This window comes from Elaeis guineensis, chromosome 1 (assembly GCF_000442705.2).
Source record: "Elaeis guineensis isolate ETL-2024a chromosome 1, EG11, whole genome shotgun sequence".
In the NCBI taxonomy this organism is placed as follows: Eukaryota; Viridiplantae; Streptophyta; class Magnoliopsida; order Arecales; family Arecaceae; genus Elaeis; species Elaeis guineensis.
In genome coordinates this window covers 46,145,086-46,289,264 of record NC_025993.2, presented here as the reverse complement: position 1 = coordinate 46,289,264, position 144,179 = coordinate 46,145,086, and positions in this window count along the sequence as shown.

The window sequence follows — 144,179 nt, the reverse complement described above, 5'->3', positions numbered from 1 at the left end:
TGGGACCAAGATAGATGTTGAAACTTGAGCTCTAATCAATTCTTTGGAAATTGAGAAATTTTAGGCAAATGGATCTAGAATTCCTAGATTTCTCCTAATTTCACAGAATCTATCCTCACTAAGGGCCTTTGTAAAGATATCAGCTAATTGATTCTCAGTGCAAACATATTCAAGAATTATATTTTTGTTTTGAACATGTTCTCTTATGAAATGATGTCTTATTTCAATATGTTTGGATCTTGAGTGTTGAATTGAATTTTTAGATAGATTTATGGCACTTGTGTTGTCACATCTTATTGGTGTTTCATTAAGTTTGATTCCAAAGTCTTTGAGTTGTTGCTTAATCCACAAGATTTGAGCACAACAACTTCCGACTGCAATGTATTCGGCCTCAGCCGTAGACAGTGCCACCGAATTTTGTTTCTTGCTAAACCATGAGATTAGGTTAACTCCAAGAAATTGGACAAGTTTCACTTGTGCTTTTTCTATCTAATTTACATCTAGCAAAATCAGCATCTGAATATCCTAATAAATTAATTTGTGAGTCCTTAGAGTACCATAACCCTAGAGTTTGAGTACCATTTAAGTATCTAAGGATTCTTTTAACAGCATTCAAATGAGATTCTTTAGGATTAGATTGATATCTAGCACATAAGCAAACACTAAACATGATATCAGGCCTACTTGCAGTTAGATATAATAATGAGCCAATCATACCTCTATAGTATTTTAAGTCTACGCTTTTACCTTCATCATCCTTGTCAAGATTACATGAGGGACTCATTGGTGTGCCAATTGGTTTGCAGTTCTCCATTCCAAATCTTTTGAGTAGTTCCTTGATGTACTTGCTTTGGGTGATGGAGATTCCCTCTTTTGATTGTTTGATTTGGAGTCCGAGGAAGAAGGTGAGTTCTCCCATCATGCTCATCTCGAACTCCCCCTGCATAAGCTTAGCGAAGTCTTGACAAAGGGATTCATTAGTAGACCCAAAAATTATGTCATCAACATAAATTTGTATAATTAGCATATCATTTTGATTTCTTTTAATAAATAGGGTTGTATCTACATTGCCTCTTGAAAAACCATTATTTAGTAGAAATTTGCTTAGCCTTTCATACCATGCTCTAGGTGCTTGTTTTAATCCATATAAAGCTTTATTTAATCTAAAGACATGATTAGAAAAGCATGATTTTCAAATCCAGGGGGTTGTTCTACATATACTTCTTCAGAGATATATCCATTTAAAAATGCATTTTAACATCCATTTGAAATAACTTGAAATTCATAAAGCAAGCATATGCAAGTAGAAGTCTAATAGCTTCTAATCTAGCAACAGGTGCAAAGGTTTCATCAAAATCAATTCCTTCTTCTTGATTATATCCCTTAGCAACCAGTCTTGCTTTATTTCTAATTACATTTCCATGCTCATCTAATTTGTTTCTAAAGACCCATTTTGTGCCAATTATTGAATAATCTTTAGGTCTTGATACTAAGGTCCAAACATTATTTCTTCAAATTGATTAAGTTCCTCTTGCATAGCATTAATCCAGTTATGATCATTTTCAGCTTCTTCAAAAGTTTTAGGTTCAAGTTGAGATACAAAAGCACAATGATTAAGTACATCTCTAAGTGAAGAACGTGTTTTTACCCCATGCATAGGATCACCGATAATTAACTCCTTAGGGTGGTTGTGAACATACCTCCATTCCTTGGTAGGTCATTTGTACCTTGAGGTTGTTCTTGAATTTCTTCACTTCTCTCATCTTGTTTATCTTCTTGATCCTTGTCTTCTGGAGTTGCTGAGTCTTTCAGAGTGATCTCCTTCATACCTTCTATTAGTGGCTCTGCATCATCAACACCCTCATTCTTCCTTGAAGGAAGATCGTTAGATTCATCAAAAACAACATGTATGGACTCCTCAACTACTAAAGTTCTTTTGTTGAAAACTCTAAATGCTTTACTAGTGGAGGAGTAACCTAAAAAGATTGCTTCATCTGATTTTGCATCAAATTTACCAAGTTTTTCTTTTCCATTATTTAATACAAAACATCGGCAACCAAATACATGAAAATATGCAATATTTGGTTTTCTTCCTTTCCAAAGTTCATAGGGGGTTTTCTTTAAAAATTGTCTAATTAAAGCACGATTTAAAATGTAACATGCTGTGTTAATAGCTTCCGCCCAAAAATATCTTGGAAGGTTGCTTTCACAAAGCATGGTACGGGCCATTTCTTCTAAGGTTTGTTTTTCCTTTCAACTACCCCATTTTGTTGGGGTGTCCTAGGAGCAGAGAAGTTATGGCCAATTCCATTTTCATCACAAAAATTTTCAAAATCTTGATTTTCAAATTCAGTTCCATGATCACTTCTAATATTTTGAATTGAAAACCCTTTTTCATTAGAAACTTTTCGATGAAATTTAGTGAAAATATGAAAAGTTTCATTTTTGTGAGCCAAAAAGAAAATCCAAGTAAAACGAGAGTAATCATCTATAATTACAAAGCCATATCTTTTTCCTCCTAGACTGGTGGTTCTTGTTGGTCCAAATAAGTCCATATGTAAGAGTTCTAATGGTCTAGAAGTTGAAACAGTATTTTTGGATTTAAATGATACTCTAGTTTGTTTACCTAATTGGCATGCATCACAGATTCTATCCTTTTCAAAATTCAGTTTTGGCAAACCGAGAACTAAATCTTTCTTAATTAATTTTGAAAGAGAATGCATGCTGATATGTGCAAGTCTACGATGCCACAGCCAACTAGTCTCATTGATTTTAGCATTCAAGGATACTAGGCATTGCATGTCTAAATTGGCTAAGTCATTCAAATCTATCATATAAACATTGCCATGCCTATATCCTATAAATTTAATGCCATCGTTAATAGGACTAGTCACAATGCAAACAGATGATTCAAAAACTACTTTATACCCTTTATCACAAATTGACTAATGCTAAGTAAGTTATGCTTTAAACCTTTAACTAGTAAAATATTCTCAATGTATTTGGAGGGAGTGATACCAATGTTACCTATCCCGATGATCTTTCCTTTGCCATTATCTCCAAAGGTGACCATCCCTCCATCCTTAGCATCAAGCGTGATGAATTGTGATTCATCACCAGTCATGTATCTCGAGCATCCACTGTCAAGATACCATTTCCTGTTTCCTTCTTGGGATGCTAGACACACCTGCAAGCAAAGGTCAAGTCTCTATCTTAGGTACCCAAGCTTTCTTGGGTCCTTTTGGGTTAGTCAGAATGGTTCCTTTTAGAACCCATATTTTCTTTATAGTTGTATTGGTAGATTTAAGGCATGTGTATGATTTATGTCCTATTCTACCACATTTGAAACAAGTAATATTTGTAGACTTGTTACCTGAATAATTTACATAAATATCCTTCAGAAACTTTTATTTCTTCAGAGGTTTATAGCCAAGTCCAGCCTTATCATATATAGCTTTCTGATTTTCAAGGATCATATTTAGTTTGTTTGAACTTAAGGTGAACTTATCTATTATAGATTTCAGCTTGTTAATTTCATCCTTTAAGTTTTGATTTTCTTGACTCAAGGTGAGTTTTTCAATTGAAAGAATTTCAGCTTGTTTCACTAAGGACTGATTTTCAATTTCAGTTCTTTGTTTTTCTTCCCTAGTTTCTTTAATTCATCAATTGAGTCATAGAATGCTTCATGCAATTCTTCAAATGTGAATTCACTAGTGGATTCAGAAGTTACCTCATTTTCATGTGCCATCAGACACAGATTGGCTTGTTCTGTTGAGGTTTCCTCGTCGGAGCTTGAGTCATCATTCGCACTCCAAGTCGCCATCATTGCCTTCTTTTTGAACTTTTTGGGACCTTTCTTCAGTTGTGGACATTCGGATCTGAAATGTCCCGGCTTCTTGCACTCGTAGCATGTAAGGGGTTGATCTTTCTCTTTTTCTTTGCTTTGTTCCCCTTTTGTGAATTTCTTTCTCATCCCCTGTTTCCTTTTTCTTAGAAACTTCTTAAATTTTCGGGTGATGAGTGCCATCTCTTCATCCTGTTCTTCATCTTCAGATTCATCCATTTCATAATCAGGCGAAGTTGTGGATTTGAGGGTAATGGTTCTTTTCTTTTTGACTTCATCCTCTTGATGTTGCTTCATGCTAAGTTCATGAGTCATCAAGGATCCAAGAAGCTCTTCTAGAGGTAGAGTGTTCAAGTCCTTTGCTTCTTGGATGGCAGTCACCTTGGCTTCCCAAGTTCTTGACAGTGACCTGAGAATCTTCCTTACAAGTTCACTGTTAGTATAAGATTTGCCAAGACTCTTCAAACCATTAATTATATCAGTAAAACGAGTAAACATGGCAGTTATGGACTCATCATGCTCTATTTTGAACAATTCATATTTATGTACAAGCATGTTTATTTTAGACTCTTTTACTTGATTTGTTCCCTCATGAGTTACTTCCAACCTATCCCATATTTCTTTAGCAGATGCACAAGTAGAAATGCGATTGAATTCACTAGCATCTAGTGCACAATAAAGAACATTCATGGCTTTGGCATTTAATTGTGCCAATTTCTTGTCAACCTCATCCCATTCTTTTTCGGGTTTGGTTGACTCCTCACCATCTATAATCTTGGTGGGTGTGTGAGGACCGTTCACTATGATACTCCACATATCATAGTCGAGTGCTTGTATGAATATCTTCATCCGAGCTTTCCAATAGGTGTAATTAGACCCATTGAAAAGTGGAGGTCGGTTTGTAGATTGCCCCTCGGCTAGAGAAGTACCGACATGGGTTGCCATAGATCTTTGGCTCTTTGATTGTTAGATCAAAGAAGGGCTAGAGCACCGGCTCTGATACCACTTGTTGCCCAGCTATGCAACCCAAGAGGGGGGGGTGAATTGGGTTTCTAAAAATTTAGACTTAATTTATAACATATGATGAACAAGACAAAGATTTTAATTCAATATTAATTACCTGAAGCAGAATTGCAAGGATATAATAAAGAAATAAGGTAAAGCGATAAAGCACACCACAAACACAAGGATTTATAGTGGTTCGGTGCCAACCTTGCACCTACATCCACTTCCCAAGCTCCTACTTGGAAATTTCAATCCACTATGCTTGTATTCAACCTGAATACAAAATGTCGGAAACTCTGACACTAGCTATCCCAAGCTAGATCACTTGTTTCTCGGGTACAAGTAAACCCAAAACACTCCGATTTCAGGTTCGGATCAACCTTTCCTTGTTTTGGAAATCCTCCAAAAACAAGAACAAAAACTCACAAAGAGTTAGAAAATTTTGAGCACAGATTAATACAATAACAGCTCCTTTAAATGAGCGAATATAACAATAAAAACTTTACTCAAATGAAGAACCCCTTTTCGGATTTTCTCAAAGTGGATGAACGCTTGAATGAACACTTGAGAAGAGGTTGATTGTTGATTGAAGATCTCTTGAAAGCTTTGAAAGATCTCTAGATCAAGTTTGAACAATAGGCTTGAAAGATCCTCTTGAATGCTCTTGCTTTTCTCTTTCACAATCTCTCTTGTATATTGTGGATCCTCTCTCTTTTTCTTTTTGGATATTTCGTTGATCTCAGGCTTTTTCGTGCAAATTTTGGATCCTCTCTTCTGTTTTTCTCATTTTTGATTTCATGTTTGATCTGCTATTTAATCTGCAATTTCTTTCACCATTTAAAGCATTTTATGACATTAGAAGCAAGAGAAAACAATTTAGGCAGATAAAGAGCCGTTAGAGCAATTTTAGGAAGCATAAAAGGCAATTAAAACGGGCAAAAAAATAGCCGTTGCTGATATTTTCCGTCGCAGGGGCCGACTCATGAGTCGACTCATGCTTCAGGGGTCGACTCATGAGGCGACCTCTGTTGCAAAAACCAGAGAATGCGTTTCTGAAAATTCTTAGCTCAAATCAGCAGGGGTCGACTCATGAGTCGACTCATGCCTTGTGGGTCGACTCATGAGTCGACTCACAGGTCGTGCCAAGCCAGAAAACTAGCGTGCCAAGGAGAATTTTTTGCGTGCCAATCAGCTCACAGTGCCATGAGTTGACTCATGAGTCGACTCATGCACTTCAAACCTTCATAACTTCAAAATATAAGTCCAAACACAATAAAATTTTCACCAATAGATTTCAAATCATTTGTTCTACCAAATGGTACTATCAAATCAGAATTTTAGTGAAATTACGATTTTGCCCTTGAAGAGCATAAGGACTTTTTTATTTTAAAATTATTTGTATCCCTTCAATCTGCTTTGTAATCATCAAAATCAATCTAGGAGCAACAATAGATTACTAATCATTTGTTCTACCAAATGATACTATCAAATTAGGATTTTAGTGAAATTACGATTTTACCCTTGAAGAGCATAAGGACTTTTTCAATTTAAAATTATTTGTATCCCTTCAATCTGCTTTGTAATCATCAAAATCAATCTAGGAGCAACAAAGGGCCACAGACCTACTTGCCATGGTACATACGGATGTGTGCGGCCCATTTGATGTGCCGGCTAGAGGCAACTTTGTCTACTTCATTACCTTTACCGATGATATGTCTAGGTATGGGTATGTATTTCTAATGAAATACAAGTCTGAAGCCTTTGAAAAGTTCAAAGAATTCAGACATGAGGTAAAAAAACAAACAGAAAAGCCCATTAAGGTTCTTCGATCAAATCGAGGAGGTGAATACCTTAGTCGAGAATTTCTAGACTATCTTAAGGACAATGGCATAGTCTCACAATGGACTCTACCTAGAATACCTCAACTCAATGGGGTTTCAGAATGGAGAAATCAGACCCTATTAGATATGGTCCGTTCTATGATGAGCTTCATGGACCTCCCTGATTTTCTTTGGGGACATTGTCTCATGACAGCAATTTATGTATTGAATAGGGTTTCCTCTAAAACTGTTCCTACCACACCGTATGAGATATGGCATGGTAAGAAGCCAAGTCTGAATCATCTCAGAATTTGGGGTTGTCCGACTCATGTCAAGAGACAGCAGACGGACAAGTTAGAGTTCAGGTCTTTTAAAGCTCGATTCATAGGATATCCTAAAGAGTCATTAGGATACTATTTTTATATTCCGAAAGACCACAATGTGATTATGAGTCGAAATGCTATTTTTCTTGAAAAATAGTTTATTCAAGATGGTGGCATCGGAAGAATAATTAAGCTCAAGGAGATTGTCTCCCAAGAGCAACGAGCTAAAGAACCTGAGGAACCCAATCAATTAGAACCAGTCCTAACACAACCTCTTCCACCTCGTAGATCGATTAGGGTTTTCTGTCCTCCTGAAAGGTACCTAGGTACCATACAAGAGGATGTAGAGGAAATGTTCCTCACGAAAAATGGGGTTCATGGTGATGATCCCAAGACCTATGACGAGACGATATCAGATATCGATTTCGAGAAATGATTAGAGGCAATGAGATCAGAAATTAACTTGATGCACTCAAACCAAGTCTGGACCTTGGTAGATCCACCTAAAGGTATTGTACCTATTGGGTGTAAATGGATCTTCAAGAGAAAGATAGGTGCACATGAGAATATGGAGACATTCAAGGCTAGGCTCGTAGTGAAAGGTTATAGTCAGCGCGAAGGCATTGACTATCAGGATATCTTCTCGCCCGTAGCCATGCTAAAATCCATCCGCACATTGCTTGCTATTGCAGCCTATTTCGATTATGAAATATGGCAGATGGATGTTAAAACAGCATTCTTAAATGGACATCTTGAGGAAGATATCTATATGGAACAGCCGCTTGGATTCACATCCAGTGATGTTGATCACAAGGTCTGCAAGCTGCAAAGATCCATTTATGGACTTAAGCAAGCATCTCGGAGTTGGAATACTCGTTTCAATGATGTGATCAAAATGTTTGGTTTCATCAAGAACGAGGAGGAACCATGTGTGCTCAAAAAGGTCAGTGGGAGTGCAGTTGTCTTCCTCATATTGTACATGGATGACATCCTCCTAATTGAAAATGATATTCCCATGTTGACCTCAATCAAAATATGGTTGTCTAAGGAGTTCTCTATGAAAGATCTAAGAGAGGCATCCTTTATACTGGGTATTAAGGTCTATAGAGATAGACCAAATAGGATGCTGGGACTTTCACAGAAGATGTACATAGAGGAGGAGCTAAAGAGGTTTAGCATGAAAAACTCTAAAAGTGGTTTATTGCCTTTTAGACATGGCATTCATTTCTCCAAGAAGATGTACCCTAGCACACCTGAGGAGATTGAATGCATGAGCAAGATCCCTTATGCTTCGGCAATAGGGAGCCTCATGTATACCATGCTATGTACACGACCTGATATAGCCCATGCTGTGAGTGTCACAAACAGATATCAGTCGAATCCAGACGAAGAGCACTGGACTTTTGTGAAATGTATCCTTAAGTACTTGAGAAGGACTAAGGATATGTTTCTAGTCTTTGGGAATGGAGAACTCCAGATTCAGGGATATACAGACTCAGACTTTATGTCTGATATAGATGATCGAAAGTCGACATCTGAGAGTCTGTTCATTTGTAATGGTGGTGCAGTTAGCTGGAAGAGTTCTAAGCAAATGGTGATTGCAGATTCCACCATGGAGGCAGAGTACATTGCTGCATCGAAAGCTGCGAAGGAGGCATTCTGGTATAAGAAGTTTGCCACAGAGCTTGGAGTGACATCATCGGATGCCATACCTCTTTACTGCGATAATAATGGCGCCATAGCCCTAGCTAAGGAGTCAAGGTCTCACCAGAAGTCCAAGCACATCAAGCGGCAATTTCATCTGATCCGTGATTACCTCGAAAAGGATTATGTCGAGGTCAAGAGAGTCGACTCCACAGACAATGTGGCAGACCCGCTGACTAAGCCATTGGGCCAACAGAAGATTGAAGCCCACCTTGAGAAGATGGGACTTAGATATATAGCCAATTAGCATTAGGTCAAGTGGGAGTTTGTTAGATGTGTGCCCTAGATGCCAGATCGGCTGACACATTTTTGTACAAATCTAAGGGCAAAATTATAATTTTGACTATAAATGAATAAAAAGATTATTCTTCTATCACAATGTGTACATTGTGTCTGTGATACATACTTGAGTTAGTGAGAATGTTAATTCATATTTTCAAGAGTTGAAAATTTAAGGCATGAATTTACATAACTAACTCATAAACTGCTCCTGACCATAGGATCATCACGAGGATGGTGATCGATCTGGAAGGTTGGTGTACGATCGCTTCCTTAGGGTAGATGAGTCTTGAATCTATGGTGTGGAGACATCGGAGTGAGTACAGGTATTCGTTGAGAATGAGAGTACTGAGCGTGACCACCTCGAGCAGTCATAAGGAAATCTACCTTCTCATCGACGACTAGCTCGATGCTGCAGTTGTGTGTCTAGTTCTTTGACCTGAGGTGCATTGTCGGTTCACCTTGAGTGTGTTGTAGTTTGACTACACCATAACTCGATTTTCTAGCCATCCGAAACCCTGAGGTGTATGTTGGTTGTAGCATATTCATTGTAGGAACCAGATCGCATCAAGATGGGATTATCAACCTCGGTAGATGAGAGGAGTAGTCCTATGGTGATCGAAAGATCAAGTCCTTAAGCCCATGGCCATGGCAGAGTGAAATAATGGAAAAGAGTTTTCCATTGGGGTTTCACATCGGACTCGGATCGATCGATTGATTCATATGACTGATGTTGGGTTTGATGAGTTCACCTTAACCCTAATTCAGTCGGAACTCATGATAGAAGAACTCAATCACATAGGTAGCTGCACCGAGAGGTTCGTCTTCAGTTCTAATGTGTTGCCACCATATACTGCTAGGTGTCACTGGTGGATTTTGAGAGCAATTAGAATGATTTTGATGATCGATCATTCTAATTATCTAAATCAGAAGAGTTCTGATCTATCGAAAGGAGTTTCGATGATGTCGATGATGAGATCACGACATGTCTCATTACCATACAGAATTGAACCTAACTGGGTCACACAAACAAGGGTTAGGGTCTGGATGTCATCAATTGGGCTAGCCCAATTGATTTAGATAAGATCCAATTAGGTTCAAGAAAATCGTGCTAGCACTCGATTGAGCCTAACTTTCTCCTCGTGTAATCTTTTCTGTCTCTAACGAGCCAAATGTGATCTGGCTCATCCAAAGAATCTTGAGAAGGTTTCTCTCAGTTTAAATGAAGCTTGTCCAGCTCAAAAAAGGCTTGTCTTAATTCATGAGATGAATTTAAGACAACACCTGCTAATTTCTAGCACCTGCCAATTTTATTTTAGAACATCTGTCAAAAGTTGACATATGGGTCTTAAACTGAAGAGGACTTATTGGGTATAAAATATCCTCAGCCGAAGTTCTCAGCGGGATTGACCCTTGCGGGCTCAGTCACCGACTTCAACTGCTGGTAAGCTCTGTCCGGACTCCTACGGGAGCCGAACTTCACACTCGACTTCAACTGCAGGAAGACTCCGCCCGGACTCCTACGGGAGCCAGGCTCCGTCACCAACTTTAATTACAGGAAGAATCTGCCCGGACTCCTACGGGAGCCGGGCTCCGTCACCAACTCCAACTGCGGGAAGACTCCGCCCAGACTCCTACGGGAGCCGGGCTCCGACCATGGCTTCAACTGCAGGAAGACTCTGCCCGAACTCCTACGAGAGCCGGGCTCCGTCACCGACTTCAACTGCTGGTAAGCTCCGTCCGGACTCCTACGGGAGCCGGACTTTGCACCTGACTTTAATTGCAGGAAGAATCCAACCAGACTCCTACGGGAGCCGGGCTCCGTCACGAACTCCAACTGCGGGAAGACTCCACCCGGACTCCTACGAGAGCCAGGCTCCGTCACTGACTTTAATTGCTAGAAGACTCTGCCCGGACTCCTACAGGAGCCGGACTTCGTCCATGGCTTCAACTGCGGGAAGACTCCGCCCAGACTCCTACGGGAGCCGAGCCCCATCACCGACTTCAACTGCTGGTAAGCTCCGTCCGGACTCCTACGGGAGCCGGACATCGCACCTGACTTTAATTACAGGAAGAATCCAACCAGACTCCTACGGGAGCCGGGCTCCGTCACCAACTCCAACCGTGGGAAGACTCCACCCGGACTCCTACAGGAGCCAGGCTCCGTCACTGACTTTAACTGCGGGAAGACTCCGCCCGGACTCCTACGAGAGCCGGGCTCCGTCCATGGCTTCAACTACAGGAAGACTCCGCCTAGACTCCTACGGGAGCTGGGCTTCGTCACCGACTTCAACTACTGGTAAGCTCCGTCCGGACTCCTACGGTAGCCGAACTTCGCATCTGACTTTAATTGCAGGAAGAATCCGCCCAGACTCCTACTGGAGCTGGGCTCCGTCACCAACTCCAACCGCGAGAAGACTCCGCCCGGACTCCTACGGGAGCTGGGCTCCGTCACTGACTTTAATTGCAGGAAGACTCCACCCGGACTCCTACGGGAGCCAGGCTCCGTCCATGGCTTCAACTGCAGGAAGACTCCGCCCGGACTCCTACGGGAGCCGGGCTCCATCACCGACTTCAACTGCTGGTAAGCTCCTTCCGGACTCCTACGGGAGCCGGACTTCGCACCTGACTTTAATTGCAGGAAGAATCCGCCCGGACTCCTATGGGAGTCGGGCTCCGTCACCAACTCTAACTGCGGGAAGACTCCGTCCGGACTCCTACGGGAGCCAGGCTCCGTCACTGACTTTAATTGCAGGAAGATTCCGCCCGGACTCCTACGGGAGCCGGGCTCCATCCACGGCTTCAACTGCAGGAAGACTCCGCCCAGACTCCTACGGGAGCCGGGCTCCGTCACCAACTTCAACCGCTGGTAAGCTCCATCCGGACTCCTACGAGAGCCGGACTTCGCACCTGACTTTAATTGCAGGAAGACTCCGCCCAGGCTCCTACGGGAGCCGGGCCTCATCCTTGATTTCAACTGTGGGAAGACTCCATCCGGACTCCTACGGGAGCCGGGCTCCGTCACTGACTTTAATTGTAGGAAGACTCCGCCCGGGCTCCTACGAGAGCTGAGCCTCATCCTCGATTTCAACTGCCGGTGAGCTCCGCTCAGACCCCTACGGGAGCCGGACCTCACCCCCGGCTGTGACTGAAGGAAGACTCCATCCGAACTCTTGCGAAAGTCGAATTCCGAGCTCCTTTTGGACAGATGGCTAACTACCTCTCTCCACCAGACACTCCAGCCAGACTTCAGCCGGCAGACCTTCGCCCCATGGCGCGCTGCAGTAACGGCCATGATTCTGCTCCATTCCTTGCGGCAGATTCCATGCGGCTCCATCACCCCACGACCCTGCTCCACCTCCTGTGACAGATTCCATGCAGCTCCATCACTCCCTGGCAGGCCATAATAATGGCCACGGTCCTGCTCCACTTCCTGCGATGGATACCACGCGATTCTTCTATCCTCTGGCAAGTCGCGACAATGGACGCCGCTCCGCTTCTCGTGGCAGACTCCACGTGGCACGCTCCGATAATAGCCACAGGTCCACCCCACTACTCTCCGCAATAAACTTTTTCTGACTATGGGTGGCCCACTGCCAGACGGTTATAGGCATCACCATCAGTTTGTTGCCCCCTCCGCCTATAAAAGGGGGAACCCCAGATACGCTATTCTATAAGCTCTCATTTTTACCTAGAAACTCTGTTAAAATTTTCGTTCGAGCACTCCATTCTTGTTGATGTAGAGAACTGACTTGAGCGTCAGAGGGTCTTGCCGGAGCAACCCCACCTCCGGTTTAGACTTCTTTTGCAGGTCCTGGCGGCGACCGCGACTCCCTCGACTCCAGCTTCTCCGGCGCAGGCGGATTTTTGCACCAACAGGATTGGCGCTAGAGGAAGGGTGCTGTGTTTTCGCAGTATCCTTGTTCTTAAAGGAGCGCTCAATGGGACCACCCCCGGGCATTTCTTCCGGCGTCCCCTCCACCTTTCTCCACTTGGTCCTTGCTCGATGCCTCCCCGTAAGGCATCCACACGATGATCCACGGCCTCCACGGCCAGATCTCAGGCTCTGGCCTCACCTCCTATTTCCCAACCTCCTCCTCCTCCGACGACGACGGTGGTCGGTGCGGAGCAGTTTGATCAGCTAGCGCAGCAGGTCAGAAGCCTCACTGAAGCTGTGCAGGCTATGCAGCAGCAGCAGCAGCCGCAGGCATCAGTGCGCTTGGAAAGGGTGTCGTCGGAATACCAGAATCCGGCGGTGGGGTGGGCCACTTGGGCCAGCCATCCCATCTTTCCTGGGAAAATGAACCCGACGGTGGAGAGCCCTCAATCGGATCATGACTCCACCCCTGGAAGATCCCTGCCCCCATTCTGCCAGAGGACCCTCGAGACTCGAAGTCGAGAGGATTTCCTAGACCGGAGACTCCAAGAGATGAACCGGCGGATCGAAAAACTCTGCCATGCTCCCCCCGCTTATGGTGAGGATATTTGCACTGACCCTCCCTTTTCTCAAATGATCATGCAGGAACTGATCCCGCCAAACTTCAAGCTCCCCCAGTTCGAAAGCTACGATGGGACTTCGAATCCGGTTGATCATCTGGAAGCCTTCCGGACGATGATGCTGCTTCATGACACTGTGCTGAAGAGGTTCAGCATGGAGAATTCTAAGAAGGGCTATCTACCGATAGGCCATGAAATTTTTCTCTCTAAGAAGGATTGTTCGACAACTCCTGAAGAGAGAGAGCGTATAAGTAGAGTCCCATATGCTTCAGCCGTGGGATCTATCATATACGTCATGACATGTACAAGACCAGATGTGGCATACTCACTAGGAGTAGTGAGTAGATATCAATCTGATCCTGGAGAAAACCACTGGAAAGTGGTTAAAGCCATCTTTAAGTATTTGAGAAATACTAAGGACCAATGGTTGGTTTATGGCGAGTCAGATCTGAAACTTGTGGGGTTCACAGACTCCAGCTTCCAATCTGACCATGATGATAGCAGGAGTGTGTCGGGTTATATCTTTACTCTGAATGGTGGAGCCATCTGCTAGAAGAGTTCCAAGCAGCATACTGTGGCAGACTCTGTTTGTGAAGCGGAGTACATCACAGCATCAGATGCCGCGAAGGAAGCTGCGTGGCTGAGAAAATTCATCACCGAGCTCGGAGTAGCACCCTCCCTCAATGGTACAGTCCTGCTCTACTGCGACAGCACTGGTGCCATAGCTCAGGTGAAGGAACCCAAAGCACATCAGCGGACGAAGCACATCTTGCACCACTTCCACCTGGTCCGAGAGATCGTGGATCGAGGTGACGTCGACCTTCAGAAGATCGACGAAAAGGAGAACCTGGCCGACCCCTTCACTAAAGCCCTGGCGATAAAGAAGTTCGACAACCACAAGTCGAAGATGGGTATTAGATACTGTGCCGAGTGGCTTTAGGACAAGTGGGAGTTGTTGAGAAATGTGTCCCAAAAAGTCAATCGTCAAGCTGTTGACGGTTGAGCAACCAAGTATTGTAATTGATTTGTTAATAAATAAAATATATTTGGCATCTTCATCATAAGCTTTCATCTTCTAATGAACTCCGTTGTTATGATGAAGTCTTTAGGACTATTTAAGTTCGATAAAAAGAGGATTTATCGACTAGTCCTTAAAACTGTTCACGACCAAATGATAGGCTGTTAATAAGGACGACAGCTTCTATCGAGCATAGGTCACTGTAGGCCATATGGGTTGGTTGTCCTCTTAACCAAAGAGTGTGGAGACACTGGTATGGCATACAGGTGAGATATAAGGGTACATCATCATCGAACGTGACCAACTCCAGAGCATTCTGCTGTCGAGAATGTCTCTGATGGGATATAGGTATAAGTGTCCCTTAGACTTGAGATCACCTTAGTGACTTGCAAGCAACTCACTGTGCTTTGGTACTGGACTAACTGAATTTCTAATTCAAGAATGGAAGGCTTCTGGGCACAGTCAAGTACTTGCGAAGTCAGAGTGTGATCGAGATGGGATTGACCACTCCAAGAGTTGGAGAAGAATGAGTCGCTGTATTTCAATTTAGCAAAACCTTGGCCAGGGTAATCCATCAGATGGATTTGATATTTTGAAATACAATATGGACAACCTGATCAGAGTTGACAGTTGAACTCTGAGGTGTCCTATGATCATTTTGGTCAAGGGGATGAATTATATGGAAATTATATCCGCATGGATTCTAAGGATGTTGTTCTACACATTCGACCTATCTGGTCATCGGGTACCATTGCTAGATGGTCACTTCGATTGGTACAAAAATTTATTTCTGTGCTATCGGCTTAGGTTCAGACCTATGAGGTCGCACTCATTAGAGTTCATGATCTGATCGGATGGTTGATCAATGATTAAGAATCATTCTAGGATTAAATGATCAATACTATTGACATTTAACCTAGTGCAAGTGTTGTAGGAGGATTGATTAGCGATTTGATTGCTAATTGGCTTAATTTGATTAAACCAATGGGTTGAGATTAAGTCTAACTGAATATAATTTAATTAGATTTAGTTTGAACTTGATTGGATCAAGTCCAATTAGTTTATTGGATAAGCCAAGTGCAAGGAAAAAACTAGTCCTAGTTCAATTAGAACTTGGGTCAACCTAATTTTTAATTTAATTGAAAAATTAAATTAGATTTAAATCTAATTTAATCTGATTAAATTAGATTCTTAATTGGGTTAAGACCTATTTTAATTGAGTCGATCTAATTTTGGTTTGATTTAGTTTGAGAAACCAAATTAAAACAAGTCATAAGATAGAATCCTAGTAAGACTAAGATTTCACCTTGCACCACATAAGCCCCCCCACACCCTCTCTCTTATTCCACGCCAATCCCCTCTTATTTTGTGCGACAAAAGTCCTCTCCCAGGTCTTTTCCATGTCCAAAAGATTTTCTCTCTTCTTTCATGTTAGATGTGTGCCCTAGATGCCAGATTGGCTGACACATTTCTGTACAAATCTAAGGGCAAATTTGTAATTTTGATAATAAATCAATAAATGGGTTATTCTTCTATCACATTGTGTACATTGTGTCTGTGATACATCCTTTGAGTTAGTTGGAATGTCAATTCATATTTTCAAGAGTTAAAAATTTAAGGCATGAATTTACATAACTAACTCATAAACAGCTCCTGACCATGGATCATCACGAGGATGGTGATCGATCCGAAAGGTTGGTGTACGATCGCTTCCTTAAGGTAGATGTGTCTTGAGTCTACGGTGTGGAGACATCGAAGTGAGAGTATAGGTATTTGTTGAGAACGAGAGTACTGAGTGTGACCATATCGAGCAGTCATAAGGAAGTCTACCTTCTCATCGATGACTAGCTCGATGCTGCAGTTGTGTGTCTAGTTCTTTGACCTGAGGTGCATCGACAGTTCACCTTGAGTGTGTTATAGTTTGACTACACTATAACTTGGTCTCCTAGTCATTCAAAAACCTGAGGTGTATGTTGGCTGTAGCAAATTCATTATAGAAACTAGGTCGCACCAAGATGGGATCTATCAATCTTGGTAGATGAGAGGAGTAGTCCTATGATGATCGAAAGATCAAGTCCTTAAGCCCATGGCCATGGCAAAGTGAAATAATAAAAAAAAAATTTCCATTGGGGTTTCACATTGGACTCAGATCGATCGATTGATTCATATGATTGATGTTGGGTTTGACGAGCTCACCTTAACCCTAATTCAGTCGAAACTCATGATAGAGAAACTCAATCACAAAGGTAGCTACACTGAGAGGTTTGTTTTTAGTTCTAATGGGTTGTCACCATATACTGCTAGGTGTCACTGGTGGATTTTGGGAGTAAGTAGAATAATATTGATGATCGATCATTCTAATTATCTGATTCAGAAGAGTTCTGGTCCATCGAAAGGAGTTTCGATGATGTCGATGATGAGATCACGACATGTCTCATTACCATACAAAATTGAACCTAACTGGATCACACAAATAAGGGTTAGGGTCTGGATGTCATCAATTGGGCTAACCCAATTGATTTGGATAAGATCCAATTAGGTTCAAGGAAATCGTGCTAGCACACGATTGAGCCTAACTTTCTCCTTGTGTAATCTTTTCTGTCTTTACTGAGTCAAATATGATTTGACTCATCCAGAGAACCTTGAAAAGGTTTCTCTCAGTCTAAATGAAGCTTGTCCAGCTCAGAAAAGGCTTATCTTAATTCATGAGATGAATTTAAGACAAGCACCTGCTAATTCCTGTCACCTGCCAATTTTATTTTAGGACATTTGTCAAAAGTTGACATATGGGTCTTAAATTGAAGGCCACTTGGCAAGAGCTTATTGGAGGATTTTTGTAGAGCCAAACCACATCAAATTGGGTACCATAATTAGATTATGGCATGAGCCCAATTGGATTAAGTGGGCATCCCAAGTGGATAAGGTTGGAGAGTCTTGATAAAATTGGACTCTTTGGCGCCAACCTCTCTTTGTCTTTATCCAGTGTTGGTGCCAACTTTGAGATAGAGGCTTGGGTTCTTATTTGATGTGATTAGATGACATCAAGCAACCAATTAGAATTTTTTCAAAATTTATTAGAATTTTTTGATTGGTTAAATGATGTGGCACTGCGCAGCATACAGGGTCTATATAAACCCTTCTGTGCCTAGGGTTTTAAAAGGAAGTTGTTTTATGCACCAAACCCAATAGCTGCTGTCCCCTCCCTTCTTCTCCATATCCTCCATACTCTCCTATCTCCCCACTTCATGTCCAAGGAGTTGGACGTTCATCTGGTTCAAAGAAAAGGTGTGGTGATGCCTGGAACAGGAAGGCTGCAGGACATCTTCGACAGGCTGCTGCTCCAACTTCAGAAAGAGTTCTGAAGTACTTCCAAATTAGATAGAGATATAATTTTTGGAGCATAGATTTGTGAAGAGAAGACATTCTAGGTCCTACCTAAGTGGATACTAGTAGAGACCAGATACTTACGTGGCTACATCAGAACCTCGGGCTGTGCTGAGATCATCTATAGGGTAATCAGATTACCCTTGAGGTATGTCTATACTTCTCATACTTTTAGATTTAATTTTAAATTTTAAATATCAGATAATAAAATTAGATCTAATAGATATTAGATCTAAAAAAGTATAGGATAAAATTTTTAAATTATTCCACCCCAAATTTAATGAAATCTGGAAGATCCTACAAAGGAAAAAGGCAGTTTTTCCTTCAACTGGTATCAGAGCCAGATTTTTGACTCTATTTCAGATTTAATTTAGATCTAATTTAGATCTAATTTTTTATATTAATTTATCTAATATTTAAAAAATTTCAAATATCACATCAGATATGATAAGATCTGAAATTAAAATATTTAAAATTAAATCTAAGAAGATCTAACATGCATGAGATGCATGACTAGACTAGGATTAGTTGAATCCATGAACAGTCTTAAGTTTTATATTTTAATGAGATTAAAATATGAATTAAATTTAATTTATTATTTATTTTTTTGATATTATAAATGTTATAATTAGATCAGAAAATAAAAAATAAAATTTTAATTTTTTCATAATATTGATCTGTTGCATGCCTAGACTAGTTGTAGAATTGTTCCAGTAACTTGTCTAGAATAGATTTAATTTTGAATAGTTTAATTTAAATCTTAATTTTTAGATATTACATGTGATGTATCAGATCTGAAAGTATGTTAATTAGATTAATTTTTGATACATGAGATGTATGCAAAGCATGTATTAGTTAGATCTTAAATTGTTTATGAGATATGTAAATTTAGATCTAACTAGTTTTGTAGTTAAATTTATATTTCTGATTAAGGTGTTCCTCATGGCCGTCCGGTCATAAGAACGAAGTAGGATTTTAAGACCCTCTCTTCCCATTCAATGGGGCGTTCTTATGATGTGTAGGGGTGCCGCGCATTCATCCTTAATCAGAAATCAAAACTTACTTTTCTGTAAAATCCTAGATCCTGAAACCTTAGGATTTAGTTTACATGTTTTGTTTATGAACTCAAACTTAATTAATGAATTAAGTTTATGAAATCAATTTGGTCTAAAATTGAGAATTTCAGATCTAAGATATTTTCATAAAATTGGGTTCGGGCTTGGGTAGCTCAATTAGGTCTAGCGGTTGATCAAATCGAATCAAGAGTTGGTTAGGTGAGAACATGAAAGCTAATAATTATCCAGCCTAATAGGACTAAGTCTGGGTCAAGGTCGAATCACATTTAGATGTGACTCGATCAAGTTAAGACCTAATTTGGCTCAGTGGTTAGAGTCTGGATTGTAGGCTAACCCAATTGGTTCTGGTTCGATAATTTGGTGTCTAAGGTAAGTTGGGCATATGTGACCGATTGGTTTTTAATTGGGAGCTACTCGACTCGAATACATTCTTGTCGAGTTAATGGCATATCCCTTCCACTGGTCTCACTTACCTGGCCATATATGTCGATCTAGTTCTGATTTAAGGTGGCTAACAATTCGAGCTGACCCATGCCACTAGGTTAGTCATAATTGTTATGACTATGTCAAGTCAAGTTTAATGAGATCTAAATCAAATCTTCCTAAGAAAATATTAAGTCTAGGTCTTCCACCATTGTGGATATGCAGGCCCTTCTCGGGGTTGAATGTTCTCGATTGGTTGTAGTGGCTCAGTTGCACCAGAAAGATGCAACCATGTCTATTAGGCATTGGATGCTACAAATTAGAGGATGGGTTGGGCTCAATATTTCGGATACGGTGAGGGACCCAATCAGGAATCTAGTTCATGTAAATGGTGGGTCTGACTTAACTAAGGATTGGAGCAATATTTCAGACACGGTGAGCTTCATGAATTAGAGATCAAGTTTTGGGTGCACCATGATTAGAGAATCATTGGATAAGAGTTGTCCACTCATCGATTGACCCATCATCAATAACTGTTAGGTGAGGTGATGAGCCAGTTGGTGAGACCGCACCACCCACTAGAAATCACTGATCACGGAGATTTTCACATCTCTACCAAGAGAGTGTAGGGATCTGAGAAAATAGTGGGAGCCTAATTTGTTTAAAAATGAAACTCCTAAACAAATTGGTTAAGTTTGATTACAAAATCTAACTAGAAACTTTCGACTCTCTACAGAAAACATGTCCACCTCCAACCCCCTGACCAAAATACTAGACACCCACAGATTGACTGGACCTAATTTCAAAGACTGGTTGAGAAACTATAGAATTATTCTGGATTTCAAAAAATTGACCCATGTCTTGGACCAGGACCCACCCACCATGCCAGCACATCTGACTGAGACAGAGAGCGTCTCTGAAAAAGTGGATGGATGATGATAACAAAATAAGGTATTACATGTTGGGTGCAATGTCTGATGACTTATAGCACCAACATGAGAACATTTTGACTACCCACCAAATGTTGGCTCACTTGTAAGAGTTGTTTGGTGAACAGAGTCGCACGGTCAAGTATCAAGTCTGTCAAAGACTTTTTAAAGCCAAGATGCATGATGGGCAGTCAGTCCAAGATCATTGTTTGACAATGATCAAAGATCTTGAGGAGCTTGAAAAACTCAATATCATCTTAGACAAGGATTTTTAGATTGACGTGATCCTTCAGCCCTTGTCCGATGCATATGGTCAGTTCATCATAAACTTTCATATGTATAAGATGCAGTGTATCTTGGTCGAGTTAATGAACATGCTGGTTATGGCTGAGCTTTTTATGAAGGGTTCAAAAGGCTCAGTTCTTACTGCGGAGCAGACTTCTTCCAAGAGAAAGTCTTTTAAAAAGAAAAAGAAGTCTGCAAAAAAGCAGAAGGTGGATGGCAAGAAGAAGAAGACAGAACTGAAGAAGAAGGCTGCTGATAAGGAAAAATATTTTCATTGCCAATTAGACAGCCATTGGAAGCGAAACTGTCCTCAGTATCTGGCCATCCTAAAGAATAAGAAGGATGGTCCTTCTGGAGGTATGCTCATTTTAAAATCTAACCTTGTGGTTTCTTCTGCATCCAGTTGGGTGCTTGACTCTGGTTCTAGTGCTCATTTGTGCACTTTTATGCAGGATCTTGAGGAGAGCAGGAGGCTGAGGGATGGGGAGATGATCCTATGCATCGAAAATGGAGCAAGAGTTGCTGCTGTGGCCATGGGAATCTATCCTCTGTGATGACCATTAGGATTAGATTTAGTTTTAAGAGACTGTTATTATATGCCTGTAGCAAGTAGGAATTTGATTTTTGTTTCATGTTTAGTACAAGAAGGCTATGTGATTAGTTTTCATAAGGACTATTGTAACATTTTTTATGAAAATAATAAAGTTGCAAATGATTTTGTCATTAACGGTCTCTATCAATTACATGTTGATGTATCTATATTTAATATCGAGCAAAATATGAATGTCATAGGAATTAAAAGGCCTGGAGATAGTCTAAATAATAAGTATCTATGGCACCTAAGGCTAGGTCATATAGTGGAAGACAGGGTTAACAAATTGGAGAAATCTGGGCTATTGAGTCCGTTGACTTTCGAGTCATATCCAGTTTATGAATCATACCTTCAAGGCAAAATGACCAAGCTTCCTTTTGTGGGACATAGGGAAAGGGCCACAAACCTACTTGCCCTAGTACATACGGATGTGTGCGGCCCATTTGATGTGTCGGCTAGAGGCAACTACGTCTACTTCATTACCTTTACCGATGATATGTCTAGGTACGGGTATGTATTTCTAATGAAATACAAGTCTGAAGCTTTTGAAAGGTTCAAAGAATTCAGACATGAGGTAGAAAAACAAACAGAAAAGCCCATTAAGGTTCTTCGATCAGATCAAGGAGGTGAATATCTTAGTCGGAAGTTCCTAGACTATCTTAAAGATAATGGTATAGTCTCTCAATGGACTCCACCTGGAATGCCTCAACTCAACTGGGTTTCAGAATGAAGAAATTAGACCCTATTAGATATGGTCTGTTCTATGATGAGCTTCACGGACCTCCCTGAATTTTCTGGGAACATTGTCTCATGACAGTAATTTATGTATTGAATAGGGTTTCCTCTAAAATCGTTCCTACCACATCGTATGAGATATGGCATGGTAAGAAGCCAAGTCTGAATCATCTCAGAATTTGGGGTTGTCCGGCTCATGTCAAGAGACAGTAGACGGACAAGTTAGAGTTCAGGTCTTTTAGAGCTCGGTTCATAGGATATCCTAAAGAGTCATTAGGATACTATTTTTATATTCCAGAAGATCATAATATGATTGTGAGTCGAAATACTATTTTTCTTAAAAAATAGTTTATTCAAGATTGTTGCCCAGCTATGCAACCCAAGAGGGGGGGGTGAATTGGGTTTCTAAAAAATTTTAAGCCCAACAGATTACATATGAAGAACAAAACAAAGACTTTAATTCAATATTAATTCCCTAAGGCAGGAATGCAAGAATATAATAAAGAAATAAAGTGAAGAGATAAAGCACACCACAAACACAAGGATTTATAGTGGTTCGGTGCTAACCTTGCACCTACATCCACTCCCCAAGATCCTACTTGGAAATTTCAATCCACTATCCTTTGTATTCAACCCGAATACAAAACGTCGGAAACTCCGACACTAGCTATCCCAAGCTAGATCACTTATTTTCCGGGTACAAGTAAACCCAAAACACTCCGATTTCAGGTTCGGATCAACCTTTCCTTATTTTGGAAATCCTCCAAAAACAAGAACAAAAACTCACAAAGAGTTAGAAAATTTAGAGCACAAATTAATACAATAACAGCTCCTTTAAATGAGCGAATATAACAATAAAAGCTTTACTCAAATGAAGAACCCCTTTTTCGGATTTTCTCAAAGTGGATGAACGCTTGAATGCTTGAGAAGAGGTTGATTGTTGATTAAAGATCTCTTGAAAGCTTTGAACGATCTCTAGATCAAGGTTGAAACAATAGGCGTGAAGAATTCTCTCCTTGAAAGATCTTGCTTTTCTCTTTCACAATCTCTCTGGTATATTGTGGATCCTCTCTCTTTTTCTTTTTGGATTTTTCGTTGATCTCAGGCTTTTTCTTGCAAATTTCGGATCCTTTCTTATATTCTTCTCTTCTTTGATTTCACATTTGATCCGCTATTTAATCTGCAATTTCTTTCATCATTTTAAGCATTTTGTAGCATTAGAAGCAAGAGAAAATAATTTAGGTAGATAAAGAGCCGTTAGAAGATTTTTAGGAAGCATAAATGGCAATTAAAATGGGCAAAAAAATAGTCGTTGCTGACATTTCCCGTCGCAGGGGTCGACTCATGAGTCGACTCATGCTTCAGGGGTCGACTCATGAGTCGACCTCTGTTGCAAAAATCAGAGAATGCGTTTCTGAAAATTCTTGGCTCAAATTAGTAGGGGTCGACTCATGAGTCGACTCATGCCTTGTGGGTCGACTCATGAGTCGACTCACAGGTCGTGCCAAGCCAGAAAACTAGCGTGCCAAGGAGAATTTTTGCGTGCCAATCAGCTCACAGTGCCATGAGTTGACTCATGAGTCGACTCATGCACTTCAAACCTTCATAACTTCAAAAATATAAGTCCAAACACAATGAAATTTTCACCAATAGATTTCAAATCATTTGTTCTACCAAATGGTACTATCAAATCAGGATTTTAGTGAAATTACAATTTTGCCCTTGAAGAGCATAAGGACTTTTTCATTTTAAAATTATTTGTATCCCTTCAATCTGCTTTGTAATCATCAAAATCAATCTAGGAGCAACAATCTCCCCTTTTTTGATGATGACAAAATATTTGAACAAAAATATTTATGTTAATGCATTAATTTCAAAAGAATCCATTATAGGTGTATATGCTTGAAAAGAGTATGATTCTTTTGGCATGTAATATAAATGCAAAAATAGTTTGTCCATTTTCTTAAAGATTTGAAAAGGGTATTAGATCATTTTGAGTTCAAGATATATCAGAGCAAGAGAAGAGAAATAAATTTTGCAATGTATCAGAGCAAGAAAAATAATTTTTTTTTTTACAATGTTATCAGAAAAGATTTTACAATGTATCGGAGCAAGAAAATTTTATAATATATCAGAGAAAATTTCACACTGTATTAGAGCAAATGTCAGAGAAAATTTCACACTGTATCAGAGCAAATATTATAATATATCAGAGAAACTTTCTCACTGTATCAGATCAAATTTTATCATGTATCAGAGCAAGTTAAAAGAAATTTTAGGATGTATCAAAGTAAATCAAATTTCTTAAGTTGTATCAAGGTAAATAAAATTTCAAAAGATGTATCAGAGCAAGTTTGAATTTTGAAATATATTAGAGCATATAAAAAAAATACTTATTTGCATTGTACTTATGATTTTGCTTTTGATGGATGGCTTTTTGTTTAAGTTCTGTCTGATACCAAATTTTGATACCAAATTTCTCAAAGTTTTATTTAATTTCTCCAATATTTGTTTCAATCTTCCAATCTTTGTTTTTGTTTAATTTCTCCCCCTTTTTCTCATAATTTAGGGTTTTGCTTTTTATCTAATTTTAATTTTTGTTTTTGTTTAATTTCTCCCCCTTTATGACATCATCAAACATAGTTAACTCTTCCTTTTCTTTTTCTGAAATATTCTTTATTTTCTTCCTCTTTAGAGTTTTTCACAGATGTTTGCTCCCCCTTAATATAGCAATTATCAACAGCAAACAACAACAAGGAGAAGACAATATTTCAACAAGAAGAAAATATATAACCAAAATATGATCATTACAAAGAGGTAAAAATATAGGTAAAAGATGATTCCATTAATATCATAATTGTTTCAATACATTATTCTTAAAAATAAAATTCAACCAGCTAATTGTCAATACATGGCCCCAAGGTATAGATCCTAGAACAAGACACTAACACCTAGGATCTAGTAAAGATCAAGATAAGTCAATGATCGGAGTCATCAGATATAGGGTGAGGAGATGATGGATCAGAAGTGCGTCCTCTACCCCGTCTGCCTCTGCCACGAGCAGGAGAGCGAGATGAACTGGGAGGCTGAGAATGCTGAGATGCTAGGGCTAATACCATGAGTCTGATAGAATCAAGTACGTTCAGTGCTCTGGAAACAGATTGAAGTAGAGCAGTGAACTGGGTGGTAGCATGCTCACTCGATCCTCGGATCTCTTTCCTCAGTAATTCATATCCACCTTCTAGTGCTCCTCTGAGCCTGCCAGCCTCTGCAGTGAGGTCTGTGACCTCAATAGTAGACTCTTGTGGCTGGGGATGGGCCAATGCAAGGACTTGCCCCTGCAAGTCAAGAACTCTGCCAGTCAGTCTCCAGACTGTGTCCTCAAGCTGCTGTATCCTGACGGACTGATCTGAAATCATCTGAAACACAGTGGAGATGTGGGGAGTAATGGTCTGATCAGAAGAGGTAGCTCCAGGTGCAAAAGAAGTACTACTCCACTGGCTAGACAGCAAAGAAGCCACACGCTGTGAAATATGCTCGATCTGATCGTCAGCCAGTCTGAACTTTGAATGAGGTGCTCTGCTCTCTGGCTGATACACTGGTGTGGGCATCCTAGTAAACTCAGAAGGGCCAGCCTCAGTATCAGGAATGAACTGGGTATCTGGTGAAGCTGCCCTGAAGTCATGTACAGGAGAAGATGGACCTTCTTCTTCTACTCTTCCTTCAGTTCTGTCTTCAGCTCTTTCCTCAACTCTCTCCTCAGTTCTTTCTTCAGAGCCCTTGATCCAACCACCAACAGTCTTTATAATTCCCATTCGGTGCAGGCTGTGTTGGTTGAAAGTGTCCACATGTGAGAGCTTGGTAACAGTCTCCCCCTCACAGCTAACTCCAAACCTCCTAAATACTCTAGTAAGGGCCATACCATAAGGCAAGTGTGCCTTGGATCTGTTCAAAGTTTCTCTCATGGCCTCTATCATAAGTGCAGGGAGGTTTAGGGGGGTCTGAGTGATGATATGAAACATGACACATACATCTCTGCCAGATAGTAGATCATGCCTACCACTCCTAGGAAAGAAGAGTTTTGTTACAATCTGATGCAGGACCCTCATCTCAATGGATAATAGCTTTGCTTCCAATTTGTTTAAACTTCCTGAAAAAGCTTCTCCTAAGATAATTCTGATCCCTTCTTCTTTAATTGGGAGTTCCATATATGAGTATCCTTCACTAGGCAACTGAAGTATATCTCCCAATATCCTAGAATCCAAGCATATGTCAATCCCCTTGACTGTTGAAGTCACTGACCCGTTTTCATAATGTAGGTTCTGGTAGAACTCTCTAACAAGGTCAACATAGGTGACTTCCTTAAGAGAGCAATAGAGTTCCCATCCTTGATTTTTGATCTTGGTAGCAAAAGTAAAGCCTTCTTTCTCAAAGAACCGAAAATCTATATTTTTCCCGGTTTCTACTTTTCTATCAGAAAGAGGATTCACTCTGGGGCTTATGGAGGATTGAGAGGGACCTTGAGTAGGTACTGAAACTGGATCAGAAACACTGGAAGACTGAGCATGCCTTTTCTTTCGGACAAATTCCTCAGGCTCACGGATTGGTTTCCTTCTTTGGGGAAGTTTCATCTTTGGAGCCATATCCAATAAAGTAGCAGACAAGAAGACTTGAATTGAGTGGAGGAGAGATCACAAGAGAGTAAAGAGGAATTTTAGTGGAGAAAAGAAGTGGATTTTGGAAGTTCGGTGAAGTGCTAGGGCACGTTCAAACCACGCCAAGCAAAGCGAGAAAGCACAGAAAATCCTTTTGAAGGAGGTGATTTTTGGTGGAGAGGAGGAGGGAGAATTGCCTCAGAATTGATCCTTGGATTTGGAGCAAGAAGAGTTGGAGAAGACGGCTTTTGGAAGAAGAACGATGGGAAGATGAGTCATCTCACAAGCAGTAACCCTTATAAAAACAATGAACCCGTTGAAAGTTGGTGGGATTTACAAGTTTGCCATTGAGTCGACTCATGGGGGTCGACTCATGAAGTTCAGAAATTCAGGAAAAATACAAATAAATTCTAAAAAAATTCAAAATTTTGGGAGAAGGAATTTTGCTCAATGATAAGTTTTTAGAGTGATAAATCTGAGCTTTTGAGACCAGGATAGATGTTGAAAATTGAGCTCTAAGAGTTTTTGACATCTATTCTTTGGAAATTGAGAAATTTCAGACAAATGGATCTAGAATTCCTAGATTTCTCCTAATTTCACAGAATCTATCCTCACTAAGGGCCTTTGTAAAGATATCGGCTAATTGATTTTCAGTGCAAACATATTCAAGAATTATATTTTTGTTTTGAACATGTTCTCTTATGAAATGATGTCTTATTTCAATATGTTTAGATCTTGAGTGTTGAATTGGATTTTTAGATAGATTTATGGCACTTGTATTATCACATCTTATTGGTGTTTCATTAAGTTTGATTCCAAAATCTTCGAGTTGTTGCTTAATCCACAAGATTTGAGCACAACAACTTCCGGCTGCAATGTATTCGGCCTCAGCCATAGACAGTGCCACCGAATTTTGTTTCTTGCTAAACCATGAGATTAGGTTTACTCCAAGAAATTGACAAGTTCTACTTGTGCTTTTTCTATCTAATTTACATCCAACAAAATCAGCATCAGAATATCCTAACAAATTAATTTGTGAGTCCTTAGAGTACCATAACCCTATAGTTTGTGTACCATTTAAGTATCTAAAGATTCTTTTAACAGCATTCAAATGAGATTCCTTAGGATTAGATTGATATCTTGCACATAAGCAAATACTAAACATGATATCAGGCCTACTTGCAGTTAAATACAATAATGAGCCAATTATACCTCTGTAGTATTTTAAGTCTACGCTTTTACCTTCATCATCCTTGTCAAGCTTACTTGAGGGACTCATTGGTGTGCCAATTGGTTTGCAGTTCTCCATTCCAAATCTTTTGAGTAGTTCCTTGGTGTACTTGCTTTGGGTGATGGAGATTCCCTCTTTTGATTGTTTGATTTGGAGTCCGAGGAAGAAGGTGAGTTCTCCCATCATGCTCATCTCGAACTCTCCCTGCATAAGCTTAGCAAAGTCTTGACAAAGGGATTCATTAGTAGACCCAAAAATTATGTCATCAACGTAAATTTGTATAATTAGCATATCATTTTGGTTTCTTTTAATAAATAGGGTTGTATCTACATTGCCTCTTGAGAAACCATTATTTAGTAGAAATTTGCTTAGCCTTTCATACCATGCTCTAGGTGCTTGTTTTAGACCATATAAAGCTTTATTTAATCTAAAGACATGATTGGGAAAAGCATGATTTTCAAATTCAGGGGGTTGTTCTACATATACTTCTTCAGAAATATATCCATTTAAAAATGCTCTTTTAACATCCATTTGAAATAGTTTGAATTTCATAAAGCAAGCATAAGCAAGTAGAAGTCTAATGGCTTCTAATCTAGCAACAGGTGCAAAGGTTTCATCAAAATCAATTCCTTCTTCTTGATTATATCCCTTAGCAACCAGTCTTGCTTTATTTCTAATTACATTTCCATGCTTATCTAATTTGTTTCTAAAGACCCATTTTGTGCCAATTATTGAATAATCTTTAGGTCTTGTTACTAAGGTCCAAACATTATTTCTTTCAAATTGATTAAGTTCTTCTTGCATAGCATTAATCCAGTTATGATCATTTTCAGCTTCTTCAAAAGTTTTAGGTTCAAGTTGAGATACAAATGCACAATGATTAAGTACATCTCTAAGTGAAGAACGGGTTTTTACCCCATGCATAGGATCACCGATAATTAACTCCTTAGGGTGGTTGTGAACATACCTCCATTCCTTGGGTAGGTCATTTGTACCTTGAGGTTGTTCTTGAATTTCTTCACCTCTTTCATTTTGTTCGTCTTCTTGATCTTTGTCTTCTGGAGTTGCTGAATCTTTCAGAGTGATCTCCTTTATACCTTCTATTAGTAGATCTGCATCATCAACACCCTCATTCTTCCTTGAAGGAAGATCATTAGATTCATCAAAAACAACATGTATGGACTCCTCAACTACTAAAGTTCTTTTGTTGAAAACTCTAAATGCTTTACTAGTGGAGGAGTAACCTAGAAAGATTGCTTCATCTGATTTTGCATCAAATTTACCAAGTTTTTCTTTGTCATTATTTAATACAAAACATCGGCAACCAAAAACATGAAAATATGCAATATTTGGTTTTCTTCCTTTCCAAAATTCATAGGGGATTTTCTTTAAAAATTGTCTAATTGAAGCACGATTTAAAATGTAACATGCTGTGTTAATAGCTTCTGCCCAAAAATATCTTGGAAGGTTGCTTTCACAGAGCATGGTACGGGTCATTTCTTCTAAGGTTCTGTTTTTTCGTTCAACTACCCCATTCTGTTGGGGTGTCCTAAGAGCAGAGAAGTTATGGCCAATTCCATTTTCATCACAAAAATTTTCAAAGTCATGATTTTCAAATTCTGTTCCATGATCACTTCTAATATTTTGAATTGAAAACCCTTTTTCATTAGTGACTTTTCGATGAAATTTCGTGAAAATTTGAAAAGTTTCATTTTTGTGAGCTAAAAAGAAAACCCAAGTAAAACGAGAGTAATCATCAATTATTACAAATCCATATCGTTTTCCTCCTAGACTAGTGGTTCTAGTTGGTCCAAATAAATCCATATGTAAGAGCTCTAAAGGTCTAGAAGTTGAAACAGTATTTTTGGATTTAAATGATACTCTAGTTTGTTTACCTAATTGGCATGCATCACAAATTCTATCCTTTTCAAAATTCAGTTTTGGCAAACCGAGAACTAAATCCTTTTTAATTAATTTTGAGAGAGAATGCATGCTAATGTGTGCAAGTCTACGATACCACAGCCAACTAGTCTCATTTATTTTAACACTTAAGGAAACTAGGCATTGCATGTCTAATTTAGTTAAATCATTCAAGTCTACCATATAAACATTGCCATGCCTATGTCCTATAAATTTAATGCCATCGTTAATAGGACTCGTCATAATGCAAACAGATGATTCAAAACTTACTTTATATCCTTTATCACAGAATTGACTAATGCTAAGTAAGTTATGCTTTAAACTTTTAACTAATAAAACATTCTCAATGTATTTGGAGGGAGTGATACCAATGTTACCTATCCCGATGATCTTTCCTTTGCCATTATCTCCAAAGGTGACCATCCCTCCATCCTTAGCATCAAGCGTGATGAATTGTGATTCATCACCAGTCATGTGTCTCGAGCATCCGCTGTCAAGATACCATTTCCTGTTTCCTTCTTGGGATGCTAGACACACCTCATTTTCATGTGCCATCAGGCACAGGTTGGCTTGTTCTGTTGAGGTTTTCTCGTCGGAGCTTGAGTCATCACTCGCACTCCAGGTCACCATCATTGCCTTCTTTTTGAACTTCTTTGGACCTTTCTTCAATTGTGGACATTCGGATCTGAAATATCCTAGCTTCTTGCACTCGTAGCATATAGGGGGTTGATCTTTCTCCTTTTCTTTGCTTTGATCCCCTTTTGTGAATTTCTTTCTCATCCCCTGTTTCCTTTTTCTTAGAAACTTCTTAAATTTCCGGGTGATGAGAGCCATCTCTTCATCCTGATCTTCATCTTCAGAGTCATCCGTTTCATAATCAGGCGAAGTTGTGGATTTGAGGGCAATGGTTCTTTTCTTTTTGACTTCATCCTCTTGATGTTGCTTCATGCTAAGTTCATGAGTCATCAAGGATCCAAGAAGCTCTTCTAGAGGTAGAGTGTTCAAGTCCTTTGCTTCTTGGATGGCAGTCACCTTGGCTTCCCAAGTTCTTGGCAGTGACCTGAGAATCTTCCTTACAAGTTCACTGTTAGTATAAGATTTGCCAAGACTCTTTAAACCATTGATTATATCAATAAAATGAGTAAACATAGCAGTTATGGACTCATCATGCTCTATTTTGAACAATTCATATTTATGTACAAGCATGTTTATTTTAGACTCTTTTACTTGATTTATTCCCTCATTGGTGACTTCTAACCTATTCCATATTTCTTTAGCAGATGCACAAGTAGAAATACGATTAAATTCACTTGCATCTAGTGCACAATAAAGAACATTCATGGCTTTGGCATTTAATTGTGCCAATTTCTTGTCAACCTCATCCCATTCTTTCTCGGGTTTGGTTGACTCCTCACCATCTATAATCTTGGTGGGTGTGTGAGGACCATTCACTATGATACTCCACATATCATAGTCGAGTACTTGTATGAAAATCTTCATTCGAGCTTTTCAATAGGTGTAATTAGACCCATTGAAAAGTGGAGGTCGGTTTGTTGATTGCCCCTCGGCTAGAGAAGTACCAACATGGGTTGCCATAGATCTTTGGCTCTTTGATTATTAGATCAAAGAAGGGCTAGAGCACCGGCTCTGATACCACCTGTTGCCCAGCTATGCAACCCAAGAGGGGGGGTGAATTGGGTTTCTAAAAAATTTTAAGCCCAACAGATTACTTATGAAGAACAAAACAAAGACTTTAATTCAATATTAATTCCCTAAGGCAGGAATGCAAGAATATAATAAAGAAATAAAGTGAAGAGATAAAGCACACCACAAACACAAGGATTTATAGTGGTTCGGTGCTAACCTTGCACCTACATCCACTCCCCAAGATCCTACTTGGGAATTTCAATCCACTATCCTTTGTATTCAACCCGAATACAAAACGTCGGAAACTCCGACACTAGCTATCCCAAGCTAGATCACTTATTTTCTGGATACAAGTAAACCCAAAACACTTCGATTTCAGGTTCGGATCAACCTTTCCTTGTTTTGAAAATCCTCCAAAAACAAGAACAAAAACTCACAAAGAGTTAGAAAATTTAGAGCACAAATTAATACAATATCAGCTCCTTTAAATGAGCGAATATAACAATAAAAGCTTTACTCAAATGAAGAACCCCTTTTTTGGATTTTCTCAAAGTGGATGAACGCTTGAATGCTTGAGAAGAGGTTGATTGTTGATTGAAGATCTCTTGAAAGCTTTGAACGATCTCTAGATCAAGGTTGAAATAATAGGCGTGAAGAATTCTCTCCTTGAAAGATCTTGCTTTTCTCTTTCACAATCTCTCTGGTATATTGTGGATCCTCTCTCTTTTTCTTTTTAGATTTTTCGTTGATCTCAGGCTTTTTCTTGCAAATTTTGGATCCTTTCTTTTATTCTTATCTTCTTTGATTTCACGTTTGATCCGCTATTTAATCTGCAATTTCTTTCATCATTTTAAGCATTTTGTAGCATTAGAAGCAAGAGAAAATAATTTAGGTAGATAAAGAGCCGTTAGAGGATTTTTAGGAAGCATAAATGGCAATTAAAATGGGCAAAAAAATAGCCGTTGCTGACATTCCCGTCGCAGGGGTCGACTCATGAGTCGACTCATGCTTCAGGGGTCGACTCATGAGTCGACCTCTGTTACAAAAACCAGAGAATGCATTTCTGGAAATTCTTGGCTCAAATTAGCAGGGGTCGACTCATGAGTCGACTCATGCCTTGTGGGTCGACTCATGAGTCGACTCACAGGTCGTGCCAAGCCAGAAAACTAGCGTGCCAAGGAGAATTTTTGCGTGCCAATCAGCTCACAGTGCCATGAGTTGACTCATGAGTCGACTCATGCACTTCAAACCTTCATAACTTCAAAAATATAAGTCCAAACACAATAAAATTTTCACCAATAGATTTCAAATCATTTGTTCTACCAAATGGTACTATCAAATCAGGATTTTAGTGAAATTATGATTTTGCCCTTGAAGAGTATAAGGACTTTTTCATTTTAAAATTATTTGTATCCCTTCAATCTGCTTTGTAATCATCAAAATCAATCTAGGAGCAACAAAGATGGTGGCATCGGAAGAATAATTAAGCTCAAGGAGAATGTCTTCCAAGAGCAACGAGCTAAAGAACCTGAGGAACCAAATCAATCAGAACCAGTCCTAACATAACCTTTTCCACCTCATAGATCGACTAGGATTTCCCATCCTCCTAAAAGGTACTTAGGTACCATACAAGAGGATGTAGAGAAAATGTTCTTCACGAAAAATGGGGTTCATGGTGATGATCCCAAGACCTATGATGAGGTGATATCAGATATCGACTCTGAGAAATGGTTAGAGGCAATGAGATCAGAAATTGACTCGATGCACTCAAACCAAGTCTAAACCTTGGTAGATCCACCTGAAGGTATTGTACCTATTGGATGTAAATGGATCTTCAAGAGAAAGATAAGTGCAGATGAAAATGTGGAGACATTCAAGGCTAGGCTCGTAGCGAAAGGTTATAGTCAGCACGAAGGCATTGACTATCAGGATACCTTCTCGTTCGTAGCCATGCTAAAATCTATCCGCACATTGCTTGCAGTTGCAGCCTATTTTGATTATGAAATATGGCAGATGGACGTGAAAACGGCATTCTTAAATGGACATCTTGAGGAAGATATCTATATAGAACAGCCACTTGGTTTCACCTCCAGTGATGATGATCACAAGGTCTGCAAGCTGCAAAGATCCATTTATGGACTTAAGCAAGCATCTCGGAGCTGGAATACTCATTTCAATGATGTGATCAAAATGTTTAGTTTCATCAAGAACGAGGAGGAATCATGTGTGTTCAAAAGAGTCAGTGGGAGCGCAGTTGTCTTCCTCGTATTGTATGTAGATGACATTCTCCTAATTGGGAATGACATTCCCATGTTGACCTCAGTCAAAGTATGGTTGTCTAAGGAGTTCTCTATGAAAGAACTAGGAGAGGCATCCTTTATACTGGGTATTATGGTCTATAGAGATAGACCAAATAGGATGCTGAGACTTTCACAGAAGATGTACATAGAGGAGGCGCTAAAAAGGTTTAGCATGGAAAACTCCAAAAGAGGTTTAGTACCTTTTAGACATGGCATTCATTTCTCCAAGAAGATGTGCCCTAGCACACCTGAGGAGATTGAATGCATGAGCAAAATTCCTTATGCTTCGACAATAGGGAGCCTCATGTATGCCATGCTATGTACATGACCTGATATAGCCCATGCTGTGAGTGTCACAAGTAGATATCAGTCGAATCCAGGCGAAGAGCACTAGACTTCTGTGAAATGTATCCTTAAGTACTTAAGAAGGACTAAGGATATGTTTCTAGTCCTTGGGAATGGAGAACTCCAGATTCAGAGATATACAGACTCAAACTTTATGTCTGATATAGATGATCGAAAGTCGACATCTGGGAGTCTGTTCATTTGCAATGGTGGTGTAGTTAGCTGGAAGAGTTCCAAGTAGATGGTGATTGTTGATTCCACCATGGAGGCAGAGTATATTGCTGCATCAGAAGCTGCGAAGGAGGTATTCTGGTACAAAAAGTTTGCCACAGAGCTTGGAGTGATGTCATCAGATGCCATACCTCTTTACTGCGACAATAATAGCGCCATAGCCCTAGCTAAGGAGCCAAGGTCTCACTAGAAGTCCAAGCACATCGAACGGCGATTCCATTTGATCCATGATTACCTCAAAAAGGGTTATGTCGAGGTCAAGAGAGTCGACTCCACAGATAATGTGGCAGACCTGCTGACTAAGCCATTGGACCAGTAGAAAATTGAAGCCCACCTTGAGAAGATGGGACTTAGATATGTAGCCAATTGACATTAGGTCAAGTGGGAGTTTGTTAGATGTGTGCCCTAGATGCCAGATTGGCTGACACATTCCTATACAAATCTAAAGGCAAATTTATAATTTTGATTATAAATCAATAAATGGGTTATTCTTCTATCACATTGTGTACATTGTGTCTGTGATACATCCTTTGAGTTAGCAGGAATGTCAATTTATATTTTCAAGAGTTGAAAATTTAAGGCATGAATTTACATAACTAACTCATAAATAGCTCCTGACCATAGGATCATCATGAGAATGGTGATTGATTCGGAAGGTTGGTGTATGATCACTTCCATAGGGTAGATGTGTCTTGAGTCTACGGTGTAGAGACATTGGAGTGAGAGTACAGGTATTCATTGAGAATGAGAGTACTGAGCGTGACCATATCGAGCAGTCATAAGGAAGTCTACCTTCTCATCGATGACTAGCTCGATGCTGTAGTTGTGTGTCTAGTTCTTTGACCTGAGGTACATCGACAGTTCACCTTGAGTGTATTATAGTTTGACTATACCATAACTTGATCTTCTAGCCATTCAAAACCCTGAGGTGTATGTTGGCTGTAGCATATTCATTGTAGGAACTAGGTCACACCAAGATGGGATCTATCAATCTTGGTAGATGAGAGGAGTAGTCCTATGATGATCGAAAGATCGAGTCCTCAAGCCCATGGCCATGGCAGAGTGAAATAATGGAAAAAAAGTTTTCCATTGGGATTTCACATCGGACTCGGATCGATCGATTGATTCATATGACTAATATTGGGTTTGACGAGTTCACCTTAACCCTAATTCAGTCGGAACTCATGATAGAGGAACTCAATCACACAGGTAGCTGCATCGAGAGGTTCATCTTCAGTTCTGATGGGTTGCCATCACATACTGTTAGATATCACTGGTGAATTTTGGGAGCAATTAGAATGATATTGATGATCGATCATTCTAATTGTCTGATTCAGAAGAGTTCTGATCCATCGAAAGGGGTTTCGATGATGTCGATGATGAGATCATGACATATCTCATTACCATACAGAATTGAACCTAACTGGATCACACAAACAAGGGTTAGGGTCTAGATGTCATCAATTGGGCTAACCCAATTGATTTAGATAAGATCCAATTAGGTTCAAGAAAATCATGCTAGCACACCATTGAGCCTAACTTTCTTCTCGTGTAATCTTTTCTGTCTCTACTGAGCCAAATATGATTTGACTTATCCAGAGAACCTTGGAAAGATTTTTCTTAGTCTAAATGAAGCTTGTCCAGCTCAGAAAAGGCTTGTCTTAATTCATGAGATGAATTTAAGACAAGCACCTGCTAATTTCTATCACCTGCCAATTTTATTTCAGGATATTTGTCAAATGTTGACATATGGGTCTTAAATTGAAGGGCACTTGGCAAGAGCTTATTGGAGGATTTTTATGGAGCCAAACCACATCAAATTGGGTGCCATAATTAGATTATGGCACGAGCCCAATTGGATTAAGTGGGCACCTCAAGTGGATAAGGTTGGAGAGTCTTGATAAGATTGGACTCTTTGGCGCCAACCTCTCTTTGTCCTTATCCAGTGTTGGCACCAACTTTGAGATAGAGGCTTGGGTTCTTATCTGATGTGATCAAATGACATCAAGCAATTAATTAAAATTTTTCTAAAATTTATTAAAATTTTTTGATTGGTTAAATGATGTGGCACTGCGCAGCATACAGGGTCTATATAAACCCTTCTGCGCCTAGGGTTTTAAAAGGAAGTTATTTTATGCACCAAATCCAATAGCTACCACCCCCTCCCTTCTTCTCTACATCCTTCCTGCTCTCTTATCTCCCCTCTTCATGTTCAAGGAGTTGGACGTTCATCTGGTACAAAGAAAAGGCATGGTGATGCCTGGAATAGGAAGGCTGTAGGACATCTTCGACAGGCTGCTGCTCCAACTTCAGAAGGAGTTCTGAAGCACTTTCAAATTAGATAGAGATCTGATTTTTGGAGCATAGATTTATGAGGAGAAGATGTTCTAGGTCCTGCCTGAGTGGATACCGGTAGAGACCAGATGCTTGTGTGGCTACATCAGAACCTCGGGCTGTGCTGAGATCATCTACAGGATAATCAGATTACCCTTGAGGTATGTCTATACTTCTCATACTTTTATATTTAATTTTAGATTTTAAATATTAGATAATAAAATTAGATCTAATAGATATTAGATCTAAAATAGCGTAGGATAAAATTTTTAAATTATTCTACCCCAGATTTGATGAAATCTGGAAGATCCTACAAAGGAAAAATATGGTTTTTCCTTCATTTTGTACATGGAAAGTGGTTGTGGATCAAATCAAAGTAGGAATAAGTTTGAATTTTAAATTCTATGAGATAGAATTTTAAAAATTCAAAACTCTTTCTTTTTTGCATCAAATTTATCCAGATTTTTTTTGAGATTTTCATGGCTTTTAGAGCACATATTGTGCACCCTTTTTTGGTGCTCCATGCACGAAAATAAGGAGGAGGCGCCCAAGTGTTGGGCACCCCTTATCTTGTCATGTTTGGATAAGTCTTGACTAGGTATTTAACCTAGATAAGGACTCTATCATATCTCTCTCTATAAAATGAGTTTCTTTATAAAATTTTTGAAGATTATAGAGATTTGAGAGACCTTTGGGGCATCCAAAAATCAGAGAGAAAGACCTTTGGGTCATGGAGATATAATAGACACAAGACAGGGTATCTAAGAGAGAGTAAAGAGAAGAAGAGGGTCTTCTTCTAGGGTTGTTAGTTTCTTCTCTTTTCTTCCTCCATCTTGAGTTTTCTGAGAGCGTCTCAGATCTAAAACTCATCCTCTTACTTTTCATCTTTGGAAAAGCCCAAATCAATAAGAAGGAGGCACCTGATCAACCATTGAAGAAGGATCAGCACAGTACTAGCATACTATGCTGATTTCCTGAAACAGGACTTCTGATCGAGATTCGTAGGCTGGTGTGGATGACTCCTAGAGATCGGATTTATGTGCAGTTTGCAACATCATCCTCAAGCCTAGATCAGCAAGGTTAGAACGTCTAACTTGTAAGGTAATAGATCTGATCTATTGTTTAATACATACATTAGATGTAGTATAGAAACATGTTGATATGATCAACATGTAGTTCATGCTCTATATATTTTAATTTTGATTTAATGCTATGTAATAATCATGTAATAGAATCATAGATCTAGATATTCTCTAATTTTAGAAAATAAATTTTAATTTATTTTAGTCTTTCACTATTTGATCTTGAAAAGTTTCAAGATCTAATCCTGAAACCCTAGATCTGGTTTCTTCAACAATTCCACTCTAACTCAGCAAGGATTGTCAATCCAAAATAATCTTAGTAAGCTCTCACAATCCACCAATGATACCTAGCAGTATATAGTGATAATCCAGTAGAGCTGAAATGAACCTTTAAGTATAGTTAACATGTGATTCAGTCTCTCTATCGTGAGTCCCAACTAGATGGTAGGTTATAGATAAATCGTCAAATTTTATCATCAGTCATATGATAGATTCGATTAGCTCAAGTCCAGTTGTGACTTCTATGAAAACTCTTTTCTATCAATTACACTATTGTACATATAGACTCTTGGACTTAGCCTCTCAAATCTCATAGGACTACTCCTCTCTATCAAGATCAATAGATCCTATCTTAATGTGCACCCTTCCCCTACAGTGGACCAACTATCACCAATATCCACTATAAGAGCTCAATGAGATTCATATTTATATGTCAGTCAAACTCCAGCAGTCTCACTATGAGTAGTAGTACCATTTTAAGTTAAAGAATCAGTCACACTACTACAGCATCGAGATAATCACTGACAATCGAATAGAAATCCAAGTGATTGATGGAACCAGATCTAGGGTTTCAGGGTTAGATCTTGAAATTTTTTTCAGATCAGGCAGCGGAAGACTAAAATAAATCAAAATTTATCTTATAAAATTAGAGAATCCCTAGATCTAAGATTCTATTACATGATTATTACATGATATTAAATTAAAAATTAAAATATAAAGAGCAAGAACTACATGTTGATCATATCAACATGTTTCTATACTACATCTAATGTATGTAAAATATAATAGATCAGATCTATTACCTTGCAAGTTAGATATTCTAACTTTACTGATCTGAGCTTGAGAATGATATTGTGAGCCACACACATGTCCAACCTCTAAGAGTCATCCACACGAGCCCACGAATCACGATCAGAAGTCCTGATCCAAAAAATCAGCACTGTATGTTAATACTGTGCTGATCCTCCTTCGATGGTCGATCAGATACCTCTTTCTTCTTGATTTGGACTCTTCCAAAGATGAAAAGTAGGAGAAGGAGTTTTAGATATAAGACACTCTCAGAAAACTCACAGATGGAGGAAGGAAAGAGGTAAACTCAGCAACCCTAGAAGACCCTCTTCTTCTTCTCTTTGCTCTCACCTAGACACTTAGTTTTGTATCTATTATATCTCCATGCCCCAACACTCTTTCTTTCTGATTTTTATACACCCCAAAGGGTTCTCAATGCTTTATAATCCACAATAATTTTAAAAAGAAATTCTTCTTAAATAATGAGATATAAAGAATCTTTATTTAGGACAAATATCTAGTCAAGGAAAATCCAAACAGGGCAAGACAAGTGGTGCCCAACTCTTGGGTGCCCCCTCCTTCTTTTTCTATCATGAAATACTAGCAAAGGGTGCATAATATGTGCCATAAAATCCACAAAAATATCAAAAAAAAATTGAGTAAATTAAGTGCCATAAGGAAAGAGTTTTGGTTTCTTAAAATTCTATCTCATAGAATTTGAAATCCAAACTAATTTCTACTTTGATTTGGTCCACAGCCACATTCCATGTAAGAGAGAAAGAATGAAAAGCTTTGGGCATGCATGAAGGCCTAGGAGAGAAGGTTTTGTCACACAAAATAAGAGAGAGTGGGTATGGGGGCCTAAGGTGGAATCCTAGTCTTACTAGGATTCAATCTATGACTTGTTCAAATTTGGTTTCTCAAACCAAATCAAACCAAAACTAAATCAACCCAATTAAAATAGGTCTTAACCCAATTAAGAATATAATTTAATCAAATTAAATTATATTTAAATCTAATTTAATTTTTTAATTGAATTAGAAATTAGGTTGATCCAAGTCTTAATTGAACTAGGACTAGTTTTTCCTTGTACTTGGCTTATCTAATAAACCAATTGGACTTGATCCAATCAAGCCAAAATCAAATTTAATTAAATTATATTTAATTAAACTTAATCTCAGCCCACTGGATTAATCAAATTAAGCCAATTAGCAATCAAATTACTAATCGATCCTTCTGCAACACTTGCACTAAGTTAAATGTCAATCGTATTAATCGTTTAACCCTAGAACGATTCTTAATCGTTGATCAACCATCCGATCGGATCATGAACTCTAATGTGTGTGACCTCATAGATCGAACCTAAGCCAATAGCATAGAAATAAACTTTTATACCAATCGAAGTGATCATCTAGCAATGATACCCGACGGCCGAATAGGTCGAACGTGTAGAACAACATCCTTAGAACCCATGCAGATATAGTTTCTATATAATTCATCTCCTTGACCAAAATGCTCATAGGACACCTTAGAGTTTAATTGTCAACTCTGATCAGGTCATCCACATTGTATTTCAAAATATCAAATCTATCTGATGGATTACCCTGACCAAGATTTTGCTAAATTGAAATACAGCGACTCATTCTTCTCCAACTCTTGGAGTGGTCAATCCCATCTTGATCACACTCCGACTTTGCAAGTACTTGACTATGTGCAGAAGCCTTATGTTCCTGAATTAGAAATTCAGTTAGTCCAGTACCAAAGTACAGTGAGTTGCTTGTAAGTCACTGAGACGATCTCAGGTCTAAGGGACACTTATACCTATATCCCATCAGAGATATTCTCGACAACAGAATACTCTGGAGTTGGTCATGTTCAATGATGATGTACCCTTACATCTCACCTGTATGTCATACCAGTGTCTTCACACTCCTTGGTTAAGAGGACAACCAACCCATATGACCTACAGCGACCTATGCTCGATAGAAGCTGTCGTCCTTATTAACAGCCCATCATTTGGTTGTGAATAGTTTTAAGGACTAATTGATAAATCTTCTCTTTATCGAACCTAAATAGTCCTAAGGACTTCATCACAACAATGGAGTTCATTAGAAGATGAAAACTTGTGATGAAAATATCCAAAATATATTTTATTTATTAATAAATAAATTACAATACAAGGTTGCTCAACCATCAACAGGTTGATGATTGACTTTTGAGACATATTTTCCAACAGTGATCTCTCGTATGGTCACGTTCAGTACTAGTTGTTCTCTAACAACTACCCGCACTTATCATCCTATATCTCTACACAGTAGACTAGAGATTCATCTATCCCAAAAGAAGTGATTTGTACATCAGTCTATCCGGATCTATCACCATCCTTATGATGATCCTATGATCGAAAGTATTTAAGAATTAAATACATGTCTCTAATTCTTAACACCTTGAGAATATGTATCGAAACTAATTTCATGGATGATTCAAGGACACATCACATTTGAATGAAATAGAACTTATCCTTTTATTGATCATATCAATAAATTAAGTATAAAATTATACCCTAGATTTATTATAATGTGTTAGCCATATTGGCTTGTAGGACATACTATTGGGATGCGTAGGTAATTTCATGCATGCATTTCAAATTTTTTTCAAAAAAATTATAGCAGAAGATAACTAGATTAATTAAATTATTTGAATATGCATATTATCTAATCATTAAATTAACCTACTCTAAGATCTATGACATGTTATGTTGCATATAAAATCTGAAATAATCTGAAGACAAAATCAGCATGCGTGCATGTGAACAGTAGATCACATCTACTTCTAATCTGAGTTCAGAACTCCATACCTGATCATAGGTTGATGATCTCTACTTCTAGGAGACATGATGGAGAGAGTCCTTTCTGGTTGGTCGCAGCCGCACACATATCCGGCCTCTATAAAAAATCTACTCGAAGCCCCGATCTGATCGGTCTTCTCGAGAGTGCTAGCTTGCGTAAAGACCTTCTTCTTGGCTGATTTGGATTCTTTCTTCAAATTTTTAAAACTTTTCAAGAGATTAAAGATGATCTTCTAGAGGAGATGAAGAGGTAAAAAAAAGATAGAAAAGAAAATAATTTTTTTTCTAATTTATTTCCTCCTCCCAAACCCTTAGAATCAAAACCCTGAAATTTAGATTTTTGCACACATCTCAAGAGAGAGGACCCTCCTCTCTATTTTTCACATCATGAACCATACCCAAACCTTTACCACATGAAGAGCTCTCTTCTGGTATCTTATCTATATAAAACAAACCATAAAATTCCCTTTTATATGTATGTAAAGAGGTGGGGTGAAGAGTCCTAGTGATCCAGAACTCTTACAAAATTCTACCTCCCTTTACAATTCTACATCTCAAAACATATTAAAACAAATATGGGATACTACTTCTCATATTTTTTTATACTATATTAGTTCTCTAGCTAATTTTTCATAAAAAATCTCCTCAAAATATCACACATATAAGGAGAAAAAAATTTATTGGCATGGAGAGGTTGATCTAGATGAGAATAGATTCTCCTAATAAGGAATACTTTAAAATCTAATTTTAGAACCTTTCTTTTATCAAAACTAAATTAGATTTGGATGAAAGATAGATAAGGAAAAGGACTCTTAGGTGTAAAAAAATATCATACAAATTAGTTTTGTGTGAGGAGATATATGATGTGCAATCTGGATTGGTGCAGGGAGAAGAGTCCTATTCCAATAAGGACTCTATGTTTCCTTATTTGGATCCAAACTAAATCACATCTGATTTAGTCCAAATAAAATATATAAAATTTAATCTAATTAGTTTTATAAATTTTTAATCAAATTTTAATCAAATTAAAAATTGATTGAATCAAAATCCTGATCAAATCAGGGATAATTTTTTCTTAGCGATTAGGTCATCTCATAATCTAATCGGATCAAATCTAATTGAATCCAATTCAATTAAATTTTATTTAATCTTCTTTGCTCAATCAAATTGAGCTAATTAGTAATCTAATTACTAATTAATCTTTTATTAATTTATTAATATTTGATAAATTAATTTATTACAACTTTTGCATAAGGTTAACTATCAATCGAATTGACGATTAAGTCCTTGAACGATTCTCAATCATTGATCAGCCACATGATCAGTCAAAAATTTTTTTTGAGTATGACTCCATAGGTTCGAACCTAAATTGGTAGTATAGAAATACCTTTCTGAACCAATCGATATAACTATCTAGCAATGATGATCCGACGTCCGAATAGGTCGAATGATGGTGAAGCAGCATTCAAGAATCAAAAACCTATTGACGTATGGTTACCGTATAATTCATCCCTTTGACCCTAATGCTCACGAACGACCTAGGATTTAATTGACAATCCTAAATAAGTCATCCACATTGTATTTTAATTTTTTTCAAATCTATCACATGGATTATCTGGGCCCATGTTTTACTAAATTGAAATACGCTGATGCATATCTCCTACTAATTTGGAGGGGTCAATCCCATCTTGACTCACGCACCAACTTGACAAGTACTTGACTGTACCTAGAAGCCTTTCATCACTAAATTAAAAATTCAATTAGTCTGACATCAAAGTACAGTGAGTTACTTGTAAGTCATCGTGGTGATCTCAGGTCGGAGGGATACTTATACCCATATCCTTCGCGAACTACCCTTGACAGCCGAGTGCTCCGCAGTTGGTCACGTTTAGTGATGATGTACTTCTACATCTCACCTACATACTATACCAGTATCTCCATACTATTTGATTATGAGGGGACGACCAATGCATATGGCACACAACAATCTACACTTGATATCGCTATCATCCTAGTAATAGCATATCGTTTGGTTGCAAACCAATTTAAGGACTATACGATAAATCCTCCTTTATCGATCAAAGTAGTCCTAAAGACTTCATCGCAACATAGGAGCTCGTTAGAAAATATATTCTTGTGATGAAAAATACTAAATAACTTTTATTATTTATCAATTTATATATATTTATAATTAGCACAATCATCAAATGATTGACTTTAGGACACAATTTCCAACAACTCCCACTTGGACTAAAGCCAATCAGTATAGTATCATATATCCATCTTTGATTTATCATCTCATAACTCATAGATACCGAGGCTTTTAGTAAATGAATTGGTCACATTCTCCTTTCTGTCCATCTTCTAAAGATTGATGTCACCTTAGTAGATTTTTCTAAATAAGATGGTAGCGATGCAAAATGCTTGGTAAGCTAATAAAACTTTGGCTCCTTGTCATGAGCTATGGCTCCGGTACTGTATAATACAGTAGGACCATTATCAGAGGGTGTCACTCCTAGCTTGCCAATGAACCTATACAATCACATAGCTTCCTTGCAAGCATCGAATGTTACATTGCATCTTACCTCACAATTTGAATTTGACTATATTTTCCTCCTTGAAACTTTTTCAACAGATTGCTTCATTGTTTAAGATAAGGATATATTCTAACACATTCTTGCTATTATTATGTCCAACTGAAAACTGGAGTCATACTCCACAAGTGTTAAGTCAGATTCTCCATAACTAAGTCACCGGTTCTTAGTATTTCTCAAATATTTAAGAATAACATTCTAGTGATTCTCATCCAGATCTTGCAAGTATCTACTCACTACCCTAGTAAGTATACCATATCCGATCTCATACATGGTGTACATGATAGAATAAATTCTACTCATAAACACCCTATGTATGTTGGACTGGGATAACCCAAGCAGCCTCTTAGATCTATCTCTATAGATCTTCATCCCTAGGATGAGAGATGCTTTTTCCAAGTCCTTTATGGAGAACAATAAAACCAGTGAAACTTTTATTCTCTGTAATGTAAGGAATGTCATTCTTGATTAAAAGAATTTCATTCACATACAAAACAAGAAATACACTCACAGAACTATTAACCCATTTGTATTTACAGGGTTCTTCTTCTTTCTCAATGAAGTCATGCATTTTGATCACTTATCAAAATATACATTCCAACTCCAAAATATTTAGCATTTCCATTGTTGGATTTCGATGGCACAGCGAAAGGGTTAGGTGTTTAAAATTTTTATTCAAAACACCCAATGCATCGGAAGCCCTAATGCCCAGAAACTCTTGACTATAATAATCAAAGCATAATAAATATAAATTAGGATAAGAAGAATACCTGTAGTGCTAATCCCAATTTTCATAAGGTGTCCAAGTATCCACCCTCCAATGGTGATCCACATGAAAATTGAACCAAAGACAGCGCTCCTTCTTCACCTTGCTTCAAGAGTTCTAGCCCCTAGAACTCGACTAGTCTCGTACCGATCAAGTTTCTTCAAGAACCTGACCTCACTCTCTTAGAACCTCCTCTGAACTTTTGATTCTCTTTCTTTAAAATCCTTATAACCCTTGTTAGGATCAGATAAGGCTTTGTCTTAAATCCCAAAGCCTTGTCCTAAAACTAAGATAGGTTGTAAGAAAGAAAGGAGAGTAACAGGAGAGAAATTGGAAACCCCTCTTCGATTCCTCGGATACCCAGCACCCCAACCTATTTATAGCCACCAGAGGGATGCCAAATGAGAGGGACATTCCTTATCCAAAAGGTGTATCTGATCTGATTATCAGAGATAAGAGTTCCTTCAAGCAGAAGGACTCTTATCCATGATACATCGATCAGCACCCTGGTCTGCGCATGTGCAACCAAAGAAGGGATGTTTTCACATCCCTTCTCAAATCAGAAAAAATATTTAAAAAATCTATGTGGATTGGAAATTCAATATAAATTTCAAAAAATTAAAAATGGTGATAAAATTCTCACGAAAGGATGCTATCCTCACACCTCTTCACGCGAGTACTGATCACCATGCGTGCAGGCATCAGGACTGACTTATCGCATCCGTTTGGCATCTAGATAAGTATGCAAAAATTCCAAAAAAATTATCAAAAATATCTTATCTAATTTAAAATTTTATCACCAAAACTAGTTCCAATCTGAAAGCATTTGATAGGGATAAGGACTCTCCAAATCATGGAGAGATGCGATGCTTCTGCACGCGTGCGAGACATCCTTCTTTTTCTAATTTTTTCTCTTCCACAAAAGTTTTAGAAAAAATATATCTCATACTTTAAGATATATATCAAAGGATGGAGGGTGATGTGAGCTATCACATATGATTTTAATCCCACAAAAAATAATATTTTTTTTTCTGCCCACGCCAACACTTGTATGCAGAACCTATTTTGCACCAAGAGTCCACCACAACTTGGACTCTTCATAATTGGTGTTAACATGAGATGTGGTACCCCAATTTGGGCTACTTCTAGGTGATATATCCTGACCCAAATATCTACCAAATTGGGCTAGCTAATTACCAAGGGATGGAACCAAATTGGTCTCCAAAGGAGCAAGGATTTCCACACATGCTAGCATGCTTACCGGAACCCTGATTGAATCCAAAATTTCAATCAACCTTTTTCAAAAGGGTCCTTGGCCAATTTTTATATGTGTGTGACCCATTGGGTTCTACATCTAGCAGGTAGTAGGTTCAGGTATAAATTGATCAAATTTGATTAGATTTCAATCAATCGATTTAGGTCCAATCGAGCTAACCCGAGCTCAACAATTAGAATCCTTTCTAATTGGCAATTGAATTAAACTCTTTAATTCAATCAAAAATCTACAAGTCAAGATTGACATCTAGCAATGTATCATGACCACCCAGAAGATATAAAATTTGATAGAAATATCAAATATACCCTTCAGTGGCAAATTACCATGCAATTGAATCTTTCAATCATCCTTGCACCCTGAATATGTTCATGAGTATGGAATTATGTTAAACTCAAACACATATTCATATCGATTCTCAATTAACTAATAATGACTCCAATAAAGAAGCATTAGAAACTCTTTCTAATCTCTTTCCTACTTTTGGCCAAAAGACTTTTCTCGAGTCATCTAGGATTGAGAATACACAGGATGCGATCTTCTCTTATTAGGAGTGATTGATTCCATGTTGACCTACTCACAACCTCCATACATACTCCACCATATCCAGAACACTCCATACATGTCTTAATGCCATGCCTGGGTATGAACCAAAATATGGGTTCATGTGCACAAGATTCCATGGTGGTATCAGATCTAAGGAGCACTTGTACAACTCCCACTTAGAGAACTATCTTTGACATGCAAATAAGGCTTCCATAAGATGTTCTCTTTCATCAAGTTAATTCAGTAGACTTATTTCTCAAATGAGCACCCACATCTTTGTATTAGTGTCTCACATAAGTGGCTAGTGAGATCTGCTACTCTCTCCATTGAGCATACATAGGATGTACCAGTCTATCCAGAATATTAATCTCTGACTCAATGCTCCTACGATCAAGAATATTTAAGATTAGGATTTTAGAATTTTAGGTCTCACTAGCATGACCCATTTATGTCTCCTAAAATTATTATCCTAATCTTTGGGGTTCATCATAATCTTAGACATATTAAGATGCAGCTAATATGATGAATCAATACCTCAAATAATAAATATCATTTCATGAGTTGAAAAATTTTAAAGAAAGTCCCATCGCAACACACTTACGATTGGCTTATAGGATACTCTTCTTTCAATCTCTCACTTGCACTAAAGCCAATCACCTTTTTATCTCATACAATTAAGATGATGATCATATAGCTACTGTGGTATGGCCTTAATGAATAGATCTGCTATATTGTTCTTTCTGTCTACTCATTCAAAGACAACATCTTATCTTTAACGAGATGGAAATGTCTGAGGATGTGCTTGGATCTATAATGAGACCTAGGTTTCTTATTTTGAATAACGGTCCCAGTGTTATGAAAATAGAGTGACACCGGTCCTTCAATCATAGGAACGACTCTTAAATCCATGATGAGTTTCTTCATCCAGATAGCTTCTTTAATGGCTTCACTAGCAGCAACATACTCTGACTCAATAGTTGAGTCAGCTACTATCTGCTGTTTGAAACTCTTCCAACTCATTGTCCCATTAATTAGGATAAATATATATCCTGATATTGACTTGCTATCATCTGCTTTTCAATGATCCTTCCTTAGATCAGCCTGAAATCAACTAGCTATGCCCAAAGCATAAGCTATATCAGGCTTGGTACATAGCATGGCATACATAATTGATCCCACAGCCGAAGCATAAGCGATTTCATTCATCCTTTTCCTCTCTTCTAGTGTCTTTAAGACATATTTTCTTAGAAAGATGTATACCATAACTTACAGACAAGTAACCTTTCTTACTTGCCTCCATATTAAATCTCTTTAATATGAGGTCTATGTACTGTGACTGGGATAAGCCTAACATTCTTTTAGATCTATCTCTATAGATCTTTATATCTAGTATATAGGATGCTTCACCCTAGTCTTTTATGAAAAACTTATTTGATAGCCAAGTTTTGACTGATTGCATCATTGAGATATCATTCTCAATGAGTAGTATGTCACTGACATACAGAATCAAGAAGACAATAACACTTCCACTTGTCTTCTTATATACACATGGTTCATCCATATTTTTGATAAAGCCAAACTTTTTGACTGTCATATCAAATCAGATATTTCAACTCCTCAAAATCTACTTCGATCCATAGATGGGTATCGTTAGCCTACATACTTGATTTGCTCTCTCACTTGAGACAAATCTCTCTATCTGAGTCATATAGACCTCTTCCTCTAGATTACTATTGAAAATCGGTCTTGACATCCATCTACCAGATTTTATAAACATAGTATGCTGCTATTGTTGGGAAATGTGTCCCAAAAAGCCAATCGTCAAGCTGTTGACGGTTGAGCAACCAAGTATTGAAATTGATTTGTTAATAAATAAAATATATTTGGCATTTTCATCATAAGCTTTCATCTTCTAATGAACTCTGTTGTTATGATGAAGTCTTTAGGACTATTTAGAGTTGATAAAGAGAGGATTTATCGAGTAGTCCTTAAAATTATTCACGACCAAATGATAGGCTGTTAATAAGGACGACAGCTTCTATCGAGCATAGGTCGCTGTAGGCCATATGGGTTGGTTGTCCTCTTAACCAAAGAGTGTGGAGACACTGGTATGGCATACAGGTGAGATATAAGGGTACATCATCATTGAACATGACCAACTCCAGAGCATTCTACTGTCGAGAATGTCTTTGATGGGATATAGGTATAAGTGTCCCTTAGACCTGAGATCGTCTCAATGACTTGCAAACAACTCACTGTGCTTTGGTACTGGACTAACTGAATTTCTAATTCAGAGACGGAAGGCTTCTGGGCACAGTCAAGTACTTGCAAAGTTAGAGTGTGATTGAGATGGGATTGACCACTCCAAGAGTTGGAGAAGAATGAGTCGCTGTATTTCAATTTAGCAAAATCTTGGCCAGGGTAATCCATCAGATGGATTTGATATTTTAAAATACAATGTGGACAACCTGATCAGAGTTGACAATTGAACTCTGGGGTGTCCTATGATCATTTTGGTCAAGGGGATGAATTATATGAAAACTATATCCACATGGGTTCTAAGGATGTTGTTCTATACATTCGACCTATCCGATCGTCGGGTACCATTGCTAGATGGTCACTTCGATTGGTATAAAAATTTATTCTTATGCTACCGGCTTAGGTTCGGACCTATGAGGTCACATACATTAGAGTTTATGATCCGATCGGATGGTTGATCAACGATTAAAAATCATTCTAGGGTTAAATGACCAATACGATTGACATTTAACCCAGTGCAAGTGTTGCAGGAGGATCGATTAGCAATTCGATTGCTAATTGGCTTAATTTGATTAAGCCAATGGGCTGAGATTAAGTCAAATTAAATATAATTTAATTAGATTTAGTTTGGGCTTGATTGGATCAAGTCTAATTGGTTTATTGGATAAGCTAAGTGCAAGAAAAAACTAGTCCTAGTTCAACTAGGACTAGGTCAATCTAATTTCTAATTTGATTAGAAAATTAAATTAGATTTAAATCTAATTTAATCTGATTAAATTAGATTCTTAATTGTGTTAAGACCTATTTTAATTGGGTTGATCTAATTTTGATTTGATTTGATTTGGGAAACCAAATTAAAACAAGTCATAAGATAGAATCCTAGTAAGACTAGGATTCCACCTTGCATCACATAAGCCTTCTCCACGCCCTCTCTCTCATTCAACACCAATCTCCTCTTATTTTGTGTGACAAAAGCCCTCTCCCAGGTCTCTCCCACGTTCACAGAAGGTCTCCTCTCTTTTTTCTTACATGGAAGGTGGTTTGGATCAAATCAAAGAGGAATAAGTTTGGATTTCGAATTCTATGAGATAGAGTTTTAAAAATCCAAAACTCTTTCAATTTTGTATCGAATTTATCCAAATTTTTTTTAGAATTTTCATAGCTTTTAGGGTACATATTGTGCACCCTTTTCTGATGATCCATGCACAAAAATAAGGAGGAGGTGCTCAAGAGTTGGGCACCCCTTATCTTGCCATGTTTGGATAAGCCTTGATTAGGTATTTGACCTAGATAAGGACTCTATTATATCTCTCTATATAAAATGAGTTTCTTTATGAAAGTTTTTGAGAAGATAGAGATCTGAGATACATTTGTTCCTTCCAAAAATCAAAGAGAAATACCTTTGGGTCATGGAGATATAAAAGACACAAGTTAGTATGTCTAGAGAGAAAAATGAGAAGAAGAAGAGGGTCTTCTTCTAGGGTTATTTGTTTTCATATCTTTCCTCCCTCCATCTTGAGTTTCTGAGAGTGTCTCAGATCTAAAACTCCTCCTTCTACTTTCCATCTTTGGAAGAGTCTAAATCAAGAAGAAGGAGGCACCTGATCAACCATCAAAGAAGGATCAACGCAGTACTAGCATACTGTGCTGATTTCCTGAAGCAGGACTTCTGATCGAGATTCGTGGACTCGTGTGGATGACTCCTAGAGGCCGGACACATGTGTGGCTTGCAACATCATCCTCAAGCCTGGATCAGCGAGGTTAGAACGTCTAACTTGCAAGGTAATAGATCTGACCTATTGTTTAATACATACATTAGATGTAGTATAGAAACATGTTGATATGATCAACATGTAGTTCATGCTATATTTATATATTTTAATTTTTGATTTAATACTATGTAATGATCATGTAATAGAATCTTAGATCTAGGGATTTTCTAATTTTAAAAAATAAATTTTAATTTATTTTAATCTTCCGTTGTATGATCTTGAAAAAGTTTCAAGATCTAACCCTGAAACCCTAGATCTGGTTCGTATAATTGGTATCAGAGCCAGGTTGCTTATTACATGATTATTTATACATGCTTAGATTATTTCTTAGATTAGATCTAATTTATAATCTGATTATTAAATCTAAAATTAAAATTTTAGATCAATCACGAACTGCAAGGTTGTCCTGCTGTAAGGTTTACCCCTTACAGTGCAATGGTTGTCCAGTTTGTGTAGATCTATCTTTAATCATAAATTTATTAGATATGATCTAGATTAAATTTATAATTTTTTAGATTTAAAATATGTTTAAATCTGAAATAAAATCTCTTTGTTAATAATTTTTGTGCAAAGAAATTGTTTAAAGTTGAAATTGTTTCAATTACATGAACCTGTTTAGATTAGATCTAAAGTGGTTTCATGTTTATTTCACTTGTATCTTGATTATGAATCAAACATGCAATATAGTTGGTAGAATCATATTGTAAAATTATTTTATAAATATAAAAATTATTTTTTGAAAAGTCAAACCCAACCCTCAGCCCAAAACTTAGTTAAGAATTAAGAAGTTGTTTGATTAGGTTCTAGGATTGTGAATTGAAGAACCTAAGACACAAACCATAACACATTGGGTTAATGAGTTAGTGAGAATTAGGTCCATTAATTGGGTTAGACCTATGGTTAGATTAAAGATGGACTTAATTAGAGAATTGACTAAATCTAATCAATTGTTGTCTTAGATTAGGTCAAGAATTCTCTAGATCAATTACAATAGTTGTAGTTGGTCAAGTCCATGTCTTTAACGAGAACCAAATGGATTTGATTCTTGGCTAAGCGGTCTAGCACGAACTGTTAGGTTGATCTAATCGAAACTAATTAAATCAATTGGTGTCTAAGGTAAACCAGACCGGTGGTTTTTAATTGGGAGCCCGCTTACCTGGCCATTTCTGATGGTGTCTAAGGCAAGCTTTGGTAGACCCTCCCACTAATCAAACTTACCTGGCCTCTTGATGAAATTATGTTTTGATCGGATCACTTGACTATTCGAGCTGACCCATGTCAACTAGGTAAATTAGTGTGACTGATTTAGGTGCTCCTAGACCAGCCCTTTTAATGGTCTCCCTTAAGCTGACTTGGTGAAGCCAGTGGGAGGATCATGATAAGCTGGTTCATCTGACCTCATCCTCTATATTATTTAAATTCTCTAAAATTATTAGGTTCTTAAAATGATAAAGTTATGGAGATAACTGAGTCATAGCCTCCCATTAAGGTGTTTGATAATGAGTCCATTAACTCAATAATCATTGCAGACCCAAAGGCCTGGTACTTGTTGACTAATGGAATTATCACTCATCATATGACGACTTGGAAGTGTCTCTCTAATGGTGGTTAGGTGAGCCAACCAAAGTTGGGCTTAATCATTCGTTGGTTAGATACACCAAGTATGATCATGTTAATGGTTGGACCTAACCGGATCCTTACAGTGGAGGCCAAAGCCTACTGATTAGGTTTCTGGGGCAAAATTAAAATTATTAAAAATTATTTAGAAAAATAATTGGTTATGAACCTACCCTTAGATGTACATGGGTTGGCTAACCAAAGTTGGGCTTGTGTGCAGTCTAAGTGGATTCTAGTACCCACTAAGGAATTAGGGTAATTCCTCGAATTGGAGGTAGAGGCTACCAATTCGAATAAAATAGTGGGAGAAACCTTTTGATTAAAGTCCAAATCTTTAGGTTTAATGAATCAATTACTAATTAGGTTATGGTTCTCCTTTGTGCAAATATGGCCACTTTCCTATCGCTCCGATCATTGTTGGACAATGATAAGTTGGTGGGACCCAACTTCGGTAGCTGGTACCAAAAGCTGAAGATAGTCCTGCAACATGAACGGATCCTATATGTGATAATGGATCCTATACCTGAGGTGCCAGCTGTCAATGCACGTGGAACAGTCAGAGACACTTACCAGAAGTGGCTCAATGACCGGACCACGGTGCGCTGTATCATGCTAGCTGCCATGAGCGACTAGTTCAGTCGCATATTCGAGATAGCTCAGCCAAAGGACATGCTTCAAGTGTTGGAGGATGTCTTTGGCACACCCAATGACGTGGAGAGGCACAAGACTAGTTGTGCTATCTTCAACACCAAAATACGGGATGGTGCCTCTGTTACTGATCATGTATTGTACATGATCGAGCTGATGGAACGATTGAGCATGCTCGGCTTTCCTTTGCATGAGCAGCTTGAGAAAGATGCAATACTGAACTCGCTGCCCAAGTCTTATCTCCCATTCCTCACTCATTATAGAATGACAAAGCTGAAGTAAACTACCATGGGTTACTGGGGTTGCTTCAGAACTTTGAGAAGGATCACCAACTCCTCAAGGAGTCGGTGAACTCAGTGGGAGGTTCATCTTCTGGTTCTCGACCCTTTGAGAAAGGGAAGAAGAACAAGAAGAAGAAAGTGAAGAAGGTGCAAGTTCAGACTGGGATATCAGTGCAGAGCCAGACCAAAAAGATCAAGCCTGATAAGAGTCTATTCTACTGGCAAGCACCCTAGATTAGATAGTGTGTCAGATATCTACTTATGGCATTAGAGGCTAGGTCATATAAACAAGAACAGAATAAACAGGTTGACTCAAGAGGAAATCCTCGAAGTCAGTGATTGTGAATCACTTCCAACCTATGAGTCCTGTCTTCTTGGTAAAATGACCAAGTCACCTTTTACTGAAAAAGGTGAGAGAGCTACTAAGCTCTTGGGCCTAGTACATACTGATGTATGCGGGCCCATGAGCACCAGTGCTAGAGGTGGATATTTTTACTTTATAACTTTCACGGATGACCTATCCCGATATGGATATGTCTATCTGATGAAACATAAGTCAGATTCATTTGAAATGTTGAAACGATTCTGAAGTGAAGTAGAAAAATAAACTGAAAATAGTATTAAAACTCTTCGATCTGATCGAGGAGAAGAATACCTTTCTAGTGAATTTCTCACATATCTAGGAGAGAATGGGATTCTCTCCCAATGGACTCCTCTAGGAACACCACAGCATAATGGTTTGTCTGAAAGGAGGAATAGGACTCTGTTAGACATGGTCCGATCCATGATGGATTTTGCTAGCTTGCCGATATCCTTCTGGGGATATGCACTCGAATCGACCTGTTATCTGTTAAATAGGGTTCCAAGTAAGTCTGTAATTAAGACTTCATATAAGATATGGACGGAACGTAAGCCAGCACTTTCACACCTTAGGGTCTGGGGGTGCCCGGCCTATGTCGAACGATTAGTCACAGATAAACTTGGACCTAGGTCTGACAAATGCTCATTCATAGGGTACCCCAGAGAGATAAAAGGATATTTTTTCTACCATGCTGATGAACAAAAGGTGTTCGTCAGCCTTAAGGCAATCTTTTTAGAAAAGGAGTTCCTTGATGAAGGAACCGTTGCCTCTAAGGTTGAACTTGATGAAGTTCAACAGGTAGAAGGACCAACACCAATAGCTGAACCTGAGTCGGATATGATTAGATCAGATCCGGAGCCCAATGTACCTGCACCATTAAGGTGATCTGGTAGAATACCGCGACAACCGGACAGATACTACGATTTCTTGGTCCGGTACGGTGATCCCATCGAACTTGATGAGAATAATGAGGATCCGATCACCTATATGGATGCAATGCAGAGACCTGATTCCGAGAAATGGCTTGAAGCTATGAAATTCGAAATGGAGTCCATGAAGGTCAACGATGTATGGACATTGGTTGACCCACCTGAAGGAGTTAAACCCATTGGGTGTAAATGGGTCTTCAAAAGGAAGAGGGGCGCAGACGGAAAGGTAGAGACCTATAAAGCCCGTCTGGTAGCCAAGGGGTATCGTCAACGTTATGGTATTGACTATGACGAGATGTTTTCCCCTATGACAATGCTCAAATCCATTCGGATAATGCTTGCAATAGCTGCCCATCTAAATTATGATATCTGACAGATGGATGTAAAGACAGCCTTCCTGAATGGAGAGCTGACCGAAGAGGTGTATATGATACAACCTGAGGGGTTTACATCCACAGATGAGTCCAAGGTGTGCAAGCTTCAGAGATCTATTTATGGATTGAAGCAAGCTTCTCGGAGTTGGAACATGCATTTTGATAAGGTGATCAAAACGTATGGCTTCATTAAGAATGGAGAAGAGCCCTGCATCTATAAATGGGCAAATGGTCCAGTTGTGGTATTCCTTATCTTGTATGTGGATGACATTCTCTTAATCGAAAATGACATCCCCGCACTACAGAGAATAAAAGTTTGGTTATCATCATAGTTCTCCATGAAGGACTTGGGTGAAGCATCCTACATCCTAGGGATGAAGATCTATAGGGATAGATCTAAAAGGATGCTTGGGTTATCCCAGTCCATGTACATAGACGCTATGCTGAAGAGGTTCAGCATGGAGAATTCCAAGAAGGGCTATCTACCGATAGGTCATGGAATTTCTCTCTCTAAGAAAGATTGTCCGACAACTCCTGAAGAGAGAGAGCGTATGAGTAGAGTCCCATATGCTTCAGCCGTGGGATCTATCATGTACGCCATGACATGTACAAGACCAGATGTGGCATACTCACTAAGAGTAGTGAGTAGATACCAATCTGATCCTGAAGAAAACTACTGGAAAGTGGTTAAAGCCATCCTTAAGTATTTGAGAAATATTAAGGACCAATGGTTAGTTTATGACGAGTCAGATCTAAAACTTGTGGGGTTCACAGACTCTAGCTTCCAATCTGACCATGATGACAGCAGGAGTGTGTCGGGTTATATCTTTACTCTGAATGGTGGAGCCATCTGCTGGAAGAGTTCCAAGCAGCATACTGTGGCAGACTCTATTTGTGAAGTGGAGTACATCGCAGCATCAGATGCCGTGAAAGAAGCTGTGGCTGAGAAAATCCATCACTGAGCTCGGAGTAGCACCCTCCCTCGATGGTCCAGTCCTGATCTACTGCGACAGCACTGGTGCCATAGCTCAGGTGAAGGAACCCAAAGCACATCAGTGGACGAAGCACATCTTGCACCGCTTCCACCTGGTCTGAGAAATCGTGGATCGAGGTGACGTCGACCTTCAGAAGATCGATGGAAAGGAGAGCCTAGCCGACCCCTTCACTAAAGCCCTGGCAATAAAAGAGTTCGACAACCACAAGTCGAAGATGGGTATTAGATACTATGCCGAGTGACTTTAGGACAAGTGGGAGTTGTTGGGAAATGTGTCCCAAAAAGCCAATCGTCAAGCTGTTGACGGTTGAGCAACCAAGTATTGTAATTGATTTGTTAATAAATAAAATATATTTGGTATTTTCATCATAAGCTTTCATCTTCTAATGAACTCCGTTGTTATGATGAAGTCCTTAGGACTATTTAGATTCGATAAAGAGAGGATTTATCGATTAGTCCTTAAAACAGTTCACGACCAAATGATAGGCTGTTAATAAGGACGACAGCTTCTATTGAGCATAGGTCGCTGTAGGCCATATGGGTTGGTTGTCCTCTTAACCAAAGAGTGTGAAGATACTGGTATGGCATACAGGTGAGATGTAAGGGTACATCATCATTGAACGTGACCAACTCCAGAACATTCTGCTATCGAGAATGTCTCTGATGGGATATAGGTATAAGTGTCCCTTAGACTTGAGATCGCCTCAGTGACTTGCAAGCAACTCACTGTGCTTTGGTACTGGACTAACTGAATTTTTAATTCAAAGACGGAAGGCTTCTGGACACAGTCAAGTACTTGTGAAGTCAGAGTATGATCGAGATGGGATTGACCACTCCAAGAGTTGGAGAAGAATGAGTCGCTGTATTTCAATTTAGCAAAACTTTGGCCAGGGTAATCCATCAGATGGATTTGATATTTTGAAATACAATGTGGACAACCTGATCAGAGTTGATAGTTGAACTCTGGGGTATCCTATGATCATTTTGGTCAAGGGGATGAATTATATGAAAACTATATCCGCATGGGTTCTAAGGATGTTGTTCTACACATTCGACCTATTCGGTCGTCGGGTACCATTGCTAGATGGTCACTTCGATTGGTATAGAAATTTATTCCTATGCTACCAGTTTAGGTTCGAACCTATGAGGTCATACACATTAGAGTTCATGATCCAATCAGATGATTGATCAACGATTAAGAATCATTCTAGGGTTAAATGATCAAAACGATTGACATTTAACCCAGTGCAAGTGTTGCAGGAGGATCTATTAGCAATTCGATTGCTGATTGTCTTAATTTGATTAAGCCAATAGGCTGAGATTAAGTCTAATTAAATATAATTTAATTAGATTTGGTTTGGGCTTGATTGGATCAAGTCCAATTGGTTTATTGGATAAGCCAAGTGCAAGGAAAAACTAGTCCTAGTTCAACTAGGACTTGGGTCAATCTAATTTCTAATTTGATTAGAAAATTAAATCAGATTTAAATCTAATTTAATCTGATTAAATTAGGTTTTTAATTGGGTTAAGATCTATTTTAATTAGGTTTATCTAATTTTAATTTGATTTGATTTGGGAAACCAAATTAAAACAAGTCATAAGACAGAATCCTAGTAAGACTAGGATTCCACCTTGCGCCACATAATCCTTCTCCACGCCCTCTCTCTTATTCAACACCAATCTCCACTTATTTTGTGCGACAAAAGCCCTCTCCCAGATCTCTCCTACGTTAACAAAAGGTCTCCTCTCTTCTTTCTTACATGGAAGGTGGTTTGGATCAAATCTAAAAGGAATAAGTTTGGATTTCGAATTCTATGAGATAGAGTTTTAGAAATCCAAAACTCTTTCAATTTTGCACCGAATTTATCCAAATTTTTTTTGAAATTTTTATAGCTTTTAGGGTATATATTGTGCACCCTTTTCTTTTGATCCATGCACAAAAATATGAAGGAGGTGCTCAAGAGTTGGGCGTCCCTTAACTTGCCATGTTTGGATAAGCCTTGACTAGGTGTTTGACCTAGATAAGGACTCTATCATATCTATCTATATAAGATGAGTTTCTTTGTAAAATTTTAGGAGAAGTTATAGATTTAAGAGACCTTTGTGTCATCCAAAAATTAGAGAGAAATACCTTTGGGTCGTGGAGATATAAAAGATCCAAGTTTGGGTGTCTAGAGAGAAAAACGTGAAGAAGAAGAGGGTCTTCTTCTAGGTTTTTTGTTTTCATATCTTTTCTCCCTCCATCTTGAGTTTCTTGAGAGCATCTCAGATCTGAAGCTCCTCCTTCTATTTTCCATCTTTGGAAGAATCCAAATCAAGAAGAAGGAGGCACCTGATCAACCATCAAAGAAGGATCAGCGCAGTACTAGCATACTGTGCTGATTTCCTGAAGCAGGACTTCTAATCGAGATTCGTGGACTCATGTGGATGACTCCTAGAGGCCGGACGTGTGTGCGACTTGCAACATCATCCTCAAGCCCAGATCAATAAGGTTAGAACGTCTAACTTGCAAGGTAATAGATCTGATCTATTGTTTAATACATACATTAGATGTAGCATAGAAACATGTTGATATGATCAACATGTAGTTCATGCTATATTTATATATTTTAATTTTGATTTAATGCTATGTAATAATCATGTAATAGGATCTTAGATCTAGAGATTTTTTTATTTTAAAAAATAAATTTTTATTTATTTTAGTCTTCCGCTGTATGATCTTGGAAAAGTTTCAAGATCTAACCCTGAAACCCTAGATATGGTTCCAACAAAGTAAGACCCTTCATTTCAATACAATCAAAATCTAATATAATTATCCTTATGTTAGCACAACAAAATAGTATATCTAAAAATACCGTAAGTATCTTTTATGCACTAGGATTATGTTATATCAATTCTTATGACAAGCCTTATGGTAACACAACAAACTAGCCATAGTTCATGATGCAACATTAACCTAGCATGAAGGAAGGCCCTTAGTAGTGTTTAAAATACTAAGCTACCTTCATTCAAGATTTGAACTAATCTAATTGGCCAGAAAAGTGTTAAGATTGGTGGGGGTCCCCCCATTGCTTTTCTTAGACACTAATAAAATTGACCAGATCAGCAACGGAACCAATTAAATAACCACCGCACTTGAAACACTCCTTAGACACCAATTAATTAATCGATTCAAGAAAATAGGTCAGCTTTGGTTCACAATACTATGATTTAATATGATTTTTATGAGAGCTTTAATGGTCTCAAACACATCCTAATTCAATCTATCACAAGAATGTACTATAATAGTTGTATCTTAATAATCATAACAACTAATTATGGCATCTTATCATATCTCTAAGATATGGAAGCAGAATCATACAATATGATTATAACTAAACATCTCAAGCATATCATATATGCATGAAGTTTTAATAACATGCATGAATATAAAATACTCTTTTCACAGTTCTTCTTCTTGGAACATCACAGTGGCACCCTTACACGCCATAAGAGTACCCTATTGAATAAGAAGAGAGGGTCTCTGAACCCTACTTGCTCTTATGACCGAATGATCTAGTGATGAACTTCAATTAGAGTACTAAGCTACTAAGAAAATTCTATACATACATCATGCATTTTATATTTAAAACATATCTCTAAGATATGATAGGGTTTGGATGTTCAATCGGGTTCAACCCTTGACCCGACTTGAACTAAACCAAAAACTCATGCTTGATCACAATCAAGATAATAATTTAATATTTGATTACATAAATCAAGATAGGCTCTGATACCACTGTTGGGTTCCGGTGGCACAGCGGAAGGGTTAGGTGTTTAAAATTTTCATTCAAAACACCCAATGCACCGGAAGCCCTAATACCCAGAAACTCTTGACTATAATAATCAAAGCATAATAAATATAAATTAAGATAAGAAGAATACCTGTAGTGCTAATCATAACTTTTACAAGGTATCCAAGTATCCACCCTCCAATGGTGATCCACACGAAAATTGAACCAAAGACAGTGCTCCTTCTTCACCTTGCTTCAAGAGTTCTAGCCCTTAGAACTCGACTAGCCTCGTACCGGTCAAATTTCTTCAAGAACCTGATCTTACCCTCTTAGAACTTCTTTTGAACTTCTGATTCTCCTTCTTTAGGACCCTTACAACCCTTGTTAGGATCAGATAAGGCTTTGTCTTAAATCTCAAAGCCTTGTCCTAAAACTAAGATAGGTTGTAAGAAAGAAAGGAGAGCAACAGGAGAGAAATTGGAAACCCCTCTTCGATTTCTCGAATACCCAGCACCCCGATCTATTTATAGCCACCAAAGGGATTTCAAAAGAGAGGGATATGCCTTATTCAAAAGGTATATCTGATCTGATTATCAGAGATAAGAGTTCCTCCAAGCAGAAGGACTCTTATCTATGATACGTCGATCGGCACCCTGGTCTGCGTGCGTGCAACCAAAGAAGGGATGTTTTCACGTCTCTTCTCAAATCAAAAAAAATCCTTAAAAAATCTATATGGATTGGAGATTCAATCTAGATTCTAGAAAATTAAAAATAGTGATAAAATTCTCATGGAAGGATGCTATCCTCGCACCTCTTCACACAAGTGTTGATCACCATGCATGCAGGCATCAGGATCGACTTATGGCATCTATTTGGCATCTAGATAAGTATGAAAAAATTTCAAAAAAATCATCAAAAAAATCTTATCTAATTTAAAATATTATCACAAAAAATCATTCCAATATAAAAGCATTTGATAGGGATAAAGACTCTCCAAATCATGGAGAGATGCGACGCTTTTGCTCGGGCGTGCGAGACATCCTTCTTTTCAAATTTTTTCTCTTCCATAAAAATTTTAGAAAAAATATATCTCATATTTTAAGATATATACTAGAGGATGGAGGGTGATGTAAGCTATCACACATAATTTTAATCCTATAAAAAATAATATTTTTTCTTCTACCCATGCCAACACTTGTATGCAAAACCTGTTTTGCACCAAGAGTCCACCACAACTTGGACTCTTCATAATTAGTGTTAACATGGGAAGTGTGTTGGGAAATGTGTCTCAAAAAGTCAATCATCAAGCTGTTGACGATTGAGAAACCAAGTATTGTAATTGATTTGTTAATAAATAAAATATATTTGGTATTTTCATCATAAGCTTTCATCTTCTAATGAACTCCGTTGTTATGATGAATTCCTTAGGACTATTTAGATTCGATAAAGAGAAAATTTATCGATTAATCCTTAAAATAGTTCACGATCAAATGATAGGCTGTTAATAAAGATGACAGCTTCTATCGAGCATAGGTCGCTGTAGGCCATATGGGTTGGTTGTCCTCTTAACCAAAGAGTGTGGAGACACTAGTATGGCATACAGGTGAGATATACTGGTACATCATCATTGAACATGACCAACTCCAAAGTATTCTGCTGTCAAGAATGTCTCTAATGGGATATAGGTATAAGTGTCCCTTAGACCTGAGATCGCCTCAGTGACTTGCAAGCAACTCACTGTGCTTTGATACTGGACTAACTGAATTTTTAATTCAGGGATGGAAGGCTTCTGGGCACAGTCAAGTACTTACGAAGTCAGAGTGTGATCGAGATAGGATTGACCACTCCAAGAGTTGGAGAAGAATGAGTCACTGTATTTCAATTTAGCAAAACTTTGGCCAGGGTAATCTATCAGATGGATTTGATATTTTGAAATACAATGTGGACAACCTGATCAGAGTTGACAGTTGAACTCTGGGATATCCTATGATCATTTTGATCAAAGAAATGAATTATATGAAAACTATATCCGCATGGGTTCTAAGGATGTTGTTCTACACATTCGACCTATCCGATTGTCGGGTACCATTGCTAGATAGTCACTTCGATTGGTACAGAAATTTATTTCTATGCTATCAGCTTACGTTCGAACCTATGAGGTCATACACATTAGAGTTCATGATCCGATCAGATGGTTGATCAACGATTAAGAATCATTCTAGGGTTAAATGATCAATACGATTGACATTTAACCCAATGCAAGTGTTGCAGGAGGATCGATTAGCAATTCGATTGCTAATTGACTTAATTTGATTAAGTCAATGGGCTGAGATTAAGTCTAATTAAATATGATTTAATTAGATTTAGTTTGGACTTGATTGGATCATGTCCAATTGATTTATTGGATAAGCCAAGTACAAGGAAAAACTAGTCCTAGTTCAACTAAGACTTGGGTCAATCTAATTTCTAATTTGATTAGAAAATTAAATCAGATTTAAATCTAATTTAATCTAATTAAATTAAATTTTTAATTGAGTTAAGATCTATTTTAATTAGATTGATCTAATTTTGATTTGATTTGGTTTGAGAAACCAAATTAAAACAAGTCATAAGATAGAATCCTAGTAAGACTAGGATTCCACCTTACGCCACATAAGCCTTCCCCACGCCCTCTCTCTCATTCAATGCCAATCTCCTCTTATTTTGTATAACAAAAGCCCTCTCCCTGGTCTCTCCCACATTCACAAAAGGTTTTCTCTCTTCTTTCTTACATGGAAGGTGGTTTGGATCAAATCAAAGAAAAATAAGTTTGGATTTCGAATTCTAAGAGATAGAGTTTTAGAAATCCAAAACTCTTTCAATATTTCACCGAATTTATCCAAAATTTTTTTGAAATTTTTGTGACTTTTAGGGTACATATTATGCACACTTTTTTGGTGATCCATGCATGAAAATAAGGAGAAGGTGCTAAAGGGTTGGGCGCTCCTTATCTTGCCATGTTTGGATAAACCTTGACTAGGTATTTGACCTAGACAAGGACTCAATCATATCTCTCTGTATAAAATGAGTTTTTTCATAAAAGTTTTGATGAAGATAGAGATTTGAGAGACCTTTGGGCTATCCAAAAATCAGAGAGAAAGACCTTTGGGTTGTGGAGATATAATAGACACAAAATAGGGTGTCTAGAGAGTGAAACGAGAAGAAGAAGAGGGTCTTCTTCTAGGGTTGTTTGTTTTCATATCTTTTCTCCCTCCATCTTGAGTTTCCTGAGAGTGTCTCAGATCTGAAACTCCTTCTCCTATTTTTTATCTTTGGAAGAGTCCCAATCAAGAAGAAGGAGGCACCTGATCAACCATCAAAGAAGGATCAGCACAGTACTAGCATACTATGCTGATTTCCTGAAACAGGACTTCTGATCAAGATTCGTGGGCTCGTGTGGATGACTCCTAGAGGTCGGACGCATGTGCGGCTTGCAACATGATCCTCAAGCCCGGATCAGTGATGTTGGAACGTCTAACTTGCAAGGTAATAGATCTGATCTATTGTTTAATACATACATTAGATGTAGTATAGAAACATGTTGATATGATCAACATGTAGTTCATGCTTGTTGGTGCAAAAATCTACCGACGTCGGAGAAGCTAGAGTCGGGGGAGTCGCGGTCGCCACCAGGACCTACAAAGGAAGTCTAAACCGGAGTTGGGGTTGCTCCGACAAGATCCTCCGACGCTCAAGTCAGTTCTCTGCCTCAACAAGAATGGAGTGCTCGAACAAAAATTTTAACAGAGTTTCGAGATAGAAATTAGAGCTTAGAGAATAATGTATCTGGGGTCTCTTTTTTATAGGCGGAGGGTGCAACAGACTGATAGCGACGTCTGCAACCGCCTGGTAGTGAGCCATTCGGGGCCAGGAGGAGTTTGTTACAAAGAGTGATGGAGTGGAGTCATGGCTATCACCGTGGCCTGCCACATGGAGCCTGTTGCGGGGAGTGGAGTAGTGTCCGTTGTCGTGACTTGCCAGAGAGTGGTGGAGCCACACAGAATCCATCACAGAAAGTGGAGCAGAATCATGGCCGTTACTGTGGCCTGTCGCGCGGAGCCTGTTGTGAGGAGTGGTGGAGCTGCACGGAATCCGTCACAGGAGGTAGAGCAGAGTCGTGGCCATTACTATGCCCTGTCAGGGAGTCCAGACCGGTCGACCGAAGCTCGATTGAAGCATCTGGCGGAGAGAGGTAGCTATCCATCTGAGAGGAGCTCGGATGTTGCTGGCGAGCCTTCTACCATTGGGTGCTGTTGGGCGTTAATACTACAGGCGAGGGCCATTCGCTATAGGAGCTCAGCCAAAGGCTTTCCGCAGATGAAGTTCGGTTTCATGTAGAATTCGACAGAGGGTCAACCGGTCAGTGGGTGTCGGATGGTGCTGGAGAGGTTCATCCGCTAGAGGGGTCCGACTGCTGGAATCCATGTGTCGTAGGAGTTCGTTCGGAATCTGTCCGCTACAGAAGTTCGATCGGAGTCTGATCTCCGTAGGAGTTTGGATAAGGTCTACCTGCAACAGGAGTTCAGGGTGGAAGTCCGACTCCCGTAGGAGTCCGGATGAAGTCTACCTGCAGCCGGAGCTCGGAGAAAAAGCCCGACTCCCGTAGGAGTCCGGATGAAGTCTACCTGTAGTCGGAGCTCGAGGAAGAAGTCCGGCTCCCGTGGGAGTCCGGATGAAGTCTACCTACAGCCGGAGCTCGGGGAAGAAGTCCGGCTCCCGTAGGAGTCTGGATGAAGTCTAGCTGCAGCCGGAGCTCAGGGAAGAAGTTCGACTCCCGTAGGAGTCCGAATGAAGTCTTCCTACAGCCGGAGTCGGGGATGAAGTCTGGCTCCCGTAGGAGTCTGAATGAAATCTTCCTACAGTCAGAGTCAAGGATGAAGTCTAGCTCCCGTAGGAGTCTGGATGAAGTCTACCTCCAGTCGGAGTCGGGGACGAAGTCTGGCTCCCGTAGGAGTCCGGATGAAGTCTTCCTGCAGTCGGAGTCGGGGATGAAGTCAGGCTCCCGTAGGAGTCCGGATGAAGTGTTTCTGCAGCCGAAGTCGGGGACGAAGTCTGGCTCCCGTAGGAGTCTGGATGAAGTCTAGAAGGTGGTCGACCATCGTGGAAACTTGGGTGGAGTCCGTCCGTCGTGAAGAATCTGGTCGACGCTGGTGGGAGTTTATCCATCGGCAGAACTTGAGAATGTTGCGGAGGCTCGGCCGTCGGAGAGGTTCGAAAAGATGTCGCCGAAGGTCGGACGTCGGTAGAACCCCTAGAGGGTCACTCCTGATACGAACTTTGACTGGGGGGGTATTTTATACCCAACACCAGTCCCCCTACTTTCAAGTTCGAGTTTCGAATGAAGGAAGTACAGAGAAATTTTTACAGCCGAAGTTGTCCCCTTGAATCCTATGCACGATCGCCCTCAGATATCCTGGCATTTAATGCACGCGTGCTGGAGTCTTTTTCCAATTAGGGCGATCCGAAGAGTCCTTTCGGAATTCTCACCGAAGTGTAGTCACAAGCGCCACACCATAATGGTCCCGCCAGCGGTCAGCCCTACGCCACGGTGAGTGGGACACATGGCGGGCATTGGTTGACCTAGGGATATCTGCCACCATAACTGTGCCAGGCCCCATCGCTTATTTAAGCCCCCTCCTTCCCTCTGGGGACTTCACCTCGCCTGAGAGTCGATGCCTTTCTTTTGCCTGAGAGTTTAGCCACTCTATCGGCATCCTTTTGACTTTAAGCATTCTTCGCGCCAATCTTCGCTGGCTCTCCACCGCCTTCAGTCTTTCGGGCCCTTTCGAGGAGTTCTCCCACTGGGGCTTCTGCCCCAGAGGCCAATCTCGAGAGGATGCTACGGATCGAGAGGAGTTGGAGGGAAAAAATAGTGGCCTGCAAGTTCAGCGACGGTCGAACTGTCACTGAGGGTTCCCGCAGCCTCGAAGGGGGCTCGAGAGAGGATTCCTTCAACAACAGGGATTTAATAACGGAACCAACCGGTGAGCGCATTCCGCCCGAGAATTTTAAAGTAGTCGAACGGGGCGACACCGGTCAAGGGGGCAGAGTTGTCGTCATAAGCTGTGGCGGGTTTCTTGACGTCGTCGGGGTCGAGGGACCAGAGGCGGTCGGCACCGACAGTGGGACAGTAGAACTTGTTGCAGGGAGGGTGGAAGTAGCGCATGCCGACCTTGCCGGAGTACCTAGGATGGTGGTTGTCATGGAGTACATGGTGGTGGTGCATGCCTCCGGCGTCATCGTGGCCTCCGAGGTACTTTCGGTTCTTTCCGATACAAGTCGTCATCACCGCTGCCATTGCTGTCGTTGCCCCTTGAATTCTATCCCCCCTTTTCCCCCTAGGATTGGGGTTTCGGCAATGGAGCGGAACGAGGCGGGGGGTGAGAGCCGAGGGGTTTATCACATGCACTGGAAAATATTGCTGAGAAGGACAGAACCAGAAAGAGAAGTCGAAAGCTTGAAGTGGTCTCCAATGTATTCCTTTCGAGTCTTGTAGTAATATTCTTTTTCCTCGGTCCTCAGGGTCTTGTAACATACACCTTGTTAATCGAGAATGAAAAGGAGATTTTTGTTACCTTGTCCGTATTTTGTATCAAATTGTCGCTTGCCGAACTTCTTTCATTCACTATTGTTATTATTGTATTCCCCCTCATCTCTCTCCTTCTCTTTTTTTTTTTTTTTTGGTGCCGATGCCGTCTGGAGGTTCCTGGTTGTCGCCACGTCGGCTTGCCTTTCTTGCCATCTTTCTTCTCCAGCCTCAAGGGCTCTGTAATGCGTACTTAGTTAATGACATGAGAGGGAAATTTTTCGTTACCTCTTTTACTCACGTGTTGAGTTGTCGTTTGCCGAGCTTCTTTCGACTTTTGCCTTGCTTGATATCGGTGTCGTTCGAAGGTATCCGATCACCGTCGCATCGACCCATCCTTTTACTTATGGCCGCAGGTTTGCCCAGGACCACTCGAGTTTGACACCCCCTTTCAGGGTTTGAGCTCGGAGGTCTGAGCTTCTCATCACCCCGAGGAAGCCGTCTTATCCCTAGCCTGTGTTGAGAGCTCTTTTGGAGACCGAAGATTTTGATGAGAACCCCCATCCTCGCTGAGATGAGGTTTCTTATATTTTTGATGTAATTTGTTTTTTATTTATCGCTGATGTAGTTCGTCGCTTTCCTTTTTTAACCCCTCCCCCCTTTTTTTTTCTTTTCTCGAGTGAGGGTTTTCCCTCTACTCTTAGTGGGGTCGCGGGAGCGTGGAGGGATCACTGGGAAGGCTCCCTTTTTCTTATCTGGTCTTGGATGACCAGACCTTAATTGGTATCGGGACGAGGTTCTTCTTCTATTTCTAACGTAATCGATTTCAGCTCCGGTTAGGACGAGGTTCTCCTCTTGTCTCTAACAGGGCTGTGGGGGCACATATGGGTGTTGTAAGGCCTCTCCCCCCCATCCGATCTAAGTGTAATCGGGCCTTCGACCTTGCTCCTGCTAGGATGAGGTTCTCCTCCTGTCCCTAATAGGGCTGTGGGGGCACATATGCGTGTTGCTGGGCCTCTCACCCCATCTGGTCTAAGTGTAACCGGGCCTTCGACTTTGCTCATGTTAGGGCGAGGTTCTCCTCCTGTCCCTAACAGGGCTGTGGGGGCACATATGGGTGTTGTAAGGCCTCTCCCCTTGTCCGGTCTAAGTAGAATCGGGCCTTCGACTTTGCTCCTGCTAGGGCGAGGTTCTCCTCCTGTCCCTAATAGGGCTGTGGGGGCACATATGGGCGTTGCTGGGCCTCTCCCCCCATTCGGTCTAAGTGTAATCGGGCCTTCGACTTTGCTCATGTTAGGGCGAGGTTCTCCTCCTGTCCCTAACAGGGCTGTGGGGGAACATATGGGCATTGCAGGGCCTCTCCCCCTGTCCGATCTAAGTAAAATCGGGCCTTCGACTTTGCTCATGTTAGGACGAGATTCTCCTCCTATCCCTAACAGGGCTGTGGGGGCACATATGGGCATTGTAAGGCCTCTTCCCCCCATCCGGTCTAAGTGTAACCGGGCCCTCGATTGTGTCAAGATGAGGTTCTCCTCCTACTCCCGACACGATTTGTTTCGATTGTCCTGTCGATATAGGCTCGTGCCAAGAGAGAAGATATGTGGATATAGAACTTTTATTTAAAATAAAGCTATCGGTAATACATTCATAAATTTTCTGAGCTCCATGGTCACGGGAGGTCTGCTCCTCCGAGCTCCTTGAGGTAATAAGTTTCAGGCCGGACTACTTCCTTGACTTCGTACGGGCCTTCCCAATTCGGGGCAAGCTTCCCTCGATCCTGAGGTTGTGAGACAGCGGCTCGTCGAAGCACTAGGTCTCCTGCTCTAAAGACTTTATTTTTGACCCGAGAATTGTAATAGCGGGCGACTTTCTGTCTGTAGGCTGCCATCCAAACTTGGGCTACCTTCCGTTTTTCTTCCAACAAGTCAAGGTTGGCTTTAAGACCTTACGAATTGTGATGTTCGTTGAATGCCATGACTCGTGCCGACGGGAGTTTGAGCTCAATTAGGATAACAGCCTCCGTTCCGAAGGCTAGAGCGAAGGGGGTCTCCCCCGTGGGCAGTCTTTGGGTAGTTCGGTACGCCCACAACACATGATAGAGTTCGTCTGCCCAAGTTTCCTTCATTTTTTCGAGCCTTGTCTTGATTTCTTGCAGCAGAGTTCTGTTGGTCACTTCGGCTTCGCCGTTGGCCTGAGGATGGGCTACCGATGTGAAGTTGTGGGAGATGTTTAGATCTTCACAAAATTTGATGAATCTCGCTCCCACAAATTGCCGTCCATTATCAGTAATTAAGGTTCTCGACAGGCCGAACCTGCAAACGATTGACTTTCAGATGAAGTCTTGCACTTTAGCTTCTGTGATTTTTGCCAGCAGTTCGGCTTCAACCCACTTGGTGAAATAGTCTATTGCTACCAGGAGGAACTTCCTCTACCCCGACGCCATGGGAAAGGGTCCAAGGATATCCATTCCCCATTGCACGAACGGCCATGGGGCGCTCAAGGGTGTAAGCTCGATGGCAGGCTGTCTCTGGATGTTGGCATATCTCTGACATCGGTCACACTTTCTGACGTATTCAATGGAGTCACGATACATCGTCGGCCAGTAATACCCTTGGCGGAGCAACTTGTGGGACAAGGATCTAGCCCCCAGATGGCTTCCACAGATTCCTTCCTGCACCTCCCACAAGGCGTAGTCAGCTTCCGAAGGCCGGAGACATTTTAAAAGGGGCAAAGAGTATGATCTCTTGTACAACTTGTCCTCATAAAGGATGTATCGGGAGGCTTGATTTTTGAGCTTCCGAGCTTCTTTTGCACCATGAGGGAGAACCTCATCTCTGAGATATGCCACCAGTGGGTCGATCCAACTGGACTCATGGTCAATTTCCATCACGGGCCGCAATTCTTTCGTACTTGGGCACTTCAAAACTTCAAAGAGAACACCCTTGGGCAATTCAGTCGGAGCCAGCGTAGCCAGCTTGGAGAGAAGATCGGCCCTGGTATTTTTCATTCTTGGAATCTGCCTGATGTTGAAGCTACTAAAGGCGGGGATGAGCTCCTTTACCTTTTCAAGATACTTAGCCATGCTGTCCTTCCATGCTTCGTAGTTTTCGCTGACTTGTCCCATTACCAATTGGGAGTCGCTGTGAACTTGGAGCCGATCTACTCCCAATTCTTTGGCGATCCTCAATCCTGCGATAAGAGCTTCGTATTCTGCTCCATTATTTGTTACAGAGAATTCGAAGCACAGCGCGTACTCTACGACGATCCCCTCCGAGCTGATCAAGATCAGGCCCGCGCCTACTTCCGATATGTTGGAGGATCCATCCACGTAGAGGGCCCAAAAGCAATCAGGGGGGTCTGCTTCTTCTTCAGAGGAGTTCGGTCGGGGCTCCAGACTATCAATTTCACCTTGTTCAGGTTCGGCCTCCTCCGAGATAGTGCATTCTACTATAAAATCTGCCAATATCTGGACTTTCACTACCGGTCTAGGTTGATAGTTGATGTTGAATTTGTGAGCTCTATCGCCCATTTCGCTATCCTCCCGGAGGCATCCGCCCGGTGCAGAACCGCCTTGATCGGCTGGTCGGTGAGCAACGTTACGGTGTGCCCTTGAAAGTAAGGTCGGAGCCTCCGGGCTGTAGTCAACAGGGCATAAGGTAGTTTCTCTAATTTACTATACCTGGTTTCGGCATCTCTCAACATGCGACTGATGTAGTAGATCGGCCGTTGAATTTTTGCTTCTTCCTTGACAAGAACTGCTGTGAGAGCCATAGGAGAGACTGCCAGGTACAAGAACAGCTCCTCCCTGGCTCGGGCTTCATCAATAGCGGAGGCGAGCCGAGGTAGCTCCTTAGTTCTTCGAATACCTGTTGACACTCAGTGGTCCAACAGAAGTTCCTCGGTCGCTTGAGGGTTTGGAAGAAGGGTAAGCACCATTCGGCCAACCTCACAATGAAGCGATTCAGAGCTGCCACCCTCCCTGTAAGGCACTGAACCTCTTTTATCGACTTCGGGGTGGCCATCTCCTGGATGGCGCGAATTTTCTCTGGATTGGCTTCAATCCCGCACCCCGATACCATGAAGCCCAGGAACTTTTCCGAGGTTACTCCGAAAGCACACTTAGTCGGGTTCAACTTCATCTTATATTTTCGGAGGGCGCCGAAGGTCTCCTCGAGGTCGGCGATGTGGTTTGCTGAAGATTTGCTTTTCACGAGCATATCATCCACGTAGACCTCTATGTTGCGGCCGATCTGCTCCTTGAAGATTTTATTCACCAGCCGCTGATAGGTCGCACCTACATTTTTGAGGCCGAAAGGCATGACCCTGTAACAGTAAAGACCGCGATTAGTAATGAAAGTAGTCTTTTCTTCATCTTCCAGTGCCATTCTGATTTGATTATAGCCGGAGAATGCATCCATAAAGGTGAGAAGCTCATGGCCTGAGGTTGCGTCCACCAGTTGATCAATCCTGGATAGAGGGTAGCTATCCTTTGGGCAGGCTTTATTCAGCTTTTTGAAGTCTATACACATCCTCCACTTGCCATTTGCCTTTTTGACTAGGACGACATTAGAAATCCAGTCAGGATAATTGACTTCTCTAATGAATCCAGCTTTCAGGAGTTTATCCACTTCCTCGGCTATCGCTTTCTGCCTCTCCGGTGCATGACCTCGGATTTTTTCTTTCATCGGTCGATGCTTTGGATCGATGGCCAGACGATGTTCCATGACTTCTGCGTCAATCTCCGACATGTCTGCTGGAACCCAAGCGAAAACATCCACATTCTTTCGTAGGAAATCAATGAGCTGCGTCTGCATCTCTTCCCCCAGATTGGAGCCGATCTTCACCACATGCTCTGTATTCCCATCATTCAAAGGGATCGAAACCAGATCTTCGATTGGGCTGCCCCTTTCCTCAGCGAGATCATCGCGGGCGTCCAATCCATCAACCGGACAGAGGTCAGATTGGTCACTTCTTTGCAAGGCTATGTTGTAGCAGTGTCTGGCCAGGGCCTGATCTCTCTTGACTTCTCTGACCCCCTGGTTAGTAGAAAATTTCAATTTCAGATGATAGGTTGACACCACAGCCCCGAGAGCATTGAGGTCAGGTCGGCCAAGGATTGCGTTGTAGGCTGACGGCGCCTTCACCACCAGGAAATCCACCAAAGCCCTGGATTGTCTTGGATATCGATCCACAGCTATAGTCAAAGTTATTACCCCCTCCATCGAAACAGCATCGTCGGTAAATCCTACCAGAGGGGAGCTAATCGGCCTCAAATGACCGTCAAGGATGGACATTTTTGAGAAGACGTCATAGAACAAAATATCGGCCGAACTTTCATTGTCGACAAGAATGCGGCGCACATCGTAATTGGCTATATTTAAAGAAACTACAACTGCATCATTGTGAGGGAATTGAACTCCCCGAGCATCTTCTTTAGTAAAGGTTATGGATTCCTCAATCCTTTGTCGCTTGGGAGGTCAGGCCAATACACCGGTTGTTCCCTGCCCGGATTCTCCCAAGATGGTGTTGGTGAAATCAATCGGAGGCCGATCATCGGACTGCTCCATGCTGCCTGCTATCACCGAAGGAGGAGGAGGAGCCTGGAAAACTGGAAGTGAGGTCAGAGCATAAGATCTAGCCGCGGAGGCCGTGGATCGCTGAGTGGATGCTTTGCGAGGAGGCATCGGGCAAAGATCTAGTGGAGGAAGGAGAAGAGGATGTCGGAGAAGATGACCAGAGGCGGTCCCGTTGAGCGCTCCTTTAAGAACAAGGGTACTGCGAAGACACACACCCTTCCTCTAGCATCAATTCTGTTGGTGCAAAAATCTGCCGGCGTCGGAGAAGCTGGAGTCGGGGGAGTCGCGGTCGCCGTCGGGACCTACAAAGGAAGTCTAAACCTGAGTTGGAGTTGCTTCGGCAAGACCCTCCGACACTCAAGTCAGTTCTCTGCCTCAACAAGAATGGAGTGCTCGAACGGAAATTTTAGCAGAGTTTCGAGATAGAAATTAGAGCTTAGAGAATAACATATCTGGGGTCCCCTTTTTATAGGCAGAGAGTGCAACAGACTGATAGTGACATCTGCAACTGCCTGGTAGTGGGCCGTTCGGGGCCAGGAGGAGTTTGTTACGAAGAGTGATGGAGTGGAGTCGTGGCTATCACCGTGGCCTGCCACGTGGAGCCTATTGCGGGGAGTGGAGCAGTGTCCGTTGTCGTGACTTGCCAGAGAGTGGTGGAGCCACACAGAATCCATCACAGGAAGTGGAGCAGAATCGTGGTCGTTACTGTGGCCTGCCGTTTGGAGCCTGTTGTGAAGAATGGTGGAGCCGTGCGGAATCCATCGCAGGAGGTGGAGCAGAGTCGTGGCCATTACTGTGGCCTGTCAGGGAGTCCAGGCCGATCGACTGAAGCTCGATTGAAGCATCTGGCGGAGAGAGGTAGCTATCCATCTGAGAGGAGCTCGGATGTTGCTGGCGAGCCTTCTACCGTTGGGTGCTGTTGGGCGTTAATACTACAGACGAGGGCCATTCGCTGTAGGAGCTCAGCTAGAGGCTTTCCACAGATAAAGTTCGATTTCACGTAGAATTCGGCAGAGGGTCGATCGGTCAGTGGATGTCGGATGGCGCTGGAGAGGTTCATCCGCTGGAGGGGTCCGGCTGCTGGAATCCGTGTGTCATAGGAGTTCGTCCGAAATCTGTCCGCTACAGGAGTTCAGTCGGAGTCTGATCTCCGTAGGAGTTTGGATAATGTCTACCTGTAACAGGAGTTCAGGGTGGAAGTCTGGCTCCCGTAGGAGTCCGGATGAAGTCTACCTGCAGCCGGAGCTCGGGGAAGAAGCCCGGCTCCCGTAGGAGTCTGGATGAAGTCTACCTACAGCCAGAGCTCGGGGAAGAAGTCCGACTCCCGTGGGAGTCCGGATGAAGTCTACCTGCAGTCGGAGCTCGGAGAAGAAGTCCAGCTCCCGTAGGAGTCCAAATGAAGTCTACCTGTAGCCGAAGCTCGGGGAAGAAGCCTGACTCCCGTAGGAGTCCGGATGAAGTCTTCCTGCAACTGGAGTCAGGGATGAAGTCTGGCTCCCGTAGGAGTCCGGATGAAGTCTTCCTGCAATCAGAGTCAGGGATGAAGTCCGACTCTCGTAGGAGTCCGAATGAAGTCTTCCTGCAGCCAGAGTCGGAGATGAAGTCTGGCTCCCGTAGGAGTCCGGATGAAGTCCTCCTGCAGCCGGAGTCGAGGACGAAGTCTGGCTCCCGTAGGAGTCCGGATGAAGTCTACCTGCAGTCGGAGTTGGGGATGAAGTCTGGCTCCCGTAGGAGTCCGGATGAAGTCTTCCTGCAGCCAGAGTCAGGGATGAAGTCAGGCTCCCGTAGGAGTCCGGATGAAGTCTTCCTGCAGTCGGAGTCCGGGATGAAGTCTGGCTCCCGTAGGAGTCCGGATGAAGTCTAGAAGGTGGTCGACCATCATGGAAACTTGGGTGGAGTCCATCGATCGTGAAGAATCCGGTCGACACTGGTGAGAGTTTATCCATCGGTAGAACTTGAAAATGTTGCGAAGGCTCGGCCATCGGAGAGGTTCGGAAAGATGTCGCCGAAGGTCGGACGTCGGTAGAACCCCTGGAGGGTCACTCCTGACATGAACTTCGGCTGGGGGGGTATTTTATACCCAACAATACTGTGTATATATATTTTAATTTTTGATTTAATGCTATGTAATAATCATGTAATAGGATCTTAGATCTAAAAATTCTTTGATTTTAGAAAATAAATTTTGATTTATTTTAGTCTTTCGCTGTATGATCTTGAAAAAGTTTCATGATCTAACCCTGAAACCCTAGATCTAGTTCCTACAATTGGTATCAGAGCCTATATTCTTTATTACATGATTATTTATACATGCTTAGATTATTTTTTAGATTAGATCTAATTTATAATCTAATTATTAAATCTAAAATTAAAATTTTAGATCAATCACGAACTGCAAGGTTGTCCTGCTGTAAGGTTTACCCCTTGCAGTGCAAAGGTTGTCCTAGTTTGTGTAGATCTATCTTTAATCATAAATTTGTTAGATATGATCTAGATTAAATTTATGATTTATTAAATTTAAAAGATATTTAAATCTGAAATAAAATCTCTTTGTTAATAATTTTTATGCAAAGAAATTATTTAAAGTTGAAATTGTTTCAATTACATGAACCTCTTTAGATTAGATCTAAAGTAGTTTCATGTTTATTTCACTTGTATCTTGATTATGAATCAAACATGCAATATGGTTGGTAGAATCATATTATAAAATTATTTTACAAAATATGAAAATTATTTTTTGAAAAGTCGAACCCAACCCTCAGCCTAAAACTTAATTAAGAATTAAGAAGTTGTTTGATTAGGTTCTAGGATTGTGAATTGAAGAACCTAAGATACAAACCATAACACATTTGGTTAATGGGTTAGTGGGAATTAGGTCCATTAATTGGGTTAGACCTATGGATAGATTAAAGATAGACTTAATTAGAGAATTGACTAAATCTAATCAATTGTTGTCTTAGATTAGGTCAAGGATTCTCTAGATCAATTACAATAGTTGTAGTTGGTCAAGTCCATGTCTTTAACGAGAACCAAATGGACTTGATTCTTGGCTAAGCGGTCTAGCATGAACTGTTAGGTTGATCTAATCGAAACTAATTAAACCAGTTGATGTCTAAGGTAAACCAGATCGGTGGTTTTTAATTGGGAGCTCGCTTACCAGGCCATTTCTTATGGTGTCTAAGGCAAGCTTTGGCAGACCCTCCCACTGATCGAACTTACCTGGCCTCTTGGTGAAATTATGCTTTGATCGAATCACTTGACTATTCGAGCTGACCCATGTCAGCTAGGTAAATCAGTGTGACTGATTTAGGTGCTCCTAGACCAGCCCTTTTAATGGTCTCTCTTAAGCTGACTTGGTGAAGCCAGTGGGAGGATCATGATAAGCTGGTTCATCTGACCTCATCCTCTAAATTATTTAAATCTTCTAAAATTATTAAGTCCTTAAAATGACAAAGTTATGGAGATAACTGAGTCATAGCTTCCCATTAAGGTGTTTGATAATGAGTCCATTAACTCAATAATCATTGCAGACCCAAAGGCCTGGTGCTTGTTGACTAATGGAATTATCACTCATCATATGATGACTTGAAAGTGTCTCTCTAGTGGTGGTTAGGTGAGCCAACCAAAGTTGGGCTTAATCATTCGTTGGTTAGATACACCAAGTATGATCATATTAATGGTTGGACCTAACCGGATCCTTACAGTGGAGGCCAAAGCCTACTGATTAGGTTTCTGGGGCAAAATTAAAATTACTAGAAATTATTTAGAGAAACAATTGGTTATGAACCTACCCTTAGATGTACATGGGTTGGCCAACCAAAGTTGGGCTTGTGTGCAGTCTAAGTGGATTCTAGTACCCACTAAGGAATTAGGGTAATTCCTCAAATTAGAGGTAGAGGCTACCAATTCGAATAAAATAGTGGGAGAAACTTTTTGATTAAAGTCCAAATCTTTAGGTTTAATGAATTAATTACTAATTAGGTTATGGTTTTCTTTTGTGCAGATATGGCCACTTCCCTATCGCTCCGATCATTGTTGGATAATGATAAGTTGGTGGGACCCAACTTCGGTAGCTGGTACCGAAAGTTGAAGATAGTCCTGGAGCATGAATGGATCCTATATGTGATAATGGATCCTGCACCTGAGGAGCCAGCTATCAATGCACGTGGAACAGTCAGAGACACTTACCAGAAGTGGCTCAGTGACCGGACCACGGTGCGCTGTATCATGCTGGCTGCCATGAGCGACGAGTTCAATCGTAGATTCGAGACAGCTCAGCCAAAGGACATGCTTCAAGTGTTGGAGGATGCCTTTGGCACACCCGATGATGTGGAGAGGCACAAGACTAGTTGTGCCATCTTCAATGCCAAAATGCGGGATGGTGCCTCTGTCACTGATCATGTATTGTACATGATCGAGCTGATGGAACGATTGAGCAAGCTCGGCTTTCCCTTGCATGAGCAGCTTGGGAAAGATGCAATACTGAACTCGCTGCCCAAGTCTTATCTCCCATTCCTCACTCATTATAGAATGACAAAGCCTGAAGTAAACTACCACGGATTACTGGGGTTGCTTTAGAACTTTGAGAAAGATCACCAACTCCATAAGGAGTCGGTGAACTTAGAGGGAGGATCGTCTTCTGGTTCTCGACCCTTTAAGAAAGGGAAGAAGAACGAGAAGAAGAAAGTGAAGAAGGTGCAAGTTCAGGCTGGGACATCAGTGCAGAGCCAGACCAAAAAGATCAAGCCTGATAAGAGTCTATTCTACTGGCAAGCACCCTAAATTAGATAGTGTGCCAGATATCTACTTATGGCATTGGAGGCTAGGTCATATAAACAAGAACAGAATAAACAGGTTGACTCAAGAGGAAATCCTCGAAGTCAGTGATTGTGAATCACTTCCAACCTGTGAGTCCTGTCTTCTTGGTAAAATGACCAAGTCACCTTTTACTGGAAAAGGTGAGAGAGCTACTGAGCTCTTGGGCCTAATACATACTGATGTATGCGGGCCCATGAGCACCAGTGCTAGAGGTGGATATTTCTACTTCATAACTTTCTCGGATGATCTATCCCGATATGGATATGTCTATCTGATGAAATATAAGTCAGATTCATTTGAAATGTTCAAACGATTCTGAACTGAAGTAGAAAAACAAACTGGGAAGAGTATTAAAACTCTTCGATCTGATCGAAGAGGAGAATAACCTTCTAGTGAGTTTCTCACATATCTAGGAGAGAATGAAATTCTCTCCCAATGGACTCCTCCAGGAACACCACAGCATAATGGTGTGTCTGAAAGGAGGAATCGGACTCTGTTAGACATGGTCCGATCCAAGATGGGTTTTGCTAGATTGACGATATTCTTCTGGGGATATGCACTCGAATTGGCCTGTTATCTGTTAAATAAGATTTCAAGTAAGTCTGTAATTAAGACTCCAAATGAGATATGGACAGGACGTAAGCCGGCACTTTCACACTTTAGGGTCTGGGGGTATCCGGCCTATGTCAAACGATTAGTCACAGACAAACTTGAACCTAGGTCTGACAAATGCTCATTCATAGGGTACCCCAAAGAGACAAAAGAATATTTTTTCTACCATGCTGATGAACAAAAGGTGTTCGTCAGTCTTAAGATAATTTTTTTAGAAAAAGAGTTCCTTGGTGAAGGAACCGTTGCCTCTAAGGTTGAACTTGATGAAGTTCAACAGGTAGAAGGACCGACACCAATAGCTGAACCTGAGTCGGATATGATTAGATCAGATTCGGAGCCCAATGTACCTGCACCATTAAGGCGATCCAATAGAGTACCGCATCAGCCAGACAGATACTATGGTTTCTTGGTCTGTGACGGTGATCCCATCGAACTTGATGAGAATAATGAGGATCCGATCACCTATATGGATGCAATGCAGAGACCTGATTTCGAGAAATAGCTTGAAGCCATGAAATCCGAAATGGAGTCCATGAAGGTCAACGATGTATGGACATTGGTTGACCCACCTGAAGGGGTTAAACCCATTGGGTGTAAATGGGTCTTCAAAAGGAAGAGGGGCACAGACGAAAAGGTGGAGACCTATAAAGCCCATCTGGTCGCCAAGGGGTATCGTCAACGTTATGATATTGACTATGACGAGACATTTTCCCCTGTGGCAATGCTTAAATCCATTCAGATAATACTTGCAATAGCTGTCCATCTGGATTATGAGATCTGGTAAATGGATGTAAAGACAGCTTTCCTGAATGGAGAGCTAACCGAAGAGGTGTATATGATACAACTTGAGGGGTTTACATCCACAGATGAGTCTAAGGTGTGCAAGCTTCAGAGATCCATTTATGGATTGAAGTAAGCTTCTCGGAGTTGGAACATGCATTTTGATAAGGTGATCAAAACGTATGGCTTCATTAAGAATGGAGAAGAGCCCTGCATCTGTAAATGGGCAAATGGTCCAGTTGTGATATTCTTTGTCTTGTACGTGGATGATATTCTTTTAATCGAGAATAACATCTCCGTACTACAAGGAATAAAAGTTTGGTTGTCATCACAGTTCTCCATGAAGGACTTGGGTGAATCATCCTACATCCTAGGGATGAAGATCTATAGGGATAGATCTAAAAGGATACTTGGGTTATCCCAGTCCATGTACATAGACACTGTGCTGAAGAGGTTCAGCATGAAGAATTTCAAGAAGGGCTATCTACCGATAGGCCATAAAATTTCTCTCTCTAAGAAGGATTGTCCGACAACTCCTGAAGAGAGAGAGCGTATGAGTAGAGTCCCATATGCTTCAGCCGTGGGATCTATCATGTATGCCATGATATGTACAAGACCAGATGTGGCTATTGGAGTATGATCCCGAATCCTCCCATGGACCATGGGTGCAGTGGAACCAGCAACGAATAGATCTGGAGACTTCTGGACACGATCTAAGGCTCTTGACGAAAACAGCCTGGTTACTGTCTTCTTCATCAGCCTTTCGTTCCAGATGAAGAACACCTCTGAAATCATCTCTAAAAAATCCAAGATCTGGTACTCAACTAGATTAGACCTAGTCCGAGGTCTCTTAATTTGTAGATCTTGAATTGGGGCATTCTAGATAGGGAAGAAGGTAGATGGAGATAGACCTCGCAGATCTATCCTGCTGTAGCCTTTCCTGTAGATCTGTTGATGGAGATCTCACCTGCACCTCAAACGATCTTAGATCAACTCCAGATCTGAGAGGGACTTGTATCAACCTCTATGCAAGAGATTTCAGGTCCTAGACCTAGTGCTTGGGTGGCTGCAAGAGAGGGAGAGAGGGATCTGGTTGGCGGCTACAAGAGAGGAGGGGCTAGCACCTCCTTTGCTTTTCTTTCCTTTTTGGGCCTGGCGGCAAGAAACCCTAGGGTTTCTTGCTCCTGGGGCATGGAGAAGAGTTGGAGAGAGAGGGAGAAGAGAGAGAGAAAATTGGAAGAAATGGTTCTTGTATTCCTTGGCTTGATCAAACCTATACAAGTACATGTATATATAAACACAGGGTCAAGTGACCCAAACCCAAAACTCCCTTGACCAACTCTATGGAAGATTAGGTTAACCCAAGCCCATGTACACCCATGACTCGATCTAATCTCACCTATCTTGGGTCCAGACCTGGCCCATAAAGAGTTGGTCCCTGGAGGCCCACATAACTTAGACCTCAAGAACCCGAAAGGCCCACAGCCTTTCAACCTAGGGCCCAACTAGCCCTAGAGCCTCCATGAAGCCCTCATGAATGATGGACCTTGGCCTTAGTCTTGGACCCCTGGGCCTTCGACATACCACCTGGATCACAACAATCTCCACCTTGGTATCCCAAGGCCTCAACCAGCTCCACTCTGTCCATCAGCCGCATCAGCTCAACACATCTCTGAAAGCTGTCCCGTGGAAGTACCTTCATAAGTGCATCAGCTGGGTTCTCCTTGGTGTGTACCTTTACCAGCTCCACCTCACCATCCTCCATAAGCTCCTTGATCTGATGATATCGAATGTCGATGTGCTTTGTCCTTGCATGATAGATGGAGTTCTGTACCAATAGAAGTGCACTCTGGCTATCACAGTGCACTCTAATGGCCTCCTGAGTAAGGCCCATCTCCGTCACCAAACCCTTCAGCCAAATTGCCTCCTTAGCTACTTCTATCAGCCTGATGTACTCCACCTCTGTAGTGGATAGGGCCGTGATAGGCTGCAGAATCGATCTCCAAGAAATAAGACCTCCATACAGGCTAAAGATGAAGCCTGTCGTAGACCTCCGGGTATCCACATCTCCACCGAAGTCTGCATCTACATAACCGCCAATCAGCCCCTGAGCCTCCCTGGACATGTCAGAGTATCCCACTGCACCTCCTCACTGTCTGTAGCAGATGCCAACTCCAACTGAACCTACCAGGTATCTGAATATCCACTTCAGAGCTCTCCAGTGCTCCCTGCCAGGCTGCGCCATGAACCTGCTAATCCGACTCACTGTATGAGCGATGTCTGGCTTACAACAGACCATCGCATACATCAAGCTCCCAACTCCTGAAGCATAAGGAACCGTCTCCATCTCCTGAGCCTCCACCTCAGTCTGTGGTGCCATGGTCTTCGAGAATCTGAAGTGACCGGCAAGTGGCAGCTCCGCCAGCTTTGCTCCCTTCATCCCGAACCTCTCTAAGACCTTCTGTATGTAGCCCCTCTGAGATAGATATAGCACCCTCCGGACTTGGTTTCTGAAAATCTCCATGCCTAGGATCTTCCTTGTAGGGCCCAAATCCTTCATCTCAAACTCTCGAGATAAGGATGCCTTCAGATCTTGCACAACCTTCCTACTCTTGCATGCTATAAGCATGTCATCCACATACAAGAGTAGGAACACCCTAGAACCATCCTCAAGAGACTGAACATAAACACAGAGATCAAACTCGTACCTAAAAAGTCCAATACTGTGCACATAGGAGTCAAACCGCTTGTACCATTGCCTCAGTGACTGCTTCAGCCCGTACAGCGACTTCTGCAACAAACAAACCTTTTCCTCTGATCCTGGATCCCTAAAACTGGGTGGCTGCTCCATGTAAATCCTCTCCTCCAAATGCTCATGGAGAAACGCCGTCTTGACATCCATCTGCTCCAGCTCTAAATCTTGAGCTGCTACAATGCTCAGCAACACTCTGATGGAAGTGTGTCTGACGACAGGAGAGAAGACCTCGCTGAAGTCGATGCCTTCCTTCTGGGAGTATCCCTTGGCCACTAACCTCGCCTTGAATCTGATACCTCCCTGCTCTGAAGGCCCTTCCTTGCACCTGTAGACCCATTTGCAGCCAATGGGCCTCTTTCCCTGTGGCAACTGTACCAATCACCATGTCTGGTTCTTGTGGAGAGACTACATCTCCTCGGACATCACCTGGACCTACCACTCTCTGTCCTGGCTCTCAATAGCCTCCTGATACATATATGGGTCTCCATTCGCTATCACCAGGGTATATGACAGCGTCTCCTCGAAGCCATATCGGTCCGGTTGCCTGATGGTCCTCTTGGGCTTGTGTAGGGCAACACCGATATCAGTCCTCGATCCAGCTCGCTCCTGCTGGACCTCTTCACCTCGATCATCCATCCGAGTCCTCTCCACCTGTGGAGACACCTTAGGTAGGTTCTCTACCTGAATGTCATGTCCTCCCGTAGTACCTGCAAGAGGCAAAATCAAAGTGGTAAGCTGTCCAGCGGCGCCCTACTGGACCTCCTCCTGCTCCTGCTGCTCCTCCATGCCTGCTCGCCTCCGTAGGATTGACTCCTCATCAAAAGTCACATCCCGACTAATGATGACCTTCTTTTCCAAGGGATCCCACAGCCTGTATCCCTTAACTCCTCGCGGATAGCCTAGAAACACCATCTTGCGTGATCTAGCGTCTAGTTTGCTCCGCTCACCAGCTCCAATGTGCACATAGGCCGTGCACCCAAATACCCATAGATGGCCCAGCCCAACTGTCCTCCCAGACCACACCTCTTCTGAAAGCCTGCCATCCAACCTGGTGTGAGGTGATCGATTGATCAAGTAACCCGCTGCGTCTACTGTGTCAACCCAAAACTCCTTTGGAAGCCCTGCCTGCAGCCTCATGCATCGTGCCTTTTCCAGAAGTGTTCTGTTCATCCTCTCGGCCACCCCATTCTGCTGTGGAGTCTCCTTAACTGATAAGTGTCTCCTGATCCCACACTCCTCACAGTAGTCCTAGAACTCTCTGCTGGTATACTCTCCGCCATTGTCTGACCTCAGACACTTCAAGCTCCTTCCCTGCTCCTTCTCCACCTCAGCTCTCCAGATCTTGAACTTGGTGAAGACCTCTGACTTCTCTCTCATGAAGTAAATCCAGAGTTTCCTTGAGAAATCATCAATCAGGGTCATGAAGTATCTGGCCCCATTCCTAGCTAAAACTGGGGCTGGTCCCCACACATCCGTGTGTACTAACTCCAGAGGGGCTGCACTGCAGGCTAACTGATGTTGAACTGAACTCTCCTTTGCTTTCCCATCTGGCAAGGCTCACAGATCTCCCCTGTAGCACCATCCTCCAGGTCAGAGATGAGTCCTCTCCTGCTCAACTCCCTCAGCCCCCTGTCACCCATGTGGCCTAGGCGGTAGTGCCACATCCTGTAAGCACCCTGCTGGTCCTATGCTGCAGCTGCTGTATCAGACTCTCCGGTCACCACAGAACCCTCCATGCGATAGATGTTATTGTCCAACCTCCTACCTCTCATCACTACCATAGCTCCATTGGAGATGTTCAGTACTCCGCTTTTAGCCCTACTGCTGAAGCTTATCCACTGCGCTCCAAGTAGCTTAGTGACACCAGATTCTTTTCTAGCTCCGAGATGTACTTTACATTTGTCAATATCCTCACAATCCCATCAAACATCCTCACCCTGACTGTCCCTATCCCAGCCACCTTGCAAGGATGATTGTCGCCTAGAGTCACTGATCCCTCATCTGTCTTGGTGTATGTCGTAAACCAAGACCTGTGTGGTGTGTAGTGATGTGAGCACGCAGAGTCTAGTGTCCACTCCTCTGTGTAATGCCTGTGACTATCTGATACCATAAGTAGATCATCCTCCACCTGCTGCCCAGCAACTGCACTCACTGATTCTGAGCCACTTCTTTCTCCCTTCTTGCTCTTTCATAGTGGACATTCTCGCTTGAAGTGCCTGAACTCATTGCACTTGAAGCATTTTATCTCTTTCTTTCCCTTCCTGGACTTGGACCGCCCCCTGGACTTGCTTCTGCCTCTGCCTCTACTTGTCCTCTCCCCTACTGCCAATCCCTCCTGGGGAGCCCGATCTCTGGTCAACTTTTCTCTTTGCTCATTAGACCTCAGCACCGAGACCATGTCCTCATATTTCAGAGTCTCCTTGCCGTAGAGCAGTGTAGTCACCAAAGAGTCATATGATCCTGGTAGTGAACACAAAAGCAACAGGGACTTGTCCTCCTTATCCAGCTTCACTCCGATATTCATCAACTCCGTGCACAATTGGTCGAACCTCTGAATGTGGCCAATCACATTAGATCCCTCCTGCATCCAAAGACTGTACAACTTCTTCTTCAGCATTAGCTTGTTGCACATATTCTTCCCCATATACATGGTGTGCAACTTCGACCAAAGGTCCTTCGGGGTCTTTTCTTTCAGCATCGAATACAATGCCGCATCTGCCAAACATCCTCTGATCATCGAGCATGCTTTCTTCTCCAATGATGCCCACTGTCTATCTGTCATTCCCTCAAGCTTCTCATCCAAAGTCTGATCCAGATCTGCTTTCACCAGAAGATCCTCCACCCAAATTTTTCACATGAAAAAATTCCCCTTACCATCAAACTTCTTGAACTCGACCTTCATATTGCTGCCCATGACTGGATCCAAGCCAAACAAGCAATATAAAACCAAGAAGTGTAGAATATACCTTGATGGTACCTTGCTGAAAATTTTCAGCACTTGGGATCTTCAACTTCTCACACTTGAAACCACTTCCTCACCACCATGGCTCTGATACCAACTGTTGGAGTATGATCCCAGCTCCTCCCACAGATCTTGGGTGCAGCGGAACCAGCAACGAATAGATCTAGAGACTTCTGAACATGATCCAAGGCTTTTGATGAAAACAGCCTGGTTGCTGTCTTCTTCGTCAGCCTTTCGTTCCAGTTGAAGAACACCTCTGAAATTACCTCTAAAAAATCCAAGATCTGGTACCCAACTAGATCAAGCCTGGACCGAGGTCTCTCAATTTGTAGATCTTGAATTGGAGTATTCTAGATAGAGAAGAAGATAGATGGAGACAGACCTCATAGATCTGTCCTGCTGCAGCCTTTCCTGTAGATCTGTTGATGGAGATCTCACCCGCGCCTCAAACGACCTCAGATCAACTCCAGATCTGAGAGAGACTTGTATCAACCTCTTCACAAGAGATTTCAGGTCCTGGACCTGGTGCTTGGGTGGCTGCAAGAGAGGGAGAGAGGGATCTGGTTGGCGGCTGCAAGAGAGGAGGGGCTAGCACCTCCTTTGCTTTTCTTTCCTTTTTGGGCCGGCGGCAAGAAACCCTAGGGTTTCTTGCTCCTGGGGCATGGAGAAGAGCTGGAGAGAGAGGGAGAAGAGAGAGAGAGACTTGGGAGAAATGGTTCTTGTATTCTTTGGCTTGATCAAACCTATACAAGTACATGTATATATAAACACAGGGTCAAGTGACCCAAACCCAAAACTCCCTTGACCAACTCTATGGGAGATTAGGTTAATCCAAGCCCATGTACACCCATGACTCGACCTAATCTCACCTATCCTAGGCCCAGACCTGGCCCATAAAGAGTTGGTCCCTTGAGGCCCATATAACCTAGACCGCAAGAACCCGAAAGGCCCACAGCCTTTCAACCTAGGGCCCAACTAGCCCTAGAGCTTCCATGAAGCCCTCATGAATGATGGACCTTGGCCTTAGCCTTGGTCCCCTGAGCCTTGGGCACACCACCTAGATCACAATAGTGGCATACTCACTAGGAGTAGTGAGTAGATACCAATCTGATCCTGGAGAAAATCACTGGAAAGTGGTTAAAGTCATCCTTAAGTATTTGAGAAATATTAACGACCAATGGTTGGTTTATGGCGAGTCAGATCTAAAACTTGTAGGGTTCACAGACTCTAGCTTTCAATCTGACCATGATGACAGCAAGAGCATGTCAGGTTATATCTTTACTCTGAATGGTGGAGCCATCTGCTGGAAGAGTTCCAAGCAGCATACTGTGGCAAACTCTGTTTGTGAAGCGGAGTACATCGCAACATCGGATGCCACAAAAAAAACTGTGTGGCTGAGAAAATTCATCAACGAGCTCGGAGTAGCACCCTCCCTCGATGGTCCAGTCCTTCTCTACTGCGACAACACTGGTGCCATAGCTCCGACGAAGGAACCCAAAGCACATCAGCGGACGAAGCACATCTTGCGCCGCTTCCACCTGGTCCAGGAGATCGTGGATCGAGGTGACATCGACCTTCAGAAGATCGACGAAAAAGAGAACCTGACCGACCCCTTCACTAAAGCCTTGGCGATAAAGGAGTTCGACAACCACAAGTCGAAGATGGGTATTAGATACTGTACCGAGTGGCTTTAGGACAAGTGGGAGTTGTTGAAAAATACATCCCAAAAAACCAATCGTCAAGCTGTTGATGGTTGAGCAACCAAGTATTGTAATTGATTTGTTAATAAATAAAATATATTTGGCATTTTCATCATAAGCTTTCATCTTCTAATGAACTCCGTTGTTATGATGAAGTCTTTAGGACTATTTAGATTCGATAAAGAGAGGATTTATCGATTAGTCCTTAAAATAGTTCATGACCAAATGATAGGCTGTTAATAAGGACGACAGCTTCTATCGAGCATAGGTTGCTGTAGGCCATATGGGTTGGTTGTCCTCTTAACCAAAGAGTGTGGAGATACTGGTATGACATACAGGTGAGATATATTGGTACATCATCATTGAACGTGACCAACTCCAGAGTATTCTACTGTCGAGAATGTCTCTGATGGGATATAGATATAAGTGTCCCTTAGACCTGAGATCATCTCAGTGACTTGCAAGCAACTCACTGTGCTTTGATACTGAACTAACTAAATTTCTAATTCAGGGATGGAAGACTTCTGGGCACAGTCAAGTACTTGCGAAGTCAGAGTGTGATCGAGATGGGATTGACCACTCCAAGAGTTGGAGAAGAATGAGTCGCTATATTTCAATTTAGCAAAACCTTGGCCAGAGTAATCCATCAGATGGATTTGATATTTTGAAATACAATGTGGACAACCTGATCAGAGTTGACAGTTGAACACTGGGGTGTCCTATGATTATTTTGGTTAAGGGGATGAATTATATGAAAATTATATCCGCATGGGTTCTAAGGATGTTGTTCTACACATTCGACCTATCCGATCGTCGGGTACCATTGCTAGATGGTCACTTCGATTGGTATAAGAATTTATTCCTGTACTATCAACTTAGGTTTGGACCTATGAGATCACACATATTAGAGTTCATAATTCGATCGGATGGTTGATCAACGATTAAGAATCATTCTAGGGTTAAATGATCAATACGATTGACATTTAACCCAGTGCAAGTGTTGCAGGAGGATCAATTAGCAAATTGATTGCTAATTGACTTAATTTGATTAAGCCAATGGGCTGAGATTAAGTTTAATTAAATATAATTTAATTAAATTTAGTTTGGGCTTGATTGGATCAAGTCCAATTGGTTTATTGGATAAATCAAGTGCAAGGAAAAACTAGTCCTAGTTCAACTAGGACTTAGGTCAATCTAATTTCTAATTTGATTAAAAAATTAAATCAGATTTAAATCTAATTTAATCTAATTAAATTAAGTTCTTAATTGGGTTAAAACCTATTTTAATTGGGTTGATCTAATTTTGGTTTGATTTGGTTTGAGAAACCAAATTAAAATAAGTCATAAGATAGAATCCTAGTAAGACTAGGATTCCACCTTGCGCCACATAAGCCTTCCCCACGCCCTCTCTCTCATTCAATGCCAATCTCCTCTTATTTTGTGTGACAAAAGCCCTCTCCCAGGTCTCTCCCACATTCACAAAATATTTCCTCTCTTCTTTCTTACATGGAAGGTGGTTTGGATCAAATCAAAGAGGAATAAGTTTGGATTTCGAATTCTATGAGATAGAGTTTTAGAAATCCAAAACTCTTTCAATATTGCACTGAATTTATCCAAATTTTTTTTAAAAATTTTGTGACTTTTAGAATACACATTTTGCATCCTTTTCTGGTAATCTATGCATGAAAATAAGGATGAGGTGCTCAAGAGTTGGGCGCCCCTTATCTTGCCATGTTTGGATAAGCCTTGACTAGGTATTTGACCTAGACAAGGACTCTATCATATCTCTCTGTATAAAATGAGTTTATTCATAAAAGTTTTGGAGAAGATAGAGATTTGAGAAGCCTTTGGGTCATCCAAAAATCAGAGAGAAAGACCTTTGGGTCGTGGAGATATAATAGACACAAAATAGGGTGTCTAGAGAGTGAAACGGGAAGAAGAAGAGGGTCTTCTTCTAGTTTTGTTTGTTTTCATATCTTTCCTCCCTCCATCTTGAGTTTCTCGAGAATGTCTCAAATCTGAAACTCCTCCTCCTACTTTTTATTTTTGGAAGAGTCCAAATCAAAAAGAAAGAGGTACCTGATCAACCATCAAAGAAGGATCAGCGCAGTACTAGCATACTGTGCTGATTTCCTAAAATAGGACTTCTGATCGAGATTCATGAACTCGTGTGGATGACTCCTAGAGGTTGGATGTGTGTGCGGCTTGCAACATCATCTTCAAACTCGGATCAACGAGGTTAGAACGTCTAACTTGCAAGGTAATAGTTCTGATCTATTGTTTAATACATACATTAGATGTAGTATAGAAACATGTTGATATGATCAACATGTAGTTCATACTGTATATATATATTTTAATTTTTAATTTAAAAATATGTAATAATCATGTAATATGATCTTAAATCTAGGGATTCTCTAATTTTAAAAAATAAATTTTGATTTATTTTAGTCTTCCGCTGTAGGATCTTGAAAAAGTTTCAAGATCTAACCCTGAAACCCTGGATCTGGTTCCTACAAAGTGGTGCCCTAATTTGGATTGCTTCTAGGTGACATATCCTAACCCAAATATCTACTAAATTGGGCTAGCTAATTAGCAAGGGATGGGATCAAATTGGTCTCCAAAGGAGCAAGGGTTTCCACACGTGCTAACAAGCTTACCGAAACCCTGATTGAATCCAAAATTTTAATCAACCTTTTTCAAAAAGATCCTTGGCTAATTTTTATGTGTGTAACCCATTAAGTTTCACATCTAGCTGGTAGTAAGTCTGGGTATAAGTTGACCAAATTTGATTAGATTTCAATCTAATCGATTTAGGTCCAATCGAGCTAACCCGACTCTACAATTAGAATCCTTTCTAATTGGCAATCGAATTAAACTTTTTAATTCAATCAAAAATCTACAGGTCAAGATTGACATTTAGCAATGTATCATGACTACCCAGAAGATATGAAATTTGATGAAAATACCAAATATACCCTTTAGTGGTGTTGGTGCAGAATTTCACCGATGTCGGAGAAGCGGAGTCGAGGTGATCACAGCCGCCGTCGGGACCTGCAAGAAAAGTCTAAACTGGAGTTGGGGGTGCTCTGGTAAGATCCTCCGACACTCAAGTCAGTACTCTGCTTCAACAAAAATGGAGCACTCGAATGAGATTTTAGCAGAGTTTCGAGATAGTGCTTAGAGCTTAGAGGAGAACGTATTTGGGGGGTCTCTTTTATAGATGGGAGAGCGTAACCAATTGACAGTGACATCCGTAACTGTCTGGTAGTGGGCCGTTCAGGGCCACATGGAGTTTGTTATGGAGAGTAGTGGTGTCCATTGTCGCGACTTGCCGGAGAGTGGTGGGGCCACGTGAAGTTTGTTACAGAGAGTGGAGTGGTGTCCATTATCGTGATTTGCCGAAGAGTTCGGGTCAGATGGTTGAAGCTCGATTGGGACGTCTGGTGGAGCGGAATAGCTCTTTATCTCAGCAATCTAAGAGAAGCTCGGATGTTTTTGAGGTTGCTGACGGGTTAACTATTGTTGGGTGCCTTAGGCATTGATGCTGCAGATGGAAGTCATCTGCTGTAAAAGTTGGGATGAAAACTTTCTGTTGGAGAAATCTGGTTGGAGTCCGATTGCTAGAGAAGTCTGTTCAAAATTTGTTTGATGTAGAAGCTTGTCTGAAGACTATCTGCTGGAGAGGTCCGGTTGCATGAGGAATCCGATAGAAGGTCGATCGATAGCGGAATTCGAAAGGTGCTATAGAAGGTTGACCGATAGAAGAGTTCGGAAGGCATTGTGGAAGTTCGTCCACTGGAGGAATCTGGAGGACACTGTGGAAGGTCGACTGCTGGAGGAGTCCAGAGAAAATTTGTTCGTTAGAGGGGTCTAGTTGGCAATGTTGAAGTCTGGTTGGTACTGTTGAAGATTGATAGCTGGAGAGGTACGGAAGACACAGGAGACAGTCGGTCACTATAGAAATCTGGCTGCTGGAGCCCGTCCGTTGTAGAAGTTCATCTGGAATCAATCAATCCCCTATAGAAGTTCGAACGGAGTTCGGTTCTTACAGAAGTCCAGAAGGAGGCCGCTTACTGTAGAAGTTCGGATGGAGATCGGTTACCATGGAAGCTCGGATGGAGACCGCTTATTGTAGAAGCTCGACTGAAGTTCGAAAGGTGGTCGACCACTGTAGAAACTTGGATGGAGTCTGGTTACTGTAGAAGTCCTACTGCTAGAGAAACCCAGACATTGACAAAGTTCGGAAGAAGCTCGGAGTAAAGTTGATCGTGACAGAAGGAAGTCTGGAAGAGATTCGGAGAGTAGTCGATCACTGTAAAAAATTGGCTGATAGTGAAGCCCAGAGAGCATTTGGAGTAGTCCGATAGATGACTGAAGGAGCTCATTATTGGAGAAGTCCAGAGGGTATGATAGGAGTTTGTCCATTGGAGGAATCTGGAGGACACTGTGGAAGGTTGACTGCTGGAGGAGTCCGGATGGTACTGTGAAAGCTCGGACGGCCGGGGGAGTTCAGAAAGATGCTGCACAAGGTCGGAAGCCGGAAGAGTCCTGGGAGGGTTGGTCTCTTACGAACTTTGACAGGGGTTATTTTATATCCAACACTAGTCCCCCTACTTTCGAGTTCGAGTTTCAAACGAAGGAAGTATAGAGAAATTTTCACAGCCAAAGTTGCCCCCCTTGATTTCCGTACTCGATTGTTTCCAGATATTTTGGCGTTTGGCGCATCGGTGCTGGAGTCTTTTCAAATCGAGGCAACCCAAAAAGATTTTTTCAAAATTTTCTCTGGAGCATTGCCCCAGGTATGGCATAATAATGATTCTGTCAGTCGTCAGCCGTCCTCCACGACGAGTGGGACACGCGGCAGTTGTAGATTGGCCAAAGGAGATCTATAATCATTATTGTGCCGAACCCTGAGGTCTATTTAAACCTGTCCCCCTCTTTCAGGGGTTTCACCTTGCCTGAGATTTTTCTTCGATCTCCTCTTCTTCCCTGAGAGCTTCGTCCTCCTCCAGCATCCCTTTCAGTCTTAGGCGCCCTTCAGGTCGACCTCCATCGCCTTCGCTGCCCTCCTGCACCTCTTGGACTAGCCAAGGTTAGTTCTGGAACCCTTCTTTTTCTCGCTGTTCTTCCATGTTTCCTCCTCTGCATTTTGCCCGTTCGATTTTTCCATGAGTGCCTTGTTTCCTATTTTTTCTAATTTTTTCGAGATTTTTTGGGGTTTTCATTTGATTCAAAATGTCCTCCAACACTTTCTCCTCTAACAGTTCTAGAAGTTCGTCAGCTCCAGCCCCCCAAAATCCTAGTACTGTAGATGAACCCATACTTAGGATCGGATCTCGTTCGGTCTTTGTACCAGACACCATTCTCAGCTCTTTGACCTTGGACGAACTCTCACTGATTAGGATTCAGTACGGGGTTCCTCCGGAGTATGAGTTTGAGCTTTTCGGGCCAACTGACCAGGCTAGCGCCCCTCCCCCTGACCACTTTTGTTTATACTAGGAAGCCTTCCGCACCGAACTTCGACTTCCACTCCCACCTTTTGTAATTGCTCTTTTTCGCTTTTCAAACATTTCTCTAGTTTTTGTAGCGCTGAACTCCTTTAGGTTTCTGATAGGATTTCTTTCTCTCTATCATTTAGCTGAAGTCCGGCCAACTCTTCCCTCGTTTAGAAATATTTATACCTTTAAGCGTCACCCTTCGGCAAAGGACTGGTGATACTTCTCCCCCCAGTTCGGTAGAAAGGGGTTGCTGAAAGGTGCCCCCTCTTCTATCCACAACTGGAAGGAGAGGTACTTCTACATCCGATCCCCGACCCTGATGCTGGGGTTGCCCCCTTGGGGCTCCCTGAGGGACTCCATCCGTCGGGCTTCTAGCCTGGGAAAGGACGATCTTGAAACCTCCAATAAACTTAAAACTTATCCAGCTCCTCTCCTCCCTGACCTTCTGAAGGAGCAACTTTTATTCAATGTCAGCCTGAGCCCTCTCAACCCTGTCAGTATTTTTTCTTTCTCAAGTTATTTGCTGCTTCCTCTTTTTCTTATTCTGTTTCTAAGCTGTGCCGATCTTTTTTCATTGCAGGCATGGACGCAGATGCAGCTCAGATACTAGCCAAGGGTCTCAAGGCCCATAAGAGGAAAGGCGCTATAACTTTTGGGTCGGCGAAGAAGGTGAGGGTAGAGGAGACAAGCTCGACCGTGCTTGCCCAGACGGCCATTGTCGTTGATGCCCCCTCCGATGTCGAGCCCGCAGTCCCCCGAGCTTCTTCAAGAAGCCCTCCAGCCGAGGTTCTTGCTCCAGAGTCTCGTTCCGAGGAGGCATCGAGGGCCGAAAGGAAGAGAAGAAAGAAGTCGGTGGCCCGCAAGATCAGCAGCAGCACGACTGCCATCGAAGGGTCCAACGGCTCTGAAGAGGATCTAGAGGAGAATCCCTTCAACAACAGAGATTTAATAAAAAGATTGGTCGACGGGTGCATTTTGCCTGAGGTCGTCCATAGGATCGTCCATGTCGATCCTGAACAACGGGTTTGGGACTCTCTGGGGTCCTTTCTTAAGGTAGGCTGATTTACTTTTTTCTTCCTTTCGCTTCTTCACTTAGTTCATTCCTTAGCTTTCATATTGACTTCCTAGCCACTTTTGCAGATTGGACATCAGCTCATCGCCAACATCGAGGCGATGAAAAATGCAAAAAAGGAAGTAGCCCAGGCAAAGGAAGGTTGCTAGGCTGAGGCTGCCCATCTTAAGGAGAAGGTCGCCGAAGTCACGAGTCTCCAAGAGGCACTCCAAAAGGAGGAACAAACTTCGACGGATCTGAAGGCTGCTTTGGAGGAGGAAAGAAGGAAGGCAGAGGCTGAAGTCTTCAAGCTGAAGGAGCAGATCCCGACCCTAGTCTCGAAGGCAAGGGCCCAAGCAGTGGAGGAGTTCAAGACCTCCTCCGAGATGAGGGATCTGAATATCAAGTTCGGCCATGCCACCTTTATCAAAGGCTTCGAGCTTTGCCAGAAGGAGGTGGTCGGGAAGTTTCCCGAACTCGAGCTCATCTTCCTGAATGAAGCGTCCGACGATGAAGCCAGACCTTTCGAAGCTGCTGCCAGTCTTCCTCCAGCCGGGATCTCTTCAACTGCCGCAGCTGCCGTGACCGACCTTTCGAGGGCACCGAGCTCCTCTACTTCTGCTCCAGAGGTCCGAGACCTCTAATTTTATACTTTTCCTTTGTTACAATTTTTTTTTTCTCTTTCTCTTATATTTAAGAATTATTCAATCAATGAAATCAGATTCCTCTTTACAGAGAGCTCATTTTTCTTCTTCTTCTTCTTTTTTTTTTTTCTTGCAATGATTTGCATTGTGATGCTCTTATTTTCTGACAACAGTGCCCTGCTGAAGCTCTTCTCCTACGGTAGGAGATTCCTTTGAAGTCTATGATTCGAGATCTGAGAAAGAATGTTCGTCATCTAACGAAGAAATCAAAGAAGATGGATGACGAACTTCACAGGCTGAGGAAGAGCCATTCGAAAGCCACCATGGAGGTTACTCGCCTTCGGAACCTCCACAAAAAGGACTTCATGGACTACAACCAAAAGAAGGCCAACTTCGAGAAGGAGCTTGAGGAACTCCAGAAATGCACCAGCGATCGATCTTGGACTCAGGCCTCCAAGATCAGCTCCCTCAAGATCGAGTTGGTGGCCGCACGGGAGAAGATCGACCAATTGGAAGGGAGCTCGTCCTGACTTCCAACTCAAGATGACTACGGTCAGGACTGGTCGAAGAAATTCTCCGACCTCCAGAAGTAGCTACAGGATGCCGAGATGAATTACAACACTTACCGAGTCGACTGGTGCGGGCAAATAGACAACTACAGAAGGAGGCTCAAGACGGCGATCGATGAGGTTGCTCGCCTTCAGAAGCAGTTGTCCGAAAGAGCCCAGGCTGTTTCGGTTCAAGGCTCCGACGAGCTCCGATCCTTAAGGGGGACCATGGAAGAACTGTCCATAGCCCTTGGGAAGGAGAAGGCCGAACTGCAGTGGCTGAAAATTCAGCTGGCCTATGAGCAGCAGGCGGTCAAGGATGTAGAAGTGAAGTTCGAAGTTCTGAGGAAGAGGCTTCAGGAATCGGAGGGCGAAAGCCGACGATTTCATCAAATGTATCAGGAGATGCTATTAAGAAAGAAGAAACTAGAAGAAGAAGTTGAGAACTTAAAGCAATCCCTAATAATGGCTGGAACCAAGAGTCCGAAGTCAGAAGAAGCCAAGCTTCCTTAGAGCTTCTTTTACCTTTTGTTCTATGTATTCTTTTTTTTTCTTGTTGTTGTTTTTTTTGGCCTTCAAAGCCTTTTGTAATACTCTCTTTACTAATGAAATGAAAAAAAAAATTTCTCATTACCTTGTCTATTCTTGCTCTGAGTTGTCATTTACCGAGCTTCTCTTATCTTTAGTCTTATTCGATGTCGACGTTGTTTGAAGGTTCCTGGTCATCACCATGTTGATTCATCCTTTTTGTTCATGACCGAAGGTCTTTTCGAGGCCATTCGAATTTGATGTTTTCTCTCGATGTTCGAGCTTGGAGCCCAAACTTTTTGTTACTTTGAGGAAGTCTATTTTCTCCTACTAGTGTTGGGTTTCTCCTTAGAGACTGAGGATTTTTTATAAGAGTTTTCTTCCTTGTTGAGAAGAGGTCCCTTGTGTCTTAGATGTAGTTCATTTTCCCTTATCTCTGGCATAGCTCGTCGCTTTTCCTTTTCCTCTCCCCCTTTTTTTTTATGTTTGGATGAAAATTTTTCCTCTGCTCCTAACAGGGTTGTAGGGGTGTAGAGGAGCCATTGAGGAGGCTTTTCCCCTCATCCGGTCTTAAATGATCAGGTCTTCATTTGTGTCAGGATGAGGTTCTCCTCCTGTTCCCGACACAGTCAATTTCAGCTCATGTTAGGATGAGGTTTTTCTCCTGTTCCTAACAGGACAGTAGGGGCACATAAGGGCCGTTGCGAGGGCCTCTCCTCCCATCCGGTCTCTTAATAATCGGGTCTTCGACTTTGCTCATGTTAGGATGAGGTTCTCCTCCTGTTCCTAACATGGCTGTGGGGGCGCATAAGGGCCGTTACGAGGGCCTCTCCCCCCATCCGATCTCTTAATAACTAGGTCTTTGACTTTGCTCATGTTAGGATGAGGTTCTCCTCCTGTTCCTAACATGGTTGTGGGGGTGCATAAGGGCCTCTCCCCCCATCTGGTCTCTTAATAATCGGGCCTTCTTTTATGTCGGGATGAGGTTCTCCTCTTGTTCCTGACATGCTTAGTTTCGATTGTCTGAAGGAGCTACTCCCTGTCGTTATAAGCTCATGCCAAAAGAAAAGATATGCGAATATGAAACTTTTATTTAAGGCAAAGTTATCGATAATACATTCGTAAATTTTTTGAATTTCATGATCGCAGAAGGTCCGCTCGTCCAAGCTCTTTTAGATAGTATGTTTCGGGTTGGACTACCTCCCTGACTTTATACGGGCCTTCCCAGTTTGGGGCAAGTTTCTCTTGATTCTGAGGTTGTGAAACAGTGGCTCGCCGAAGTACTAAGTCCCCCGCTTTGAAGGCTTTGCTCTTGACCTGGGAGTTGTAGTAGCGGACTACTTTCTGCTTGTAGATTGCCATCCAAACTTGAGCAGTCTCCCGCTTTTTTCTAACAAGTCAAGGTTGGCCTTGAGATCCTGTGAGTTACGCTGCTCGTGAAATGCCACAACTCGCATCGATGAAAGCTTGAGTTCAATCAGGATAACGGCTTCTGTTTCGAAGGCTAAGGCAAAGGGGGTCTCCCCTGTGGACAGTCTTTGGGTAGTTCGGTATGCCCATAACACATGATATAGCTCGTCTGCCCAAGTTTTCTTTGCTTTTTCAAGTCCCGCCTTGATTCCTTGCAACAGAGTCCTGTTGGTCACTTCGGCTTCGCCGTTTGCCTGCGAATGGGCAACTGATATGAAGTTATGGGAGATGTTTAAGTCCTCACAAAATTCAACAAACCTTGCTCCAGCAAATTGTCGCCCATTATCAGCAATGAGAGTTCTGGGTAAACTGAACCTACAAACGATTGACTTCCAAACGAAGTCCTGCACTTTAGCTTCTGTGATTTTCGTCAAAGGTTCGGCTTCGACCCACTTGGTGAAGTAGTCAATTGCCACCAGAAGAAACTTTCGCTGCCCAGACGCCATGAGAAAAAGGTCCAAGGATATCCATCTCCCATTGTGCAAACGGCCATGGGGCACTCAAGGGTGTAAGTTCGGAGGCGGGATGTCTTTGGATATTCGCATATCTCTGATACCGATCATACTTTCTAACATATTCAATGGAGTCGTGCTACATTCTAGGCCAGTAATAACCTTATCGGAGTAGTTTGTGGGATAAAGATCTGGACCCCAGGTGACTTCTGCAGACTCCTTCATGTACCTCCCATAAGGCAAAGTCGGCTTCAGAAGGTCGGAGACATTTCAGGAGGGGCAAAGAGTATGACCTCTTGTACAACTTGCCCTCATAAAGGATATATCGGGAGGCCTGGTTTCTAATCTTTCGAGCTTCTTTGGCATCATGAGAAAGAACCCCATCTTTGGGGTATGCAACTAGTGGGTCAATCCAACTGGGTTCATGGCTGATCTCCATTACATGCTGCAATTCTTCCGTACTTGAATATTTCATAACTTCGAAGAGGACTTCCTTAGGTAGTTCAGTCGGAGCCAGTGTAGCCAATTTGGAGAGAAGATCGGCCCTGGTATTTTCTGCTCTTGGAATCTGTTTGATATCAAAGCTGCCAAAGGTAGGGATGATCTCTTTTATCTTTTCGAGATACTTGGCCATACTGTCCTCTCGAGCTTCATAGTTTTTGCTGACTTATCCCACCACCAATTGGGAGTCACTGTAGACTTGGAGCTGATGTACTTCTAATTCTTTGGCGATCTTCAGTCCTGCAATCAGAGCTTCATATTCTGCTCCATTATTTATCGCAGAAAATTTGAAGCGCAGTACGTACTCTGCAATAATTCCTTCCAGATTAACCAAAATCAGGCCCGCGCCCACGCCTAACATGTTGGAGGAACCGTCCACATAGAGGGCCCAAAAACCATCAGGGAGATCTATTCTTTCCTCAGGGGAGTTCGGCTAGAGCCCTAGGTTGTCAGCTTCACCTTGTTCAAGTTCAGCTTCTTTCGGGATAGTGCATTCCACTATGAAGTCTACTAATATCTGGGCTTTTATCATCGATCGAGGTTGATAGTTGATGTCAAATTTTATGAGCTCGACCGTCCATTTCGCTATTCTTCCAGAAGCATCTGCTTGATGCAGAACTATCTTAATCGGCTGGTCGGTGAGCAGTGTTATGGTGTGCCCTTGAAAGTAAGGTCGGAGCCTTCAGGCTGCAATCAACAGAGCGTAAGTTAGTTTCTCTTAGTGTACCTGGTTTCGGCATCTCTCAATACTCAACTTATGTAGTAGATCGATCGTTGAATTTTTACTTCTTCCTTAACCAGAACTGCTGTGAGAACCACAAGGGAGACCGTCAGGTACAGGAACAACTCCTTTCCAAATTCAGGCTTTGCCAATAGCGAAGGTGAGCTGAGGTAGTTCTTCAATTCTTCAAATGCTTGCTGACATTCAGTGGTCTAACAGAAGTTCTTCGACTGCTTGAGAGTCTGAAAGAAAGATAGACACCGTTCGGCCGACCTTGAGACGAAGCGATTCAGAGCTGCTACTCTCCCAGTAAGGCACTGAACTTCCTTTATTGACTTCGGGATGGTCATTTCTTGGATGGCACGAATCTTTTTCAGATTTGCTTTGATCCCACACCCCGATACCATAAAGCCCAAGAATTTTTTTGAGGTTACTCCAAAAGTGCACTTGGTTGGGTTCAGCTTCATCTTGTATTTTCAGAGGGCGCTGAAGGTCTCCTCAAGGTTGGCGACGTGGTTCATTGAAGATTTACTTTTTACAAGCATGTCGTCCACGTAGACCTCCATGTTGCGGCCGATCTTGTTCACCAGCCGTTGATAGGTCGCCTCTGCATTTTTTAGGCCAAAAGGCATGACCCTGTAACAGTAAAGACCACGGTCAGTGATAAAAGCAGTCTTTTCTTCATCCTCTAGTGCCATCCTGATTTGATTGTAGCCAGAGAATGCATCCATCAAAGTGAGAAGCTCGTGGCCTGAGGTTGCATCCACCAATTGATCAATTCTGGGCAGAGGGTAACTATCCTTCGGGTAGGCTTTGTTCAGCTTTTTGAAGTCTATACACATCCTCCACTTGCCGTTCGCCTTCTTGATGAGAACCACATTGGAGACCCAGTTTGGATAGTTGACTTCTCTAATGAACCTGGCTTTCAGGAGTTTATCAACTTTCTCAGCTATTGCCTTCTGCCTTTCCGGTGCATGACCTCGGATTTTTTCCTTCATCGGTCAATGTTTGGGATCAACAGCTAGATGGTGTTCCATGACTTTCACATCAATCCCCGATATGTTCGTCGGAACCCAAGTGAAAGCATCTACATTCTTTTGTAGAAAATTGATGAGCCGTGTCCGTACCTCTTCTCCCAGATTGGAGCTGATCTTCACCACGTGCTCTTCATTCCCATCGTTCAAAGGAATTGAAACAAGATCTTCAATTGGCTCACCCCGTTCTTCAGTAAGGTCGTCGCGGGCGTCTAATCCATCAATCGAACAGGGGTCGGACTGACCATTTCTTTGTAAGGCTATGTTATAGCAGTGTCTTGCCAGGACTTGATCTCCGACCCCTTGGCTTGTAGGAAATTTCAATTTCAAATGGTAGGTCGATACCATAGCTCGGAGGGTGTTGAGGCCAGGTCGATCGAGTATTGCGTTGTAGGCAGATGGTGCCCTTACTACCAAGAATTTCACTTGCACTCTAGATTGTTTCGGGCACCGATCTGCAACTATGGTCAAAGTTATTACTTCTTCCACTGGCACAGCATCGCCAGTGAACCCTACCAATGGAGAGCTTATCGGCCCTAATCGATCATCCGAAATGGATATTTTTGAGAATGCATCATAAAATAAAATATCGATCAAGCTTCCATTATCAACAAGAATGCGGTGTACATCATAGTCAGTAATATTTAAAGAAACTACGACAGCATCATTATAGGAGAATTGAATCTCCTAGGCATCTTCTTCAGTAAAGGTTATAGATTCTTCAGTCCTCTGCAGCTTGGGCGGTCCGGTCGATCCACTGGCTACTCCCCGTCGGGGTCCTCCAGAGAGGGTGTTGATGATCCCGATTGAAGGCCGATCTTCAGGCTGTTCTTCCTTCCTTGACGGCTCTGGTTGTGGTAGGGCCCTCGACCGATCTTTCCTACCTTCAGGCCGACGTCGGATGAATCTGTTGAGTCGATCTCGTCTGATGAGCTCCTCGATCTCATCTCGAAGCTGAATACACTCCTCCATGTCGTGGCTGTGGTCACGATCATAGAGGCAAAACTTGTTAGGGTTGCATTTCTCGGGGTGTGTGCGCATTCTTTCCGGCCTTAGCAGCTACTCCCTGATCTCCATCAGCACTTGAGTTTTTGGAGCATTGAGAGGGGCGTAGCTGTGGAATCTTCCTGGGGGAGAGCTCTATCGAACTCTGCGGTCTGGGCTTCTCTGCCTACGAGCTCGGGGGGGAGTTCGGACATGCTTGTGTCTGGAGAGAGTTCGAGAACATGGTCGAGCTTCACTCGGCCCTTTTTCAGCTGTGGGCTTGCTGGAGTCGTCTGCCTACCGCTCCTTCACGGCCTCCTCATCCTTCAGCTTGAAGGCTTCCTCTGCTCGGGCATATCCTTCGGTCCGAGCCAGCAAATCAGCGAAGTCCCTGGGATACTTTTTTTTCAGAGAAAACAGAAGGTCATTCTTTTGAAGACCGCTCTTCAGGGCGGCCATTGCAACTAATTGGTCCAAGTTTCGGACCTCCAATGCGGCGGTGTTAAAATGGTTGACATAAGTTCGAATGGATTCTCTCTCCTTTTTTTTGATATTGATGAGGGACTCCGAACCTCTCTGGGGACGTCGGCTGCTGACAAAATGAGCCGTAAACTGGTGGCTCATTTGATCAAAAGAGAAGATAGTACCCGGCTTCAATATCGAGTACCAATTTCTTGCTGCTCCCTTAAAGATAGATGGGAAAGCTCAGCATAGGATGGCGTCTGGCATGCCATGGAGTAGCATCATTGTTTGGAAGGCCTCCAGGTGGTCAACCGGATCCGAGGTCCCGTCGTAGCTCTCAAATTAGGGGAGTTTGAAGTTTGACGGGATCGGTTCCTGCATAATCCTTTGAGAAAAAGGAGGGTCAGTACAAATATCCTCACCATAAGTAGGAGGAGCATGGCGGAGCTCTTCGATCCACCGATTCATCTCTTGGAACCTTTGATCCAGGAGATCTTCTTGATCGTGAATCTCGAGGATCTTCTGGTAGAACGGAGGTAGGCACCTTTCGGGGGTGGAATCATGATCAAACAGAGGGCTCTCTGCCCTCTGCTTCCCCTTTCCGGGGTTTACAGGGTGACTAGCGCAAGTGGGCCGCCCGATCGTCAGATTCTGGAACTCCGACGATGCTCTTTTCAGCCACACAGATGCCTGCGGCGGCTGCTGCTACATGGCCTACACCGCTTCGGTGAGGCCTCTGACCTACTGAACCAGCAGGTTGAACTGCTCCATGCCGACTGCTGTTGCTAGAGGAGGAGGAGCCTAGAAAACTGGAGATGAGGTCGGAGCTGACGGATCTTTCTGAGATCTGGCCATGGAGGCCGTAGATCGCCTAGTGGATGCCTTTCGGAGAGACATCAGGTTGGGATTTGGCCGGAGAAGAAGAAGAAGATGTCGAAGAAGATGACCGAAGAAAGTCCCGTTGAGTACTCCTTTAAGAACAAGGGTCCTGTGAAGACACAGGCCCTTCCTCTAGCACCAATTCTGTTGGTGTAGAATTTCACCAATGCCGGAGAAGCTAGAGTCGAGGGGATCATGGCCACCATCGAGACTTGCAAGGAAAGTCTAAACCGGAGTTGGGGGTGCTCCGGCAAGACCCTCTGACACTCAAGTCAGTACTCTGCTTCAACAGAAATGAAGCACTCGAATGGGATTTTAGCAGAGTTTAGAGATAGTGCTTAGAACTTAGAGGAGAACATATCTGGGGGGTCTCTTTTATAGATGGGAAAGCATAACCGATTAACAGCGATGTTCGTAACTGCCTGGTAGTGGGTCGTTCGGGGCCACGTGGAGTTTGTTATGTAGAGTAGTGGTGTCCATTGTCACGACTTACCGGAGAGTGGTGGGGCCACGTGGAGTTTGTTACAGAGAGTGGAGTGGTGTCCATTGTCGTGACTTATCGAGGAGTTCGGGCCGGACGGCTGAAGCTCGATTGGGACATCTAAGAGAAGCTCGGATGTTTCTGAGGTTGCTAACGGATTAACTATTGTTGGGTGCCTTAGGTGTTGATACTGCAGACGAAAGTCATCTGCTATAGAAGTTCGGACAGAAACTTTCTATTGGAGAAATCCGACTGGAGTCCAATTGCTAGAAAAGTCCGTCCGAAATTTGTCTGATGTAGAAGCTTGTCTAAAGACTATCTGCTAGAGAGATCTGGTTGCATGAGGAATCCAGCAGAAGGTCGACCGATAACGGAATTCAGAAGATGCTATAGAAGGTTGATTGATAGAAGAGTCCGAAAGGCATTGTGGAAGTTTGTTGCAATAATTTGCATGGAATTTCGATATCCAATATCCAGGTAGTAGTATCACAGATAAAAAAATCACAAGGTGTTAATATATAAATATCTTGCTCAACAATTCTTTGCTGATTTTTCTTCCTTAGCCTGTTCGGATCAAGAGATTCTGCCAGATCATGTTAACCTTAGACTCTTTTATCAATTCGGACTCATTAGCCCAAGCATGACTTTTTTGCACCTTCTTTTTCTTTTTTTTTCTCTTAAAGAATTATTACCTCACTGAAGATATATCTTTAGAGGTGCGAAAGAACTCCTTCAATATTTGAAAAATTTTCTTTCACTGAGCATCAACAAATTTACAACTAAATTTGTATTCTTTGTGCTTCCAAAAAACACCACACGATGATACGATCATATGGTCACTTCTGATAAGTGCCTTTGATTGTATCACGTGTTTTGGATGTAAGAATTTTAGAGATGCTGGATCCATAATCATATTTAGGATCTATTCATGCTTTAGAACTATTTGCAACTTTCAATACTAAGTATCAAAGTTAGATCCTATAAATCAGTCACTGTCAAATAGTGAATGAAGCAACAGACATCTAGCCATAATTGAAAGAAAAATATAAGATCTCTATATTTATGAATTGATTAAGCCTAAAGATTTGGATTTTAGTCTAAAAATTCTCTCACTATTTTATACGAATTGGTAGCCTCTACCTCCAATTTGAGGAATTACCTTAATTTCTTAGCGGGTACTAGAATCCACACAAACTGCATATTTGGGGATGGCTCGATCAACCCATATGCATATGTGGATAGGTTCTCAACCAATTATTTTTTTAAATAATTTTTAGTAATTAATTTTATCCCAGATTTTATTTCAATAGGTGATGGGCCTCCACTGAAAGTTTCGATTAGGTCAAACCATTAACATGAACCTACTCAGTATTTCTAACTAATGAATGATTAAGTCTGAGGATGGCTTAGCCAATCCAACCATCATTAAATAATACAATGGAGTCATCATATGATGAATGATAATTTCATCATTCAAAGAGAACATCAGACGGATGGTGCCTGCAATGTCAATCAAAAATAATGAACCCATTATCATTCACCTTAATGGGAGGCTATGATCTAGTTATCCCCATAACTAGCTCATGTTGTGGACCTAATAATTTAGAAATTTTGATAATTAATTTTAAAAAGAGATGAGAAGAGATCAACTAGTAAACCACAATCCTCCCACTGACTTCACCAAGTCATTGAATTGGATTAAGGTCATGCTGGTTGAACTGGTACCTAGATCAGTCACACTGATCAACCTTAATGACATGGGTCAACTCGAATCATTTAGCGGTCTAGTCAAGATATAATCCACCAAATTGGTTAGGTAAGTGAGATCGATGGGAGGATCTGCTAAGCTTGCCTTAGACACTATCAAAATGGTCAGGTAAGCTGCTCTCAATTAAAAATCATCAGTCGAAATGCAAAACTTACTTTACACATCAATTAGTTAATTAGTTTTGATTTGACCAACTTAATGATTCAGATTCAACCACTAAGCCATAATCAAGATCCATTTGGTCTAATCAAAGACATGGACTTGACCATCTACAACTATTGTATTGGTTCTAGAAAAATTCTGATTTTAATCTAATTCAATATTTGGTTAGATTTAATCAATTTCTCTAGTTAATCCATTCACTCTTTGATTCTAACCTTAGGTCTAACCCAATTAAGAGGATCTGATCTAAGCTAACCTATGCCCCCATATTTTATGCGAATGTCATTAGATCTTAAATCATAATTCTAGATCTAATCAATTCTATACTTAATTCTCAATTAAGTTTTGTATCAACATGGTTAAGGTTTTGAAAATAATTTTCACATGTAAATCATAAAATCATTTAGATCAAATCTAAATCTTTTATAATTTTAAATCAAAATAATTTTAATTAAACAAAATTAGAAGTAATTAACTTCTTCGCAACTTGCATCACATACAACAACACCTAGGGTTTCAAGATCTAGCATTTTGCAAGAAAGTAAGTTTTCTCCTTTCGCATTCTTCTTCATGGGATCTAATCATATAGCACCTCTACACGCCATAAGAGTACCTCATCGAATGGGAAGAGAGGACCTTTAAACTCTTCTTGCTCCTATTGCTGGATGGCCTGATGATCAACCCAATCCAAGTACTTGCAAATCAGATCATCTAATCTAATCACATATCATATATGCATGAATTTAGATCTAATCTAAATTATATTAATCTGATTATAATCTTAGATTGCATCTAAATCAGATCATAAACATCACATGCATGATATAAAATCAAATTTTATCAATGATCAGCACAAACTAGGACAATCTTTTCACTATAAGAGGTAAATCCTATAGTAGGACAACCTTATGTCAGTTTGTAAGGTCAATCATTAATTAAATTTAGATCAAAATATCATATATCAGATCTAAATAAAATTAAAATTCAGATTTAATATGTACATAAATTATGTCATAACGAACCGTACTCTGATCTACTGTTGGGATGCATAGGCGATTTCATGTATGTTGTTGGGTATAAAATAACTCCAGCCAAAGCTCGTAAGAGGCTGACCCTCCCAGGACTATCCCAGCAGTCGACCTTCCATAGTATCCTCCAGATTCCTCCAACGGACGAACTCCTATCGTGCCATTCAGACTTCTCCAATAATGAGCTCCTCCATTCATCTACTGGACTACTCCAAATGCTCTCTGGGCTTCACTATTAACTGATTTTCTACAGTGATCGACTACTCTCTGAATCTCTTCCAGCCACGATCAACTTTACTCCGAACTTCTTTCGGACTTCGTCAATGATCGAGCTTCTCCAGTAGTAGGATTTCTACAGTAACCAGACTCCATTCAAGTTTCTACGATGGTCGACCACCTTCCGAATTTTATCCGAACTCCTATAAAAATCGGACTCTGTCCGAACTTCTACAACGGACGGGCTCCACCAACTGGATCTCTACTCTGAACTTCTACTGTAAGCAAATTCTATCCGAGCTTCTACTGTAAGTGAATTTTTTTCGAACTTCTATTGCAGGCAGACTTCAGTCGAGCTTCTACAATAAGCAGTCTCCATCCGAACTTCTACAAGAATCAGACTCCATCTGAACTTCTACAGCAGATGGATTCCAGACGAACTTCTACAATGGACGGGCTCCAGCAGTCGAATTTCTACAATGATCGATCATCTCTAGTGACTTTCGTACCTTTCTAGCCATCAACCTTCAATAGCGCCAACCAGACTTCAACAGTGCCAACTGGACTTTCACAGGATCCTCCAGACTCCTCCAGCGGGCGAACTTCCATAATGCCTTCCAGACTCTTCTATCGACTGACCTTCAGTTGGATTCCTCGTGCAACCGAACCTCTCTAGCAGACAGTCTTCAGACAAGCTTCTACATCAGACAAATTTCAGATGAACTTCTTTGGCAATCGAATTCCAGTCGGATTCCTCCAACAGGCAGTTTTCATCCGAGCTTCTATAGTAGATGACTTCCGTTTGCAGCACCAACGGCACCCAACAACAGTTAACCTGTCAGCAACCTCGAAAACATTCGAGCTTCTCTCAGATTACTGAGGCAGAGAGCTATTTCGCTCCACCAGACGTCCCAACCGAGCTTCAACCATCCGACCCAAACTCTCTGGCAAGTCACAACAACGGACATCACTCCACCCTCTGTAACAAACTCCACGTGGCCCCACCACTCTCTGGCAAGTCGCGACAACAGACACCACTCCACTCTCCGTAACAAACTCCATATGGCCCCGAACGGCCCACTACCAAGCAGTTACGGATGTCACTGTCAATTAGTTATGCTCTCCCATCTATAAAAGAGACCCCCCAGATACGTTCTTCTCTAAGCTCTAAACTCTATCTCGAAACTCTGCCAAAATTCCATTCGAGTGCTCCATTTCTGTTAAGGCAGAATACTGACTTGAGCGTCAGGGGGTCTTGCCGGAGCACCCCCAACTCCGGTTTAGACTTCCCTTGCAGGTGCCGACGGCAGCCGCGATCCCTTCGACTCCAGCTCCATCCGACATTGGCGACTTTCCTTGCAGGTCTCGACGACGGTCGTGATCCTCTCGACTCCAGCTTCTCTGGCATCGATGGAATTCTGCACCAACATATATATTTTGAAACTTTTTTGAAAAAATTATAGTGAAAGATAACTAGATTAATCAAATTAATTTAACATACATATGATCTAATCATCAAATTAACCTACTCTAGGATCTATGACATATTATGTTGCATATAAAATCTGAAATAATCTGAAGACAAAATCGACATGCATGCATGTGAACAATAGATCACATCTACTTCTAACTTGAGTTCAGAACTCCATACCTGATCACGGATTGATGATCTCTGCTTCTAAGAGACATGATAGAGAGGATCCTTTCTGGTTGCTCATAGCCACACACACATCCGACCTTTACAAAAAATCCACTCGAAGCCCCGATCTGATCGATCTTCTTGAGAATGCTAGCTCGCATGAAAATCTTCTTCTTGGCTGATTTGGATCTTTTTTTTTTATTTTTAAATTTTTTTCAAAAATTAAAGATGATCTCCTAGAGGAGATGAAGAAGTGAAAGAAAGATAGAGAAAAAATAATTTTTTTTTAATTTATTTCCTCCTCCCAAACCCTTAGAATCAAAAATTTGAAATTCAAATTTTTGCGCACACCCCATGAGAGAGGACCCTTCTCTCTATTTTTCACACCATGAACCATGTCCAAACCTCTACCACATGAATAGCTCTTTTCCAGTACCTTATCCACATAAAAGAAACCATAAGAGCCCCTTTTATAGGTGTGTAAAGAGGTGGGGTGAAGAGTCCTAGTGATCCTGGACTCTTACAGGATTCTGCCTCCCTTCACAATTCTATGTCTCAAAATATATCAAAAAAAATATGAGATGCCTCTTTCTATATTTTTTTATAGTAAATTAATTCTCTAACTAATCTCTCACAAAATATATCCTCAAAATATCATACATATAAAGAGAAAAAAATTTATTGGCATGGAGAGGTTGATTTAGATGAGAACAGATTCTCCTGATAAAGAATATTTTGAAATCCAATTTTAGAACTTTTCTTATATCAAAACTAAATTAGATTTAGACATAAGATAGATAAGGAAAAGAACTCTTTGGTGTAAAAGAAATCTCATACAAAATAGTTTTGTGTGTCGAGATATATGATGAGCAATCTGGGTTGGCACAGGGAGAAGAGTCATATTCTAATAAGGACTCTAAGTTTCCTTATTTGGATCCAAAGCAAATCACATCTGATTAACCCAAATAAAATATATAAAATCTAATATAATTAAGTTTATAAATTTTTAACCAAATTTTAATCAAATTAAAAATTGATTGAATCAAAGTCCTGATCAAATCAGGGATAATTCTCTCTTAGCGATTAGGTCATCCCATAATCTAATCGGGTCAAACCTAATTGAATCCAATTCAATTAGATTTTATTTAATCCTCTTTGCTCAATCAAATTAAGCTAATTAGTAATCTAATTTTTAATTAATTATCTATTAATTTACTAACACTTGATGAATTAATTTATTGTAACTTTCGCATAAGGTTAACCATCAATCAAATTGACGATTAAGACCTTGAACGATTCTCAATCATTGATCAACCACATGATCAATCAGAAATTTCTTTTGAGTGTGATCCCATAAGTTTGAACCTAAGTCGGTAGCATAAAAATACCTTTCTAAACTAATTGATGTAACCATCTAGCAATGATGACCCGACATTCGGATAGGTCGAATGATGTCGAAGCAGCATTCAAGAACCTATTGACGTATGGTTATCATATAATTCATCCCTTTGATCCTAATGCTCGAGGATGACCTAAGATTTAACTGTCAATCCTAAATAAGTCATCCACATTCTATTTCAATCTTTTTCAAATTCATCACATGGATTACTCGGGCCCAAATTTTACTAAATTAAAATACACTGATGCATATCTCCTACTAATTCAGAGGGGTCAATCCCATCTTGACTCATGCACTGACTTGACAAATACTTGACTGTACTCAAAAATTTTTTATCATTGAATTAAAAACTCAGTTAGTCCGATACCAAAGTATAATGAGTTGCTTGCAAGTCACCATGGTGATCTCAAGTTGGAGGGACACTTATACCCATACCCTTCGCGAGCTATCCTTGATAGCAGAGTGCTCTATAGTTGGTCATGTTCAGTGACGATGTACTCTTACATCTCATCTGTATGCCATACCAGTATCTTCATACCATTTGATTGTGAGGACAATCAATGCATATGGCACATAACGATCTACACTTGATATTGCTATCGTCTTAGTAATAGCGTATCGTTTGGTCGTAAACCAATTTAAGAACTACACAATAAATCTTTCTTTATCGATCAAAATAATCCTAAGAACTTCATCATAACATAGGAGTTCATTAGAAGATGTATCCTTATGATAAAAAATACTAAATAATTTTTATTATTTATCAATTCATATATATTTATAATTAGTACAATCATCAAATGATTGGCTTTAGGACATAATTTCCAACACATATATCTAATAATAACTCCTTGTAATTTTTCTATTTGTGATACTACTATCTAGGTATTGGATACCGAAAGTTTGATTAATATATGTAATTCATTGCAGGGACTATAGGTAAGTAGGAAGTTTCGAGAGGATGAGTGGCTCCTGAACATTGGAGATGGAAGCTTTATTCCAGTTCTGGATGTCATCTCTATAGGCCTTTTGGCCAAACTTAGTTTCAAGTTTATAATAAAGAATGATTTTTGTGATATCATTATGAATGATACTACAATTATGCGTGGATAATTAAAATATGCCATATACATAATATCATGACCTATTGGTGTAATATACACATCTAATAAATATCCTAAATTAGATAATGTCAATAAATCCTACCTTTGGCATTACAGGCTAGGTTATGTGAACAAGAGTAGGATTGACAGATTGATCAAGGAATGTGTCCTTGAAATAGATTATTGTGAATCATTACCTATCGATGAATCTTGTCTACTTGGTAAGATAACTAAGTCACCTTTTAAGATAAAAGGTGAGAGAGCCAATGATGTCTTAAGTCTAATATATACTGATGTATGCAGTCTTATGAATATAAGTATCAGAGGAGGATACTATTACATTATATTTACAGACGATCTATCGAGGTATGGGTATGTCTATCTTATGAAGTATAAGTCAGAATCATTTGAAATATTCAAATGATTCCGTACTGAAGTAAAAAAATAGATTGAAAAGAGTATTAAAACCCTTTAATCAGATCGAGGAGGTGAATACCTCACCAGTGACTTCCTGATATATGTAGAAGAGAATGGGATTCTCTCATAATAGACCCTTCCTAGAACACACAATATAATAGGGTGTCTGAAAGGAGGAATCAAACTTTGTTAGACATGATCTGATCTATGATGGACTTTGTGAGTTTGCTAATTTCTTTTTAGAGATATACTCTAGAAACTACCTACTACATTCTGCATAAGGTGCTAAACAAGTCTATCGATAAAACTCCATATGAGATATGGATTTGGTATAAACCGGTGCTCTCACACCTCAAGGTCTGGGGATGTCCAACTTATGTCAAGTATTTAAAGATAGATAAATTTGGACTTAAGTCAGATAGATGCTTATTTGTAGGACTTTTAAAGGAAACTAAAAGGTACTACTTCTACCTTGTTGCAGACAAAAGGTGTTTGTCAGTAATAGGGCAGTCTTTTTGGAAAAGGAGTTTCTTAGAGAAAGAGCTAATGCCTATAAAATTGAACTTGATGAAGTTCAAGAGGTGGAAAGACGAACATACATAGAATTGGATTTGATTGGAGAATCGAATCTGGAGCCAATAGAGACATCATTAAGGAGATCTGATAGAATACCACGTCAGCCGAATGGATACTATAATTTTTTGATCCAAGATGGTAATCCCATCGAGCTTGATGAGAACGATAAGGATCCAATCACTTATATGGAAGCCATGCAAAGGTCTGACTCTCAAAAATAGCTTGAGACCATGGAGTCCGATAAAGAGTCCATGGAGATCAATAGTGTATGGACACTTGTTGATCTACCCGAAGGAATAAAATTCAAATGACGTAAGTATATTTTCGAGAGGAAAAGAGGAACGAATGGAAAGGTAGAGACCTATAAAGCCCATGTAGATGCCAAGGACTACCATCAGCATTATGGTATTGACTATGACGAGACGTTCTCTCCTGTGGCAATGCTTAAATTCATCCAGATTATGCTTGCTATTGCTGCATACTTAGATTATGAGATCTGACAAATGGATGTCAAAATTACTTTCCTTAATGAGGAGCTGGAAGAAGAGGTGTATATGATACAGCCTGAAGGGTTCACATCCACAGACGCATCTAAGGTGTGCAAGCTGATAGATCCATTTATGGACTTAAATAGACGTCTAGGAGTTAGAACATGCATTTTGATAAGGTGATCAAAATGTATGACTTCGTTAGGAATAGAGAAGAGCATTGCATCTATAAATGGGCTACTGATTTTATTGTCATTTATACGATCGCGATGCTGTCGTTAGGACACCGTGATTATCAATCAAATTCTGACTTCAAAAAAAAATAAAAATATATAGAAAGTAGTGAGTCGGGTCAAATCCACAGAGAAGGTAGGATTTTGACTTGAAATCTTTGATTTTACAAAAAAAAATAAAATTTTGAAGAAAGCAATTTAAGTCGAAAAATAAAAATTAGAAGTATAAAAAATAAATCAGGTACTAAGATCTACTAATTAGATCATAGCATCTACTTGCAATAAAAATAAATAATAAGAATTTAAAAAGCATAAAATAAATCAGATACTAAGATCTACTAACTAGATCCTAGCATCTACTAGCGAAAGATAAAAGACAGAAATTTAAAATGCAAGAAAATAAATTTTACATTAATTAGAATTAAAATTCAAGTATAAAAAATTTAAATAAAATAATAAAATAAAATAAAATTATAATAAGGATCTGAAGTTGATCAGTCAAGTCTCATTGAAAAGATGGTTGATGACCGCTCCATCTTCCGTCGTACTCCGTAGAGCGAACTGGCTTCTCTCCTTCTTTTTCTTGAGTCCCTAAAGCTATTTAATTTTTTCTCTATTTTTTTCTATACTTTTTACTCAATTTTTCTGCTCTCCAAGCTTATTCCCGGATCTCCTATTTATAGATGAATTTTTCATAATTTTTTGGTAGAAAAAGAAGTCCTAAAACCCTTAGAAATCATATTAATCCCCTTAGAAATATTCCTGACCGTCGGATGGAGCTTGAACCGTCCAAATTTGCCAAAAATCCATAGTTTTAATCCTTATCAAAGTCGGATCGAACCCACAACCGTCCGATCACATCTGGGATTGATTCTGGACCATCGGATCATGCTAATAATCTATTATTCTCGATCGGGAGCATCCTTAGTCGTCGAATCTTATGATGGATTCATTTTCGACCGTCCGATCATGCAAAAAGCCCTCTTTATAAATCACAATGGATGCTGACCGTCAGATCTGGATCGGGATGAATTTCAGTTGTTGGATCATGCAAAATAGCTTTTGCTGCCCATAGATCGTGCCTGTGGATCACGTAGCATTTTCGATGGACCGCACCCTGACTCTGTGGATCGAGCGGCCGGTCCAACGTACATCGAAGGCTATTTTTTTTTATTTTTTAGGATATTTTAGCTCGATTTTTGCTCCAATTTTCATCTAAAAAATTGAAAAAAAATATGTATTAAATTTTTCAAAAATTTCTCTTCATTTTGGTGCTAAAATTACTTAATTAAATTAACATCTTTTTTTATAAATATATCTAATTTCATATTTTTTTCAAAATCACTTATTTTTTAAGAAAATTTAATAAATTCATGAAATTAGGATTTTTAAGAAGATGTTAGCACCATAAATTATCAAAAATATCTTCAATAAATATAAAAATATATCACTTATCACACTTCCTAACTTGAACTTTGCTCGTCCTCGAGTAAAGAAAGAATTTAGAATCAAGTACTGTTTAACTTAAAATCTCAAATTTCACCAAATAATTTTCAAAAGGACCACTGATGTTCAGTAGAGTGTAAATGAGATATGTCATTGGGGTATTAATACTAGTCAATATGAGAGTTAAACTAAGAACACTAAATCTTTTTTAAATTTTTTTAAATTATTTCTACCTTTATCTCCAAATCATTAACCTTCATATAGACAAGTATATTGTTACTTCCATCCTTCATTTATTGATTGATTTTTTTCTCTCTTTTTTCTTTTTAAACATTGTACTGCTATTAAGTGTCTAAACTTCTTAAGCTTTCTGTTTGACCCATGTAGTGAGTTTTCAGTCAATGACTCCCAAATCAAATGGCTTTAGGGCACTCGGTATAAAATACCCCTCGAACCAACTTACTCGAATCAAACAGGCTACGAGTTAAAACTAGCTTTACAACAAAGCTTCTTTGCCCTTCATACCTTTTGATATGAAACTCAATGCTTGCTTAGGCAAAGAGACCCGGTTACTCAGTATGAAGTACTTGAAAATTTTTTTTTTTAAATATATGAAGAAACATATAGTTACTTTACATAAGTCTATAAGAAGTAAACTCTTCTTTGATGCTGGTAGAAAAATTTAGAAATACTCAAAAAAAATTATTTAAGTTCTAAACTTAACTCTTTATTGAGTTTTCTTAATACATGATCCCTCAATATCTCACAAACTCTCTGATCTGTGCATCAATTTTCTTTTAAAAATGCTTAGTTTAACTTGATTCTTAAATATAATCAGATGCTTAAATACTAAATACTAACTTACTTGAGGACTTAAAAAAAAAAAATTTATTCTCTCTCCCAACTTAATCAATATTGTCATCAATGGAGTAGGAAAAATGAATGGTGCATGTAAAGAGAAAGAAAAAGAGAGATATCACCTGATCCAGAAATCTTTTCAAAATTGGTTCTCCCCCCAACTTAGCCAATATTGTCTTCAGATCCTTACAAAAGACACTAAGCAAGACTCGATTGACCTAAATAAAATACAAAAGATAGTAAAAAGTACAAAACTAAAAATTGAAAACTGGATTACCTCCCAGGAAGTGCTAAGTTTACCATCTTCAGCTAGACCATGTTGATTCTCTCACCTATCCCATGTCGAATATTGGATTGACAAATTCTAATGATTTTAGATTGTCAATCTCAAAAAAATAGTCTATAATAAATTTTAATATTTTATTATCAATCTTAGAAAGTAGTTCACATCTCTATTCTTAATTTTAAAAAGATAGTTCACAAACCCATTTACAGACCTTTGTTTGTTGAGAATTTCTCCTATTTGTTCTTCTATAATCTCATAAATTGAGTTTTTAGGTTAGGAGTTAAGTTTGAAGTAATGGGTGCTGAAAGGGTATCATTTGATTTTAAACATATGTACTCAGGTGTAATCAAAGATGACTACAGTTCTGGAGGAGGTGATGACTCTAGAGTGGAAGAACCAGCTTTTAGAGTTGAAAAAAATAGGACTTTTGGTGAATATATCTTGGATTGCTCATCTGCTTTCTTCTCTTTATCACTTAGATCAATATCAGTACTGGGCTCAGGTTCTTTTATTGGGTTAGTCTCAGTACTAATCTTCTCTTCTAAATTCTCTTTTTGGCTAGCATCAGTACTAGCCTCACTCACCTGGTCTTGGTATGGGTCCTCAAGAATTCTACCACTTCTAAGCTCAGAAATTACATTGTCACTTTCAAATTGAGGATTCTTAGGTGGGACATTGGATTGATGACTAAGTCCAGATGATTAGTGGATGGGTAGGTCATTTTCAAATTTTGATATTGATTTGTTTGGCAATTGACCTGGTTCTCTCCTCATGGTAGACTCAGTTAATTGATCTATTTGTGCTTCTAGCCTAGCGAGAGATTGCTGTTGGGTCATGATCATTTGTTGAAGTTAGCTAAATCTATCATTGGCTAGATTGGTCTATTGAGGAGGTGGGTATAATGGCTGATTTTGATATGGTGGCTGGATAGATTGACTAGACTAACCTCTATTGTAGGCATAATTCTGGTATGGAGGCCTACTCTGAAAGTTTTACAAAAAAAAAATTTGTTGGGAATAGTATCCCAAAGCCAATCGTCAGCCTGTTGACGGTTGTGCTCATTTTTTGTATATGTACATGAATTATAAATTAAAAAAAATTATTTTGATATTTTTTATCACAAAATGTTTCATCTTCTAATGAACTCCTATGTTGTGGTGAAGTCCTTAGGACTATTTAGACTCGACAAAGGAGGATTTATCGTTTAGTCCTTAAATTTGTTCGCGACCAAATGATACGTTGTTACCAAGGACGACAATATTTATCAAGCATAGGTCGTTGTGTGCCATATAGGATGGTTGTCCTCTTAACCAAAGAGTGTGTAGACACTGGTATGGCATACAGGTGAGATGTAAGGATACATCTGCATTGAACGTGACCGACTCCAGAGCTATTTCTATTGTCAAGATTTACTCTGATGGAATATGGGTATAAATGTCCTTCCGACTTGAGACCACCACGGTGACTTGCAAGCAACTCACTGCACTTAGGCACTAGACTACCTAAATTTTTAATTCAGTGACGGAAGGCTACTGGGTGTAGTCAAGTACTTGACTTATCGGTGCATGTGTCAAGATGGGATTGATCACTCCAATTTAGCAGCAATGTACAGTCGTATTTCAATTTAGCAAAACCTTGGCTAAGGTAGTCCTAGTGAGGAGTCACAGGACTGTTTGAGTTGAGCACGATTCGGATGATCTGATCAGGGTTGACAGTTTAACCTTGAGTCATCCTAAACACAGGGGTCAAAAGGATGAATTATATAGTAACCATATTTACATAGGTTCTGAGTGTTGCGATTGCGACTATTCGATCTATTCAGACATCGGGTACCATTGCTAGATGGTCACTTCGATTAGTACAGGAATTGGTTCCTGTGCTACTGACTTAGATTCGAACCTGTGGGGTTACACACATTAGAGGTTCCTATCTAATCTGATAGCTGATGAAGAGTCCTTCATGTCTGAGATTCTGTGATCAAGAATCAGGATTCTCTGATCATGAATTCCACACATTTTGGGTACCGGGGTCAAGAGTCCCACTGGTTTAGGACTCTTCGATCAGGGTTACATATTGATGAATTCTGATGCCTGATTACCCATCGGATTTGGATTCAATATTTATGAAAAGTTTAATTAATGATTTGATCACTAATTAACTCAATTTGATTGAGTAATTATTTTTGGATCAAGTCCAATTGAATTGGATTCAGTTGGGTTTGACCCGATTAGGTTAAGAGTTGACCTAATCGTCGAGATGGTTTGGTCCCTGATATGATCAAGGGTTGGGCTTAATCAATTTCTGATTTGATTAGGATTTTATTGAGCCTAATTAAATCTAATTAAGTTAGATTTAAATTAGTCTAATTGGGCCTAACTTATTTGGTTCAATTAGGTTGGTTTAAATAATGAAACCATCTTGACCCATTCTCCCTGCGCCACCTCACTTCCACTGTGCCCATTTGAATTCACGAGAAGGAAGTTCTCATAAATTTTTTCTCACACAAAGCCCTCCTCATGTCCTATTTTAATGTGCCAAATGAGTGGATAAGGATGATTGGTTGGCCATTCAAATTCAAAACAAAGTTTGAATTTGAATGAGCAACCAATCTTAGCACCTTGACCTTATCCTCTTTTAATGCCCCATTTATTACACGAAAAAATGTTTCTCATGAAATCACTCATGCACAAATTAAGCCATGCCCTCCTCTTCTCATGCCCTTAGTGGATAGGGATAAATTGATTTCCATTTGAATTCAAAATTTGATTTGAATTCAAATGTGCAATTACTCATCTTTATCCTCTCACGTGGATAAGATGTTTGTTATTGTTTTAAAAGGAGGAGAAGAGTGGGGCATGTGCAAGAAAATTTTTGAGAGAAAAATCTGGGCGTGAGGAATCCTTGTGTGCAAGGTGAAGGTCTATATCCTTTCGAGAGAAAAAGAAAGAAAAGAAAGAAAAAGTGTGCGCAAGATTTCAGTGAGTTCTTCAGGGTTTCAGCCTGGAGTTCAGGAAGTGAGAAGGTGAGCTACGAGTGTCGTGAGCTCATGAAATTTTAGAGAGATCTTCAACATCCTCTCAAGCATATCTATTGATGATCCGAAGCATCCAAAAAATCGACAGACATCGATCGAAGGAATTCGATCAGCATCGACCGTCGAAAGGGCTCTACAACGAGCTAGCACTCGTGAGGAGTTGATCAGATCGGGAGCTTCATGTGGATGATCCACAGAGGTCAGACATGCTATGTGACTACATCACGATGATCAGACTCTTTCGATGGTGATCAGATTGCGGCGATCTACTATCCGCACAAAGGTATTGTGTTCTGAACACATTACAGTAAAGTGTTTACTGTTCAAATTCGAATTTCAAATTTAAAAGCATGTATGCTATATATCATATTTAGATCCTAATGTAGGATAAATTTTTATTAATTAATTATATTAATTAATAATTTTTACTGTAAAATAGTGATTTTAAAAAGTTTTAAAATTACCATTTTACCCCTGCACTGAATTTCTCCACAAATGGTATCAGAGCAAGGTTCTAAGATATGATATATATATTTACATGTGTAGATTAAGTTGTAATCTAAAAAGTTTAAATTTAAAATTTGAAATTTAAAATTTAAAATTTGAATTTTGAAAGTTATTCGAAATTCAAAATTCAAAATTTGAAATTCAAAATTTGAAATTTGAAATTTGAAATTCAAAATTCAAAATTCAAAAATTTGAAATTCAAAATTTGAAATTTGAAATTTGAAATTTGGTAAAAATTTCAAATTTGAAATTCAAAATTTAAAATTCAAAATTTGAAATTCAAAATTTGAGATTCAAAATTTTAAAATTTGAAATTTGAAATTTGTTTGAAATTTTAAATTCAAAATTTAAAATTTAAAATTTGAAATTTAAATTTTAAAATTGGTATATTTAGATATACTTGATCCAAGTAGCAAGTAATCGAATTGGGTTGGTTACCATGGCTGTCCGATCATAGGAGAAAAGTAGGATTTAAAGGCCCTTTCCTCCCATTCGATGGGGTCTCCTATGGCGGTTGGGGTGCCGCTATAATTATATCCCATACAGATGAAGCAGCGAAAAGAATTAATTGTATAGGTTCAATTGTGAAATTTATCATGAATGTGTTAGATTAGATCTAAAGGAATATCATGATTTATTTTGATTGAGTTATTTTCTGTTATGTAATTAGCAATAGGATTGCTATTTATGAAATGTGCTGATCTATTTGTGAAATGAGTCAACATATTTGGTGAACAGAAAATAAAACCTTTCAAATTTGAAAATTATTTTCGAAATGCCAAACCCTGACCCATCAGCCCAAATACTTAATTAAAAGAATTAAGTATTGTTTAGTAGGTCTAGAATTATGAATTAAGACCTAAGACAATTGCATAAACTTATGGGTCAATGGGTTAGATGGATTAGGTCCATAATTGGGTTAGACCTAAGGTTAGCTTAAAGAAATGGACTAAATTAGAGTAATTGATCAAATCTAATCAAAAATTGAATTAGATTAGGTCAAGGATACTCTAGACTCAACTCCAATAGTTGTAGTTGAATGGGTCCATGTCTTTAACTAGACCAAGATGGACTTAATTCATGGCTACGCGGTGGAACCCTATTTACTAAATTGATCAAATTAAAACAATGAACCGGTTGGTGTCTAAGGTAAGTTTGGCAGTTTGACCAGTAGTTTTTAAGCGGGAGCTACTCGTAGTGATTCGATCTCTGACGAGTTAATGGCTTATCCCCACCACTGATCTCACTTACCTGGCCAACCTGGTGAATTAGGTTTTGATTAGATCACTTGATGATTAGGGCTCACCCATGTCATTAGATAAATCAGTGTGACTGATTTAGGTGCTCCTAATACCGACTTTAATTAAATCCTTTTTAATCTGACTTGGTGAAGTCAGTGGGAGGATTGAAATTGGCTGGATATGATATTTTCTTCTCATCTATCTTTTAATAAAATTTTCAAAATTATTAGATCCCTAAAATGATTAAGTTATAGTGATAACTAAGTCATAGCCTCCCATTAAGTGAGTGATAATCAGTCCATTAGTTTAATAATCATTGGAGGTCCAAAGGCCCGGTGCTTATTGACTAATGGAATTATCATTCATAATATGATAATTTGGTTTGAGTCTTTCTGATGGTGGTCAGGTTGGCCGGCCAAAGTCGGGTCTGATCATTTATTGGTCCGATTCACCAAATCAAGTCATGTTAATGGTTGGACCTAACTAGATCTTTTCAGTGGAGGCCAAAGCTTACTGATTAGGTTCTGGGGAAAAATCAATTACTAGAAGTTATTTAGAGAAACAACTGGTTATGAACCTACCCATAGATGCACATGGGTTGACCAACCAAAGTTGGGCTCGTGTGTAGTCTGTGTGGATTCTAGGACCCACTAAGGAATTAAAGTAATTCTTCGAATTGGAGGTTGAGGCTACCAGTTCGTAAAAATACTAGGAGAAACTTTAGACTAAAGTCCAAGTCTTTAGTATTAATAATTTATGTACTAATATAGGTCTGATTTTCCTTTATGCAGCTATAGCCACTACCCTTTCGCTCCGGTCATTATTAGATAATGACAAGCTCATAGGATCTAATTTCGATAGCTGGTATCGAAAATTAAAAATCATCCTTGAGCATGAGTGGATCCTTTATGTAGTAACGGATCCGACATCTGAGGAGCTAGCCCCGAACGCTAGAGGGGTGGTCCGAGACACTTACCAGAAGTGGCTCAACGATCGCACCATCGTTCGGTGCGTTATGCTAGCGATAATGAATAATGAGTTCAGCCGCAGATTCGAGAATGCCCAACCATAGGAGATGCTTCAAATGTTGAACGACTCCTTTGGCACGCCTGACGATGTTGAAAGGCACAAAACTAGTTGTGCCATTTTTAATGCTCGGATGAGGGATGGAGCCTCAGTCACTGATCATGTACTGTACATGATCGAAATGATTGAGCGCCTAAGTAAACTGGACTTTTCCTTGCACAAGCAGCTCGGTAAGGATGCGATTTTTAATTCTCTGCCCAAGTCCTACCTTCCTTTCCTTACTCATTTTCGAATGACAAAGCCTGCAGTGAACTACCACGACTTGTTGGGATTGCTGCAGAACTTTGAGAAGGACCACCAGCTCCATAAGGAGTTGGTAAATATTGTGGAAGGGTCTTCTTCTGGTCGTCGACCCTTTATGAAAGGAAAGAAGAACAAGAAAAAGAAGAATAAGAAGGTGCAGCCGCATGCTGGGATGTCTGCACAGGGTCAGACCAAGAAGCGCAAGCCCGACCAGAGCCAGACAGAGTACTTCTTTTGCAAGAAGCAGGGGCACTGGAAGAGAAACTATCCTCTATACATTGCCTCACTAGATCCGAACAGGCCGAAGAAGAAGCAAGGTACTTATATGATAACACCTTGTAACTTTTTCATTTGTAATACTACTGCCTGGGTATTGGATACCGAAAGCCCTTATCATATTTGTAATTTGATGCAGGGTCTGCAGGTCAGTAGGAGATTTGATGAAGGTGAGAGATTCCTGAACGTTGGAGATGGAAGCAAAGTTTCAGTTCTAGCATTAGGAATCATGAACCTTGTAATCAATTCTCGAAATATAATTCTGAGTGAATGTCACTATTGTCCAAGCTTTTTATTAAATATTATTTCTGTAGGCCTTTTGGCCATAAACGGTTATCAATTTTTAATAAAAAAAAATATTTACAATATCATTTTGAATAGTATTATAATGTTTGTTGGATAACTTAATAATAGAATTTACTTTCTATCACAACCTGTTAATATGGTTCAAACCTCTGGTAAATACCCTAGAATAGATAATGTGTCAGAAATCTACCTTTGGCACTGTAGGCTAGGTCATATCAATAAGAACAGGATAAACAGGTTGGCTCAAGAAAGAATTCTTGAAGTAGGTGATTGTGAATCACTTCCAACCTGTGAGTCCTATCTTCTTGGTAAAATGACCAAGTCACCTTTTACTGGAAAAGGTGAGCGAGCCAGTGAACTCTTGGCTCTGGTACATTCTGATGTATGTGGACCCATGAGCTCAAGTGCAAGAGGTGGATATTTCTACTTCATAACCTTCATAGACGACCTATCGAGGTATGGGTATGTCTATTTAATGAAGCATAAGTCGAAGTCATTTGAAATGTTCAAACTATTCCAAAATGAGGTAGAAAAATAAATTGAAAAGTGTATTAAAACTCTTCGATCTGATCGAGGAGGTGAATACCTTTCCAATAATTTTTTGACATATCTTGGGGAGAATGGGATTCTCTCTCAGTGGACACCTCCTGGAACACCACAGCATAATGGTGTGTTTGAAAGGAGGAATCGAACCTTATTGGACATGGTTCGATCCATGATGGGGTTTGCTGGTCTGCCGATCTCCCTTGGGGATATACGCTCGAATCGGCTTGTTACCTTCTAAATAGGGTTTCGAGTAAGTTTGTAACCAAAACGCCATATGAGATATGGATAGGACGTAAGCCAGTACTCTCGCACCTTAGGGTTTGGGGGCATCCGACTTATGTTAAATATTTAATTACGGACAAGCTTGGACCTAGGTCTGATAAGTATAATTTTATAGGGTATCCAAAAGAGACCAAAGGGTATTACTTCTACCTAGCTGATGAGCAAAAAGTGTTTGTCAGCCTTAAGGCAATCTTTTTGGAAAGGAAGTTCCTTGGTGAAGGGACTGTTGCCTCTAAGGTCGAACTTGATGAAGTTCGACAGGTGAAAAAATCGACACAAGTTGCTGAACCTGAATCGGATTTGATTAGATTAGATTCGGAGCCCATTGTTCAAGCACCCTTAAGGCGATCTGGTAGAGTACCACGTCAAACGGACAGATACTATGGTTTCTTGGTCTGGGACGATGATCCTATCGAACTTGATGAAAACGATGAGATTTCGATCACCTATATGGATGCAATGCAGAGATCCGACTCTAAGAAATGGCTAGAGGTCATGAAATCTGAAATGGAGTCCATGAAGGTCAACAATGTGTGGACATTGGTTGACCTACCCGAAGGAGTAAAATCTATAGGGTGTAAGTGGGTCTTCAAGAGGAAGAGGGGCGCAGACGGAAAGGTGGAAATCTATAAAGCCCGTCTGGTTGCCAAGGGATATCATCAACGTTATGGTATAGACTATGACGAGACGTTTTCTCCTGTGGCAATGCTCAAATCCATTCGGATTATGCTTGCGATAGCTGCCCATCTGGACTATGAAATCTGGCAGATGGATGTGAAAATAGCTTTCCTAAATGGAGAGCTGGACGAAGAGGTGTATATGATACAGCCTGAAGGATTCACATCCATAGATGAGTCTAAGGTGTGCAGGCTACAGAGGTCCATTTATGGACTTAAGCAGGCATCCCGGAGTTGGAACATACGTTTTGATAGGACGATCAAGACGTATGGCTTCGTTAAGAACGGAGAAGAGCCCTGCATTTATAAGTGGGCTAATGGTCCAGTAGTAGTATTTCTTGTATTGTATGTGGATAACATTCTCTTAATCGAGAATGATGTTCCTGCATTACAGAGAATAAAGATTTGGCTGTTGTCACAATTCTCCATGAAGGATCTAGGAGAAGCTTCCTACATCCTAGGGATGAGGATCTATAGGGATAGATCTAAAAGGCTGCTTGGCTTATCCCAGTCCATGTACATTGATACTATGCTGAAAAGGTTCAGCATGGAGAATTCCAAGAAAGGCTATCTATCGATAGGCCATGGAATTTCTCTCTCGAAGAGGGATTGTCCGACAACACCTCAAGAGAGAGAACGTATGGGTAGAATTTCATATGCTTCGGTAGTGGGATCTATTATGTACACCATGATATGTACACGACCAGATGTGGCATACTCACTAGGGGTAGTGAGTAGATACCAATCTGATCCAGGAGAGAATCACTGAAAGGTTGTTAAAACCATCCTGAAGTATTTAAGAAATACTAAAGACCAGTGGCTTGTTTATGGTGAATCAGATTTGAGACTTATAGGGTTTACAGACTCTAGTTTTCAGTCTGATCATGATGACAGCAAAAGTATGTCGGGATTTATTTTTACCCTTTATGGTGGGGCTATCTGCTGGAAGAGTTCCAAGCAGCACACAGTGGCTGATTTAGTTTGCGAGGCGGAGTATGTCGCTACATCAGATGCTGCCAAACAAGTGGTGTGGCTAAGGAAGTTTATCACCGAGCTCGGAGTAGCACCCTCTCTTGTTGGTCCAATTCTGCTCTATTGTGACAGCTCTGGAGCCATTGCTCAGGCGAAGGAACCGAAGGCACACCAGCGGACGAAGCATATTCTGCACCGCTACCATCTCATCCAAAAAATTGTGGATCGAGGTGACGTCGACCTTCAGAAGATCGACGGGAAGGAGAACCTGGCCGACCCATTCACTAAAGCCATTGCGGTGAAGGAGTTCGACAACTACAAGTCGAAGATGGGTATTAGATACTGCACCGATTGGCTTTAGGCCAAGTGAAAGATTGTTGGAAATAGTGTTCCAAAGTCAATCATCAGTCTGTTGACGGTTGTGCTCATTTTTTATATATGTACATGAATTATGAATTAATAAAAATTATTTTGATATTTTTCATCACAAAATATTTCATCTTCTAATGAACTCCAATGTTGTGGTGAAGTCCTTAGGACTATTTAGACTCGACAAAGGAGGATTTGTCATTTAGTCCTTAAATCTGTTCGCGACCAAATGATACGTTGTTACCAAGGATGACAACATTTATCAAGCATAGGTCGTTGTATGCCATATAAGATGGTTGTCCTCTTAACCAAAGAGTGTGTAGACACTGGTATGGCATATAAGAGAGATGTAAGGGTACATCTGCACTGAACGTGATCGACTCCGGAGCTATTTCTACTATCAAGATTTGCTTCGATGGAATATGGGTATAAATATCCTTCCGACCTGAGACCGCCACGGTGACTTGCAAGCAACTCACTGCACTTAGGCACTGGACTACCTGAATTTCTAATTCAGTGACGGAAGGCTGCTGGGTGTAGTCAAGTACTTGACTTGTCGGTGCGTGTGTCAAGATAGGATTGACCACTCCAATTTAGGAGCTGTGTATAGTCATGTTTCAATTTAGCAAAACCTTGGCCAAGGTAGTCCTAGTGAGGAGTCACAGGACTGTTTGAGTTGAGCACGATTTGAATGATCTGATCAGGGTTGACAGTTTAACCCTGAGTCATCTTAAACACAGGGGTCAAAAGGATGAATTATACAGTAACCATATTCACGTAGGTTCTGAGTGTTGCGATTGTGACTATTCGATCTATCCAAATATCGGGTACCATTGCTAGATGGTCACTACGATTACTACAGGAATTGGTTCCTGTGCTACCAACTTAGGTTCGAACCTGTGGGGTCACACACATTAGAGGTTTCTATCTGATCTGATAGCTGGTGAAGAGTCCTTCATGTCTGAGATTCTGTGATCAAGAATCAGGATTCTCTGATCACAAATTCCACACATTTTGGGTACCAGGATCAAGAGTCCCACTAGTTTAGGACTCTTCGATCAGGGTTACATATTGATGAATTCTGATGCCCGATTACCCATCGGATTTGGACTCAATATTTATGAGAGATTTTAATTAGTAATTTGATCACTAATTAACTCAATTTGATTGAGTAATTATTTTTGGATCAAGTCCAATTGAATTGGATTCAGTTGGGTTTGACCCGATTAGGTTAAGAGTTGACCTAATCGTCGAGATGGTTTGGTCCCTGATATGATCAAAAGTTGGGCTTAATCAATTCCTGATTTGATTAGAATTTTATTGAGCCTAATTAAGCCTAATTAAGTTGAGTTTAAATTAGTCTAATTGGGCCTAACTTATTTGGTTCAATTAGGTTGGTTTAAATAATGAAACCACCTTGACCCATTCTCCCTATGCCATCTCACTTCCACTGCACCCATTTGAATTCATGAGAAGGAAGTTCTCATGAATTTTTCCCCACACAAAGCCTTCCTCATACCCTACTTTAATACATCAAATGAGTAGATAATGATGATTGGTTGGCCATTCAAATTCAAAACAAAGTTTGAATTTGAATGAGCAACCAATCTTAGCGCCTTGACCTTATCCTCTTTTAACGCCCCATTTATTACACGAGAAAATGTTTCTCATAAAATCACTCATGCACAAATTAAGCCACACCCTCCTCTTCTCATGCCCTTAGTGGATAGGGATAAATTGCTTTCCATTTGAATTCAAAATTTGATTTGAATTCAAATGTGCAATTACTCATCTTTATCCTCTCACGTGGATAAGATGTTTGTTGTTATTTTAAAAGGAGGAGAAGAGTGGGCCGTGTACAAGAAAATTTTTGAGAGAAAAATTTGGGCATGAGGAATCTTTGTGTGCAAGGTGAAGGTCTATATCCTTCTGAGAGAAAAAAAAAGAAAAGAAAGAAAAAGTATGCGCAGGGTTTCAGTGAGTTCTTCAGGGTTTCAGCCTGGAGTTCGGAAAGTGAGAAGGTGAGCTACGAGTATCGTGAGCCCACCAAATTTTAGAGAGATCTTCAACATCCTCTCAAGTACATCTGCTGATGATCTGGAGTATCCAAAGAATCGATAGACATCGATCGAAGGAGTTCGATCAGCATCGACCATCGAAAGGGCTCTACAACGAGCTAGCACTCGTGAAGAGTCGATCAGACCGGAAGCTTCATGTGGATGATCCATAGAAGTCAGACACACTGTGTGGCTACATCGCAATGATCAGACTCTTCCGACGGTGATCAGATTACGACGATCTACTACCCGCACAAAGGTATTGTGTTCTGAACACATTACAGTAAAGTGTTTACTGTTCCAATTTAAATTTCAAATTTAAATGCATGCATGCTATATATCATATTTAGATCCTAGTGTAGGATAAATTTTTATTAATTAATTAGATTAATTAATAATTTTCACTGTAAAATAATGATTTTGAAAAAATTTTAAAATTACCATTTTACCCCTGCACTGAATTTCTCTGTAGAATTTGGGTCTGAGCCTGAGTCTGTTGGGATCTCCAAAAAAAATTAGGATGGTTCCTCCAGCCTGAATTGTATGTGTTAGAAAATGGATCATTGACAGGTTTGGAGTAACCTTGGGCAGCTTGAACTTGTTCTTGAATGAAAGGTGAAAACTGTGCAGCCATTGGACATTCGCTCACATGATGGGCTGGGCTAGCACAGATAGAACAAATCTTCTAATAATTAGGTGATGGTGTGTATTGTGCAGGAGATTGTTGACCTAATGCGAGGAACTGATCAAATTTTGGGCAAAAAGGTCAACTTTATCTAATCTTTGGGCTATTTGGTTCAGATCGGCCTTAGGACTAGAGTCTGTTTGCTTGATCTCAAAAATTTTTGCCCACTTTTGGTGAGGGATTGATCTTTCATAGGAGGATAATGAAGCATGATTGATTGAATTTTCACTCAAAGTTTCAAATAAAGTGTAGGCTTCATCATCACTTTTACTTATGAATGCACCCCCACAAGATGATCTACCATCTGTCTGTATTAGTCACCTAAATCCTCATAAAAAGCTTGAACAATTTGCCACTCAGATAGACCATGGTGTGGGCATTTTCTAAGAAGTTCCTTAAGTCTCTCCCATGATTCATGAATTTGTTCTCCTGAAAGCTGAGCAAATCCAATGATGGCGCACCTCATGGTGTTGGCTCGACCTATGGGATAGAATTTTTTAAGAAACTCGTGCTGCATTTCAGCCCAAGTTTGGATTGGTCTCCCTATTGTGCCAAGCCAGTACTTGGCTTTGTCTTTAAGTGAGAAGGGGAATAAGGTCAATCTAAGTGCATCATCAAAAAAATTTTGAATTTTCACTGTGGAACAAATTTCTAAGAACTCATCTAGATACTTGTAAGGATCTTCATTAGTATTCCCATAGAAAGATGGAAGCATCTGGATTGTGGTCGACTTGATCTCATAGTGGCTTGCAGGGATATCAGGTAAGTGGATACAAGTCGATGGGTTATAGATGGAAGGAATAAAATATTCCTTCATCTGCCTAGGTGATTTTCTAGGATCTCCAGCCATCTAATTTTCAGATTTAAAATGAATCAACCATTTAATCTCAGGATTGTGTTCAACTAGGTCAGGATAGAGAGACCTTCTATCTTGCATATACCAGTGCAAACCCTAATGTATGATTCAAGTTTTGTTTTCATTTCATTTTTTTTTTTTAAGAGAAAAAGGAGAGAGAAGAAAGAAAGAGCCCTAGACCTAGATACGTAAGGTGGGAAGAATTAGTTATGGTTTAGTGTTAATTACAATCAAGTTAGCAAATAATTAAACCTAGTCACCTACGAATTTCTTAGACCTAACAGTTTGATGTAGAGTAGCTTAGTCTAGATACAAATTGAGTTTGTTCTCATTTCCTTCAACTAGCCAGGTAAGAGGTGGGATCGTGGGGGTCCCCCCGTTGCTTTCCTTAGACACTAATTGAATTAGCCAGGTAAGCTAACGGAATCAATTAAATACCCACGAGTCCACTTAGGCAGAGCCTTTGTAACCTCTAGTCTTAGACACCAATTTCAGAGGTGAGTCCAAACTTACTTTGTACTTGACTTTATCACAATACTCAAACTGAACTCAATTGATCCTAAGGGCCAATGTCTACTTGATTTTAGTTAGGTTTGGGTTAATGCGGAATGCTGGTTGGTTATTTTTGGACTAAGAAAGGGTGATGAAATTTCCATCTTATCTTATTATTGATGCTACCCTTAAATTGATTTGAGAAAAATATGCACAACCAATTTCAAACAAGGAATTCTATGCAACTAAATTAGATGCATGAAATTAATTAAACTTGAAAGCTTACCTTGTCTCTAGCGATCACCAAAAAAAAAATCTAAGATGATGAATGCTTCTAACAATAAAGTTTCTACTCTTGTCATGCAATTTTTATTAAGTTTATGTGGATGAATTTTAGGTTAATTAAAAAAAATAGTAATTAATACTAAAAAAAATAGTTAAGGCTAGGGTTAGGATTGATCTCACCAACTTGGAAGCTTTCTATCTCTCTTTTATTTTTGAATTTTTGATTTTTTTCTGCAAAAAGATAAAAAAAGTTAGTAAGCAATAGTCACAAGAAAACCAAAGAAATCAAACATTAAAATTGGTGCCTTCCCCAGCAACGGCGCCAAAAATTGATACGATCGCGATGCTATCGTTAGGACACCGTGATTATCAATCAAATTCCAACTTCAATAAAAATTAAAAACATATAGAAAGTAGTGAGTCAGGTCGAATCTACAGAGAAGGCAGGATTTTGACTTGAAATCTTTGATTTCACAAAAAAAAATAAAATTTTGGAGAAAGTAATTTAAGTCAAAAAATAAAAATTAAAAGTGCGAAAAATAAATCGGATACTAAGATCTACTAACTAGATCATAGCATCTACTTGCAATAAAAATAAATAATAAAAATTTAAAAAATATAAAATAAATCAGATACTAAGATCTATTAACTAGATCCTAGCATCTACTTGCAAAAAATAAAAGACAAGAATTTAAAGTGCAAGAAAATAAATTTTGTATTAATTGAAATTGAAATTCAAGTACAAAAAATTTAAAAAGAATAATAAAATAAAATAAAACTATAACAAAGATCTAAAATTGATCAGTCAAGCCTCATCAGAAAGATGGTTGATGACCTCTTCATCTTCCGTCATACTCCATAGAGCGAACTGGCTTCTTTCCTTCTTTTTTTTGGATCCCTAAAGCTATTTAATTTTTTTTTTATTTTTTTCTATATTTTTTACTCAATTTTTTTACTCTCCAAGCTTATTCCTGGACCTCCTATTTATAGATAAATTTTTCATAATTTTTTGATAGAAAAAAGAGTCTTAAAATCTTTAAAAATTATATTAATCCCCTTAGGAATATTCTCGACCATCGGATGGAGCTTGAACCACCCAGATCTGCCCAAAATTCATAGTTTTAATTCTTATCAAAGTTGGATCGAACCACAGCCATCCGATCTCACCGGGCATTGGTTCTGGACTGTCGGATCATGCTGATAATCTCTTATTCTCAGTCGGGAGCATCCTCAGTCGTCGGATCTTATGATGGATTCATTTTTGGCTGTTCGATCATGCAAAAACCCCTCTTTATAAACCGACAATGGATGCTGACCATCGGATCTGGGTCAGAATAAATTTTAGCCATTGGATCATGCAAAATAGCTTTCGCTACCCATAGACTGCGCTTGTGGATCGCGTAGCATTTTCGATGGACCGCGCCCTGGCTCTGTGGACCGAGCGGCCAGTCCACCATACATCAAAGGCTATTTTCTTTATTTTTTAGTATATTTTGGCTCGATTTTTGCTCTGATTTTCATCTAAAAAATTAAAAAAAATATGCATTAAATTTTTCAAAAATTTTTCTTCATTTTGGTACTTAAATTACTCAATTAAATTAACATCTATTTTTTTATAAATATATCTAATTTTATATTTTTTTAAAAATTACTTATTTTTTAAGAAGATTCAATAAATTCATGAAATTAGGATTTTTAAGAAGATGTTAGCACCATAAATTACCAAAACTATCTTCAATAAATATAAAAATATACCACTTATCAGTCATCTTCCTTGTACTGTATGTGGATGACATACTGTTACTTGAAAATTATGTCCAAACTTTGCAGAGTGTGAAGTTGTGGTTATCATCACAGTTCTCCATGAAGGACTTGGGAGAAGCATCCTACATCTTAGGGATAAAGATCTATAGGGATAGATCTAGAAAGTTGCTTGGATTATCCCAATTCACATACATCGATACCATGTTAAAGTGGTTCAACATAAAAAATTTCAAGAGAGGCTATCTTCTGATAGATCATAGAATTACTCTCTTCAAGAAGGATTGTCCAACACCTATTGAGAAGAGAGAACATATGAGTAGAATACTATATGCTTTGACAATGGGATCTATTATGTATGCCATGATGTGTACGAGGTTGGATGTGGCCTATTCACTAGGGATAGTGAGTAGGTATCAGTCTGATCCGGATGAGAACCATTAGAAGATTGTGAAGGCAATCCTTAAGTATTTGAAAAATACTAAAGACTAATGACTTATCTATGGAGACACTAATCTGAAACTTATGAGATATATTGATTTCAGTTTTCAATCAGATTGTGATGAAAATAGAAGCATGTTGGGCTACGTATTTACCTTGAATGGAGGAGGTATTTATTAGAAGAGTTTCAAGTAATATACTATGGTCGATTCTGTATACGAAGCAGAATACAATGCTGCATCAAATACTGCAAAGGAGGTAGTGTGGTTGCAAAAATTCATCATCGAGCTGGGAGTTACACCTTCTATTGATGGCCCTATCCTACTGTATTGTGACAGCTCTGGTACCATAGCTTAGGTGAAAGAATCAAAGTCACACCAACGCACCAATCATATTCTGTGTTGCTATCATCTAGTACGAGAGATCGAAAATCAAGGTGACGTCGAGCTTCAAAAGATCGACAGAAAGAAGAACCTAGCCGATCCCTTTACTAAAGCTCTCAGAATTAAAGAGTTCGATGATTTTAAATAGAAGATGGGTATAAGATACTGCCCCGATTGACTTTAGTCCAAGTGAGAGTTGTTAGAAATTATGTCCTAAAATCAATCGTGTGACGATTGAGTTTCTCTTTGTATATGAATTATTCATTGATAAATAAAAATTATTTTTGATATTATTCATCATAAAGTTACATCTTCTTTGTAGAACTCTTGTGTTATAATGAAGTCCTCCGAACTTTGTTAGTGAATGATAAAGAGAGGATTTATCGTATAGTTCTTAAATATATTCGTGATCAAATAATATGTCATTACAAGATGATGACATTTATCGAGTGGAGGTCATTATGTGCCATATAGGTTGGTTGTCCTCTTAACCAAAGAGTGTTGTGACACTGGTATATCATATAGATGAGATATAGGAGTATATCATCACTGAACAAGTGACTCACCTGCTGAGTATTCTACTTCAAGAGCTATTCGTAAAACATATGGGCATAAGTATCCCTCAGACCTGAGATCACCATAGTGACTTGCAGGCATCTCACTATGCTTTGGTGCCAGACTATTTGTATTTCTAATGCAGTGATGGAAGGCTACTAGGTACAGTCAAGTACTTACGAAATTTGTATGTAGATTAAGATGGGATTGACCCCTCTGAATTATAGGAGCTGATGCATCGCTGTATTTCAATTTAGTAAAGTCTTAACCAGGATAATCCATGAGATGGATTTGAAAGGTTGAAATACAATGTGGATAAAATACTCTGGATTGACAGTTAAACCTAGATCATCTAGAGTATTCAAAATCAAAGGGATAAATTATGGGGTAACCATATGCATAGGTTCTGGAATATTCCTTCACGATAATTCGATCTATTCGAACATCAGAAATCATTACTAGATGGTAGCTTCGATTAGTATAGGAATCGATTCTTATGCTACCGACTTAATATTTGAACCTATAAAGTCACACACACAAATCAGATAATGTAGAAAAGTATTGTGAAGCGAAATTCAGTGCAGGGGTAAAATGGTAATTTTAAAATTTTTCAAAATTATGATTTTACAATGAAAAAATATTAATTAATTTAATTAATTAATATAAATTTACCCTACACTAGGATCTAAATATGATATACAGCATGCATGCATTTAAATTTAAAATTCAAATTTGAACAATAAACACTTTACTGTAATGTGTTCAGAACACAATATCATTGTGCGGATAGTAGATCACCATAATCTGATCATCGTTGGAAGAGTCTGATCGTCGCGATGTAGCCACACAGTGTGTCTAGCCTCTGCGGATCATCCACATAAAGTTTTCGATCTGATCGACTCCTCACGAGTGCTAGCTCGTTGTAGAGCCCTTTCGACGGTCGATGTTGATCGAACTCCTTCGATCGATGTCTGTCGATTCTTCGAATGCTCTGGATTATCAACATACGTGTTTGAGAGGATGATGAAGATCTTTCTAAAATTTGGTGGGATCACGACACTCGTAGCTCACCTTCTCACTTCCTTAACCCCAGGCTGAAACCCTGGGGAACTCACTGAAACCCTATGCATCTTTTTTTTTTTTCTCGGAAGGATATGGACCTTTACCTCACACATAAGGATTTCTCACACCCAGATTTTCTCTCCAAAATTTTTTCAATTACCCACACCCAACTCTTCTCCTCCTTTTAAAACAATAACAAACGTCTTATCCACGTGAGAGGATAAAGATGAGTAATTGCATATTTGAATTCAAATCAAATTTTGAATTCAAATGGAAATCAATTTATCTCTATCCACTTAGGGCATGAGAAGAGGAGGGCATGGCTTAATTTGTGCGTGAGTAATTTTATGAGAAACATTTTCTCGTGTAATAAATGGGGCGTTAAAAGAGGATAAGGTCAAGGCGCTAAGATTGGTTGCTCATTCAAATTCAAAATTTATTTTGAATTTGAATGGCCAAGCAATCATCCTTATCCACTCATTTGATGCATTAAAGTAGGGCATGAGGAAGGCTTTGTGTGGGGAAAAATTCATGAGAACTTCCTTCTCGTGAATTCAAATGGGTGCAGTGGAAGTGAGGTGGCGTAAGGAGAATGGGTCAAGGTGGTTTCATTATTTAAACCAACCTAATTGAACCAAATAAGTTAGGCCTAATTAGACTAATTTAAATCTAACTTAATTAGACTTAATTAGGCTCAATAAAATTCTAATCAAATCAGGAATTGATTAAGCCCAACCCCTGATCATATCAGGGACCAAACTATCTCGATGATTAGGTCAACTCTTAACCTAATTGGGTCAAACCCAACTGAATCCAATTCAATTGGACTTGATCCAAAAATAATTACTCAATCAAATTGAGTTAATTAGTGATCAAATCACTAATTAAACCTCCCATAAATATTGAATCAAAATCCGATGGGTAATCGGGCATCAGAATTCATCGATATGTAATCCTAATCGAAGAGTCCTAAACCAGTGGGACTCTTGACCCCGGTATCCAAAATGTGTGAAATTCATATATCAGAGAATCCTGATTCTTGATCACAGAATCTCAGACATGAAGGACTCTTCACTAGCTATCAGATCAGATAGGAACCTCTAATGTGTGTGACCTCGCAGGTTCGAACCTAAGCCGGTAGCACAGGAACCAATTCCTGTACTAATCGAAGTGACCATCTAGCAATGGTACCCGATGTCCGGATAGGTCGAATAGTCATAATCGCAATACTCAGAACCTATGTGAATATGGTTACTGTATAATTCATCCTTTTGACCCTTGTGTTTAGGATGACTCAGGGTTAAACTGTCAATCCTGATCAGATCATCCGAATCGTGCTCAACTCAAACAGTCCTGTGACTCCTCACTAGGACTACCTTGGCCAAGGTTTTGCTAAATTAAAACATGACTGCACACAGCTCCTAAATGTAGGAACCAGATCTAGGGTTTCAGGGTTAGATCTTGAAATTTTTTTCAAGATCATACAGCGGAAGACTAAAATAAATCAAAATTTATTTTCTAAAACTAGAGAATCCCTAAATCTAAGATTCTATTACATGATTATTACATAGTATTAAATCAAAAATTAAAATATATAAGTATAGCATGAACTACATGTTGATCATATCAACATGTTTCTATACCACATCTAATGTATGTATTAAACAATAGATCAGATCTATTACCTTGCAAGTTAGATGCTCTAACCTCGCTGATCCGGGCTTAAGGATGATGTTGCAAGCCGCACATACGTCCGGCCTCTAGGAGTCATCCACACGAGCCCACGAATCTCGATCAGAAGTTCTGCTTCAGGAAATCAACACAGTATGCTAGTACTGCGCTGATCCTTCTTTGATGGTTGATCAGGTGCCTCCTTCTTCTTGATTTAGACTCTTTCAAAGATGGAAAGTAAAAGGAGGAGTTTCAGATCTGAGACGCTCTCAGGAAACTCAAGATGGAGGGAGGAAAGATATGAAAACAAAAAACCCTAGAAGAAGACCCTCTTCTTCTTCACATTTTTCTCTCTAGACATCCTAACTTGCATCTTTTATATCTCCACGACCCAAAGGTCTTTCTCCTTGATTTTTGGATGGCTCAAAGATCTATCAAATCTCTATCTTTACCTAAAATTTTATGAAGAAATTTATTTTATACAGAGAGATATGATAGAGTCCTTGTCTAGGTCAAATCAAGGCTTATCCAAACATGGCAAGTTAAGGGACGCCCAACTCTTGAGCACCTCCTTCATATTTTCGTGTATGGATCATCAGAAAAGGGTGCACAATATATACCCTAAAAACCATAAAAATTTTAAAAAAAATTTGGATAAATTCGGTGCAAAATTGAAAGAGTTTTGGATTTCTAAAACTCTATCTCATAGAATTCGAAATCCAAACTTATTCCTTTTAGATTTGATCCAAACCACCTTCCATGTAAGAAAGAAGAGAGGAGACCTTTTGTGAATGTGGGAGAGATCTGGGAGAGGGCTTTTGTTGCACAAAATAAGTGGAGATTGGCATTGAATAAGAGAGAGGGCCTGGAGAAGGCTTATGTGGCGCAAGGTAGAATCCTAGTCTTACTAGGATTCTGTCTTATGACTTGTTTTAATTTGGTTTCCCAAACCAAATCAAATCAAAATTAGATCAACCCAATTAAAATAGGTCTTAACTCAGTTAGAAACCTAATTTAATCAGATTAAATTAGATTTAAATCTGATTTAATTTTCTAATCAAATTAGAAATTAGATTGACCCAAGTCCTAGTTGAACTAGGACTAGTTTTTCCTTGCACTTGGCTTATCCAATAAACCAATTGGACTTGATCCAATCAAGCCCAAACTAAATCTAATTAAATCATATTTAATTAGACTTAATCTCAGCCCATTGGCTTAATCAAATTAAGCCAATCAGCAATCGAATTGCTAATAGATCCTCCTGCAACACTTGTACTGGGTTAAATGTCAATCGTATTGATCATTTAACCCTAGAATGATTCTTAATCGTTGATCAACCATCTGATCGGATCATGAACTCTAATGTGTATGACCTCATAGGTCCGAACCTAAGCCAGTAGCATAGGAATAAATTCCTATACCAATCAAAGTGACCATCTAGCAATGGTACCCGACGACTGGATAGGTCGAATGTGTAGAACAACATTCTTAGAACCCATGCAGATATAGTTTTCATATAATTCATCCCCTTGACCAAAATGATCATAGGACATCCTAGAGTTTAACTGTCAACTCTGATCAGGTTGTCCACATTGTATTTCAAAATATCAAATCCATCTGATGGATTACCCTGGCCAAGATTTTGCTAAATTGAAATACAGCAACTCATTCTTCTCCAACTCTTGGAGTGGTCAATCCCATCTCGATCACACTCTGACTTCGCAAGTACTTGACTGTGCCCAGAAGCCTTCCATCCCTGAATTAGAAATTCAGTTAGTCCAGTACCAAAGCACAGTGAGTTGCTTGCAAGTCACTGAGGCGATCTCAAGTCTAAGGGACACTTATACCTATATCCCATCAGAGACATTCTCGATAGCAGAATACTCTGGAGTTAGTCACGTTCAATGACGATGTTGTTGGGAATAGTGTCCCAAAGCCAATCGTCAGCCTGTTGACGGTTGTGCTCCTTTTGTATTAGTACATGAATTATAAATAAATAAAAGTTATTTTGGTATTTTTTCATCACAAATGTTTCATCTTCTAATGAACTCCTGTGTTGTGGTGAAGTCTTTAGGACTATTTAGACTCGACAAAGGAGGATTTGTCGCTTAGTCCTTAAACATGTTCGCGACCAAATGATACGTTATTATCAAGGACGACAACGTTTATCGAGCATAGGTCGTTGTGTGCCATATGGGTTGGTTGTCCTCATAACCAAAGAGTGTGGAGACACTCCTATGGCATACAGGTAAGATGTAATGGTATATCTGCACTGAACGTGACCAACTCTGAAGCTATTTCTGCTGTCAAGATTTGCTTCGATGGGATATGGGTATAAATGTCCCTCTGACCTGAGACCGCCACGATGACTTGCAAGTAACTCACTGCACTTAGGCACTGGACTACCTGAATTTCTAATTCAATGACGGAAGGCTGCTGGGTGTAGTCAAGTACTTGACTTGTCGGTGCGTGTGTCAAGATGGGATTGACCACTCTAGTTTAGGAGCTGTGTACAGTCGTGTTTCAATTTAGCAAAACCTTGGCCAGGGTAGTCCTAGTGAGGAGTCATAGGACTAATTGAGTTGAGCACGATTCGGATGATATCATCAGGGTTGACAGTTTAACCCTGAGTCATCCTAAACACAAGGGTCAAAAGGGATGAATTATGCAGTAACCATATTCACGTAGGTTCTGAATGTTGCGATTGTGATTATTCAACCTATCCGATCATCGGGTACCATTGCTAGATGGTCACTTCGATTAGTACAGGAATTGGTTCCTGTGCTACCGGCTTAGGTTCGAACCTGCGGGGTCACACACATTAGTGGTTCCTTTCTGATCAGATGGCTGATTATGAGTCTTATGTGTCTGAGACTCTATGATTGAGAATTAGGATTCTCTGATCATGAGTTTCACACATTTTGGGTACCGGGGTCAAAATTTTGAATTTTAAATTTTGAATTTAAAATTTGAACTCTTTGGTCAGGGTTTCATATCGATGGTCTCTGATGCCTGATTGCCCATCGAATTTGGACTCAATATTTATGAGAGGTTTAATTAGTGATTTGATCACTAATTAACTTAATTTGATTGAGTAATTATTTTTGGATCAAGTCTAATTGAATTGGATTCAGTTTGGATTGACCCGATTAGGTTAAATGTTGACCTAATCGCTAAGGTGGTTTAATCCCTGATTTGATCAGGGGTTAGGTTTAGTTAATTTTTGATTTGATTAGGATTTTATTGAGCCTAATTAAGCCTAATTAAGTTGGATTTAATTTATTCTAATTGTGCTTAACCTATTTAGATTAGGTTGGCTCAATTAGGTTCAAACCACCTTGACTTTTCTCCCTGCGCCACCTCACTTCTTCTGTGCATATTTAAATTCACGAGAAGTAACTTTTTGTAAATTTTCTCCATGTAGAAGCCATCCCACGCCCACCCTTGTGTGCTAAATATCTAGATAAAAATTAGTTGGTTGGCCATTCAAATTCAAAAGAAAGTTTGAATTTGAATGAGCAACCAACTAATCCATGCGCCATGGTCTTATCTTGTGCGCCCCATATTTTACACGAGAAAAAGTTTCTCGTGTCAACTCTCCATGCATAAATCAACTCATACCCCTTCTCTTCTCATGCACAAGTGGATAGGGATGAGTTGGTTTTGCATTTGAATTCAAATTTGATTTGAATTCAAATGTGCAACCACTTATCTTTATCCTCTCACGCGGATAAGACACGTTCGACATTGTTTTAAAAAGAGGAGAAAGATGGGACGTGCGTAGAAATTTTAGGAGAGAAACTTTGGGGCATGAGGAAAGTTTGTGAGCAAGGTGAAGGTCCAAAACCTTCCGAGAGAAAAAGAAAGAAAAGAAAAAAAATTGAGCGCAGGGTTTCTAGTGTGTACCTTAGGGTTTCTACCTAGGGTTTGGGAAGTGAGATTGGTGTGCCACGAGTGTTGTGAGTCTACCAAATTTTAGAGAGAGATCCATCAACCTCTCAAGCAATCGTGCAAATGATTCAAAGTGTCCGAAGAGTCGGCACACATTGATCGAAGGAGTTCGATCAACATCTGCCATCAAAAGGGTGAAATCACGAACTAGCATTCGTGAGGAGCTGATCAGATGGGAGCTTCGTGTGGATGATCCGCAGAGGCCAGATATTTGTGTGGCTATGATGTGATGATCAGAGCCCCCCGACGGTGATCAGATTGCGGTGATCGACTACCCGCAAAAGGTGATGTGTTCTGAACACAGTACTGTAAAAGGTTTACTGATTCAAATTTGAATTTCAAATTTAAATGCATGCTGTTGTATCATATTTAGATCCTAGTGTAGGGTTAATTTATATTAATTAATAAGATTAATTAATAATTTTACTATAAAATAGTAATTTTGAAAAAGTTTTAAAATTACCATTTTACCCCTGCACTAAATTTTTGCTACAAATGGTATCAGAGCATGGTTCTAGAATATGATATACATATGCATGCATAGATTAAGGTGTAATCTATAAGTTTAAATTTGAAATTCAAAATTCAAAATTCGAAATTCAAAAAAAATTAAAATTTGAAATTTGAAATTTGTTAGAAGTTTCAAATTTGAAATTCAAAATTTGAAATTTGAAATTTGGTTGAAATCTCAAATTTGAAATTTAAAATTTGAAATTCGAAATTTGAAATTTGAAATTCAAAATTCAAAATTTAAAATTCAAAGATTGGAAATTCAAATTTTGAAATTTGGTTGAAATCTTAAATTTGAAATTTAAAATTTGAAATTTGAAATTTGAAATTCAAAATTTAAATTTTGAAATTGGTATATTTAGATATACTTGATCCAAGTAGCAAGTAATCTAATTGGGTTGGTTGCCATGGCCGTCCGGTCATAGGAGAAAAGTAGGGTTTAAAGGTCCTCTCTTCCCATTCGATGGGGTCTCCTATGGCGGTAGGGGTGCCGATGCAATTATATCCCATGCCGATGAAGCAGCGAAAGGATTTAATTATAAAATTTATCATGAATGTGTTAGATTAGATCTAAAAGAAAATTTATGATTTATTTTGAGTTATTTTCTGTTATGAAATGAGCAATAGGATTGCTGTTTATGAATTGTGCTGACCCGTTTGTGAAATGAGTCAACACATTTGGTGAACAAAAAATAAAATCTTTCAAAATTTAAAAATTATTTTCGAAATGCCAAACCTTGACCCATCAGCCCAAGTACTTAATTAAAAGAATTAAGTATTGTTTAGTAGGTCTAGAATTGTGAATTAAGACCTAAGATAATTGCATAAACTTGTGGGTCAATGGGTTAGATAAATTAGGTCCATAATTGGGTTAGACCTAAGGTTAGCTTAAAAAATGGACTAAATGGAGTAATTGGTCAAATCTAATCAAAAGTTGAATTAGATTAGGTCAAGGATACTCTAGACTCAACTTCAATAGTTGTAGTTGAATGGGTCCATGTCTTTAACTAGACCAAGATGGACTTAATTCATGGCTACGCGGTGGAGCCCTATTTACTAAGTTGATCAAAATTAAAACTAATGAACCGGTTGGTGTCTAAGGTAAGTTCGGCAGTTTTGACCAGTGGTTCTTAAGCGGGAGCTACTCGCATTGATTTGATCATTGATGAGTTAATGGCAAATCCCCACCACTGATCTCACTTACCTGGCCAATCTAGTAAGTTAGATTTTGATTAGATCACTTGGTGATTAGAGCTCACCCATGTCATTAGGTAAATCAGTGTGACTGATTTAGGTGCTCCTAATGCCAGCTTTAATTAAATTTTTTTTTAATCTGACTTGGTGAAGTCAGTGGGAGGATTGAAATTGGCTGGATGATTTCTTCTCTACTATTCTTTAATAAAATTCTCAAAATTATTAGGTCCCTAAAATGATTAAGTTATAATGATAACTAAGTCATAGCCTCCCATTAAGTGAATGATAATGAGTCCATTAGTTCAATGATCATTGGAGGCCCAAAGGCCTGGTGCTTATTGGCTAATGGAATTATTATTCATAATATGATAATTTGATTGAGTCTTTCTGATGGTGGTTAGGTTGGCCGACCAAAGTCGGGCCTGATCATTTATTGGTCCGATTCACTAAATTAAGTCATGTTAATGGTTGGACTTAACCAGATTTTTTCAGTGGAGGCCAAAGCCTACTGATTAGGTTCTGGGGCAAAATCAATTACTAGAAGTTGTTTAGAGAAACAACTGGTTAAGAACCTACCCATAGATGCACATGGGTTGACCAACCAAAGTTGGGCTCGTGTGTAGTCTGTGTGGATTCTAGTACCCATTAAGAAATTAAAGTAATTCCTCTAATTGGAGGATGAGGCTACCAGTTTGTAAAAATATTGAGAAAAATATTAGACTAAAGTCCAAGTCTTTAGTATTAATTTATGTACTAATAGAGGTCTCATTTTCCTTTATGCAGCTATGGCCACTACCCTGTCGCTCCGATCATTATTAGATAATGACAAGCTCATGGGATCCAATTTCGATAGCTGGTATCGAAAATTAAAAATCATCCTTGAGCATGAGCGGATCCTTTATGTAGTAACGGATCCAGCACCTGAAGAGCCAGCTCCGAATGCTAGTAAGGCGATCCGAGACACTTACTTGAAGTGGCTCAATGACCGCACCACCGTTCGATGTATTATGCTGGCAGCAATGAATGACGAGTTCAGCCGAAGGTTTGAGAACGCCCAGCCACAGGAGATGCTTCAAATGTTGAACGACTCCTTTGGCACGCCTGACGATGTTGAAAGGTACAAAACTAGTTATGCCATTTTCAATTGTCGGATGAGGGATGGGGCCTCAGTCACTGATCATGTACTGTACATGATCGAGATGATTGAGTGCCTAAGCAAATTGGGCTTTCCTCTGCACGAGTAGCTCAGTAAGGATGCGATCCTTAATTCCTTGCCCAAGTCCTTCCTCCCATTCCTTACTCATTTTCGAATGACAAAGCCTGCAGTAAACTACCACGGATTGTTGGAGTTGCTGCAGAACTTTGAGGAGGATCACCAGCTCCATAAGGAGTCGGTGAATGTAGTGGGAGGGTCTTCTTCTCGTCGTCAACCCTTTGGGAAGGGGAAGAAGAACAAGAAGAAGAAAAATAAGAAGGTGCAATCTCATGCTGGGACAGTAGCACAGGGTCAGACCAAGAAGCGCAAGCATGACCAGAGCCAGGCGGAGGGCTTCTTTTGCAAGAAGCAGGGGCATTGGAAGAGGAACTGTCCTCAATACATTGCCTCCCTGGACCCGAACAGGCCAAAGAAGAAGCAAGGTAATTATATGATAACTCCTTGCAACTTTTTGATTTGTGATACTACTGCCTGGGTATTGGATACCGGAAGCCCTTATCATATTTGTAATTCGATGCAGGGTCTGCAGGTCAGTAGGAGATTTGATGAAGGCGAGAGGTTCCTGAACGTTGGAGATGGAAGCAAAGTTCCAGTTCTAGCTTTAGGAATCATGAGTCTTGTAATCAATTCTCATAATATAATTCTGAGTGAATGTTACTATTGTCCAAGTTTTTTTATTAAATATTATTTCTGTAGGCCTTTTGGCCATGTGCGGTTATGATTTTTTAATAAAAGGAAATATTTGCAATATCATTTTGAATGGTGTTACAATATTTGTTGGACAATTAAATAATAGAATTTACTTACTATCACAGCCTGTTAATGTGGTTCAAAACTTCGGTAAACACTCTAGAATAGATAATGTGTCAGAAGTCTACCTTTGGCACTGTAGGCTAGGTCATATCAATAAGAACAGGATAAACAGGTTGGCTCAAGAAGGAATTCTTGAAGTTAGTGATTGTGAATCACTTCCAACCTGTGAGTCCTGTCTTCTTGGGAAGATGACCAAGTCACCTTTTACTGGAAAAGGTGAGCGAGCCAGTGAACTCTTAGGTCTGGTACATTCTGATGTATGTGGACCCATGAGCTCAAGTGCAAGAGGTGGATTTTTCTACTTCATAACCTTCACAGACGACCTATCTAGGTATGGGTATGTCTATTTAATGAAGCATAAGTCGGAATCATTTGAAATATTCAAACTATTCCGAAATGAGGTAGAAAAACAAACTGGAAAGTGTATTAAAACTCTTCGATCTGATCGAGGAGGTGAATACCTTTCCAATGAGTTTCTGACGTATCTAGGGGAGAATGGGATTCTCTCTCAGTGGACTCCTCCTGGAACACCACAACATAATGGTGTGTCTGAAAAGAGGAATTGGACCCTGTTAGACATGGTTCGATCCATGATGGGGTTTGCTGGTCTGCCGATCTCCCTTTGGGGATATGTGCTCGAATCGGTTTGTTACCTTCTAAATAGAGTTCCGAGTAAGTCTGTAGCTAAAACGCCATATGAGATATGGATAGGACGTAAGCCAGTACTCTTGCACCTTAGGGTTTGGGGGTGTCCGACTTATGTTAAACGTTTAATTACAGACAAGCTTGGACCTAGGTCTGACAAGTGCAATTTTATTGGGTACCCAAAAGAGACTAAAGGGTATTATTTCTACCTTGCTGATGAACAAAAGGTGTTTGTCAGCCTTAAGGTTATTTTTTTAGAAAATGAGTTCCTTAGTGAAAAAAAAACTGTTGCCTCTAAGGTCGAACTTGACGAAGTTCGACAGGTGAAAAAATCGACACATGTTACTGAACCTGAACCGGATTTGATTAGATCAGATCCGAAGCCCATTGATTATGCACCCTTAAGGCGGTCTGGTAAAGTACCATATCAACCGGACAGATACTATGGTTTCTTGGTCCGGGATGGTGATCCTGTCAAACTTGATAAAAATGATGAGGATCCGATCACCTACATGGATGCAATGCAGAGATCTGACTCTGAGAAATGGCTAGAGGCCATGAAATTCGAAATGGAATCCATGAAGGTCAACGATGTGTGGACATTGGTTGACCCACCCAAAGGAGTAAAATCCATAGGGTGTAAGTGGGTCTTCAAAAGGAAGAGGGGCGCAGACGGAAAGGTGGAGACCTATAAAGCCTGTCTGGTTGCCAAGGGATATCGTCAACGTTATGGTATAGACTATGACGAGACATTTTCTCCTGTGGCAATGCTCAAATCCATTCGGATTATGCTTGTGATAGCTGCCCATCTGGACTATGAAATCTGGCAGATGGATGTGAAGACAGCTTTCCTAAATGGAGAGCTAGACGAAGAGGTGTATATGATACAACCTGAAGGGTTCACATCCACAGATGAGTCTAAGGTGTGCAAGCTACAGAGGTCCATTTATAGACTTAAGCAGGCATCTCGGAGTTGGAACATACGTTTTGATAGGACGATCAAAACGTATGACTTCGTTAAGAACGAAAAAGAGCCCTGCATTTATAAGTGGGCTAATGATCCAGTAGTAGTATTTCTTGTATTATATGTGGATGACATTCTCTTAATCGAAAATGATGTCCCTGCATTACAGGGAATAAAGATTTGGTTATCGTCATAGTTCTCCATGAAGGATCTGGGAGAAGCTTCCTACATCCTAGGGATGAGGATCTATAGGGATAGATCCAAAAAGTTGCTTGGCTTATCCCAGTCGACGTACATTGATACTATACTGAAAAGGTTCAGCATGAAAAATTCCAAGAAAAGCTATCTACCGATAGGCCATGGAATTTCTCTCTCGAAGAGGGATTGTCCGACAACACCTCAAGAGAGAGAGCGTATGGGTAGGATTCCATATGCTTCGGCAGTGGGATCTATCATGTACGCCATGACATGTACACGACCAGATGTGGCATACTCACTAGGGGTAGTGAGTAGATACCAATCTGATCCAGGAGAGAATCACTGGAAGGTTGTTAAAACCATCCTGAAGTATTTAAGAAATACTAAGGACCAGTGGCTTATATATGATGAATCGGACTTGAGACTTATAGGGTTTACAGACTCTAGTTTCCAGTCTGATTGCGATGATAGCAAGAGTGTGTCAGGATTTATTTTTACCTTTAATGATGGGGCTATCTGCTGGAAGAGTTCCAAGCAGCACACTGTGGCTGATTCAGTATGCGAGGTGGAGTATATTGCTGCATCAGATGCTGCCAAAGAAGCGGTATGGCTGAGGAAATTTATCACCGAGCTCGGAGTAGCACCCTCCCTTGTTGGTCCAGTTCTGCTCTACTGCGACAGCTTTGGAGCCATTGCTCAGGCGAAGGAACCAAAGGCACACCAGCGGACGAAGCATATTCTGCGTCGCTACCATCTGATCCAGGAGATCGTGGATCGAGGTGACGTCGACCTTCAGAAGATCGACGGGAAGGAGAACCTGGCTGACCCATTCACTAAAGCCATTGCGGTGAAGGAGTTCAACGACTACAAGTCGAAGATGGGTATTAGATACTACACTAGTAGGCTTTAGGCCAAGTGGGAGATTATTAGGAATAGTGTCCCAAAGCCAATCGTCAGCCTGTTGACGGTTGTGCTCCTTTTGTATTAGTACATGAATTATAAATAAATAAAAGTTATTTTGATATTTTTTCATCATAAATATTTCATCTTCTAATGAACTCCTGTGTTGTGGTGAAGTCCTTAGGACTATTTAGACTCGACAAAGGAGGATTTGTCGCTTAGTCCTTAAACATGTTCGCGACCAAATGATATGTTGTTACCAAGGACGATAACGTTTATGGAGCATAGGTCGTTGTGTGCCATATGGGTTGGTTGTCCTCATAACCAAAGAGTGTGGAGACACTTCTATGGCATACAGGTGAGATATAATGGTACATCTGCACTGAACGTGACCAACTCCGAAGCTATTTCTGCTGTCAAGATTTGCTCCGATGGGATATGGGTATAAATGTCCCTCCGACCTGAGACGACCACGGTGACTTGCAAGCAACTCACTGCACTTAGGCACTGGACTACCTGAATTTCTAATTCAATGACGGAAGGCTGCTGGGTGTAGTCAAGTACTTGACTTGTCGGTGCGTGTGTCAAGATGGGATTGACCACTCCAGTTTAGGAGTTGTGTATAGTCGTGTTTCAATTTAGCAAAACCTTGGCCAGGGTAGTCCTAGTGAGGAGTCACAGGACTAATTGAGTTGAGCACGATTCGGATGATATCATCAGGATTGACAGTTTAACCCTGAGTCGTCCTAAACACAGGGGTGAAAAGGGATGAATTATACGGTAACCATATTCACGTAGGTTCTGAATGTTGCGATTGCGATTATTCGACCTATCCGATCATCGGGTACCATTGCTAGATGGTCACTTCGATTAGTACAGGAATTGGTTCCTGTGCTACCGGCTTAGGTTCGAACCTGCGGGGTCACACACATTAGTGGTTCCTTTCTGATCAGATGGCTGATTATGAGTCTTATGTGTCTGGGACTCTATGATTGAGAATTAGGATTCTCTGATTATGAGTTTCACACATTTTGGGTACCGGGGCCAAAATTTTGAATTTTAAATTTTGAATTTGAAATTTGAACTCTTTGATCAGGGTTTCATATCAATGGTCTCTGATGCCTGATTGCCCATCAGATTTGGACTCAATATTTAAGAGAGATTTAATTAGTGATTTGATCGCTAATTAACTCAATTTGATTGAGTAATTATTTTTGGATCAAGTCCAATTGAATTGGATTCAGTTTGGATTGACCCGATTAGGTTAAATGTTGACCTAATCGCTAAGGTGGTTTAGTCCCTGATTTGATCAGGGGTTAGGTTTAGTTAATTCCTAATTTGATTAGGATTTTATTGAACCTAATTAAGCCTAATTAAGTTAGATTTAATTTATTCTAATTGTGCTTAACCTATTTAGATTAGGTTGGCTCAATTAGGTTCAAACCTCCTTGACTTTTCTCCCTGCGCCACCTCACTTCTTCTGTGCATATTTAAATTCACGAGAAGCAACTTCTCATGAATTTTCTCCACGCAGAAGCCATCCCACGCCCACCCTTGTGTGCCAAATATCTGGATAAAAATTAGTTGGTTGGCCAT